This window comes from Saccostrea cucullata, unplaced genomic scaffold, assembly GCF_032062105.1.
Source record: "Saccostrea cucullata isolate Sc308-1 unplaced genomic scaffold, CSIRO_AGI_Scuc_v1 ctg1590, whole genome shotgun sequence".
NCBI classification, from domain to species: Eukaryota; Metazoa; Mollusca; class Bivalvia; order Ostreida; family Ostreidae; genus Saccostrea; species Saccostrea cuccullata.
In genome coordinates, this window is record NW_026922860.1 from 75,954 (window position 1) to 210,052 (window position 134,099).

The 134,099-nt window shown below is 32.3% G+C and overlaps 1 long non-coding RNA gene across 1 annotated transcript; it reads right to left on the bottom strand.

Moving 5' to 3' along the window:
* Nucleotides 1-67,019: 67,019 nt before the first annotated feature.
* LOC134262604 (uncharacterized) lies at nt 67,020-119,147 on the bottom strand. Its single transcript, XR_009991039.1, has 3 exons — nt 119,088-119,147; nt 67,507-67,578; nt 67,020-67,304 (listed from the first exon to the last, which is right to left on the bottom strand). It is a non-coding gene; the product is annotated as an uncharacterized LOC134262604 (long non-coding RNA).
* Between the last annotated feature and the right edge of the window lie 14,952 nt (nt 119,148-134,099).

Consider the following 134,099-nt stretch of genomic DNA (forward strand, 5'->3'; position numbering starts at 1 on the left):
GGAGATTAAAAGGAAATATCGGGAATATTGTGTTTAATTCATATGGAGTTCAATTAATTAAACAGCTATGCTAATTTATTTTCATCGATTATATTCTCTTAAGAAGACAGTCAGCTATATTACGTATCCCGGTCGGCCTATCGTCCGTCATTCTTGACCAAAAAATGCAACAGTACAACAATAAGCTGGGTATTTCAAAACATACGATTTGTACAAATTGAAAGTTTGCATTTTGACAAACCTGTAAAGTGTTGCTAGAATCCCGAGTTAAGCATGGTTGTACGAAAAATCTCGATTCATATCTATAAAATTCAAAACAAAGGGTAAGGTTTCGTGCAAATGTGTGGAATAAATATTTTACGGACAAGTTAGTGGGATTCTAGCAGCACTTTTTAGACAAAATAGATGTTTTTCAGCTATATTACATACTCAAAGAAATTATCAAACTCCGGGGTATTGTTGTTCTGAAAGCCTTTTTTTAAGGAAAATTTTGCTATTAATAGAAGTCACGTGATGCCGTGGCGGCGATGCACGTCTTTGCGTTAGACACGCTTTTATCTGTATGCAATAGTAAATAACTGTTTACATTTATCAGTGGTTTTGGTAATTTATTAAACTAAATTTTCTTCAAAAAGTCTAAATTTCCCGAGAAATTACTTATATGCTTCCTTAACATACCCGCGTACACATGTATATTACGCGACTTGTACACGCCATGTATATTTTAAACAATAATCGATAAGTAAATCGGAATATTCATTGCAGAATTTAGAGCAAAATTAAGAAATAAATATACATGTCAGGCATGTAGTATCAGGGGGAGGGGGTGACCCCTTCTTTTCAGAGATTAATCTTTAGTTACCCCCCCCCCCCCACCCCCTTTCTTACGCCTTTAGGCTGGTACGATATGAATAAACACACAATGAAATTGTTTTATTTTTCAAATTAAAATGAGTAATAGTTTGATGCCCACTCCTACATAATCGATTATTTTCACGTTTGGAAGAGTTTACTCTTTATTTTGCTTAAATTTATTAAACTTCTGTTCAGGTTTATTGTTGATTTTTTCTTAGCTGCCCCTTTACAAAGGAAAGGAAGTGTATTTCTGTGTGTATTTGCCGTAATTTATTATTCGATCGCTTGTACTTTTTAAATTGTCATATGGAAAAAAATTAGTATAGTGGTTAATATATTTGATAGATGCAGATTAAAAATTTTAAAAAAGTGATTAGGGGATTTTCAGACCAAAAACACCTCAAGAACAAAAAGAAGACCACTCACCCATGCCAAATTAAGAAGAATACGAATAGTGCATAATAAAATTCAAGCTTATTGAACATTATACTAACCCCTACTACATTGTTAATTATTTCTTATCTCACGATAACGCTCACTTTGTCTTCCTTTATAAAGTACCTAATTTAAATGTCTCAGCCCATGTGTATATAATAAAGAAACCGTACTCTGTCCGAAAGAAAATGTTCCGGAATTTGTATGTGCGGTAGGTGTTGAAAATTGTCTTTTATTTATTTCTTGATACTCAAAGTCATAAATAATGATTGTACAAAATTTTAATCAGAAATACTACATGTATGTTATACACCATGAAAATAAAAATTATCCCATATCCTTAGGTGTATTCTGTAAAATAAGGGTGAAAAAAGGGACCAAGCTATTATACTTAAGTGGAAAACTCCTTTACAAACATACAGTATGATTGAAATTGTCAAATTATTTTTTTTTTAAATATTAATGTCACAAGAAAAAAAAATTATGTAGGATTTTTTTTTTGCAGCAAAAATATTTTGCAAGCTTTATTTCATAATTTTAAGGTCAACAATGTAATTGATTTACAAATGAAAATCAATTACTTTGTTTTCCTATATCGTAGGAAAACGTACACAGGTAAAGCATTCAGGTTACATCCTGTGTATATAGAAAGGTATACACTAGGCAGCGTCGTTTCAGCGGAGCTTCTTAACGGCTTTGATTAAGCTCCACCCGACACTAACCTTACTTACGGAAAACCGTCCGGTTTGAAATCGCAGCCTTAAGATTGATTTGCTAAACCGGTGTTATAATTTTAGAAATTTGAAATGCACATGTAGAAGCCTAAGAGGTAGTCCAAGGTTTTAGAGACGGACTTGGCTCGGGGAAGGTTTGCATATAAGCAGTTGGCGTTTAAAAAAGAAACGTAACATTGCATTATGCTTTTGCATTACTAAATAATTCCATACATAAATGGATAAATAAAGATCCTTGAATTTGTTTTCAATCAGAGTTTATTCTTGAGTATTAAGTAAACTGAGGTAATTTAATAAATTTTAAAGCATAATAAAAAGAAGGCAGCGTTTTGCAAAATTGCATATGCTTAAATGAACTCAATTATTGCTTAAGAAGTTAGATTGCTTATGTCTGAGAAAAGGTAATAAAAACACCTTTGTAAAATTTACGCATCACAATAAGGTAATTACTACGTGCAGAAAGAAACATTTTTTTTTTTAATTTTGACTCATTTTTTTTGTTTTGCTTAATCCCAAGTAGATCTCTAACTGTATTAAAAATTAAAGGACAAGATAGGGTAAGAGCAGTATTTATCCCCCAAGTTTGGCTGTCTTTTAGAATGATCCAACAGTTTATCCATAAAAACCTGTTGTCACCCCTGCCACAAAATAAGTATTGGTTTTAAGATTTAGAATACACAGGGGCCAAAGTGAGGTCAGGAAATAGGTCAATTTCCGTCATTTTTCATTTTCATGCAAATTTTTATCAATTTTACAGCACATTTTTTTCGGAAAACATAGAGCACACGCCTATCTACCAAACTGATATATTTTATACACTAATATCAGATGCAGTTTATGTGGAAAAATCGAGATAGGCAAGCTTGTGCTCTATGTTTTCCGAAGAGAAATGTATCCCAAATATGATGAAATTCCACCAGAATTGAGGAATTTCTAGAAAATGCCCTATTTCCGCGACCTCTAGTGGCTCCCATGTAAGCTTTGAATTAAAATAAGTGCTTGAATTAAAGTGAGGGTCATTTTAACTTCTGAAATACAAACTATCACAATTATACAATTGTTCAACCATTGTTCTGATTTTAATATCAAATAAGGGGCAAGATTCAGCTATTACCCTAACTTGTCCTTTGTTTAACAACATTTTATATAATAAATCTATTAAGAGCATTTAACACTGAAAAAGGTACAAGTATCATATGCTTTAAATCTAATTTGTTGTAAAAGAATTTGGATAAATGATAATACCCTTGCATGCACCTTCGTTCTTTCATGGTGTGGCGTCCCGAAATTTTTATAGTTATAAACCTTTGGGAGAAGCATTATTGTTTACAATAGTTGTCTCACTTTATTACTTAAATCTCTATAAATGTACTTACGTAATTGATATTTGATAAGAAAACATAAGATAAAGTTAAAGAGAAAAAAACATAACTAACAATACAATAATTGTGAGAAGTAGGAATCAAGGCAGAAAGAAATATTCCGGAAGATAAAGGTCAGGGGAAGAGAGGGGTGAAGGTTGTGTCTTGTTCGCTTTCTAGATGACGTAATTAACCTGCTTTAAAATGGCTTCTCATCTTCTGCTATATAAAATAAAACTGTTATGTAAAATTCAGCGCACAAGTATTGGTTATTTTTTTTTCCCATAGAAACGCGATTACAATTTAGGATGTTTCCCTTTCATGACTGACTGACATTTTGAATTAAGTCAAAGATTGCTTAGATCTGGAGGCCAGATCAGGGAAATTGAATTATGAATATTTATTTGATTAGAAATCAATCAGAAAACATTTATGTCTATTTTGTGAAAAAAATCTACTCTAAATCCTTGCGTCGGATGCAAACATTAATTTTAAAAAATGGGAATAGTAGAAATACTCAAATCAATAGTACTCCAAGTGGATCTTAGGACCTATGCACATCAATTTAACACAAATATAAGTAGGTTATGTGTTGAAATTATGCATCTTCAATAAATTATTGATTATAATGGAGAAAGAAAAAAAACTCGCCGGTTACATATTGATAAATCCGTTTCTGTGGGACACTTCTAATTACCTGGATCTGATATGATTCTGAGCAACCGAAAGCGTTCGTACTCTGTCAATTTCTTTAGTAGTAATGAGACGACATGCTAGAGGGACTAACATTTTCAACTTTTTATATTCTGTATTACAGTGGATAAGCTATATACTATTTGCAAGCATGCAATATCCACACACTGTACATTCTTGGACTCAATCTTACATTCCTAATTCTTGTCAATTTCTGTTGAGCACCCCCTCTCCTCCGCTTTGGGATGTTAATGCTGCTTCAGACCCTTTTCTTGAGTCAAAAAAGCATCCATATTATCTTTGCCTAATTATGCCACTGGAAAAAACACCTTAAGCCATCCTGTTAAATCATTTTTTTTTACACTTCATACTAGTAAATGAACTTATAAAGATTTAGATTTTCAGCTACTCAAGTTCAACTTGTTCCCACCTGCAAATACTCGAAAGCTGTGTTTTTCATTAATTCTATATGTTCCTGAAATTAAATAGGATATTCCTTAGAAGTGCTTTGGAATCTTGCTTTTAAAAATACCCTGTTTTAAATGGGCAAGCAAATTTGAACAGAATAATTAGATTAGCAAAATTTGACAATCATGTACAGAATGCAGATTTTTAAAATGAAGTCCATATAATAATGTGCAAAATGCAGATTTTTAAAATTAGGTCCATCGTAAGCCCCTTACCGTAATAGACAATAAATCTACATGTATTTTCATATCGTGGCATTAGCAGGGACATGCAGTATATGTATTTTATCATTTTTTAAAATCCTTTAAAGTTTTAATTGATATTTTCTTATATTTACATTTCCAATAAATTTCCTCTATGATTCTTTGCAAAATAAAATGCAGTATATTTTGTCATGAACTATATTAGGTATGTATCATGAATTAGCATGAATATCTCCATTGTTACTTCATAATACCGCTCTTGACGTCAAAACGTCAAAAAATATCGTGCACACTGTGTTGTTTTAAAAATGACATTTGAATGGCATAAATTTATGGCAAGTCATCAAAGAAAAAAATGTAAATATAAGAAATGAATTTAATTTTTTGAAGATTCTTGAGGTATATGAACTACAACGCTTCACGCAGGCATATTTATCATGAAGCGCTGACGCACTTCATGAAATATGCCAGTGAAACGTTGAATTTTGACTTGGGTTGAAAATTGACCCAGGGGTCATTTTTCAACGTTGAATAGTGAGACCAAAGGTGTTGAAATTGGACGGTCCGTTGAAAACTGAGCCGGGTCGTGGAATTTTGATCATGAAACCGGTTCAAAATTCAACAGCATAAAAAAACATATTTATGACATATTCATGGTTTTCACAACTGTGATTTAATTCATAGGCATCGGGAACGGGGGAGGGGGGGGGGCTAGGGTTGAAAACCTCTTTTTTGCAAAGATAGACACAATATAGGCATTGAACAATGTAAAATTGGCTTAGTTTCCCCCCTGCTTTCAACAGGCACGTCACTGTGTAGTCAAATAAGAAGAGTAAGTGGTAGTGTTAAAAAAAGAAATTGGATCCTACCCTCACCCCCCACCCCCACCCAACCCCTCAACCCCCAGTAGGATTTTCTGGTTTGGGCTACTAGTTTGGACAATGGACTTTTTTTCTTATTCTTGTCAATTTTTTTATATTTGAATTTTTCTTTCTTTTTCAATTAGCCCCTCCCACGCACTTTGAATTTGCTTCCGACACCAGTGTTATTAATGCACACTTAATTCTGTATTTCAGTTATATTTTTAGAATGAGATATTTTTAAAAAAAATATCTTAGATTTCAAAGTTACATGTAGCTTAATATCGCAATATTTCGTGTAATATTCATTTAAAAAAAAAAGTAAATTTATATATGGAAATCCTGAATATTAGTAAACATAGTTACACAACATACAATTAAGTTCATATATTTGTTTATTTATAATTTGATGCTGACAACACTATATTTATTTTAATTTTAAAATTCCTAATATTAGTACATGTATTTGGAAAATGGTGAGAGTTTAACGCACGATGCATGTACGTTTTAATACTCATTTATTTATGCACAACGTAAATAACCTATAATGCCCAACTTGAAAAACGAACTTTTTCAAAATAAAAGGTTTAGTTATCTTTTTCGCATAGTTTTTCAAACAGTTTAAAAAAGAACCTCACAACTAATACATATTTATTTTGTTTAGTATAGGATGTAAAAGGGGGGTAATCTCCCCTTTTGGAGATTATTTGAAGAATGTATTTTTTTTTATTTGTGACTGGGCTGTTTTCTTCATTTTTGTAGTTTTTAATCAATAAATGTTTGCCTTAGATATACAACCCTTACTTTCAGCATTATTGAATATTGTAATGAAGTAGCCAAAATATAACATTGACCCCTACCCCGCACCCCAACCACCAACCCTGGATCGGGGAAACACCAGATTGTTTAATTAGAGAATTTGAGAAACATGGTTTGGTTTTTCAACATTAGTTAGTTTCCCTTTCCATTTTTTGTTTGCTTGTTTGTTTATTGCGTTTTATTTATTTTTTTGTTCATGTTTTTGTCACAATATTTTCAGAGGGTTTTGACACCATACCTCCGCCTCCGAGAAAAACTTTAAGATCCTCTCTCTCTCTCTCTCTCTCTCTCTCTCTCTCTCTCTGTTTCTTTGAAGAGGAATTTGCTTTTAGTTGTTTAGATCAAAAGAATTTGCAGGGACGGCGTTTTTTCAATTGTCGATATCAAAGATGGTGGGAAGTGCAGCTTCTAGTCCATACCAGACTCTAACTTTGTTCTCATTCTCAAGGTCATGATCCAAAAACGATCGATTTTTAAGCCGAGGCAGGCTACTGACAGATAAGGAGCTATAGCTACGAACCATCAATATCTGCCTTTAATTTTAGACAAAATTTAAGTTTGAAATCACAAAGCCTATCATATGTTATTTTGTATAGCACAATGTCATGGTGCGCTAAATATAATTTTTTGGCACACAGGCCACCGTTTTTAATTAGCACGTGCGCAGGAACAAACATACCTATGAAGTTAAAAACTGCTTAAAAACTCCGATTATATGGCAGTTATTTCGAAATTTGAATGTGGCCACACTCAAGTACCTTTTCCAAACTTTGCATGCATAGAAATATTACATATATGCACCTTTATTTAAAATATTTAAGAGGTATTCGCGTGTGGCCAATATAAATTTTACATTTTATGAATGTTGAGCTTTCAGAAATTGAAGCAAGATCCTCCATTTTAATCGTAATTATAAGTTCATCATATGCGTATATACCCTAAATTAGTTATTAGTATATCAGATTTATTCTTGATTATTATATAATCCTCAATTTGTCAATAATTTTGTGATGGAATATCTTAAATTGCCATTTGATATGTGTTCTTTCATATATTTTTTTTTCATGCTTGCGTACATGATACAATGATGACTTCTTAATTTGACCGTGAGGTCTACAGCATCTGAGCAAAAATAATTTGAAGAAGTTTGTCAAAAATATTTTATAATTAGAAAGAAGTGTTGCGAATTGATTTGTGTCGAGTTTCCAATTTGTTGCCAGCACTAGATATTGAACGTAATACCTTGTAATATTTCAAATCTTTTATTAACATATAACATGCTTAATCCGAAGTTGATATCTGAAATACATGCATCTCTAGTTGTATTCTAGGATACATAACAAATATCTAGTTTGGTTTGTTTACACACTGATATTTTAATTGAAGAAATATATGGCATTTATGAATATAATGTATTCAAGATTGTGTTCTTAATATAGAATGCAACTCAGGATTTTTATTGCTAGGGTTCGAACCCAGTGGATACCACATTATTTTTTTTTAATTAAAGGAATAAATTTTAATAAAAAAAATTCCTCACAACATTTTGTTTATCATGATTTCATAAAAACAAGGATAAGAACTTTACTCTAAAAACTAAATTCACAATTTGCATATGATTTTTATATATCTGAAGCTAGTGGGCTTTCTGCACGCTAAGTTCACCAATCTCCTTTACAAGATGAACTTACCTATTTGACGATGTCCTTTATGAAGTGTAAGAACCATTTCATGAATACTAAAAGTATTATACAATTTTGAGAAGGGCTTATTCATAGAGTCAGTTTTTAAGTAAAGCTTGTCCAGAAGGGGATTGGGAGGACATAATTTAAAAAAATACCACGCAGAATTTTTTTCCCGAACGAAGAAAAAGAAAAATCTATTGATAATCTAACAACTCTAAAACTGAATAACTCTGATGATCTAATCGCACACGTATATACATTATAGAAGAAATACGTCTCGTTTCTACTATAGAAACTGGTCGACTGTGTCCGAAATTCTGCAACATCTTAATGCATTTTCAGAGAAATACCGCGGTTATCCGAATAAAATAAAAACAAGGTGTCAGACTCACGATTTGCACACATTTAAAGAATAAAAAATTAAATGGAGTCTGAACCTTAGTTCACTTTTAGCACAGGAGTCTGAAGATTTTTTTGATTTTTTTGTTTTTGTTATTTTTTTTTTTATTTTCATTTCTTTTTTTTACGATAAAATCTTCAGACTCCTGTGGAATGAGAAAGCCGGTAGGCAACCAATTACTACTTAAAGCTAAAAAAAACAAACAAACAAACAAAAAAAACGGAAAAAAATTTTCCTACACTTAACTAAAAAAAAACAGGATGGCAAGGTGTTTTGGGGGGACCCACCTAAACAGATAGATCTGGCCTTGGTCAGATAAATCTCGAAACTAATTCAGTATCCGGAGTGTTTGTGCTATTTATTCAAGTTAAGAAATCCAATCTGCTTGACGACTACGGGCTGTTCATGGTCCTTAACAGCTCATCCTGGACTCCATGCCACTAAACCGGAAGTGAACTCCAAAGTGAATATAAGACGTAATTGAAGAAATGAAACAATAAACTGCATGTACAATTTTATGTTACCATAGGTGATCAATAAAAATATATTTTTTCAAACAAAATAATGCCTTATAAGGTCGCTAAGTCTAACTGTTTGACTTGGCTTTTCAGTGATTTAAATTTGGCGCCTTGTAAAAACTAAATTATCTGTTCCTGGTACATATCGTCATACAAGTAAGAAAAAGATTTTATAACTTTTTAAAAGTTCTCTTAAATATATTTAAAATAATTAAATCAAATTACATTGAACAATTATTTATTTTATTTCATTTGAACAAGTTTTTAACAGACGTCAAATGATTGTCGGAAATCAACGGGTGATCTCGTCTTTACTTATCACCCGTGGGCAAACTCGTCGTATGTAATTAAATATGCATGGGTCATTTGATTGGCCGCATTACAGAGTCGCGATGCGTAACAACGAATCACAGTTCACGTTACGTATGCAAGTTCGGCATTGACAAAAACATGAAAAAATCATTCCATAGTTAACACAGCTGATAAATCCACTCACCGGTGCATTTTGCAGTTAGAAATTAAGAGGTACTCCTTCATAATATCTGATGGATATTGATGTCAGTGACTCGTGCGAATGATTTCATTGTTTTAAATCAAACTTCGCACGTTTTAACGAGCGTCAAAGCATTTACCATAAATAGCAAAGTAATAAACGTATTTTTCAAATATTGAAGAATTCCAACTTTCTGATTGGTTGACTAAAAACAACAAATTATAATATTTAACCGCGATATCTCGGCGAGTTTACCCACGGGTGATAAGTAAAGACGAGATCACCCGTGGGTTTCCAACGATGACGTCAAATATACACTGAAATATTCTTCCGTTTTAGTGGCATGGAGTCCAAGATGAGCTATCAAAGTAGAAAAAGGGCTAGGAACGGCCCGTAGTCGTCAAGCAGATTGTGTTTTTTAACTTGATAAATAACAATAACGCTCCGGATAGTGAATTAATCGCGATATATTTTTGGCCAAGTCCAGATGTATTTGTTTAGATGGGTCCCCCCAAAACACGTTGTCATCCTGGTGTTGTTTTAGTTAAGGATAGGGATTTTTTTTCCGGATTTTTTTTTTGGACGATAAAATCTTCAGACTCCTGTCCTCATTCACATTACAGGAGTCTGAAGTTTTTATCGTCAAAAAAAAAAAATTCTGGAAATTTTTTTCCTACCCTTATGTAAAAAAAAACATTTAACGAATAGATCTGGGCTTGGCAAGAAAATTTTTGCGACTAATTCAGTATCCAGAGTTTTGTGTTATTTATTCAAGGTAAAAAATCTAATCTGTTTGACGACTACGGGCTGTTCCTAGCCCTTTTTCCACTTTGACAGCTCGTCATGGACTCCATGCCACTAAACCGGAAGAGAATCTCGCAGTGTATATTTGATGTCTATTAACACTTGTTCAAATGAAATAAAGTAAATGACTGCTCAATGTAATTTGATTCAGTTATTTTAAATATATTAAATAGAACTTTAAAAAGTTATTTATTATTTTTCTTACTTCTATGACGATATTTACCAGGGACAGATAATTTAGTTTTTACAAGGCGCCAAATTTAAATCACTGAAAAGCCAAGTCGACAAAGAGCCATACAGTTAGACTTAGCGACCTGATGAGGCATTATTTTGTTTGAAAAAATATATTTTTTTATTGATCACCGATGGTAACATACTATTGTAAATGAAGTTTTACATGCGATTTTTTTTAATTACGTCATATATATTTACTTCGGAGTTACTTCTGGTTTAGTGGCATGGAGTCCAGGATGAACTGTCAAAGTGGAAAAAAGGCCATGAACAGTCCGTAGTCGTCAAGCAGATTGGATTTCTTAAGTTGAATAAATAGCACAAACACTCCGGATACTGAATTAGTTGCAAGATTTTTCTGACCAAGCCCAGATCTATTTGTTTAGGTACCCTAACAAAAAAATACTATAGTTAACTATAGTTAACAATAGTTAACTATAGTTAACTATAGTTTACTATAGTTAACTATAGTAAATCAAAGTGTCAAAGTTTTCATCAAAGTTTTTCAAAGTGTCAATTTTTTCGCCAAAGTTTTTCAAAGTGTCAAAGTTTTCGCCAAATTTTTTCAAAGTGTCAAAGTTTTCGCCAAAGTTTTTCAAAGCGTCAAAGTTTTCGCCAAAGTTTTTCAAAGTGTCAAAGTTTTTGCCAAAGTTTTTCAAAGTGTCAAAGTTTTCGTCAAAGTTTTTCAAAGTGTCAAAGTTTTCAAAGTGTCAAAGATTTCGCCAATCTTTTTCAAAGTGTCAAAGTTTTCGTCAAAGTTTTTCAAAGTGTCAAAGTTTTCGCCAAATTTTTTCAAAGTGTCAAAGTTTTCGCCAAATTTTTTCAAAGTGTCAAAGTTTTCGCCAAAGTTTTTCAAAGTGTCAAAGTTTTCGCCAAATTTTTTTCAAAGTGTCAAAGTTTTCGCCAAAGTTTTTCAAAGTGTCAAAGTTTTCGTCAAAGTTTTTCAAAGTGTCAAAGTTATCACTATAGTAACTATAGTAAACTATAAACTATAGTTAACTATAGTATTTTTTTGTTAGGGTGGGTCCCCCAAAAACTTGTTCCCATCCTGGTGTTTTATTTAGTTAAGTGTAGGAAACATTTTGCTCACAGTACCTCTAGTTTTATATATACACATGAGTGAAGTAATGGAGACAAGCAACAATACTTTGCTAATTAAAAACTAGATTTTTTGAACAATAAACACATAGGCAAAGTTTTTTTTTCAAATGCAGTACGTAGGCTATACAGTATAAAATGTTTAAAGATTTTAAAAAAGGATTAAAACGCATGTCTTACGTCAACCCCCTCCCCCCCCCCCGACAAAATAGAAGAGATAGCGATATCTATAGAACATGAGAATTAAAAATAGATTTACACTGTATAACTTTACTAAAAGGAAAATATACATACCTGAAAGGAAAAAGAATCCAAATACGTGTACGATATACCTGGCAACATAACTGGAAAAACTCGAATTTAGGGTTACAATATATATATACTTATCATTGAAATCAAATTCATGTTACTTACACCCCCCCCCCTTCTCTTTAAAACTTCACGAATTCTGCACATATATTTCATTGTCAAAATGCAAGAATAAAGCGGGGTTAGTCACATACACAAATACATACTTACTCACTTTATAATTCTATTTCTTTATAATAGGCCAGATTACTGCGCCGGGCTTCACTTTATATTTTATCCAGTCATAAAATTTGAAAACTTTTCAGAATTCATTATATAAAATATAAAATATTAATTATGTCATATAATGCAGTGACATATTTCTAAATTAGAGTATTAAATACTTTTAAAGCATGTACAGAAAATGAACCATTGTGTAACACTCGGGTATTAAAAGCGGTAAGCAGTCACTGTAGAATGTTCTATTGCAAAGGACTTTTTACGATGTTATGACGTTACGTTACAAATAATGATGTTACATGTACTGGTGTAATTTTCATACAAAATACTTTCAAATCTCTTCCTTAAAAAAGTATAGATATCTAAAAAAAGGAAATCAGTCATGAAAAGCTACAAATCTACACTATCTTGATTGAAACTCTCATTAATTTTTTTAAGTTAATGCGCATTTCGATGGTTCTTGGCTTTAGCTCTTTGTTACAGGGATTTCACCAACCTTGTTTAAAGTCAGAATTACTTTCATGTTATAGTCGCTATATTGATCTTTTCACAAACATAACCTAACATTGGATTCATTTTGAGGGATGTGTTTCATTCTAATTTTTAGGCTTTAAATTTTTTTAATTTTTGTACTGAATTTGACTAGATGGGATGTTCTGCCCACCTGATTACTATAATGTTATATACGGCTCACTTTCTAGACACCAGGTTTCCAGGATTTTTGTTTTATGCCATCTTCATGGTTTTTGTACATGTAGTTATTTATGGATGTGGATTTTAGAAAATATTGTCAAAAATAAAGTTCTCATGCTTGAAGATAACTGAAATCGTTTATCAAAATGTACATATATACATGGGATGATAAATTTATTTCTATTATTCTTGAAAAGGGGGAAAAATTGAAACCGACATATTAATATAGAGATACTGATAAATCCCATAAAACAATTTCCCAGTTAAAAAAAAATGTTCAAAGTCTAAGGTGGGGTTAATATTCAACAGGGTATATTTTCAACTCGTTGAAGTCATCGAGGATAAGAACAAAAATATCAAGCTGTTGAAAAAATGACCCCGGGTTTGAATTCAACGACTTTTGGTCTCAATTTTCAACGTTGAAAAAACACCCCTGGTTCAATATTCAACGTTGAAAAATGACCCCTGGAGTCACTTTTCAACTGGGGTCAATATTCAACGTTACACCGGCGTGAAGCGTCGTAGTTCATAACTTCAAAAATTAAATTCATTTCTTAAATATTTACATTTGCTGTGTTTTTCTACAAAGCCAACTGTGAAATTGATTGGAAATCCATTTTCCTGTATACTCACGCGTAGAAATATACACGGAGAAACGTGCGTTAATCTCATAATGAGGTTGCAGCGACAATCGTAAAAATTCAAATATATAGGGCAACGAGAAATTCAAATATTAGGTATAATCTATTTTCTTCCAAACATGTAAAACGTAAATACACGTATAAGGAATGTTTTTTTTAAGTTTAGTGTGAATTATTAGTGTGTGAATCACACAGACTTGCACGTAAGCATATTTTTCATGAAGCGCTAGGGCGCTTCATGAAAAATATGCTTACGTGACAAGTCTCTGTGATTCACACACCAATAACTCACACAAAACTTAAAAACCTACATTAAATACATATTGCAAGCATTTTTGTTTAAATTCAATATAAATCAATTTCAATTTCAGTTTCTTTTTCTTTGGGGGTGGGGGGGGGAGGGTGGAAGGGTGGTTATATTCATGGGTGGAATATCAAATAGAAACTACGTACAAGTATCAAGCTAAGAAGTTATCACACAAACGTTATTTATGTTTTCATTGAGGGAACCCAAGCATAAAGTACATCGTTAACTTACTAGGATGTTTTACATAGTTTACACAGTTTAATACATATCGACAAAATTAAGGAGGGGGTTGGATTGGAACGGTCCCTCAAGCCTCCCCTTCCGGTTTCTACGGGTATAAAAAGGTGAATTCTATATGCACATTTACATGGGAAATTTACCTAATAAACTGAATGTTCCGAAAATAAAAATTCACTGGCGTTAAGAATTTAAGGTATTAGGTTTCATGCACAAACCAATAGAAGAGTTAGATTATGTAAATGTTATAAATGATTACATTATTACATTACGTATCCTCCTTTTTACCAGTAAACTGTTTGTAACAACCGTGTGTGTGTGGTTTGCTAGCCCCTTCCCCCGCTTTTGGGATAAATCTGCTTTTGCTATAATACTTTTTGTTTCCCCTGCAGAAGAGCGGCACTTTACCCTGGGGATCACTTTACCCAGCATCTGTCTGTCTAGTTGTTCCTCCGTCTGTCACCCCTCATATCTCAAGAACTGTAGGAGGTATGGATTTGACATTTTGCACATACATAGCTTTCTTAAACTTGACATTTGATTTACTTTTTAAAATGGCTAGCAGTACCGATATACAACTTATTTTTTATTATATTTACTCTGAAGTTGACATCAAGAAGATGCTTGAGTTTCTGATTGACAATATCTATGTGGTTTTTGGAGACCAGGTACAATGTAATCCAACAATCTATTGAAATTCCCATTGGTAAAATTGCGCTCCGTTATTAGCAGACTTATTTTTATATTCATGTGAAACAGAACTTATGCAAAATCCTATGCGTGAAAAGAAGAAAACACTTTAACTCGACTTCAGATATATCGATGATATACTTGGATATTTTACTTGAAAAAGACACTAATGGGAATCTAACAACCAAGCTATATGATAAACGTGATGTCCTTTACGTTTCTATCATTTCTATCTCAATTTCCCTTACTTATGCAGCAATATACCTACATCACCTGCAAACGGAGTGTATATATCTCAGTTGATTCGAAGCAAGTTGATGAAACAAGAATTTTAACAGTCTCGTTAAAAGTCATCATTTCGATCTATGATCGATACAATGACCTTGTCAGCAAATATAATTTATAACTGAGTCAAATGCTGACTGACGTTTTCCATATCAATTGTTAGTTCGTTATTTATACACTGAATTGACGACGGATTTTTTTTCCGTTATTCCCTGATCATGCACATGGCGGTTGTGACCGGTCGGCAGGGGATGCTCATTCCTCCATGGCACCTGATACACCCTCTGATGTATTGGGGGTCCGTGTTTGCTCTGCTTTTATTTTGTATTGTTTTATGGACTTTGAGATTGAATACTGTTCGTTATCTCCATATCTTTCTTGCACATGTATTTAACATATGTACTGTTTGTCGAAAAACACCGCGTTACACCTGACCACTAGACCCAGATATTCGACCTACTTTGCGAAATATATTGCAGAAGATTGAATTTAATTTATCCCTTTTGAATTTAGAGAGACGGTGATTTGATAATGAGCTTTTATTCATTTTTATGAGTTCATGACAATATAAATTTTGACACTGTATGAAATACAGTTGCCACAAAAGCTGAAAATCAAGTTATATGAAAATACATCGGTATTCCAAAATGAAAGAGGTAGACTAACAATTGTGGCTAAGACAGACTAAAGTCTCTTTTTAAGGATTCTTATAATAACGTATAGGGGTTAGGGATTTGTATTTCTGATTGTCAAATGTATTTTACGCTACTAGCAATTAAATACCTGATCACTCTTAGATTTAGTTACATTTTAATGAAGCTGAAAACAGGCAATACATGCGTTCCTTTGAACACTCTAGCTTTAAAATTACTTGTTACATACATGTATTGCATTTTCTTTATCTTCTGCACTTGAAATCGTAAAAAGAATTGTAATCTTGAATTCTTATCTCAGCAACAACTACTAGAATGTAAATAATGTAGAGGTTTCTTTTCTCTCTTTATTTTTTTATTATTTAAGAAAAGTAATGGTAGTAAGAGTTACCTTAGTACCTTTTGTATCCCAGATAGTATTGTTTGTAAGCTTATAGAAAGTTACGTGCATTTATTTTGTCTAAAAATCTATTTTTCTAAGCGAAGATTGTGACTTATTTGCATAGCATTTCCTAGGCAAAATATGCAAGAATAGTGTTGAATTTATACTGCTCATTCTATCCTCCAAGTGAGATTTGAAGTAATTTTTAATAGCGTAAAAACTTTAGAAAAAATTGTTTTGTGAATTGTTAAAAACGTTCATATTTTTCTTACTCTTTTACATTATGACTTTTTCCCAAAAAAAAAAAACAAAAAAAAAAACAAAAAAAAAAAAAACGCAGATTTAATGACTGTGACCTTATACTAGCAAAGGAGCTGACGACATTAAAAAAGAATTGAAACGACTCTGTGTTCGTTATTTAGTAATTTGTAATTCTAATCATTATAGATCTAATAAAAAATTATCTTTAGGAAGTTGCTTATCATTAAAAGAATATGTAATGCATTCTGATACTTGTAAGCAAAATAAAAAAACCGACTGTACAAATAAAACACTGTTCTGACAGTAAGAGGGTTAAATTGGTTACCTTCTTTTAATAGTAAATGAATAATCACACTCAACAAAGGATATGCGTTGCTGTTAATGGCCTGTAAAAAACATTATGTTTTAAAATAAAACGCAGTTTTCATTGTTAAAAAAAAATCCTCAATCTGCCTCTCACAGCAGAAGAAATACGTCATTTTTACCAAAACGACGTCATGATTGACAAGTTTATCGAGATCAGTGATTTGTTTTTAACCAATTGTATGAGATTTAACTAGCAATGTTTTTCTAAATGCATTGATAAGTTTTGTTGTTGTTTATTATGCTAATACAGTTTAAAGTTGCAAATTATTTCATTTTCATGTATTATGAGGAATGCATATATGTTATAAATTAATGTGACATCACAGTAAGCTTTTCCATTATATATAAGGCCATGTCACCTTATTTCAGTCTTAACAATGCTTCGTACCATGCATTTCATGAAGAATTACATTGTACCCTAAAGATATGTTGCATATTTATGCCCGTTTCCGAGCAGCAAATGAATAATCAACAATTTTACTTCATTGGAGAGATATGATTCTACGTTTCTATAGTTGAAATTTATAGTTTATTTTCACTTATTAAAAAGCAATTTTTCCGTTTTTTTCGCAGATGAAACGAATAAGTGTTTCTTTTCAAGGTTGAGAGTGAAACTAGAAACTATTCATTATTACTTATAAGCTAGTCGTGTTACATGTCAAAGGATTTTGTAAAGTTCGTAAACAAATGCTATAATTTTTGTACAGGGACTGCACTGTCAAAGGTGTACAATAATATTTAAACAAAACCCATGACTTTATAAAAATCAATAATATACGCACTATTTTCGGAACTTTGAATGTTTACATACTGCACGTACATGTACAAGCCGCACGACCCAGTCTTGTGTAAATATAATTTAATAATAACCTCATGAGTTTGAATTTTGAATAATAAATGTATGTTCATCGACACAGACCACATTTTTTTTATTCCACGCTGCCAAATGTTTGCAATGATAGTTATATTGAAAATAACTGATATAACTTAAAAAATTGAAATGAATACACGATAATTAGCGAACCTCAGCTAAATACACATTTTGTCAACACAACCTATGCAAGCAAATACTGATGTGCAATATTTATAACATCGTCATGAAAAGGGACCTATTTTTATATTCATATGAAGCAGAATTTGTGCCAAAATCTTATGCGTGAAAAGAAAAATAAAAAACACTGGCTGTGGGATTCAACTCGACATTTGGATTTTGCTATCTTTAAGATGATTGAAGATATATATACTTTATATTTTATTGTTGTTGAGGTGAAATTTTACCCGTTGAGTCTTGCTATTGGTTTTTGTGAATATGTTTTGTCAATATTTCCTCCAAATATTTTCAGATCAGTTTGATTTTGACGCTATATCGTCTATATACTAGAAACATGCTGAATTTTTAATATCTTTCAGATAAATATCTTATAAAACTCTGTCTTATTTTTTGGATTTTGTCAATACCTGAGGGCAAAATGCTTAAAACTAAAAAAACAATATTATTCTATTTTGATTTTGGAATGCGTTGATGGTTTTATAGTTGAAAAAATGACCTTTTAAGCAAATAAAATCTATCATTAAGTTAAATGCTGACTGACTTTTCGTACTAGCTGTGAGACCATTATTTGAACACCGAATAGAAAAAAGATTTCTCCGTAATTTTTTTGATTAGGACAAGAAGCACAAGTAGGGTGTCACCGGTCGGCAGGGGATGCTTTCTCCATCAGGCTTCTGATCTCACCACTGATATGTTGCAGGTCTGTAGTTGCTCTGTTCCTATTTTGTAATGTTTAATGGACTTTTGAGCTGGAAAGCTGTTCTTTATCTCTACACATTTCATTAAAATCAGACCGTTAAATGTGTTGAAATAGATCATAAGATCTACATGTATCTTGTACCCGATTAGCCACAAAAGACATCATAGAGAAAATAATATGTCCTCCTAAAATTAATATTAAATTATTCAGTAGAAGAAAAAAAAACATGTTTGAAAAACTGAAAGAAAGTTAAAGCAAAGACGGAGTCTAACATGCTTGGAATGAGGTTGTCAATCAGCTTATAATTAAATTAAAGTGCTGAAAGTACTCGGGAGAGCTAAGTTAATTGCAGTCTAAAATTAGTCTGAATTATTTTGAGTTTAATTTGCCCATTTTGTTTCATTTTAAGTTATATAGTGCGACTGAGTTAGGGTGAGCACAGTTGTTTGATACATAATCGAACACGCACTATGTGAGTCATGGAAATTTCTGTTGGGATATGAAATTCAACATTGTTTTATGCCTTTTTTTATTTATGTTACACATTTACATTTTCTTGTTCTGTCAAAAGACCAATCAATTTCACGTACATGAAAATGAAAGAAAATATTTCTCTGATTCCGAATACAAAATTAAAAATATTTACAAATTAAATTTCAGATATATCGGCAAAACAGCAATGTATTTCTTTAACCTGATGAAAGAATAAAAACATGTAAAAACTTTTCATCAATGAAATGAGCACCCGTAAAGTTATTGTCCCTTTGTCAGGGATGAGTGGTAAAAACACTTTTATAGTATAAAGATAACACTTTGTCTTCTTTGCTTGAAGATAAAACTTCAGCTGCTATCTTTTAATTTCTGATTTTTATACGTATGATTTATAATGTGTTTGGAAACAAAATATTTCTTTGTTTGTTTTCTGTTGATCTCAAAATTCATGTACTGATTTGTAAAAAAAATTCTTTTTATACTTTTCTTATTTAATTAAATGTATGTCACTAACCCCCAAAAGTATATTTAAAATTTTGTTCAAATACTTTAAAATGCTTCAATATTTTACGGATGTTTGAATTTTCTATTTTTTACGTGTCCTATTTGACATAATTTATTTTATCAAATACAATCTGCAATTTGAATATTTTACACATGTTTATAGCAGGAAAAAATATTTGCAGTACCTTTGTGTTAGTTGAAAAGGAACAGTCATTACTGATAATAATTGCTCGTAATTATTTTGCTATTTCCATGATAAATTACTCATAAAATTGCAATATATTAGTCCCACTGATCGCAAGTATAAATAAATCTTATTGAATAATTACAAACTATTTTATTCTGATTTTATGTAAGTACTTAAAAGTTGCTTAGCTGTCAAATCGGCAACACGTGCACATCTTTACATAAACCTTTTCTACCTAGTGTCTAAATACAAGTATTACACTATTTGCTTACGCAGTTTAAGGATTTCGAAATTTATGAGAAGGATATGTAGATAACGAACATGATTCCATGTAAAAGTTCATAAATCAATACAAAAAAGAAGCAGATGAAACGCTGATCTCCGAAACATCAGAGATGGCAGCAGGTGCCGTACAGGAGTCAGCATTCCCTGCTGACCAACCACATCGGCTAATATTCTTGTTTTATCAACTTGCTTGTCAATAATTTATTTCGATTTAGAAATTGTTAATGCTTAGAGAATGCTCTTGCGAATCGAGATATATACACACCGTAACCAGGTGATGAAGGTATGTTGCTGCATAAGTAAGGAAAGTTGACGACATGAAGTTTAAGTTATCATCTTTATCATATAGCTTGATTGTTAGATTACCATTAACGTCTTTTTCAAGTAAAATATCCAAATATGAAACAGATGTGTCAGACTCTGTTGTATCTTTTATCTCATGTTCACCAGGATATAACGTATCGACGTAGGAATGGAAATTACCACTGTTAATTATATCGGATCAATATCATGGAATAAATATTTTTTTTCTTTTATACAATTTTACATTGTGTGATTTCTAATTATTTCTGTAAACACAAATTAATGTGTAACTTATTTTGGCATTATAATTCTATCTGAATGTAAAACAAGAAGCCCATGGGCCTCATCGCTCACCTGAGAAGCTTTGACCTTTCTGTTCTTTACCAGATTTCCCCCTTGTTATACATAATGCATCCCCACCTTTCCCCACTGATCATAATTTAGACATTTTGAAATCTACACTACCCCATGATCCTTCCATGGGCACATATGTTTCAGCTTTTTTGGCCCAGTGGTTCCTGAGAAGAAGATTTTCAAAGATTTTTCCTATATATTTCTATGAAAAACTTTGATACCCCATTGTGGCCCCGTCCTTCCCCCGGGGTCATGATTCCTACAATTTAGAATTTACACGACCCCAGAATGCTTCCACATAAGCTTCACTTTTTCTGGCCCAGTGGTTCTTGAGAAGAAGACTTTCAAAGATTTTTCCTATATATTTCTATATAAAACTTTGATTCCCCATTGTGGCCCCGCACTTCCCCCGAGGGTCATTATTTGAACAATTTAGAATCTACATTATACCAGGATGCTTCCAAATAAGTTTCAGCTCTACTGGCCCAGTGGTTCTTGAGAAGAAGATTTTCAAAGATTTTTCCTACATATTTCTATATAAAACTTTGATACCCCATTGTGGCCCCGCCCTTCCCCCGTGGGTCATGATTCCAACCATTTAGAATTTACATTAACCGAGAATGCTTCTACATAAGCTTCTTTTTTTCTGGTCCAGTGGTTCTTGAGAAGAAGATTTTCAAAGATTTTTCCTATATATTTCTATATAAAACTTTGATTCCCCATTGTGGCCCCGCCCTTCCCTCGGGGGTCATGATTTGAACAATGTAGAATCTACATTATACTAGGATGCTTCCACATAAGTTTCAGCTTTACTGGCCCAGTGGTTTTTGAGAAGAGGATTTTCAAAGATTTTTCCTATATATTTCTATATAAAACTTTGATTCCCCATTGTGGCTCCGCCCTACCCCCGGGGGTCATGATTTGAATAATTTAGAATCTACACTACTCCAGGATGCTTCCACATAGGTTTCAGCTTATCTGGCCCAGTGGTTCTTGAGAAGAAGATTTTCAAAGAATTCTCCAATATATTTCTATATAAAACTTTGATACCCCATTGTGGCCCCGCCCTTCCCCCGGGGGTCATTATTTGAACAATGTAGAATCTACATTACACTAGAATGCTTCCACATAAGTTTCAGCTTTACTGGCCCAGTGGTTTTTGAGAAGAGGATTTTCAAAGATTTTTCCTATATATTTCTATATAAAACTTTGATTCCCCTTTGTGGCCCCGCCCTTCCCCCGGGGGTCATGATTTGGACAATTTAGAATCTACACTACACCAGGATGCTTCCACATAAGTTTCAGCTTATCTGGCCCAGTGGTTCTTGAGAAGAAGATTTTCAAAGATTTTTTTCTTGTTTTTCTATATAAAAATTTGATTCCACATTGTGGCCCCGCCCTTCCCCCGGGGGTCATGATTTGAACAATTTAAAATCTACATTATACCAGAATGCTTCCACATAAGTTTCAGCTTTTCTGGTCCAGTGGTTCTTGAGAAGAAGATTTTCAAAGATATTTCCTATATATTTCTATATAAAACTTTCATACCCCATTGTGGCCTCGCCCTTCCCCCGGGGGTCATGATTTGAACAATTTAGTATCTACACTACCCCAGGATGCTTTCACATAAGTTTCAGCTCTACTGGCCCAGTGGTTCTTGAGAAGAAGATTTTTTAATGACCCAACCCTATTTTTCTCTTTTCTTGATTATCTCCTCTTGCGAGGGGATATGTCCCTTTATTTTAACAATTTAAATTTCCCTTTACCCAAGGATGCTTTGTATCAAATTTGGTCAAAATTGGCCCCGTGGTTCTTGAGAAGAATTCGAAAATGTGAAAAGTTTACAGACGGACAGACAGACGGACGGACGGACGGACGACGGACAAAATGTGATCAGAAAAGCTTACTTGAGCCTTCGGCTCTGGTGAGCTAATAAAAGCCGCGTTGATCTCGCTCTACTGACAGAGATGACGTCATAGACTAGTTAACCATGTAGGTTTTGAGACTTCAGACACAGTCCAAGCTATATTTGCAACTTGTAAATACGAGGGGTGATCAAAAAGTTCGCGAACTAATAGAATTACTTCCATAACAGGAATAATACTTGGTTTCAGTGTTGATTATATTTTAAATTCATCCTCTCCGATTTTAATGCAAATCTGTATCCTTTCCAAAAATAAGCATGGTGACCCTCAAAACCCAGATCTTCTGTCTCGGGAGAGACGTTTATTCAAGGTGGAAAGAGAATGGGTGCTTTCTTCTTATCATATTTAATATGTTTTAAATCTAAAGTAAACGATATCTAAGGTATTTAATAACTATATTATTTTTAAAATATTCAACTATTTTTAAAATTGTAAATTGGACGTCATTGATAGCAAATTGCTTTATTAAAAACACACCTCCTTTTAAACTTGCTTTCACTGGGCAAAATAACAAGTATCATTTTAACCATCTGCTTTCCTTCACTAAAACGACCGATCCAATCATTGATTGAATTTATAGGAAGTCATTTGTCTTAATAAACTGTGTACAAATTTTTATACGCTACTTTTAAGGGATTTTTAAGATAAACAGTCGTTTTTTAAACGAGTACGACTGCGACAGCCTTTTTTCGTCACAAATGACCTACATAGTGACGTCATTTTCACATTGTGACGTCACTTACAAGGAGCAAAACTTTATTGAGCATATGCTATTTATAGAACTTGTGTATGGCTATGTGTGTACCAAGTTGTTTTCTAATCTGAATTGTGGTTTTGTAGATATAGAGATCTACATATAGTTCGCGAACCTTTTTATCACCCCTCGTATGAAAATGAAAACTAAATAAGTGTGATCTGACTAAAATTGATTTATATTTCTGAATGCATTACTGAATATTTCAAAGTCATATTCAATTGATAACAAATACGTCTCGTTGCCGTCAGGGATTTTATGAATAAACGTACTACAGTCACAGGCACAACCCCTAGATAATAGGGCTGTTATTCTTCAAAATAATACTCACTTCAATATTCGATTCACTACCTCGATTTTTCAATTCAATACATTTTTTTATAACCATGTTAGATTACCTCTTGAAATGACCGGCGTTGTCCTCATTTTGACAGAAAGAAAATTGAAAAAAGAGAAAGTTTTAGAACAGGCTACTTCTGCTAGAATTGACAAAGACAATATGCTATCTAAATCGACAGAAGCACAAGAACAGTTTTCTTTTTATATTGCCACCTTTTGTATAGTCTTTTGGAATCTGAATAATACATGTTTTCTTTAACCTAATGATATGTATCTTTTTTTATATATCCTATCGACAAAATTGAATTGTGACACAAGTATTGCAAGATGTGTCGACCGTGGAGAGGATGTATCGTTTCAGCCCTAATCTATAATCTCAAAAGTTAAACGATATCTGCAAAATTACAAATTATGATATTTTATGCACGTGTAGCTATTGTCCCTATTATTTTGAAAAGTGCTGGGAGCAAGCTATGTGCTGCTGTTGTATTTTTTTTTTCGTAAATTTACATGAATTCAATGTGTATAGTGTAAATCCACGAAGTTTATCAACAGACTAGTAAATTTTATATAATCCCTGGACATGGGGAAGTTGCTCAAAGCAGTTTCCGGGTTAAGCAATTTATCTGAAAAAAAAATAGTCAATTTCATAGTGAAAAATTATCCGTTTATCGTTGAACTTAAGGATTTAAATATCCGTACATATTTTGTCTAATTTTAACCCTGTCACGTAACAAACAGCTGATGTACCTGAAGTCGCTTTGGCCGAACTAGGTTGAGACCGAATACATACATGCATACATATGCATTAGTATATCGATATTATATTGATTTTCGCGGTATATATTTTAAAGCATAATTCCTATTGGCGACCTTAACGTAGCTGCGTAACATTTAGTAGGGCGCTATTCCTGTACATTGCTAAGAACGTTTAATTAAGGTATTTGCATTTTGCACACTGCACACGATTTTTAAGCACAATATTCTGAGAAATTATATGTCATATTTGAGTGGATTCATTGAAAATATAGTCACCACGTGTCCCATAAGTAGATACAGCCGTTTCTTGCGAATTATAAACATAATATTTTTACCAAAACACAACACATTAGACAGTATATAAATGCATTCAAGTCTATTACTTATTGATACAAAGGTGAGAAATTCAACATGCCAGTCTGTTACTTATTGATACTAAGGTGAGAAATTCGACATGCCAGTCTGTTACTTATTGATACTATGGTGAAAATTCAACATTATTAATAGCTCTATGCATGGTGCAAGGGATATAGTAGGAAGTTTTAGTGTTAGTTACATTGTCTATAAGGGTATAGAAGAGGAAATAATTAGTTAATATGGATATACGTTATGTATAGATAACATTCATATGTAAGTACATGTACACTGTAAATCAATTTTATGCGATTTTTTCTACTAAATATCACCATTCCAGTTCAAGTTTTAAAGGTTTTAAACATGCATTTATTTAATCAATACATTAAAGATACTAGATACAAGATACACGTCATTCTTAAAAGCTCCAATACATTTTCTATCAATAAATGTGTCCTCATTTTTTTTCTATCAACCCTCATTATAGATCTCAAATCACTTATTCTAACAGAGAAAGTAATTTACAACATTAGTTTTGCTTAAATGCTCTTTCAATTTACATTTCCTTTACCAAGATAGAGTTCTAATTTTAGTATTTTACTTAAGAAAGATTTGTTAATTTCTTTGTACATCTAATTAACCTGATCAATTTCTGGTTACCCTTTTCAGTGTGTCTTAAAAGTTTTAAATGCTTAAAAACAATAATTATCCCTGTCAAAAATATGTATAGATTACAGGTAACAGGATACACAGAGGTCGGTCTTAATTTGGTCATAGGTCGAGATCCTTAATGATATTTAAATGTACATCTATTATAACACTTTGCTTATATAAGATGTAATATAGGGAAGCTTGTGCAATAGGTTTTTTAGAAGAAATTATTTTATTTGGGGTGGGGGGGGGTCATCAAAATCGAACACTTTTGTCAATTGATTTGAAATCCACGTATGCTCCCGTGAAGGTTTTGTTACAAAACGAAAGCTGGTTATAAATCAAACACCAGTTAAATATATTTACAGTACTTTGGAGTCGTGGCAATCGAGTCGCGCAATGACTAGACTGTCAGGCCTCTATGTATAATAAATTCCTTACAAACGAAAGAAAGCGTCTGTAAATGACTTGTGTCATGATCATTTGCATAGTCACTTCCTAGACATCAAACTGCACGCTACATTACGTCACAGTGTGTTTGTGTGAGGGAGGGGTTTCAGAAAGTAGGAAGATGTTTGCATGTTTCCGATGTTAAGATAAGTGTGTAAAATTGTACAGAAATTTAAGAAAAAATTTCAAAAAACTAATAATTCTTTGGAAAGGAATTGTCCCGGTAAATTGGAAGTTATTACTGTTACTACGGATATGGAAATCCGAATGTACCGTAGCCACAGGTGTCAAAATTAAGTTATAATACTTGGGATTCAGCCAAAGGTTTTCTATCTGATGTAAAATATGGCCAACACCAAAAGAAAAAGTACTACAACATGACACAAGGTTGAACTTCTGCATTGGAAACGTACAGAATTGAAATACATATCATTTCTTTTTTTTTCAAAGAGGGTATCATTCGGTTTTTACAATACATTGTATTGAAGAACAGTTAAGTCACATCCCAAAAGTGAGTTCAAGTGATTATCAAAAGACAAAATTAATGCTCATATCAGAGGATTTGGTTTCTAAGATCAACAATAGTAAAAGTCGTTTGCATTTAAAGATTTGCTGGAATTGGATTTTATAATTGATCGGAAGAAAAAAACACATGTTTTAAGATTTGCTTGAATTGGATTGATGTAACATAGACCATTCTAATTTTAGGCGTCAATTGACAATTGTACATGAAACCTAAATAAAATGAAAAACAAACACGAATTTTTACTTTTTAAAGAATTTCCAATTCATGTCTTGTCTAATCGTATTTGCCTATTTAAAAGTATTTAAAACAAGAACATCAGTTAAGATTGAAAGTTTAAACATGTTCCTTTGGTGGCAGGGGAGAGTTTCATACTAAGATCTTTAAAACAAACTGAAATATACCTTTGGATGTGCAAAAAATGGGTGTTACTAGTAGTACCAAAAATAAAAGACATGGTCATTTGAAGAGGAAATTCATTATCAAGAAATGGCATTGGACCGTGAAACAAAAGTATTTATCAAGAAAAAAGTAGAATGAGCTCACAAATCTTCCTTGTGTTTGTTTAACAGTGGAAATTCATCTTGAAAGCAGATTGACTTAGAAGAAAATGAGAATCTCAGAGGAATAACATAAAAGGAAAAATTAAAATAAACATAACACAATAGCATTAAATTTAAAGAAATTTGTAAAACAATGAAAATTATAACCCGTTTTGTACCCTTTCCTGAAGATTGGCACAAAAAGTTGTAGGCAAATGGCCTGATTATTTTTTTTTTATTTTATATAAGGACAATGAACAAATATTTCACGCAAGATCTGTAGAATATTACAAATCGCTAAAGAATGAATAATAATTTATTAATTTTCCAATTGCAGCATGCATACAAAAAATAATATTTCTAACACTTTTTTCAAACAATGCACAAAAACATGTTAAAGCTAGTTCTGATATACTATTGTATAAGATTTTAAAGTATTAATTCATTCATGCAATACGTCAACATACATTTGTAAATGTTTTAATTTTTTTATTCATTATTTTCCCCGAATCGCCTTAATTAGCATGGATAAATATGGAAGGTTGTTACAACCATGGTATTAAATTCATTTTATAAGTAGTTGTGTTCTGTTTTAAAATTCATATTATTTTATTAGTTAAAAGAATAAGCACATTTGGAATATATATCGCTTAGAAAAGAGTTGAGTTGTTCAAAAAATTAATTTACGGAACCCTTTTCATAGACTACCTACTTCAGTAAAAAATTTCTTTAACATCAAATGCTTAACAATTTTACTTTCTAAACTATTTATATATATAAACAATCTTCATTAGTGCTAAAGTTCACTCCGTTATTCCGTATACTTCTCGAGATATTCTGAAACCAATTCAAAAATTGTCCTTAATGTTTTTACTCCATCCAATTGCAAAGGCCTGAGGTATAGATTAATTTTATCTTTTATACTTCACGCGTTCGATAGCAATTGTACATGTTTTACAGCATTAAAAGTCGAGTTATCAAGTTGTTAATTCTGAACATTATACGTATGTGCAGAAAAATAGTTTTATTGAGTTATCTATTTATCTTTTTACTGTTATTTATATCTAAGCAATTGATATTAGAATAGAAAATACTAGTTCAATGTTAGGAAAAGATCGAGGTCATAAAAAAAACGTTCAACTTGCGTTCATCGGTCGTTCACCGTTCACTTTGCACGCTTTGAGCTCCGTTTGCATTCTGCGTTTGCTCAATCACCGTTCATTCTGCGCTCGTTAACCGTTCGAACAGCGTTTGTTCACCATTCGTTTAGCGTTCATACATCGTTCACTAACCGTTCCTCCGCCGCTTGTTCAGCGCTTGTTCAGCGCTCGTTCACCCTTCGCACAGCGTTCGTACAGTGTTCGTTCACCCTTCAGGAGGAAAGTAAAACGTTTCAGGGACCGTATGTTCAAAATTTGTATATTTCATGAATCAGTATGAAATACACCTTTGTCATACAAACAAATTTTAACAATGAAATAGCAGAATTTAGGTAGGATCGCAGCACTTTTTAGAAAATATAATGCGTGTTGAAAATATTTATAAACTAAACTTGGAAATTTAACTTGGTTATGCTCTTGCACTATTGATATTTATATGTACGATCAATACTGCATGTAAATCAAGATTACGTGATGCCACATCAGGTGACTAGTCTAGATGTAAGATATAATCGTTCTCGATATGTAGTTATAATTCATAATTATAATTATCTGATATAAATTATGTACAAAAGTAATCGCTATCCCGATTATGAATATATTTTTGAATACAAAATTAAGGCGATATTTCCACTGCGCATCTTAACTGTACTGCGTTGTTTAATGGACTTTGATATTGAATACTATTCATTATCTCCATATTTTCCTTATATGAATGAAGGATATGGAGATAGCGAAAGCATATATATTCCAAGCTAAAAATGTTTAAATAAAACACTTTTTTTCAGCCCTATAAGTTTACACTAGTTTCAAAAGTACGTGTACTAAATCCAAGCATTACCTTCAGAAAAAAAACAACTTGAGCAGTAATGTTGGGAAAATACTTTTATCTTTGTTTGAGTTTGAATATGTTAATGACAGACTTACTACAACACTTCACCAGTCATTCCTCAAATATAAAAAGCCCCCATTGTACCTGATTTTCTTTTTAGGTCTGAAGAAACATTAAGTAAGAAGTATTTTTTTCACCCTTGGGATTAAACATTCAAGGTACTTCATAATGCTTTCTATAGAGTAACATTACCAACTCATTATCTACTGGTTTTCTTTGTGATCAGAACATGTGTCCACATGCAGAAACAAAATATATTGTCCTTTACTCAATCCACTGAATTTCCACAACCTTTCTTTTTAAATGTTGTAAGCAAATTCCTTAAAACATTAAATTTGTGAATTTGCTAATAAATAAAAATTTTCTTTTAATCTGACACATGAACAAATTGATCGAAAACTTCCAGTGTCTGTAAATTTGGCAACCCATTAAAGTCATTGTCTGTAATGATGGTTATCTGGTTGCTTTGAAGTTGTCTGAAATGATATTTGTTCATTAATTCATTAAAATGTCTATTCTACAAATATAAGTTTCTTTACATCTAACTGAGTTTATCGACATTGTTAAAATTGAAATCTTTGCATAATACAATTACATAAATTATCATTGAATCATACTTCAGTAATACCGAACTTATTTCGTCGAATGAAACTTACAGGTGCGACTTAATGGATTGTTAGGAGAGTTAATTCAACATTCAGCTATGGGATGGACAACACAAAGAAAGGGTTTACGTCACAATCATGTTTATAGAGGGTAGAAACATTCATCAATGTACAATATACGTAATTCGATTGCAAGTTCAGCCCACAAACTATTAGATAACCAATTCTATTATCTATATGATATCATGCAACTTTTTGACTTCTCGATTGGATTCTTCTTAGAAAATGCAAGACTTCTTAATAAAAAGTTAATAAACAATTATTTGCTTCTCGTTATTCTTATCAAATGAGGAACTGTTGTAAAATTTTTAAATTTAACACCATCATGTGGCCTCCATGCAAGGTTTTAAACTTATAAATGATAGTTTTAAAAGAAGCATTATAAATATTCTTGGTTCCAAATTATCACCAATGTCTCTACTATTGAAATAAAAGAATGTGGTTCAAATTCGAAATTTACATACCTGGTCTCATTTTGCAGTTAGATCATGTCATAGTATTGTATTTTATTGATAATTAGATTCTAGGTGTTCATGCCAAAGTTGTAATTAAATTGTATTATTACTATATAAATGTAATGCATGCTTTTGTATTTGTATTTTGTATTGTATTCTGATTGGCGAGCATAACCAATCAAATACAAGTTTTGCAGGTATGTGAGAGCCATGTGCGAGTGTTTAATTTTGTACAGGCAAATTTGTGTTTAACTTGACAATACGTATGACTGAATATACGTATGGCAATACATATGAGTGACCAATCAGGGACCAATAAATTGCACTATACTAATTTTTATGCATGATTTTAATTACCCTTTCACCATATAAAGTAAGAATTCCTCATCACAAGATTTTCTTCCTTTATGGAATCAGATTCATTTTAATACTTTACTTCAGATCGATTCAATCGATATTTGTTATTTTAATTGACAACTTTAATACCAAATGCATGGTCAGATGTACATGTATATTGATCTTGTATTTCATTTATTTGCTAGAAATATGTAATAACGATCTTCTGTCAGCTGTATCAATATCTTACCTACCATTATTTTTTTTGTTTATGTTTTATGTCTTTATGTTTTGTGGTTGTTTATGTCTGTCGTTTTATTTAATATAGTTAGCCTGTTTTCTTGGTTTTTTTTTTTGCATTTTCCATAACAAATACAATATATAAGATAAAAACGAACCAGATTTGTTTTTTTTTTTTTTGCAACAAATAAGACCATTACTTCATATCAGGGGACTTCTTTTTTTTCTTTCCTGACACTTACTATAGAAATAGGTAATATTTTGCGGTTGCGTTACAGAGTCAGGAAATTGCTTAGAAAGAATTATATAATTCATTTGAGAATACTCCTTATGTTTTATATTTTTTTTTGGTACAAGGAAAATATTAAGTTGAACTTGAATATCATTGCTTGTTTAATTCATTAGAAGTACGAGATCCATCAGGGTTATAAATATATTTTTATGTGTTAAAATGCAATAAGCACATTTAAAATGAATTAAATTAAGAAGATTATGATATATTAAAGATGTCTGAACACCAAAGAAATGTAATTTACTTTTGAAATTATATAATACGAGGGGTGATCAACAAGTTCGCAAACTATCTCTGTATCTACAAGACCACAATTCAGATTAGAATGAAATTCGGTACACACATAGCAATACAAAAGGTCTGTAAAGAGCATATGCTGAATAAAGTTTCTCTCCTTGTTTGTGATGTCACAATGTGAAAATGACGTCACTATTTTGGTCACTTGTGACGAAAAATGGTTGTCTCAGTCGAACTCGTTCAACAAACGACTGTACAATTTATTTTAATATCTTAGAAATCCCTCTACAGTATCATATAATGATTTGTTCACAATTTATTGAGATAAATGAGTTCCTATCAATTCAATTAATGATTGGATTAATCGCTTTAGTAAAGGAATGCTGATGGTTAAAAATGATACTTGTCATTTTGCCCACTGAAAGCAAGTTTGAAAAGATGTATATGTATTTCTAATTAAGCAATTTGCTATCAAAGACCCCCAATAAGCACTTTGAAAAATAGTTGAATATTTGATATAAGTATTAAATACCTAAGATATCGTTTACTTTAGATTATAAACAGATTAAATATGATAAAAAGGATGCATCCTTTCTCTATCCACCTTGAATAATGGTCTCTACTGAGACAGAAGATTTATGTTTTAATGGTCGCTATGCTTTTTTTTTGGAGAGGATGTTATTATCCACCCATTCTGTTGCCGAGATATGACCATTTCTGACAAATTTACTGTTCTTGTCATAAAAAAGAACTCACAAGGAAATAAATATAAAACTCAGAAAATTCTTTTAACTTTTGTGACAGAGGGGGTCACGAGACCGCCAATATCACGTGATTTGCGCATGCGCAGAACGGTATTTGATGTGCATTAATATCGGGGTGGATTGATTTAAAATATAATAAACATTAAAACCAAATATTTTTTTCTTGTATGGAAGTTATTCAATTAGTTTGCAAACTTTTTGATCACCCCTTGTATGTATAAGGTCACGTAATCAAACTTTTAAATTTACAAGTATACATCACTATAAGTTAAAGCTGTCAATTTCAAAAAGAATTAACAGTATTTTTGTTTCATGGTGTGATTAACATATTAGCTTGCGATATTGAAGGCATTTATGCATAAAGTTTTTACGCATCACACCGAAACATCACACCGATTTTGAATCAATGTTACCCCATATAAATCATTATTCAAAGTAAAATGCATGTATAGAAATTTTCTCGGTACACCGAACTTTTCAATGAAAACACCCAATTTATGTTTTAGTACTGAATAAATTTTGTTTTAACTTTAACATGTTCAACATTTTAAACATGTTTGATCATGTGCTCGACAGTGTTGACCCTACAACACCTGGCCTCTGCACTTCCCCGTGTCTGATTTGCAAGTAAATGTTAATTAAGCTTTGTCGAAGGAAACATTTTATAAATACTTACAAAATGGATGCAAATATGCAAGATATCAGTTTCATTACGCTCGTTTCAGATTGAAAATGGAGCAGATATTACAAGTAGCACGGATGTTGTCTACCCATGATGCTCAGCCAGATTCATGGTATACGGGGCCAACTTAGAGTCGTTGCCAATCCTCCAACAAATATATTTTCTCCTGGTAATAGTTATATGATATAACACCAACGGTTAGTCCAACATTGGCCCGATTATACATAACCAACTATCAGTATTCTGTGTACCACTGTTAGCCTAATAATAACCCAACAGCGATAATACAACCATAATGTAAGATGGGGCCAACGATGTTCTGCTATTTGGGTTATAGAGCCTCGGCTCTAGAATTGTGTTATCATTGAAAGTCAAACACAACATTATATAGAAGCCATTTAACTGATGTTAATAAATTGCTTAAAATTTGCAACAAGTACTAGGAACTCTTAACACTATTTTACAATTCTTAGTTGTTTTTTTTTTTTTTTGTAATTCAATTATTTTTTCAAAACATTTGGCTAATACGCAAGGCAAATTAACTTTCAAAACTTTTACGTCTAGTTTAACAGTATCGACCAGAATTTCGTATTCTCTATACATGTAGAACATGTGTTTTTGTTTTACCATATGTACGGCCATACCATTTGTGTAAAGAATAAAAACGAATTCTTAAAGTGTGTGCATGTATCCTTGTGTAATTATAACGAATATTGATTCAGTTGGGAAGTTGATCGCGAAAATACCGTGAAGTTTTGGTGCTTTGCGTAAACTCTGCAACAAAGTAAAATTTTAAGTGATAGATAACCCTGTATTGTCGATCAGAAACTCAAGATAGATATGGAGATAACGAACAGTATTCAATATCAAAGCCCATAAAACAATACAAAAAAGGAGCAGAGCAAGCACGGACCTCCGAAACATTAGAGGTGGGATCAGGTGCCATGGAGGAGCAACTTTTTCATGTCAACTTCAGAGTACTTGTGTGTGTGCAATCAGAATGTGTTTAAAAAAATATAATGCAAATGACCAATGACGAGGTAATTAAATTTACAAGTTTATATTTTTATTGAAAACGCAGCTGTCAATGATATCCTAAGAAAGCATGGACTTTAATTCATCGTGGGGAATGGTCTTGTAAAAAGTTGAAAAGACATGTTTTTAAGCTGAATATTTTGGCAAAATCTTGTTATTTCAAATTGTACAAAAGTTCTTTGGAATTTTTGAGAATCACAAATATACTGTTGCTCTCAATACTCTCAATATCTTGGTGAGTAATAATGAAATTTATGCTTAGGTCACATTTTAGCTGATGGTCGGGCGACTGAATTTTTTGGTCTTGTTGCCGACATGAGTATTGAGCCTCACGGAGCAGTCACATTAATTCACAGAAACACCGATAACTCAGATGAATAACACAAAAATATTTTTTTTTTTTAGAAATGGGCAATATTTTTATAGATTTCATACTCATATAAGTGACGTGAGTAATGTTTGCCAGGCAAAGTGGCAGAATTTTGTAAAACTGCAACGCAATGTTGAAAATGTGTGCTTTTTTCATAGAATAGCACAGAAGAAAAAAAAAAGAAAAATGGTGCACATCTAAGTAGCAAGGAATACTCAAGGTTTCTTTCATCTTACAGATTAAATATTTATGTAATTTTCTTTCAAAAAATGTATATTAATCCATTCATCAAAATTTTGCTTGTGTTATGCATCCTTAAAAGGTTAAATATTCACAAATCGGCCAACCGTCGCCCAATCTTCGAGCTACAGTTTGATTTAAACCCTCGGCCGAAATTTTGGACATCCTTATTGTCAAACGACGTACGACCAACTTAGTAAACTGACAGCCGATGGTTTGAAGGTGATCGAAGGTTGGTCGATGGGTAACATCAATTGTGGAAATCGGCCACTGATGCCGAAAAAATTATAACTTCGACCGATGAACACAAAAAAGAAGTCAAAGTCGGGCAAGACAATGGCCGATGAATTGCTTTCTGTCACCCAATAAATCCCATTTTTGCTTCAAAACATTTCACCCTTGATCGTTTTGTAAATGCTACCGGGGTTTTACTGGAACCCACAATGTATCTTTTTGTAAGGATTGTTTTATTTATTTTCTTTGGGGGGAGTGAGATTTACACCGTAAAATTTTGCTATCAACAAGATGGCTGTTTGTTTTTGAACTATTGTGCACCAATTGTATCACTGTTATTTTTTTTTAGAGGAAATTTACTCTTTAAACTTTTGCTTTCTTAAAATGGTGCCAGTCATAAATACTGTACTAAGCGTATTTTTGGGGAGAAATTAACTCCGTTAAGTCCATCTATCACCAAGATATTTGCTTTACCTTTCAATTACTGTATATGAACTTGATGAATGTCATTTTTGAGAGGAAAATCACTCTGTAGGTTCTTAAGATGTTGCGAGTTATTAATATTGTACCAAAGATTTTTTTTTGAAGTGGGGAGGGGGGTTATCTAATAAAATCTTACTGTTATTAATGTGGTTGTTTCAGATTTGAATTACTGTGTATAAACTGAATCAATGTGATTTCTACGAGTAAATTTACCCTGTGTATTTTTTTCTATCTTTAAAATGTTTCAAGACATAACTACTTTATTACCTATCTTTAAGGGGAAATTACCCCATAAAGTCTTGCTATCGTTATATGCATATATGTATTGTCAATTTCCTCTCTTAAAGTTTTCAAATCAGTTTGGTTTTGACGCTATGTCGCCTATGTACTAGAAACATGATGAATTTGTTTAATCTTTTTAATGAAAGGATACGGAAATATCGAACAGTATTCAATATCAAAGTCCATAAAATAATACAGAATTGGAGCAGAGCAAACTCGGACCTCCGTAACATCCATAACATCAGAGGTGTGATCGGCTGCCATGGATAATTCAGCATTTCCTGCTGACCAGAAATAACATAAAGTATAGTCAATAACATAAAATTCTGTCTTTTGTTGGAATTTGTCAATACCTGAGGACAAAATGCTTAAAACAGAACAACAATCTGTTTTGTTTTTAGAATGCGTTGTTGGTTTTATGGTTGAAAAAATGAACGTTTCAGCAAATAAAATCTATTATTTAGTCAAATGCTGACTTACAGTGAAACCATAATTAAAACACATTGCATAGAAGATGGAATTTTTCGTAATTTCATGATTAATAAGTGGAGCATAAGGCGGGTTTAAGTGTGTTGGGGTTGCCATTCCCTACATGGTTTCTGATCTCACCACTGATATTTTGGAGGTCTGTAATTGCTCTGCTCCTATTTTGTAATGTTAAATGGACCCTTGGGCTCGAATACTGTTCGTTATTTCTGAACATTTCAATAAATCTGACAGCTTAACTGTGTAGACATTCATAATAAGATCTAAGTAACATCCGGTTATTTACCAAAGAAATTTTAGAAAAAAATAACGTGTCTTCCTTAAGTTAAAATTAAATTATGCAATAGAATAAAAAACATGTAACTTTTGTAGAACTGAAAGAAAGTTAAAGCAATGATGGAGCTTAAAAAGTTAGGAATGAGGTTGTCACGCTAACTTAATTAAATAAAAATACCAAAATTACTTGGAAGCTCTAAGTATATTGCAATTTGAAATTCATCAGAATTATTTTGAATTTAAATTGCCCATTTTGTTGGAAGTTGAGTAATAAATTAACAATGCCAATGAGTAAGGGCATAGTTGTTTTATACATAATCGAGCATGCATAGATTATGTGAGTAATTAAAATTTCTTTTGGGATATGAAATTCAACATTGCCTTATTCCTTTTTTAAAAATTATTTTAAGTATTTTACATTTTCTTCTTTTGTCAAAAGATCACCACCAATTTCACACATATGAAATTGCAAGAAAATATTTCTCTGATTCCGAATACAAATTTAACAATATATACATATCAAACGAAAGATATTTAGTCTTAACGTCAATATATTTCTCAAACCTAATAAAACAATTAAAAAACATTTAAATTTTTTTTCTACGTTGTCTTGCAAAAGTCTACAAGAGGTAGCTTTGTGTATCAATCACAATTTATTGGAAGGAGATGGTCGACGATTTTCACGACCAAATTTAGACTATAAATGTAGCTAGCCATTCTGTGATGGAAATTATATATTTTAAAATAATTTTGAATACTCAAAAATGTCGCTGGAATTCATTTCATTGTTGTGCAACACGGATATAAAATATGTTCTGATGATAATTTTAATAATGAATTCATTTTGTTTACAAGTGCTTCAAATTGAAGAGTGGCTGTTCCTGACTGTGTTTTAAAGGTACCTGGACATAAATTTGAAGTTAATATTGTCTGTAAAATATCACAAATAATATATTTTAATAGCATTTCAGAAAAAAATTAATGAAAATTCCTTTTTTCGTAAAAAGTTAAAAAAAACTTTAATTTTTTTTGGCGGGTTTGTTTCACAAATCCTTGCACTTTCACAAATTTTAACCTTATTCTTAATTCTTAGGAAAAGGGGGAATCTTGATGTGTATTATTAAAAAAATAAAACTTATATCCAGAAAAATACTTTTATTCAGAGTAGAAATGTTAAAAATCAAAACTCCTTCACAAATATCGTCATTCCGTTGTGTAGTTTTTGCAAATCGATCACACTCGTGTTATGTACACAGTTTTTGTAAACAGGGCAAGAGCTCTGTTATTGTTTGGTGTTTACGATTCACAGGGTGTGTTCAATCGCCGAAATCTGTTCACCACAACTGCACGGACTGACAATATATTGTGCGTTTGTTTTGCTTTCGAACAAGTCTACTCTGGTTTTTCTGGATTCTAGTATTAATATTTTTCATTATTACACAACAAGAATGCCCCTTTTTGGAAGGATTAAGAATAAAGTTAAAATTTGTGAAAGAGCAAGGATGTGTCAATCAAATCCGCCAAAAATTTAAAGTTTTAATAACTTTTAAATGAAAAAAGATTTTAATTAATTTTTGTGTGAAATGCTATTAAAATATATAAGCCGTAATATTATAGAGAAAATTTGAACTTCAAAACTGTGTCCAAGTACCTTTAATTTTAGAAACTGAATTCGGAAAATAAAGCTATTTGATTCTTGCAACGAAACTTTTTTTTATCTATAAAGTTATCAATAAAACATCTCAAAATATCGAATATAAGTATAATTATTTTAATACATGTATCTCTTTTGCAATATTCACAAGCGATTTATAATTGTTAGATTTTAGAAAGGATTTTACAAGAAATCAATTATGGAGTGTGTAAAGGTCGGTTTTCACTATGCATTGTGACACATGCATCATGGATGCAAGCAAATAAATTCCCTGTGTAAAAAAAAATACCCCTTCTGTGAGCTTTAATAGGTGTTGCATCTTGAAATATCGAATAGATTGTTCTCTAATTCGTGTATCAAGATGCATGGAACTGACAAATGAAAGAAAGGTCAAATTTGAGATTGAGTCATAACTCTTACTTTTAAGCATATGGTTAAAAAATTGCTTTCAAAGACACACACAAAAAATACTGATAGAAAGTACAATTAGAAAAAAAAAAAACCTAATTAGATAATTATTATATAGAAGTGGTTTTTTTTTAAAGAATATATATAAATTATATCTTCCAAGATTAATCACTTACTGGAAGTTAGGAAAGATTTGTTCAACTAAAATCAATCTAGAAAGGACTAGAAAATAAACATTTTAAGAAACTTAAATTTACAACTTTTTTTCTAGCCATTAAATCCACCAATTCTTTGATGAAAATTGTAAAGCAATGAAATTTGTCACCCTCTTTGTACCCTTTTCTCAAGAATCAGCACAAAAAGTTGTAGGCAAATGGCCTTATTATTTTGTTTTTTTTTTCATTTTAAATAAGGACAATGTACAAATACATCAAGCAAGATCTGTAAAAGATGACAAACCATTGATGGATGAATAATAATCCAAGTATATTGATTTTTCAATCACAACATACATACAAAAAATATTATTTGTAACACGTATTTCTAAATAATGCATGAAAACATGTTAGAACTAGTTTTGATATATTATTGATTTAAAATTTATATTTAAAAAAAGAGTGTATTCATGCAATACCTCAACAGACCTTTGTAAATGTTCTAATTTTTTAATTCATTAATTTACACCGAATCGCCTTAGCACGGAAATAAATTGAAGGTTGTTACAATGCGTAGTAATAAATTCGTTTTATTAGTAGTAACGTTCTCTTCAAAAATTCATATTTTATAAGTTAAAAGAATAAACAAATTTATTCTACGTGTGGACCACAGGCCTGTAGGTCGCTTAGAAATAAATGAATTGTTAAAAAAGTAAGGGAAAGGAACTCTTTCCATAGAGTACTGCTTTCGTCAATAGAATTCTTTAAAACCAAATGCTTAACAATTTTTTTTCTTTCTATTTAAAACTATTCATATATAAAAACAATCTTTATTGCTACCAAATTTCATGCCGTAATTCCGTATACTTCTTGAGATATTCTAAAACCAATTACAAAATTAACCTTAATTTTATTTACTCAATCCATTTGCAAAGGCCTGATGTGTAGAATAATTTTATCCTTTATACTTCACGAGTTCGATAGCAATTGCTTATGTTTTACAGCATTAAAAGTTGAGTTATCAAAATGTTGATTTTAAATATCATACGTAAGTGCAGAAAAATTGTTTTATTTAGTTATCTTTTTATCTTTTTATTGTTATTTATATCTTAGCACTTGACATTGGAATACAATAGAGTAGTTTCAATGTAAGGAAAAGATCGGAGGCATTCCGAAAAAAAAGTTCATCGTGCGTTCACCGTTCACTTTGCGCACGCGTTTGCGCTCCGTTTGCGCTCTGCATTTGCTCACCGTTCAAACATCGTTTATCAAGTTGCGTTCAGCATTCACACGTCGTTCAATCACCATTCACTCTGCGTTTCTTCACCTTTCGAACAGCGTTCGTTCACCATTCAGGTAGGAAAGTAGAACATTTCAGTGACCGTATGTACAAAATTTGTACACTTCATAGATTAGTATGAAATTCACCTTGTGTATAAAAATCTGAGATTGTGCTTGTTATCGAAGGAACAATTAAAATGATCATATGGTTATGCCCTCAAACGTGAGGAAATGTTGAAAAATGTTATATTTCACCATCTTGTGGCCCCAATGTATGCTTTTAAAGAAAAAAAAATGCTGGTTATAAAACAAGTAACATTAATGTTCTTCATTGGTAACTAGCAACTGTGAAATGTTTTTATATTTTTGATATTAGAACAGGGGAAAGGGGTCAAAACCTAACCCTAACCTTGTCTTTCAGAACCATTGTCATATCTTACAATAGAATTTGGTTGGTTATTGGATGATCGATGTTCATGTCACAAATATAATAAGACTGTATCATTATCATGTATGTGCGAGTTTTTTTTTTATTTTTGTTCTGTGCAGGTGGATTTCTATTTCTACATTTTCAATAACATGTAAATGACTGATCAGTGACCAATCATGGACCGATGAATTTAACTCTACCTGTACTAAATTTTATGCAAGTTTTTTTATTACTCGTCCACTACATCAGGTAAGAAACCCTCCAAATTCCCTATACTAAGCTTTTTTTTTTTTTGCCTTTACAGTAACAAATTCATTCTAATATTCGACATTTGATTAAATCCATGGGTTTTTTTCATTTACAACATTAATACTTAAGACAAGTTGTACATTGATCTTGTCTTTGTAACTAATTATATCTGGTAACGATCTTCTGGCAGCCTTATTGATATTTTTTATTTATATGTTATCTTTCCTTTTCGTTAAAGTTGAATGTCTTTATATTTCGTGTTTTTCTATGTCTGCTCGTCTGTATGAGTGTTATGAGCGTGATCTTCGAGTTTCTTTTTCTTCTTTGACAAATACAACATGTAAAAGGAGAACGAACCAGAATTTATAACATTAATATCAGAGGATTTTATTTTTTATTTTTTTTAGACCAACTAAAGGACAGGTTTAACGATTGCGTCGCATGCTCAGAATATTTCTTGAGTTAACATTTATAAATCATTTGAAAATAAACCCTATGATCTATAGATTATTCTGTACAAAGAAAATTACGTTGAATAAACATAATAATATGAACTGATGCATCTGAGTCGGTTTTAACTTTGGGTCCAGAACAACTAACTATTTGCTTTGTCCTTCTAATCTCAGTACAGATCGGACACAACCTAGTATTAGAGCGAACCCCAAGGGCTAACTTTTGTTTCTGTGTCCGCTTGGGCGCGTTCAGTGTTCGTTGTTCTTCGATCGTTGTCCACTCTAAGCTAGCTAGAGCGACCAGGCGATCACTGTCACACAAGCATGCAGAGAACCCTGCTTCATTTTGCCCCGTGTTTGTCCCGTCCTTTAGCTGAATTTACTCATTGCTGTAAAGTGTCGATTGGAAGCACAAAATAAATTCTGCAAGCGACTATAGGAGAACTTTTATTAAAAGATCAGAGTATCAAACTATATTCTTTTACGCATTATAATCAGTAAGCAAGAATAGTTTCTGGATGAATGCAATTTTTGTTTGTTTATAAGTTTGTTTTCATAGATATTTTGATAAATGCGTAAACAATGTTAGCTAGAAAAAATAGTGATATAAAGGAAAATAAACATTTCCTATAGAAGTTGATATCATTTCTTAAACAAAGACAATGGAAATATTTCTTATGGGACACTGTGATGCACTGTATATTCACCGTGTTACACGGTGCACGGAGACCCTGGCTTCAAAGAGACTGACAAGGTTCCAGGTCTACGCATCAGTCCGTGTTCTTCGGGGAAAACTCATGACCTGTACCGTAGCTAAAGAAGTTTATATATTATGAAATCCGATATAATGTAAAGAAAAAAAGTACAACAGATGTTACTTTTTCTTTTTGTTTAATTTTCTTTCTTTTTCTTTTCTTCATCCACTACTCAGTTAAAATAATTCTCAACCCGACTGTCCAGAATGTGACTTCTGAAATCTTGAATTTTTTTCCTTTTGTTTAATCTCGACGCAAAATGTAACAACGCAAAACGTAAAAGTCCAAAAACAGTGATATTATATTTTGCGTTATAACATTTGCTTCGAGTAAAAACAAAATGCTAAAACGAAAAATGAAATATTTCTTAAAATATGTTGTGACATATTGTGGTATACATTATGCGTTGATCTCAACTTTTTTATATCAAGAAAAATGCAATAATCCCGGGGTTTTTTTTACATGTGGCGTTGATACATGTATCACATTGGCCATGAAACAAAGCTTTGATTGGAATGTTGTTATCTTGTTGTAATATGGGGATTTCTAAATGTTTTTAAAAATAAATTCATACAAATTCAAATTATACAAACAGTCAATTTATTCCCATCGAACTGAGTTTCCGGATTTTATATACATTAGACTCTTGAAAGGAGATTATTGGCATATAATCATATGATTGAACAATAATATAAAATCATTGAATATATTTCTTCGAAATGTATTTCCAGGACATTGAAAACATAAAATTTTGTTCAAAATACTTTCGTTGAATTGTTTGTGTAGTATTAGAGCTAATATTGTAAAAGATAAGTATTATAAGATATGTGACAAAGGAAATTCAAAATATTGATAATATAGTATAAAGATTACAATCCATCAAACAGGGGTTAGGATCATGCTTAGAGGATATTCGATGTCCCGGGTATAAAAGGTATAAAAGTTACACTTACACCATAGTACAATCCGTTGATCTTTGAACCCAACACTGCACGACCCCCCAATCAACGTATTCCTACATTAATATTATTGTATAGGCTTAGCCACCGTCTTTCCATTCTTCGAGTTTTTAAATTATCTACTTTAAAGTTTAAAATTTAATTACTACCTTAGAGTTCCTTGTCATCATCGGGAATTGACGGGAAAATCTATGAGCAATTCAGTTTGTGAATAATTGCCTACCAATTATAAATTATGAAGCATGAAAAAAGTCAGTCAGCATTTGACGTAATGAAAATTTATTTTTGTTGAAAAGGTAATTGTATGGATTATACGTCTTACAAAAATATGATTTGAAACGAAAATGCTTGTTTCGTCACTTGTTTATCTCATCAACTGAGAGATATAAACTAATAATTTAATTTTGTTTGTATTCTTGCCTCTCATTGGTTGATTTCCAAAAAGGAATGCAAACTATTTTTCATATGGTTTGGTATGGAGACACACCCCCCTTGATGACCAGCTTAATCATCTTATCCATGCAATCCCCTCGGAATCAGAGGAAAAATCTCGATTTAATAAATGTACCTCTTAATCCAAAAAGTTACTCGTTCTATATCATGAAAACAAACATCATAGTTGCTAGATCTATGTAACAGTTATTACTTCCCTTCGCTTCAAATCACTCCCGTTACTATAGTTTTATTATTGCGCGGCAATATGCAATACTTCTCAATAAAGAAGTATTTATTTTTATCCTTATTAAAAAATAGGTAATGATTCTATGTGGTTTTATAAACAATGTCACAGGAAGGTCACTTTCATGAAATAAAAAAAAAAACATTGAGCAAGTATTTTAATTGCAGAAAAAAAATCCATTGCAAAATGCCATCATAATTGAAGAAATTTTATAAAATATCTAACTGTGTTACCCTTTGAAAATTGTTTGTTGTTTACATAAACTATGTAAAAAGAAGATAGTGCGTTGAATAAAGGTAGAAATATCTCTCGATGTACGTTAGTCGGTTTTAATTTTAGTCGTCAACTCATGAGCAATTTGATAAGCACTTCTTATCACATAAATGACCAAATTCAACATAATCTTTTGCCCGTTTTGACTAGACTGAATCGGTCCTAAAAAGTGCATTACGTATCAACAAAATGGAAATATCTGTAAACACATTATTCGTATAAAATGGGTATGAATTTAAGTGATGTCATATACAAAGTCAGAGAAATTTTGATGAAAAGTTGAAATTGATCAAAATACGAATTTCCATCAATTCTGTTCACTTTTTACTCAGTTGTACTCGGTGGACCATTAAACAAAATGTATTAATAATAAAAAAAAACTAGAATGAGTTCACAAATCCTTCTTTTGCTTGTTTATATTTTTCAGTTGCAGAGGAAATTCATCTTGAAAGCTGTTGGGCTTAGAAGAAGATGAGATGATTCCTTATCAGACCACTAAACTGTGTTGACATTGATCATAAGATTCACATGTAACTAGTTCCCGATAAGCCACAAAAGACATCTTAGAGAAAATAATATGTCCTCCTAAAGTTAATATTAAATTATTCAGTAGAAGAAAATCAAACATGTAAAGTTTGAAAAATGAAAAAAAGTTAAAGCAAAGACGGAGTCTTATATGATTTGAATGAGATTGTCAAGTCAACTTATGATTAAATAAAAGTACTGAAAGTACTGGGAAGAGCTAAGTAAATTGCCGTTTAAAATTCATCTTAATTATTTTGAATTTAATTTTCCCATTTTGTTTCATTTTTAATTATATATTGAAAGTGTGACTGAGTTGGGGCGAGCACAGTTTTTGATACATAATAAACATCGGTTGCTATCCCTTTATCTCTGATTTTCATTGTAGATGTATAATTGATAATGTATTTGCGACTAAAATTTGTTTTTTCTGTTGATCCCACAATTTCATGTACATGTAACGGTTTATAAAAAATACTTTTAGTTTGGCTTATATTTTTCCTTTTTTAAACTAAAAAAAAATGTCATTAACCCCTTAAATATAAATTTATAGTTTCGTTAAAGTACTTTAAAATGGTTCAATATTTTATTTTAAGTATGTTTGAATCTTTCGTTCTTTAAATAATTCTTTACTTGTGCCTTTCTGACAGAATTTTTTTTTATCAAATATAACTTGCAACATGATATTTTTAAAAATGTTTAGAGCTGGAAAAAATATCTCTAGCGCTTTTGTGTTAATGAAATGAAACATTAATTACTTGAAATAATAGCTTGTAAATCTTCTGATATTTGATTGATAAATATTCCATAGCGAGTTTAAAAAAATCTTCATGAAGGTGTACAAATTGTTTTATTCTGTTTGATGTAGTCCTCATTCAGTTGCTTATTCGTCAAATCAGCAACACGTGCACATCTTAACATAAACTATTTCTCTCTAGTTTCTAAATACAAGTATTACTTTGTCTGCTTATCATTTAGTCGGGGCTATTCATGTCTATCGCTAGGAAGGATTAACTAAGGTTTCTTGTTTTTGCATTTTTTGCCATATCTTGCGTTGAAATGTTTGATGTAAAAGTCTTAAGATAAAAATATATCATACTTAACATATAGCCGGCTGTATTCCTGTTTATTGTTAAGAATGTTTCATTATTTGGGTATTTTTCACCATATCCTGCGCACTGCACACGATTTTAAAGCACACTATTCTGAAACATTAAAATCCTATTTGAGTAGATTTCTTGGAAATACAGCCACGTGCCTTTTAAGTATGTACAGCCGCAAAATGCTTTTATTGCGAATTATATGTATATTATTTTTACCCATATTACAAGTATAGAGTACAATACATGTATAAACAGTATATGAATGCATTCTCGAGTCTGTTTCTAATTGATACTAAGGTGAAAAAAAATCAATATCATTGAAAGTTCTCTGCATGGTGCAGGGGGTATAATAGGAAGACTTGCTTTTAGTTACATTCCCTGAAGTAAGGATCTATAAGAAGAAAAAATATTTAATATGGATATAATAAGATGTATAGAACGTTCATATGTAAGTACAGGTACATTCTAAATACTTTCAAAAATTCCATGTGAGTTTTAAAAATATGCACTTATTCATGGAATACATTACATGTACATTACATTATAATAAACCGTTTTTTATTAAGAATTCGAGTCATAAATGCAGCAGTGGTTAGCTACATGGTATGCAATTCATGAGTGCCGATGAAATTTTAAATGACCTGTAATGTATTGAGATAAGCATGGCAAGAACGGTCCTTATCTACTACATGTAACAGTGGACTTTCGTACAATTTTAATGCATATCTTTACCTTACTAATTGCAGACTACTAAGTATTACACTAAAGTAGCAGAAATAGCGCTTACAAAGCATTATTCTTTGTCTCCTATGACCGCACGGTTAAAAATTAATGTGCATTTTCAAAATACTAGTCACTGGTCCTGCTTTTACACATACTTATAAATGAATGAAAAAGTCAAAACATGTAATCTGGATACATACTGAATCATAATCCTCTACAGTTTAATTCATTACATTTTTTACAAGTAAAATGGAATAGCTGTCTACGTCCTTTTGAACGAAAGATACAAATGTTCAAATGTACGTCATTCTTCAAATATTCAATAGATTATCCATCAATCAATGTGTCCACATTTTTTTTTCTAACAACCCTCGATATCAATCTCAAATGACTTATTTTAACACAGAAAGTGATTTCTGACATTAGTTTAACTTAAATGATCTTTCAATTCTCATATCATTACCAAAATGAAAATCTTATTTAATCCTTTTTCGTAAGAAAGCTTTTTAGTGTCTTTGTACATCGAATTAACTGATCAATGTCTGTTCCCCTGTTTGAGTGTCTCTTAAACGTTGTAAATGCTTAAAAATGGTCATTATCCCTTTTATAACATGTGTAATATAACATACATAGATGCAGGTCACAATTGGTCAAATTTCCTCAATGACATTCAAAATTCCTGCATTGATGAAGTACGCTTTGCTTATATAAACAGTAATATAGGCAAGCTTGTGCTTTAGGCTTTAAGAAGAAATATTTTTTTTCTTTTTGACACAATTTCATCAGAATCGCAGACTTTTGGTCAAATGATTTGCCATCAACTTGTGCGCCCGTGTATACTTTGAAACAAACTGATAAATGATTATCAATGACATGGAGGGTGATCGATGGTTGGTCGATGGGTAACATCAATTGAAGAAATCGGCCACTGATGCAGAAAAAATTATAACTTCGACCGATGGACACAAAAAAGAGGTCAAAGTTGGGCAAGAATATGGCCGATGAATTGCTGTCTGTCACCCAGAGAATCCAATTTTTGCTTCAAAAACATTTCACCGTTGATCCTTTTTGGAAATGTTACCGGGGGTTTACTGGAACCCGCAATGTTTCTTTTTTGTAAGGATTGTTTTATTTATTTTCTTGGGGGTTGGGGGATTGGTTGGTTGAGATTTACACCGTAAAATTTTGCTATTAACAAGATGTTTGTTTGTCTTTAAACTACTGTGTACCAATTGTATCACTGTAATTTTTTAGAGGAAATTTTCTCTTTAGACTTGCTTTCTTAAAATGGCGCCAGCCATAAATACTGTATTAACCCCCTTCCTCGCAGTCACGCATTTTAACGCATATACCATTTCCTATTTCTAATGCAAAATCACGCATATACCATTTCCCCGCAATCACGCATTTTTACGCACTTTAAAAAGTTCATTTAATCCTTAATTTAATGCCAATTACCTTTAATTTATCCTTGCAAAAATCTCATAACATAAGAAAAGTTATTTTTGTATTAAAATATATCGTCAGAATATTATATACGCTAGACTTTAGAGAAACGTGTACCACGCTAAAAGGTGCTTGCGGGGAAATGGTAAATTTCTATTTCTATGACGTGGACGTTAAGTGTATGTTGCATATCAGTTCAGTAAGTTGTAAGGAATTAAGTGAATTTCTTGGGGAGAAAAAAACTCCGTTAAGTCCATCTATCACCAAGATATTTGCTTTACCTTTCAATTACCGAATATGAACTGGATGAATGTCATTATTGAGAGGAAATTCACTCTGTAGGTTCTTAAGATGTTGCTAGTTATTAATATTGTACCAAAGATTTTTTTTTTTGGAGTAGGGGGGTATCTTGTAAAATCTAACTATTATCAATGTGGTTGTTTCAGCTTTGAATTACTGTGTATAAACTGAATCAATGTGATTTCTACGAGTAAATTTACCCTGTGTATTTTTTCTATCTTTAAAATGTTTCAAGACATAAAAACTTCATTACTAACTGTCTTTAAGGGGAAATTTACCCCATTAAGTCTTGCCATCGTTTTATACATATATGTATTGTCAATTTCCTCTCTTAAAGTTTTCAAATCAGTTTGGTTTTGACGCTATATCGTCTATGTACTAGAAACATTATGAATTTTTAAAATCCTTCTAATGGGAGGATACGGAAATATCGAACAGTATTCAATATCAAAGTCCATAAAACAATACAAAATTAGAGCAGAGCTCGAAGACTGTTCGTTATTTCTGAACATTTCAATAAATATCTGACAGCTTAACTGTGTAGACATTCATAATAAAATCTAACTAACACCCGATTATTTACCAAAGAAATTTTAGAAAAAAATAACGTGTCTTCCATAAGTTAAAATGAAATTATACAGTAAAATAAAAAGCATGTAACTTTTGTAGAATTGAAAGAAAGTTAAAGCAATGATGGAGCTTAAAAGGTTTGGAATGAGGTTGTCACGTTATCTTAATTAAATAAAAATACCAAAATTACTTGGAAGCTCTAAGTATATTGCAATTTGAAATTCATCAGAATTATTTTGAATTTAAATTGCCCATTTTGTTGGAAGTTGAGTGATAAATTAGCAATGCCAATGAGTAAGGGCAAGCATAGTTGTTTTATACATAATCGAACATGCATAGATTATGTGAGTAATGAAAATTTCTTTTGGGATATGAAATTCAACATTGTCTTATGCCTTTTATAAAAATTATTTTAAATATTTTACATTTTCTTCTTTTGTCAAAAGATCACCACCAATTTCAAACATATGAAATTGCAAAAAAAAATATTTCTCTGATTCCGAATACAAATTTAACAATATATACATATCAAACGAAAGATATCTAGTCTTAACGTCAATATATTTCTCAAACCTAATAAAACAATTAAAAACATGTAAAAATATTTTTTTCTCCGTCGTCTTGCAGAAGTCTACAAGAGGTAGCTTTGCGTATCAATCGCAATTTATTGGAGGGAGATGGTCGACGAGTTTTACGACCAAATTTAGACTATAAATGTAGGTAACCATTCTGTGCTGAAAATTATATTTTTTAAAAATAATTTTGAATAAATAAAAATGTCGCTGGATTTCATTTCATTGTTGTGCAACACGGACATAAAATATGTTCTGATGATAATTTTTAATAATGAATTCATTTTGTTTACAAGTGCTTCAAATTGAAGATTGGCTGTTCCTGACTGTGTTTTAAAGGTACTAGGACACAGATTTGAAGTTAATATTTTCTGTTTAATATCACAAATTATATATTTGAATAGCATTTAACACAAAAATTAATAAAAAATCTTATTTCATTAAAAAGTTTAAAAAACTTTTAAAAAAAATATGAAAACTTATATCCAGAAATTTTTTTTATTCAGAATAGAAATGTTAGAAAGCAAAACTCCTTCACAAATATCGTCATTCCGTTGTGTAGAGTTTTTGCAAATCGATCACACTCGTGTTATGTACACAGATTTTGTAAACAGGGCAAGAACTCTGTTATTGTTTGGACTGTTTACGATTCACAGGGTGTTTTCAATCGCCAAAGTCTGTTCATCACAACTGCACGGACTGACAATATATTGTGTGTTTGTTTTGCTTTCGAACATGTCTACTCTGGTTTGTCTGGATTCTAGTATTAATATTTTTCATCATATACAACAAGATTGCCCCTTTATGTAAGGATTAAGAATAAAGTTAAAATTTGTGAAAGTACAAGGATGTGTCAATCAAACCCGCCAAAAATTTAAAGTTTTAATAACTTTTAAATCAAAAAAGATTTTTAATTAATGTTTTGTGTGAAATGCTATTAAAATATATAAGCCTTAATATTATAGAGAAAACATGAACTTCAAATCTGTGTCCAAGTACCTTTAATTTTAGAAACTGAATTCGGAAAATAAAGCTATTTGATTCTTGCAACGATAAATATTTCTTTATCTATAAAGTTATCAATAAAACATCTCAAAATATCGAATATTAGTATTATTCTTTTAATATATGTATCTCTTTTTTAATATTCACAAGCGATTTATAATTGTAAGATTTTTTAGAAAGGATTTTACAACAAACCAATTTAAGATAAGACGCCGAAGAGATAAGACGTGTTTTTTAGTGCTCTTATCTTTAGTCAGGTGAATAGTTAAAATGATAAAGAAATGATGGATCTCAGTGAAAATTCAAATCTTTTTACATCAATTTTGAACTCATTTAATGGACTGTCACAATCATTTATTGGTACAAATAAGGAAAAGGATTTTGCACCTTCAGTGAGTATTCCAGACTTTCTACATGTTAAACTAAATGCAGAGAGTGTAACCATAAATTATGATGGCCAGCAGCACGAGTTTGTATTATCTGTGCTTCAGAAGATGCTTCTTTTCCATGGAAATAATGAGAAAAATGGTTGCATCTATAAATCAATGTGCGACTCAGTAACAGTAACTATTTACAGAAGCACAAATACGGTTCTCGTTCAAGGGACTGGTGCATTTGAATGGTACCAAAATGACTTTCTAGAAGAAGTTAAAAGTCAAATTGACATCAGCCAAAATGACTCTCTGACAGACTGCAAGATTATTGTCAATCAACCAAGCTGCACATCAACTCCAAGACCTTCAAAACAAAATGAATCAAGTGTGGAGATAGATTGCCACCAGTGTAGCAGCTCAGAAAATGTACAACTTCTTTCTGAAACTGTTAAATTGCTGACACAGGAAGTAAATCTTCTAAAGAAACAGCTTTTGGATGCACGACAAACAAAAGCCTGTGCCAACGCCTTCACACAGACTCCGAGAACACAGAAGAAACAGAAGGCAACATCGACGAAGGAATATCTGTTAAAACTGGTATATCGCGACACAGCCAATGCTCATTTAGTGTTGACAAAAAAACTACCAGTACATCAACAGATACCATGGATTCCAGTTCTGTATGGAAAAACACGCAACCCACACAGAAAAACAAAATGATGGCGACAAAGGACAGTCCTAATTTACATCCCTCCAGAGAGAGCCAGCCTTCATCGACTCCTAAAGAACGAGGAAACTTCCCAAGGATTTCGAATTCTCCATTTATTTCTACAAGAGAACGAACCCAAAAAACTACCCTGGTCATCGGAAGTTCAATTCTTCAACGAATCAAAACCCGAGGCTTAGATTCGAGTGTGAATGTTAGTACTAATCGTGGTGCTAGCATATCACACATCCGTACAAAACTTCAAAGATATGATATATCTGCCATCGAAAATGTCATCATCCAGGCCGGCGGTAATGATGTAGCTAACCTGCGCAACATCGATGCGATTCAGAATGATTTCATTGAAATCATCGCAGATCTAAAGAGGAGAAATCATACCATTTCCGTGTTCATATCAGAAGTGATGCCAAGGTGTGATGCGGATGTTACTGATATTAATGAGTGCATAAAGTATATCTGTGAGGAGTATGGTGCTACGTTTATCGAGACCAGCGGATCATTCAAGCACTGGAATTCCCCTTCCTTTTGGAGAGATGGCATTCATTTGTCTGATCGCGGTACTTCCTTGCTTCTCAAGCTGTACAATACCCATGTGAAAATCCTTAAGCAACAAAGGCCCTCATCTGTGCAAACATGCTTTTATTGCGGAGAGCAAGGACATTCCTCGCGAAACTGCCGACATGGAAACAAAGTTGTATGTTGGTATTGTGGTGAGCATAGTCACAAACAAAAGTTTTGTACCAGATAGGGTCACGGCAATGAAAGCTGTGCCGGTGATACGAATAACTGTACCACTATCAATGTCAAAAATTATTTTGATCCTTTGAATAATCTCTGTTTTGACTGTAACGAATTAATTTGCACCTGTTCTTTAATTAATAATTGCTCAAATGTTTAAATCTTAAATCAGAACTGATAGATTCTTGTTTTAATAAGGAAAACACTTTTTCGAATCTTAAACAAACAAATCCTAAAAATTCTTCTCCAAAACCAGATACCTCAAATGAAATAAAACAAAACATATGTAAATCAAATCTTGGTTTAATGAAAAAGGGCCTACATTTTATTAATTTGAATGTGTGTCACATTATGCCAAAATTAGATGAATTGGTTTTGTATTTACAAGAACAGCTTTAAACTGATATATTTTCCTTATGTGAAACATTTCTTGATGAAAATATTAGTGATTGTAGTATAAATATAAAAGGATATTGTTTGGAAAGAAAAGACAGAGTAGGAAAGGTTGGTGGTGGACTAGTTACTTATATTTCAAATGATTTGAAATATAAACGCCGTAAGGATTTAGAAATTAGCAATATTGAGACAATGTGGCTTGAAATTAATCTTAAAAATTCTAAACCTATACTTTATTGTTCAGTTTACCGTCCACCATCTGCCCCCTCCTGCTGGGTAGATGACTTTGTCCAAGAGTTACAGTGCGCTACCTGCTGTGACGACCAGGAAGTGATTATTGCGGGTGATCTCAATATTGATATGCTTAAACAACCCCCGCGGAGTTGGTCATCTGCAATTGTAGACTTTGGATTAACACAATTAATTAACACCCCAACAAGAATTACTAATAGCTCTAAAACTCTTATTGACCATTTCTACACTACGCACCCTGCTAACATATGTGAAATAGCAGTACCCCCTGTAGTGATGTCTGATCATTATCCTATATGTGCCACACGAAGATCTAACAGCATGCAACGAAAAGGCAAACATATTGAAATACAATACCGTGACTTCAAAAATTTTAATGAAACAAACTTTTTGCATGATTTAAACAATGCAAATTTTGATGAATTAATTCTACTACATGATCCCAATGACATTTTAAACGGTTTTTATGATATTTTCAATGCTATAATCAATAAGCATGCAAAAGTAAAAACAAAGCGTGTGAAATCAGAATTCCGCACTAAATGGTTAACTCCAGAAATAAATAATGCTAGGAATTTCGAGATCAATTTCATAAACAGGGAGACATGGATAATTTTAGACTTTGGAGGAACAAAGTCACATCTTTAATAAATAATGCAAAATCTACATATTATAAGGAAGTAATTGAAAATAGTTCTACTTTAAAGGAAATGTGGGGCCACTTAAATCAGTTAGCCTCAAAATCAGACAAAAACTCGTCTCCTCCCAATATAACATATAACGGTTTAGATCTTGATAATCTACAAGATATTGCAAATGCATTTAATGAGCATTTTGCCCAAATTCCAAAAAAATTAATAGATAATCTTTCGTTTACTGCTTTTAAATCAGAAAAATTGAAAAGATAAACGGAGACAAAACTTGGAGATCAAGACTTTTTTGAAATCCCTTTGATTAATGAAGAAAAGGTATTCGAAATGTTTAAAAGACTTGATGTAAACAAATCTGCTGGTATAGACTTTCTTGGACCTAGATTGCTTAAACTGTCAGATAGTATAATATCCAAACCTCTAACACACTTAATAAATTCTAGCATAATCAATGGATCTTTTCCTTCACAGTTAAAGGTCGCAAAAGTAACCCCCTTGTTTAAAAAGGGCGATAAATCAGACCCAGGAAACTATCGTCCAATCTCGATTTTACCAACGATATCGAAAGTTTTAGAGAAGCATGTAGCAGAAAATATACGCATCTTTACTTCTCACTTTGACTTGCTAATGAAAGCACAATCTGGATTTCGAGAACTTCACTCATGCCAGACAGCTCTCACAAAACTAATTGATGATTGGTTGCATGCAATAGATAAAGGAAATTTTGTAAGTATTACATATCTGGATTTTAGCAAAGCATTTGATCTTGTTAAGCATGATATACTAATTAAAAAACTTGAATGCTATCACTTTGATCCAATATCAATTAAATGGTTTAAATCATACTTATATAATCGAACTCAAAGTGTTAAAATTGGTGCGTACACATCTGAATCACTGCCAGTCACAGCAGGTGTGCCTCAGGGCTCTATTTTAGGTCCTTTGTTGTTTCTATTGTATATTAATGATTTACCATTGTCTGTTGAACATTGTAATATTGATATGTTTGCTGATGACACTACAATGTATCTTCATGATAATAGTATTTCGCGTATTGAAACCACTCTTAATCATGAACTCTGTCAAATACAAAAATGATGTCAACAAAATCAGATGGTTATAAATACTGATAAAACAAAGTGTATGTTAATGGGAACACACCAAAAGAAATCTAAATTAGAAAACGTTAATTTTCATTTACAACTTTCCGATCATCCCCTTGAAAATGTAGAAATGCAAAAATTATTAGGTGTTCACATTGATCATAATCTTCAATATACTTGTCATGTAGATGCAGTTTGCAAAACTCTTACATATAAATTATTTACTTTACGAAAAATCAAAAAGTTTCTTCCAATGCGTACTAGAAAACTATTTTATAATGCTTTTATCCTGCCATCGATTTTATATTGTCTATCCATTTGGGGCAATTGTCTACAAACACACATGGACAGAATCTACAGATTACAAAAAAAGCAGATAGGATTATTTTAAATGAAAAATATGATACACCTTCAATGCCTTTATTTAACACTTTAGGTTGGCTAACAGTTTATGAACTTTTATATACAGAAAAGCATTTTAATGTACAAAATATTTCATGGACTGTCTCCTGATTATATGCATAATCTTTTTGAATTTCAAAGTTCTGGATCATACACTTTACGCTCAGAAACAAATTCCGAACTTCGACTACCAAAATATAAAACAAACTTATTTAAAAATTCTTTACAATATTCAGGGGTTATTATCTGGAATGAGTTACCAATTAATATCAGAAATTCTCAATCCCCTGCAATATTTAAAAGAAGTGTTGAAAATGTTCTACTTATAAAACGCAATGATTCTGTGTGATTTTTTTTTCTTTCTCTCTATACTGAAATGCTGATGTTTTTATTTGTTTGTAACATACTGATTGATTTTTTATTGTCTCATAATTGTAATTTTATTTATTGTATATATGCATTGTATATGTGTTTTTAAAGAAGGCCCCGAGGAAGACTAGTGCTCGCACTAATCGGGTTACCTTCTCTAAATAAAGTATTATTATTATTATTATTATTATTATTATTATTATTATTATTATTATTATTATTATTATGGAGTGTGTAAAGGTCGGTTTACATTATGCATTGTGAAACATGCATCATGTATGCAAGCAAATAAATTCCCTGTGTAAAAAAATACCCCTTCTGTGAGCTTTGATAGGTGTTGCATCTTAAAATATATAATAGATTGTCCTCTAATTCGTGTATCGATCAAGATGCATGGAACTGACCAATGAAAGAAAGGTCAAATATGAGATTGAGTCATAAGCCTTATTTTTCAGCATATGGTTATAAAATTGCTTTCAAAGACACACACAAAAAATACTTATAGAAAGTACAATTAGAAAAAAAAACTAATTAGATAATTATTATATAGAGGTGTTTTTTTTTTAAAGAAAAATATAAATTATATCTTCCAAGATTTATCACTAACTGGAAGTTAGGAAAGATTTGTTCAAGTAAAATTAATCTAGAAAGGACTTGAAAATAAACATTTTCAGAATCTTAAATTGACGACATTTTTTCTGACCAGTTAAGTCTATCTATTCTTTGATGAAAATTGTAAAGCAATGAAATTTGTCACCCTCTTTGTACCCTTTTCTCAAGAATCAGCACAAAAAAGTTGTAGGCAAATGGCCTTATTTTTTTTTCATTTTAAATAAGGACAATGTACAAAGACATCAAGCAAGATCTGTAAATGATGACAAACCGTTAATGAATGAATAATAATCCTAGTATATTGATTACAGCATACGTACAAAAAATATTATTTGTAACACGTATTTTTAAATAATGCACGAAAACATGTTAGAACTAATTCTGATATAGTATTGATTTAAAATTTATAATTTATATTCAAAAAATAAGAGTGTATACCTCAACAGACCTTTGTAATTGTTCTAATTTTTATGCGCCCGAATTTTTTCGGGGCGCATATTGTTTTTGTCCTGTCTGTTTGTCTGTTTGTCTGTTTGTCTGTTTATCTGTTTGTCTGTTTGTCTGTTTGTCTGTTTGTCTGTCTGTTGTCAACTTTAACCTTCGCCAAAACTTTTGAACCGTAAGAGATAGAGACTTCATATTTAGTATGCATACTCCTCTAATAAAGTTCTTTCAAATGACATAAAGGTCAATGACCTTGTGACCTTGACTGTGACTTATATGCTAAAAATAGAGGTTTCATTGCAAACTTTAACCTTTGCAATAACGTTTGAACCATAAAAGATAGAGACTTAATATTTGGCATGCATCCTCCACTAATGAAGCCCTTTCAAATGACATCAAGGTCAATGACCTTGTGACCTTGACTGTGACATATATGCTAAAAATAGGTTTTTCAACTGTTTGTCATAACTTTTGAACAATAAGAGATAGAGACTTCATATTTGGTATGCATACTCCACTAATAAAGTTCCTTCAAATGACATCAAGGTCAAAATTTATACACTTCATAGATCAGTATGAAATTCACCTTGTGTATATAGAATCTGAGATTTACAGGTTAGAAACCCTCCAAATTCCCTATCCTCAGCTTTTTTTTTACCTTTACGGTAACAAATTCATTCTAATATTCGACATGAGATTCAATCCATGTTTTTTTTTTATTTACAACATTAATACGTAAGACAAGTTGTACATTGATCTTGTCTTCGTAACTAAGTATATTTAATAATATTTATATGTTATCTTTCCTTTTCGTTAAAGTTGAATGTCTTTATATTTCGTGTTTTTCTATGTCTGCTCGTCTGTATGAGTGTTATGAGCGTGATCTTCGAGTTTATTTTTCTTCTTTGACAAATACAACATGTAAAAGGAGAGCGAACCAGAATTCTGACCTTTGTAACATTAATATCAGTGAATTTTCTTTTTTTTTCTTTAGACCAAATAAAGAAAAAGGACACGTTTAACTATTGCGTCGCATGCTCAGAATATTGCTTGAGTTAACATTTATAAATCATTTCAGAATAAACCCTATGATCTCTAATTTATTCTGTACAAAGAAAATTACGTTGAATAAACATATATAATAATATGAACTGATGCATATGAGTCGGTTTTAACTTTGGGCCCAGAACAACTAACTATTTGCTTTGTCCTTCTAATCTCAGTACAGATCGGACACAACCCAGTACTAGAGCGAACCCCAAAGGCGAACTTTTGTTTCTGTGTCCGCTTGGGCGCGCTCAGTGTTCGTTGTTCTTCGCTCGTTGTGCACTCTAAGCTAGCTAGAGCGACCGGGCGATCACTGTTACTCAAGCGTGCAGAGAACCCTGCTTCATTTTGCCGCGTGTTTGTCCCGTCCCATAGCTTAAATTATTCATTGCTAAGTGTCGATCGGAAGCACAAAATAGATTCTGCAAGCGACTATAGGAGAACTTTTATTAAAAGATCAGAGTATCAAACTATATTCTTTTACGCATTATAATCAGAAAGCAAGAATAGTTTCTGGATGAATGCAATTTTCGTTTGTTTTCATAAATATTTTGATAAATGCGTAAACAGTGTAAGCTAAAAAAAATAATGATATACAGGAAAATAAACATTTCCTATGGAAGTTGATATCATTTCTTAAACAAAGACTATGGAAATATTTCTTATTAATTTCGTGTGACCTTTCGTAATGGGACACTGTGATGCATCGTATATACACCATGTTACACGATGCACCGAAACCCTGGCTTCAAAGAGACTGACAAGGTTCCAGGTCTACGTATAAACTGAACTTTCAGTCCACGGGACCCCGTGTTCTTCGGGGATGACGCATGGCATGTACTATAGCTGAAGAAGTCAATATATTATGAAATCCAATATAATGTAAAAAAAAAAAAAGCACAGCAGATGTTAATTTTTCTTTTAGTTTAATTTTCTTTCTTTTTCTTTTCTTCATCCGTTACTCAGTTTAAATAATTCTCAACCTGACTGCCCAGAATGTGACTTCTGAAATCTTGAATTTTTTACCCTTTGTTTAATCTCGACGCAAAATGTAACAATGCAAAACTTAAAAATCCAAGAACAGTGTTATTATATTTTGCGTTATAACATTTTGCTTCGAGTAAAAACAAAATGCTAAAACGAAAATTGAAATATTTCTTAAAATATGTTGTGACATATTGCGGTATACATTCTGCGTTGATCTCAACTTAAAATTTTATCAAGCAAAATGCAATAATCCCGTTTTTTGTTCTTTTTACATGTGGCGTTGATATATGTATCACATTGGCCATGAAACAAAGCTTTGATTGGAATGTTGTTATCTTGTTGTAATATGGGATTTCTAATCTTTTTTTTTTAAATTAATTCATTCAAATTCAAATTATACAAACAGTCAATTTATTCCCATCGAACTGAGTTTCCGGATTTTATATAGATAAGACTCTTGAAAGGAGAATATTAGCATATAATCATATGATTGAACCATAATATAAAATCATTGAATATATATCTTCGAAATGTATTTCCAGGACATTGAAAACCTAAAAATTTTGTTCAAAAAAATTTCGTTAAATTGTCTGTGTAGTTTTAGAGCTAATATTGTAAAAGATAAGTATTATTAGATAAGTGACAAAGGAAATTCAAAATATTGAAAATATAGTCTAAAGATTACAATCCATCGAACAGGGGTTAGGGTTATGCTTAGAGGATATTCGATGTCCCGGGTATAAAAGTTCCTTTTTTATCATACTAGCTATTGTCTTGCCACTTACACAAATACGTAGTACTGTCCGTTGATCTTTGAACCCAACATTGCACGACCCTCCAATCAACGTATTCCTACATTAATATTATTATATAGGCTCAGCCACCGTCTTTGCATTATTCGAGTTTTTAAATGATCTACTTTAAAGTTTCAAATTTAATTACTACTATAGAGTTCCTTGTCATCATCGGGAAATGACGGGAAGATCTATGAACAATTCAGTTTGTGAATAATGGCCTAACAATTATGAATTATGAAGCATGAAAAAAGTCAGTCAGCATTTGACGTAATGAAAATTTATTTTTGTTGAAAAGGTCATTGTATGGATTATAGGACTTACAAAATTATGATTTGAAACGAGACTGCTTGTTTCATCACTTGTTTATCTCGTCATCTCGTCATAGAAATTGTTCATACGTAGAGCATTCTTTGGAGTTTTGAATCAACTGAGAGAAATAAATTAATGATTTAATTTTGTTTGTATTCTTGCCTCTCATTGGTTGATTTCCAAAAAGGAATGCAAACTATTCTTCATATGGTTTGGTATGGAGACACACCCGCTTAATGACCAGCTTAATCATCTTATGCATGCAATCCCCTCGGAATACAAGGAAAATTCTCGATTTAATAAATGTACCTCTTAATCCAAAGAGTTACTCGTTCTAATATCATGTAAACAAACATCATAGCTGCTAGATCTATGTATCAGTTATTATTTCCCTTCGCTTCAAATCACTCCCGTTACTAGAGTTTTATTATTGCGCGGTAAATTTGAACTCATAAAAAGCTTCATAATTTTACATCCAAAGTTGTTTGATTATTTTAAAATTAAATAATAAGGAATGACTCTAATTCTTGGACATATTATTGAGTATAATCAGGTTTGGGTCAGTTTACGCTTTTTTATAATCCGATTCGCGGATTATAATTGGTAAACTGACCCAAACCAGAAACAGATTATAAAAAGCGTAAACTGACCCAAATCAGATTATACACGATAAAATGGCCAAGAATTGAAGTAATTCCTGAATGATTGCAGGTGATGAGGTATAATCCTGCATAAGTAAGAAAATTTGACGATTGAAAAGCTAAAGTGTCAACAAGCTTATAATAATGCTTTGTTGGTAGATATTAATATATTCCAAGCTTAAAATGTTCAAATAAACATTTGTTCTAAACCCTATAGGTTAACACTTGTTTCATCAGTACGTGCACTAAATCCAAGAATTAAATTCAGGAAAACAAGTTGAGCAGTAAGGTAAGGAAAAGACTTTTATGTTTGAGTTTGAACATGTTACTGAAAAAATAATTACAGCACTTCACCTGTCACTCCTCAAATATTTAAAGACCCAAAAAGCATTGTGCCTGATGTTTTATTAAAGTCTGAAGTAACATTAAATAGGAAGTAATTTTTTCACCCCTGGCAGTAAACATTCAGGGCACTTCATCATTCATTCTAAAGAGTCAAATAACCAACTCATTATTTACTGGTTTTGTTTATGTTCAGTACATGCGTCGACATGCAGGGAAACATCTAGCTGGAATAGGCACTAAATCGCAATATATCTTATCTAAGTTGAAACTATTCATTATTTGCCCTTAGCCCAGCTCATCTATAATTCACATGATTGTGTGTAATTGTATATTTATGTGCTTTTGTTCACTTTCGTCATTTATCTGGTCAATAAATGACATGTTCACTCTATTTAAGTTCTCATGTCTTCTCTAGTGGTTCAAACAACATTAAAAATAAAAGCTACGGAAAGACTTTTTTCATTTTATAAGATTTATTATTATTAGTGGAAAAGTTGTGGATATAAAAGATTACCTCATATGTATTGATGATACAGCCCGTTTGATAAATATATGCTTTATCTACAGGTAGATGGCTAGATGCTTTATCAATAGCATTTCCGGTTTTGACACGATCCCTCGCTTCGAGATTTTATTATATTGAAACTTTTTTTTAATGACCTGACCTTTCAATATGAATGATAAAAAGTCATATTGCCGTTAAATTCAAGAGAAAGTCTCGTATATTTAAAAGAAGTATCTTCTTTTATCAAAGTACCTTTACTTGCTACTTCAAGACGGATGTTATCCCCATCCTTCCTTTAAACCGTTTTTGGAGAAAGTAAAGCATATAAGTTATGTTGTTGCTATAAGACTCCTTTAACATCTCCAACAATGCTTTCTTACATTAAACTACGTATGCCAGCCAAGTAATGTAGGTATAACTTACCATGGTTCAACAATGAATCTACAAGTTGCCTTGCCTAGCACGTTTTGTACTGGCACCGTACAATGAACTTATTTTCACGATCCCATGGTCCTTAAAACTTTCAGTCAGAACTGTATTTGATAAAAGCTCCAGTAATTGTCAAATACTGTTTTCATATTGTTTTGAAAGACGCAAATAGCAAACTTTGTAATTTTTTAACACGATCTACTTTTTTTCGAGGCAAGTCAACATCAACAATGCTACGTCATCACGTAATACGTAATTAATTCGAATAAGAAATCCTTCATGTAGTTTCACAGGGGAAGTAACAAAGTTTTGTAAAAACGAAAGTCGTATGAGATAAACAGAACATCTATTATTGTGTGATTTGATATTGGCTTTATCCAACGTGTTGAAATGGTATATATTCGCTCGGCAAGCTCCGCAAATATATTCACCATTTCAACTCGTTGGATAAAGATAATATCAAATCACACAATATACTAGCTATCCTCTTTATATCTTTTTTATCCTTACTATAAAATGAATGATTCTAAAAGATGATTATAATGAATAAAGGTAGATACATTCAACACTGTATGTTACATGTAGTATGTTGTAATTTTTGGCGTCAGCATAAGAATTATTCGATAATCATTTCCTATTACATCAAAGAACAAAATCCATATGATTTCTGGAACCTGTTTGACTTCTTCATAGGATATTTCTTACAAAGTGCTATCCCTCTCACAAAAATCACGGACAAAAAATCATTTTTATTCCATCATTCACATAAAATAGGATTTGACTTTATGTAATGTCTTATACGATGTCCGAAAAAACTGAAATTGATGAAAATACGAATATCCTAATTTTTGTTATTTATTCCTCAGTTGTAAAGCACTTTTTCATTCCAAAAATAATAGAAAAAAAGCATTCATAGCTATAAAACATCTCCGCCTAGCTATATTTACAAAATTTACAGATTTCCTGGATCAGTATGAAGTATTCCTTGTGTATAAACAATCTTAGATAGGCCATCTTGTGCATTTTGTTTTGAAAAGAAAAAAAAATAAAATAAACAAAATGTTATCTCATTAAAACTAAGTAAATGCTGTAGAATATCTAACTTTAACACCATTTTGTTGCCCCTATGAATGCTTACAAACAAACATAATGCTGGTTAAACATAAGCAATAATTTTCTTGGATACAAACTGTTACCAGTGAAATGAGTTTATATTTTCAATATCATAAAAGGGAAGGGATCAAATCCAGCATTAAAATACCTTGTTGCAGTAAAATTATATCTTTCAGTTGAATTTAATTGATAATGGTATGATAGGTGTTCTGTTCTAATTAAATTGTATTATTATTATTAAATAAATGCTTTGCACAATATGAAGTATCGTATTCCGATTACTGCGCATTTCACGTCGATGTTAGTGAGCCATGTTCGGGTGTTATGTTTTTACAGGTGAATTTCTAGTTTTAACTTTACAATACCTATGTCTGACAAGTGAACATTGATTGAATAATGGTTTTCACTTTACTTTTTTGCATGTTTTTAATTACTCTTGCAATTTGTGATTTTAAGAAACTTGCCAAAACATTTTCATTGTGTATATATTATGTACACGTTATTCTTGTTTCTGTTCGTAACATGGTGTCAACGTTTCTTTCGTGACTCTTTAAAGGGGGCGGAAGTGAAATTTGAAGAATTATGACAGTAATTTTTTTTTTGAAAAAAAAGAAGTATGACAACAATTTAATATTGCTTAAGTGTTTTTTTATGTATAGGGCTATAAGGTTAGGTGTCGTTTTTCTTCGCTAATCATATAATATTTGTAATTATGAGTCTGGAAGGAAAAATAGTACGAAGCACGAGATTTAGTTCCGGTTTCACCAGGAATAGCAGACTGTCGGAAAACCACCCCGGCCCAAAGCCCTGGTCGTTGTTAAAGATCTTGTGGTTTGGAAAAAAATACGTAGGAAATGCCTTCAAAAATATTTTTTTAATTTGTAATATTTCTACAAAATCGATCTTCCAAACAATAGCGACTTTAAGTTTTATTTTTCATGAGAAACTTATTTATGACCTACTTTCTGCTTTCGTTTTGCAAAAAGCGACGTGTAATTTCAATTGCTTTCCTTTATGTAGCCAGTTCACAACAACAGGTTTTTGTCCTATATTGGTTTTAACATTTGATATTAATTAACAAACACATAATATAGTTGAAATTGTCAAATTATTATTTTTAGATATTTATGCTCTAAGAAAGAAATTATGTAGGATTCTGTTCGCAGAAAAAAATATATTTTTCAGAATTTTACGGTGAAGATTGTAATTTACCTACACAAAGAAAAAAAAATTGTTTTACTTTGTCGTAGAAAAAAACATACACAAGTAATACATTCAGGTTACATCCAGTGTATATACAATCCTTGAAAGGTTCATTATAATATAATGATAAAATATCAACATATGATGACAAAGTATCAGTATATAATTTCAAAATATCAACATATAAGGATTTTCTCCACATAAGGCAGTCGTGCCGTCCAACGTACTCCACAACAAAAGCTGGCATACTAATGACGCTCCACAAAGAGCAATTTATTGAATCATTAAAGCCAATACAGTTTTCCTCTACCAAATCATTACCACTCTTGACCTCGACCTCAGTAACATCAAAAGCAAAATCAACGTACGCAGCAGCAACGCTACAACCAGAGCCCGCCCCAGATAGCATGACTACGTTGGGCCAACGTTAGTTTTTGGTTGTATGGTTGGTAGAGTGTTGTCGTGGGGGGACAAATGTAGGCCAAACGTTGGTCCAACGTTCATCTACGTTGTCATGAAAGCGAAACCAATGATGTTGGGCATGTGATGTTGGCCCATTGTAGTAACATGTTGACAAGAAACATAGTGACTTTGTGTTGGACATTAACATGTTGGCCAAACATAGGTCCAACCGAGTAAATGTTGGCATGGATCAAGACAATTTTGTGTTAGTTGTGAAATGTTGGCCCCACGTAGGTCTAACTGAGTACATGTTGACACGAAACATGGCCACTTATTGTTGAATATTCAATGTTTGCCCAACGCTGGTCCAGCTTTATAAATGTTGACAATATAATGAGGCATCGCTCTCTGTTGGGCGTGTAAGACTGGACTGGAGTTGGTCCAATAGTAGGAATATTGGGATTACATCTACAGGTACCCTGTAGTGTTTGAAATGAAATGCTGGTCAAACGTTGGCATTAATATTGCGAAAACCATTCATTAGTTTAGGTTTATTAATTGTAAATTGTTGGTAATGTAAAAAGTAGCTCATCATTAACATTGATCTATTATATTGTATTGAAATTATGAGACAATCCTTATAAGTCTATGAATTACATATAGTTATTTTGTTACTTGGTACATTCTATATTTAGCATAATTGAATCAAATTTAAAGTGCTGTGTTTTGGACTCCAAAATAAAAAAAAATAGGTCACTGCTGAACTTCACTGTGACTCATAAGTTTAAAAAAAGAAACCGGCATCTTAATAAGTTTTTTTAACCGCGCAGTTGAACAATTTAAAGCGTATGTGTGTTTAAGTATATACAAGAATTTTAACGCTTGAAATGTAAGAATAATTTTTGTTTTTGTTTTTGAAATAAATGCAAACTAAATATTGCTTTAAAAATATATGTGTGCCATGTGTAGCGACATTTTTATGACCTGGCTGTAAGCTTTTAAACTATCAGTTACGGGGTGCTGATTAAACTATAGTTCTTGATGACGATCTTAAGGTTTATAGGAAGTGGCGGGATGGATAAACCCTCTTCACTCTGAGACTATTGATGTGGCATTTTCTTCATATGAAGGGATTGATTAATATGTGTATGAGACATGGATTTTAAGAAGAGATAAACAGCAGAAAAAATAATAAATCAAAATGATTCAAATATGACCTTCCGAAACTCTACTTTTAGAACTTGAAAACTTATTTTGTAGTGAACATATTGATATGGAATGTACATGGTTTAAAACATTGAACGATCAACCTCTACTTTATTTACATTCCGTGGAATACCTTAATGAAAGTGAAAGTGACAAAGATTATAGTGTTTTACATTTTAAGAAAGGAAAAAAATGACCAAACTTGGTGACAGTAACTGTGTCTTATAATCTAGGAAATAAAAATTACAGATTTTTTTTTAATTCTGTAAGACATTTGTATTCAGAAATAATTGTGCCAACATTGATATTTCAACAAACAGCTTTGCATCAACTTTGAAACAACGTGATAGCTATATTTTGAACAGAGGTCCAGTGTAGGGCCTACGTTACAAAAAAATGGGTATCATTGGTATGTTAGAATAGCGTTGTACCAACGATGACATTTCAACAAAAGCATTGTACCAACGTTGGACCAACGTAATGATTATATTTTGAACTGAGGTCCAACTTTGGGCCAACGTTACAAAATACTGTGTTGGCATTGGTATGTTGGAATAACGTTGTACCAACTTTGACAAATAAACAAACAGTGTTGTACCAACATAAGCCCAACATGTTTGGCCGACGGTGCGCCAATGAGCAATAAGACATTGGGCCAACGTAAATTGCCAACATTGGCCCAATATTACAATCATTGTTGGGCCAACGTTTGGCCAATGCCCTTTTGCTATCTGGGGAGACAACAATATTATCTGAAACCACGAGACATTTTTTCCTCACTTCAACCAGTCCAAACCCAGGTCCAAATCATTGATGTGCAATACGTCCTGTTTTTTCTTAACTACATTGTCCAGCCAGATTTCCTTACTGTTTTCAATAAGGCAGATACAATCATGTTGAGAACCCTCATTCTAGATTTAGGATCTGCGAAGTTTGCGTGAAAATTATCTTTTATGACAGATATTTTTCTTCTTTATTGCAGTAATGATCAACAACTAATCTACAACTTTACTTAATTACAATAGATGAATATATGTATCTATGATGTACAAATCTGTTTTTTTAGGGGAGTGTCATCACAAGTTTACCAATCTCCGTACGATAATGAGGACGCCCCACCTCTAAACTGACTTTATACAAGGTCAGCGCATGTTTGACTATCGTTGTCCTTTGAACAGTAGTTGTACATTTGCATTAGTAATGTTTTGTTAAAAGGGAATTGATAGACAAACATTCGCTCATTATAAAAGAAAAACGTCTGTTTTTCTTTCTTAAACTCACTGATTGTTGTAACCAAGGTCTGTTACACGTTTAATATTATACTTGACAACGTGATATCTTTCCTCACGTAATTTTGTGAAAACAATTTTAGTCACGTGATTTAAAAGGAGCATGTTTTAGTAAAGTAGGTCACTATGCTCGAACACGTTAGATAGTCATCCATCAATTTTTAAAATATATTTTTATTACACAGATGATCTCATACATTTTAAACTCTTTAAAATAATGTACTTGTGTCATACAGAATAAACGGAAAGATCGAAAATATAGATCTCGTCTTTTAATAGATGTAATTGTTATTCACATCGTCTAATTTTAGATTCTTTCTTATGATGTTAGCTCCGCCTCTCATACATACATATTGTTCAATTAACGGCAGATAATTGTAAATTCTCTGTTTTAGAAAAAGTGCACAGTCATCCTTTCTATGTTTTAGAATTTAGACCTAAGGGCAGATCACTCTAACTGCAGAAAAATACCTTAGAAACAGAACTCTTTAGTATGGGGCTTGTGAAAATGGTTCTTAACTCAGAAATTAATTCCTTATATTACAGTGTAGTTTAACTTAAATGCTCATTTAATTTACATGTCTATTACCAAGAGTTCTAATATGATTATTTTTCGTAAGAATGCTTTTTAAGAAGCTTTTGTACATAGAATTAAATGGATTAATTTCTTATCCTCTGTTTGAGTGTCTCTTTAAAGGTTTAAATAATGCAGTTAAACTATTCCTGTTATAGGCTTTTGATAATTCATGTAATTGGTTGGAAGAAAATAGGTATATTTTTTAGTAAATTCTGTGGATAGAAAATATAACTTTAAATTAAGTTGGAACAATAAGTGATGTAACATAGACGATTTTAATTTCAGGCCTCAGATAACAAACTAGTTAAAAGCCCCTCTAAATACAGGAAACCTAAATAAAAGGGAAAAGAATATACATTTGTTTCCCCGGAATGTTGACATTTTAAAGAAAATGTCAGTGGGATTTCCATTTCAGGTTTTGTTTCATAACTATTTGTCTATTTAAAAGTAATTAAAACAAAAATATCTGTCACCATTGATTAAACATGTTCTTTGGGTGAGAGCCTTATACTAAGCTAGGATAAAGTCATATTTTGGATTAAATATGCCTAGGTATATGTTTGCAGTGTATCAGGGTACTACATGTAGCTGAAAAATATGATGTGCAAGAAATAGGTGACACTAGGATGTTTTGCAAACACACAGTTGTAAATACAAAAGTAAAACACGTGGTCAGTTGCAGAGGATATCATTATCAAGAATTGGTATTGGACTATGAAACAAATAGTATTCATCAAGAAAGATAACAAGAATAAGTTCACAAATCTTTCTTTTGTTTGTTTATATTGGTCAGTTGCAGAGGAAATTTGTCTTGAAAGCAGATTGGCTGAGAAGAAAAAAATGAGAATCCTAGATAAAAAAAAAAATTAAAATAAACATGACGCAGTAGCTTTAAATTTGAAAAATTAACGGTTACCCTCTTTGTACCCTTTTCTCAAGAATCAGCACAAAAATTGTAGGTAAATGCCTGATTCATTACATTTGGAATTTGCTAACAAGTGACACTTTTAAAAAAAAATGACAGATGAAAAAGAAATGTTCAAAAACTCACAGTTCTTTTAAATTTGGCATCCCATTAAAGGCGTTGTCTGGAATGGTGGTTATCTTGTTGGTGTGTAGCCATCTGAAATAATATTTTGTCATAAATTCATTAAGGTATCAATTTTACAAACAATCAGATAATTTCCATTTAAGGGGGATGTACGGCCATATTTAGTGCAGTGAGAACAAAATGTAAACATTTCTTCAAATGGCTAAAATACATTATATTTTGATCAAATTCTAAACCCTTATGATAAAGATACAATAAATATGCATAACTGAATGCATGTTGTGCATATATAATCTATACTTTTGCAGAAAAATGCTTTTGATATGCATCTTAGAACTGCGCAGCTACAGAATTCAGCAGAGCCTTAAAAAATCCAAAAAAATACGCAAAGTGTGCATTAATGTTCTCTCTACAACCATTTGTTGAGAAAATGTCTAAATTTTGCACTTTTAAATGATAATTTTAAGTTCAAAACAAGGTATCGTTGTCTTCAAAAAGAGTGTAAAGAACCCTGAAAGTAGTTCATTGATAGCAGCACGTGGTCTATTTTTAGCACAGAATTTTGTTTCCCAGACCTCTTCTTAATATGGAGGGACATAACAATCTTTAAATGTAGAAGAGAATTACAGTTGCAAAATATTTCAAATAATATGAACACTTTTCAAAGAGGAATTGTGTTAAAGTGTGGCTTGAAGTAATTTATGTAGTATTATTATCAAACAGTTGTTAAATAGTGTACGTATTGAAATAAACTTTTTGATTCCAGGTAAGGAAAAATGAGCACCATCAAAGTTTAAAATTAAGAGTTTGTAAGTTTGCCACAGATAACTTATAATATCTATCAAAAGTTTAATTATCACCAATGAAACACAAAGAAATTAAACACATAAAATCGATATGAAGAACCTTGTGTTAGTATCTGCTAGTACGAGGGGTGATCGAACTATCTCTATATCTACAAAACCACAATTTAGATTAGAAGCAAATTTGGTGCACACTCAAGTTCTATAAATAGCATATGCCGAATAAAGTTTTGCTCACAATGTGAAAATAAAGTCATTATGCAGGTACTTGTGACAAAAAATGGTTGTCTCAGTGGAACTCATTCAACAAACGACTAAAATAATTATGATATATCTTAAAACTGCATTTGAAGTAACGTATAAGAATTTGTTCAAAGTTTATTAAGACAAATGACTTCCTAATAATTCAATCAATGATTGGATAGACCGTTTTAGTGAAGGAAGGCAGATGGTTAAATATGATACTTGTTATGTTGCACGGTGTAAGCAAGTTTGAATAGGGGTTAGTTTTTTAATTAAGCAATATGCTATCAAAGGTCTCCAATTTACACTTTGAAAAATACTTGAATATTTCAACAATAATATAACTATCAAATACCTAAGATATCGTTTAATTTGATCACCCCCCCTCCTATATACTCTGTCAAATAAACATTTACAATTTTCATTACAGCGGAGCAACATTTGAAAAGGAATAAAATCATTCAGAGTGGGTTAGGAGATTTAATGAATAACTTTTTTTTATTTGCCCATTTTGTCAAAATTACAATTTTACAGAGTAAAGAAAAAAATAAACACAATTAAATATTTTATAACATCTTTAAAATGACGTTTGGTGGACCTCCCAACTCAGGGAAAATTATTGGGTCCGTATTTATGGTGAGAAAAAAAATTCCTTAAAATTCAAACATATCTGTTCACAGAAGAAAAAAAAAATCCTGTAATTGGATGTAAAATAAAATTGAGTCGGGCCATTTTTAGGCAGTAGATCGGGAGAGAGGGCAACAAAATATATTTACAACAAATGGTCCTATAAGGCTAGTACATGTTCCATCACATACGTAGTAATGCAAAATTTTTTTTTAATCTTTGGTACTATTTTGAAAAAAGAACATATGATTTTCGGAAGGGGGGGGGGGGTAGTCTCTCATTTTTTGCGATGATAGATAGACATTGCATTTGCAATGGACCTTTGTTTGCAAACATTGTGATTGCTTCTAAATTAAGAAAAAAAACTATATATATTTTATCAAGCTTCGTATGTTCAATGATCGAGAGCTTACAACGTAGTCAACATAATGAGACATGATGCGTTTTTATGTCCAAACATTACTCCATACGATGTGTTGGTCATTGCAAACAATCAAGCTATTTATGTGAGGTGCCTGAAGGAAATCCTTTAACTGCCTATTTTTTCTATCTAACTGCTAAACAAAATAGACATATGTACCAACTTTTCGAATGTAAGACATGTAATTGCAATTTGTTTTTCATGCACCACATATTGTTTAACATTTTCAAATTAAATGCTAAGCATCCTCCTTGCAGTGCCCCATTTCAAAATAACTTCTATTGCCACAGAAAAAAAGACCCGACGTAAACACATATGTTTAGGGCATTTTTAGCTTTTTCTTGAGTTTTAAAGAAACCAACAAATTATCAAGACTTGTTCCACGAAAAATTAAATATAATCATGGTTATAAACGCATCTACCCACAGCAGATATATGCACATGTCAAGCACGTGCTCAGTGTATTAATATTTTCTAGGAAACTCGAGCTGTGAACAGAACAGTTTTTCCCGATTTGCTGGAGTGGGGTTAAAATCGCGTTTTTTCATTAATCAGACGAAGCGATGCAACAAATAAAAGTAGTAAGTAATATTACCTAATGATTATTACTAAGTAATTTCTTGTCTTGATGTTTTTATGGTCGCATTTATTCTAAAATCAATGTTATTCGAACTCTGTGCGACAGAGGAATGGCGGACGAAATAAACACATGGTCTCAGGAAGACACACATATGAAAAATCAAATTTTCAAGAATTCTAGATAATGACAAGAAAAAAGCGAAACAAATGGTTGTAGCCATATTATCAATGAATCAAACTAACACCATTTTCAATGCATTTTTCATCTCGTGAATGCTGTAGCTGCGCAGTTCTACAATGATTAATTTCCTCCTAATTAAAACAAAATAAACTTAATTATTTACTAATTTTGGTCTCTAACAGTAGGTAACTAGTGCATTAACACTTAGAGTTACTTTGGGCTAGTTTAGACGAGTATTAAGCGCATTCTTGGCATTTCTTATTTCACACCAGACTAGATCCAATTGGCTTGTACATCCCCCTTAACTGAGTTTAGCGAGTTCATGAAAAATGAGCTCTTAGAGGTAAGTTACATGTAAGTAAAATCAGTATTGCCTCATATACTTAAAAAATATTTAGCGTGTTTCTTCAAAATATATTTTCATAATATTGAAAATGTCAACAATTGACTATGAATCATAAAACAAAAAGTATAAATCAAGAAAAGAAATCTTGACTGTGTTCAAAGAAATCTTGACTGTGTTCAAAGAAATCTTGACTGTGTTCAAAGAATATTTTTCTTTGTTTATGCAATGTAACATGTACAGCTTCATTCAATGTCTTTGAAGATAGACTAAAGTCCTTTTCTTGTTTTGATGGATCTTATAAATGGAAATACAATACTTCTCAATAGAAATATTAATTATCATTCTTCTTATACAATGGATAATGATTCTAAGTAATTTTATAAACAATGTCACAGAAAGGTTGCTTTCATCAAAAGATGGTTATTCTCAATTGGTTCAATTTTTCATCAGCATTTATTTTATTCAACATGTACTCTGTGAAAAGAAAATAGTGCGTTGAATAAAAGAAGAAATAGGCATCGATGTACGTTCGTCGGTTATTATTTTACTCGTCAGCGCGCGAGGTATTTGATAAGCACTTCTAATAATATTAATGACCACAGTCCATATGCCTTCAGGCCCCTTATGACTTTTTGATTGAATTTTTCTTAAAGATGTTAATACGTATCAATAAAAAGGAAAGATCTGTTAACTCATTATTCTTATCAAATGGGTTTTGATTCTAAGTGATGGCATACCAGAGAATGAAAAGTCGAAAATGATGAAATTTCGAAATTACTTTTTGTTCAATTTTTACTAAGCTGTAAAGCACATTTTTATTCCAAAAAATAAACACACACACACACACACACACGTACAGAAAAAAGACCTGCATACAGTCTATAAAATCTTCTACCTTTCAGTTTTCCGTTCGCTCACCGTGCGTTCTGCGTGTGTTCACCGTTCGTTCACCGTCCGTTCTCTATTTGCTCTCCCTTCACTGTTTTCCGTCAGAGTTCATTCTTCGTTCCGTTTACTTTATGTTCAACTTACGTTCTTTACAGTCATCGTCATTTGGTACTCCGAGCTGAAAGACTCTTTTTAACAGTAAGGATTTACATCTTTGTCTAATAACTATGATACAGTCCCTGAAACGTTCTACTTTCCAACCTGAACGGTGAACCAACGCTGAACAAACGCTGAGCGGCGAACGCAGAGCGAACAGTGAGTGAACGATCTGTGAACACAACTTGGTGAACGGTGTGTGAACGGAGAACGGTGAGTGAACGCAGAACGCGAACGGGGCCCAAACGCAAGTGCGAAGCAAACAGTGAACACTAGATGAACGATTTATTCGGAATGCCTCTGACCTTTTCCTTGCATTGAAACTATTTTGTTGCATTCTGTCGTTTGTTAGGTGCTTAAATATAAATAAACATAAAATAGATTAATGAATAAATGATCAAAACAACTTTTCTGCACAAACGTATAACGTTTGAGATAAATATTTTTATAGCACGATTTTCTTTGCCGTAAAACATGATTGTGTAATTTCTTCTGAACACTTGTACACTGTAGCATACAAGATATATTCATTTTACTAATAAAACAAATATGCTTATTCTTTTAACTAATAAAATTATGTAGGTTTCAGAAGAGAAAACTACTACTAATAGAATGAATTAATTACATTGTGCAACAGTTTTAAGAAACATATATTATACATTTTCGTGCCATGCCTATTCCGTGTAAATAACGATTTTTATTATTTAGAAAGGTCTGTAAACGTATTGTATTTATACACTTGTATTTCAAAATTTTAATGCAAAAATATTATATTTTATGTGTTATTTTTTATTATGATTTATTTGAGCAAAATTCTACATGTACAAATATATCTTTAGACATTTCCCGACCGTGATTATACTCGGACAAGATACTGGAAAGAGGCATTCAAATTATTTGTAATAGATTAGATATTCAGAACTAAATAAGTAAAATCCTGTCATAGTTTTTATTTAATAAGTCAAATATCAAAGAGAGAGAGAGAGAGAGAGAGAGAGAGAGAGAGAGAGAGAGAGAGAGAGAGAGAGAGAGAGATTTAAGCCCCCTCCATTCTCGGATATCTGTATCGAATAAAATTTCATATTTTTTTCTAAATATTTCCGACAGTGAAAGTAATCACTTTTTTAAAGACAGTTATCATCGGCTTTTATTTTCCTTTATCAAATTCACACGGTTCACTCGACGTCCACATGCTTGCCTTGTCAATCAAAATCTTTCAAAGCAGGGGAGGCATGGAAATCTCGTTTCACCGAACATGCCAAACTCAAAGAGTCACTTAGTATTTCCAAGTAGTTTTAAAATTTTTCCCTATAATTTCTACATCTGGTATTCACATTTCTGCAGAAAAGATAAATAAATAACTAGTGCTAATTGTAACGGGAACCGTTACAGATGTTCCCCAAACGATCTCCAACTCCCTTTTGGTGCCATATTCCCTGTAAGCCTTATTAAATAAGACATATGTGCATTTTTGACTTTAACAACGTTTTCCAAAAAGGATACCAATTATATTAAAATTTTAACATTGCACGCGTGCCCATGTGATTGCACGTGCATAATGATCATATAATCTTGTCTACACTTTCTATATATTTATATATACTTTATATTAAAGCATTTAGTCCAAAAGTATTAAAAATCACCCATTCAAGTGTATTTTGAATTTCACTCGTTCCAAATGCACGCACGTGCGTGCACGTGCATGATGACCATACTTTCTTGTAGGAGGCCCTCATATCTATCTATGTTCTAAATCCCAACCTGTTTGGTTGAAAACCAAGGGAATTATAGCCATTTCAAGTTTTAGCCAATCAGATTGCAGCACATGTGCATCCACGTGATTTCAAGAATTTTTCTCTAAATCATATTGTAGAATATCCTAATGCATGACTATGTTTTAAATTTCAAAGCATTCCGTCAAAAATCAAAGGAGATATAGCCATTTCAAGTTTCAGCCAATCAGATTGCAGCGCACGTGCATGCGCGTGAGTTCTTGAAATTTTTTGTATATCATATTGCAGGATATCGTAATGCATGACTATGTTTTAAATTTCAAAGCATTTCGTCAAAAACCAAAGGAGATATAGCCATTTAAAGTTTCAGCCAATCAGATTGCAGCACACGTGCATGCGCGTGAGTTCTTGAAATTTTTTGTATATCATATTGCAGGATATCATAATGCATGACTATATTCTAAATTTCAAAGCATTTCGTTAAAAACCAAAGGAGATATAGCTATTTAAAGTTTCAGCCAATCAGATTGCAGCGCACGTGCATGCGCGTGATTTCATGAAATTTTTTCCATATTATATTGTAGGATATCCTAATTCATGACAATGTTAAAAATTTCAAAGTATTTCGTCGGAAAACAAAAGAGATATTGAGATTTTTGTTTCAGCCAATCAGAGCAAAGCGCACGTGCATGCGCGTGAGTTCGTGCTAATTTGACAGTGCAATACTATTAACACTATTAATATAGCCTTATGTTATGAGTTTCAAAGCATTTCATCAAAAAATGTAAAAGTTATAGCTATATTAAGTATATCAGTCAATTCACTCATTTCACGCGCACGCACGTGCAGGCGTATGCGCGCAAAATGACCTTCGTTCCGCACACCTACACTACACACCTATTAACCCTAAAAAGGTTTTAGCTCAGTTGGGTGAACAGTTTCTGAGAACACTTGCGGACAAAAAAAGTACCGGAGAACAAATAAGAAAAAAAATAATAACTAGTGCTAATTGTAACGGGAACCGTTACAGATGTTCCCCAAACGCTCCCCAACTCCCTTCTCGTGCCATATTCCCTGTAAGTTTCATCAAAGAAGGCAAAATCTGTGCATTTAAGACGTAATTAAAGTTTTCCCAAAAGTATACCAAGTATTTCAAATTTAAGCAATGGAGGCGTGCGCATGTAATTGCATGAGCGTAATGACGATATCATCTTGTCTACACTTTTTACTCATTGCATGTGCACGCACGTGCATGATGACCATACCTTTTTGTAGGTGTCCATTATGTCTGTCTATGTTCTTAATCCCATCCTGTTTGGTTGAAAAACAAGGGAGTTATAGCCATTTAAAGTTTAAGCCAATCAGATTGCAGCGCACGTGCGTGCGCGAGTTTTCATGACAATTATTATATATCATTTTAGTAGGACATCTTAAAGTATGCATATGTTTTAAATTTCAAAGCATTTTGTAAAAAACAGAAAAGATATTGAGATTTTTGTTTCAGCCAATCAGAGCAAAGCGCACGTGCACGCACGTGCATGCATGTGAATGGTGACCATACCATCTTGTAGGAGTCCTTTATGTCTATCTATGTTCTAAATCTCATGCTGTTTGGTTGAAAACCAAGGGAGTTATCGTCATTTAAAGTTTCAACCAATTAGATTGCAGCGCACGTGCATGCGCGTGATTTCATGAAAAATTTTATATATCATATTGTAGTACATCCTAATGCATGTCTATGTTAAAAATTTCAAAGCATTTCATCATAAAACAAAAAAGATATTAAGATTTCTGTTTCAGCCAATCAGAGCAAAGCGCACGTGCATGCGCGTGAGTTCATGCAAATTTGACCATGTCATCTTATGTACACAACTTATATATCTTTATATAATGAGTTTCAAAACATTTTATCAAAAAATATAAAAGTTACAACCATATTAAATATATCAGTCAGTTTACTCATTGCACGCGCCCGCACGTGCATGCGAATGCGCGCAAAATGACCTTCGTTCGGCACATCTACACAACATGCCTACTAACCCTAAAAAGGTTTTAACTTAGTTTGGTGAACAGTTTCTGAGAACACTTCCGGACAAAAAAGTACCGGAGAAGAAATAAGAAGAAAAAAGAATGATAATAATAATAATAACTAGATGCGTTCTTGTTGCTGGTGCAACAAGCAGGTCTTCCGACCGACTTCTCTTTTGCAATCTAGTCTGCATCATCCTATGAAATAGTTTCCATGATGTATTTTTTTGTTTACGTTAATTTACAGTAGTTTCTCAACACAGATCGTGATTGTTCCAGGTATTTCACAAAATATCTCCAAATATAGCTTTTAAAAATCGGCAAAATTTTCCACACTTGTTATAAAAGTTTGAAAAGTAATTTGCAACTGAAAAAAGACAAAAACAAAGAAAAAATTTGGGGAACGCCCCGAGCGGGATTCGAACCCGCGACAGTAAGACGAATTTTGGTTCTGTCATATCTTTGCAATAAACGCACGCATGAAAAAAATGAAAACATATATAGATATCGTTGAAGACGCTCTATAAACCCTGTAAATCTGAAAGAAAAATATTAAAAAACAAAAAAGTTGAAAAATTAGACTTTTTGAATTCACTTCCGTTTGCGACCGGAGGTAGGAACGAAAAAAAATGAAGGACGTTCGGCACATCTACATGTGATGCTCTTTTATGTCCATGAGTTTCAATGTCATATCTTTAGCCGTTTTCGAGAAAACTGGGGTACAAAAATCCATTTAAAAAATACAAATTTCCCCAAAAATCGCGAATGGAAGCAAATTTTGAAAAAATGAAAAACACTTCTGGAGATATTAATGTGATGCATCTTTCCTGTAAAAATCTTTGAAATCCGTACAGTCACAGCTGAGATATCGCCATAACTATGAAAAAAGAATAATAATAATAATAATAATAATAGGAAACCGACGGAAAACAATAAGGTCTTCCGAAGGAAGTCGGAAGACCTTAATTACAAATTGTCGCCTAGGTTCAGGTCAAAATATGGCGGACGCAAAATAATTCCTGAATTTTCCTCTTTAACTCCAGCATTCCTTCATTGGACAGGTCTGATGTTTGATATGAGATTATAAACCCTGTGTAAACTTTCTTAGTTTAGCGGAATCATGGACATTTTCGGCGTGATGAATGAATTGTTTACAGTAGCGATGAGGCCACCGCGCAGCTGCGAGCGGATCCAAGGTTTTATGAATGAATTAAAAAAGATGGAAATAGAGTTTGATTTCTTTTATTTTATTTAATGACATTATTCATATGCAAGTAAAAGATATACAAGAAAATGCGAGATGCTAATAAATGCAGCTGACAATCTTTATTTTCTCAAGATAATTTTTTTTCAATGAAATAATTATAAATTCTGCAGACAAAACATAGGAAGAATGAATGATTGCAAATTATCAGATGACATAAGGGGAACTAAATTTATTTATGAATGAAACTTTTAAAACGTTACTTGTAAGTTGTATATGTTATATCTGCGAATTCTACCCCTGGCTGCGCGCTTCCCAAGGGGGGGGGGGGGGGGCTGTCTTGAATATAGACTTGTAAATTACCATTATTTTGTAGATAGAATTAAGCCTTATCATTTTCTTAACTTTAAGAAGAGTGCCTTGTTATATAAATGTCATGGTCATTTTATGTAGAATGTAAAACATTAAAGCGGAATGAGCATCCATTTCAATAAATGAGAAAGGTGGGGGCTAGGTTTCTTACAGTTTTCAAAAAAAAAAAAAATGGGGGGTGGGTATAAGATGCACACACACATGACATATGTTTCATACATTTTATTTGCTAAAAACTCGACGCTGCGGAACCAGAGAAGGTTTTCTACAGGTCCATTCCCCATCACGGGGAAGACCTTACCTGCACAATGGCACCATGTGTATTACCTGTGCAGCCTATCTATGAGAAAATGAAATGAATATTTTTTAGTGTTTAAGAAAACGTTGAACCTACGCTTGCGAAAGTTCTAAGACATTCAAAGATATTTAATTTCTTCTTTATCAAATCAAGAAACTGGTTATACGTTAAATCAGCAAATAGGGGCCTTTACTTATGCCATGAATATCACAGAAAAAGATAGAAAGAAAGACAAAGAAATTTAAAAAATCGACTTTTAATCCCCTTTTTCGCGACGACCGGAAGAATTGACGACGGACAAAATGTTGTTCGACACATCTTCAAGTCATGATCTCTGATATCCGACACAGTAAGCTTTCATATCTTAAGCTGTTTGGTAGAAATGGACCGGACAAAGGTCATTTCCAGAAGTTGGTCAATACGAAAATAGTAAGAATACTAGAAACGATCTCGTTGCGAGCAACGAGAGGTCTTCCGTCCGATTCTGAAATAAAATACGAAAAATCTAGCAGAAAAAATGATAAAAAAAATTTGGACATTCGGGGGAGCGAACCCGGGTCGCCCGCGTGACAATCCAACGCGCTAACCATTCGGCCATTGAAAACACCGCTTCAAATTTTTAAATGCGAATATCTCGAGATTGCCTTTTTCAATTCTAAAACAAATTACATATTATGCATTTGCAAATGAGTCTCTATTTGAATTAATAACATCAAAGAAAAATATTGAAAAACAAAAAAGTTTTAAAATTGCATAATTTGAATACGCTTCCGGTAGAAACCGGAAGTACCGACGACGCACGAAAAGGCGATTCTGCAAACCACAAAGTCATGATCTATCATCTTCAATAAGTCTCCAGTTCATATCCTCAGCCATTTTCGATAAAAGTGCGCGACAAAATCGCATTTTAAAATCAGGAAATCGTCCATAACTTGGAACCGAAAGTGAATTTACCAAAAAAAATTACAGACTGCACAACTTCATATAATGACGCATATTTTGTGAAAGTTTCGCTGAAATCCGCTGAATAGTTTTCGAGAAATCGCGTGCACAAAATTTTGTCAAAAAAAGAATAATAATAATAATAATAATAAGAAACAATACAATCACTATAAGGTCTTCCGTGAAGACGGAAGACCTTAATAAGAAACAGAGTAAAAACAATATGTTCCCAAACTTCGTTTGGGGAACATAATAAGAAGAAACCGAGTAAAACAATATGTTCCCAAACTCTGTTTGGGGAACATAATTAACGGGAATATATACTTGTAAGGTTAAAGGAGTATGCCAGTTAAGTATAGTAGCGTGGTCCCTTTTTACACCCTTGGTTTACTGGATAGATAGTCGCGATGGGTATTTTTTTGATTTCATTTTGTATAACAAAGTATTTTTAATAAAATCATCGTGCATTCATAATGAATTATTTAACATATAAAAAAATACAAGCCAATTATTAACACCCATCGCGCTAAAAATGCCTGAACTTTTCCCCTCCATCAGAATACGGTTTTCTGTTACATGTAAATGGGAGGAGGCATTTAGATTTGTAACACAATGAGCGTATAAATTATAAGTTTAATTGATATATTAATTTGTACAGTACATTTATCTATGTTTTAATATTGTGTTATGAATTATAATTGATACTATCAGTGTGTAGAGCAACGGACAATAATATCTTAAATACGAACTTGTTTACAAACTCTGGGAGATAGAATACAATAACAGCGTCTTCATTTGACGGACAATTAGTTTTTACGATGTGTTGTTCTCGAGCATTGACACTTCCAATCAGACTTTGTGAGAGCTGCAGCCATTTAATTAACTGAAGAATGTGCAAGATGCACAATGTTAATGTTAACAGAGGACATTGCCGTATCTTATAAGGAGATGGGAGACAGAGTTTCAGTGGGGGGCGGACAATATTAATATTAATGAAGTGACACTATAATTAACTAATTGATGTTACCAAATATGTGATCCCTATGATGCAGCTTCTTGTAAAAAAAGACGTGTGCACTGAGTATCAATGGCTTTTTAACATCTTAGCTCCGAGACGGACCATGAGAGCTTTTACTATCCTAGCTCCGAGACGAACTATGAGAGCTTCTAAGAGACATTTCCAGATTTCACGGACTCGAGATCGTACTCGCACACTGACTCGGACAGTTGTTACAAAATATTTAGGGACCGTATCGAAATTTGATATATTTAAAAACATACAAAAACAGTTTCCTAGATTCCTTGAAGATCTGTAAATCAGCAGCGACAATGCAGAACATTAAACAGAAAAATAAATATACACAGAATAAATGTACAACATGTAATTCGAGAAATAAAATTGTTCCGTGCCATAGGCACACTGTAGAGGAATCCAAGTTACAAAATAAGACAAACAGTCAATATTTGCCCTGCTTTGTCGTGCAAAAGTAAACAAATGATAAATATATACTAGTATTAAATCTGTCTTTGCTTTTTCTTTAATTTGTCGCGGAAAATGGCATAAAATCTGTCTACCTTAAAACCCCTTTTGTAAATTTTTGATACAGCCCCTTATATATTGAAGTACAGAGTACGAGTCCGAGCTCGTGGCGCTCGTAACTGGAAATGTCTAAGAACTTAGCTCTGAGACCTATGTGATCCAATGACTATGTGAGCTTTCACCATTTTGGCAAGATCTTTGTAATTGAACTTTTTCATGTACCATTGTTTGTTTAACCTTTGCTGTGACTTTATAATAAAACTATGAACTTGCAAAAGTCTTCTTAATCCAAACACATTGGCTAATTGTGTAATAGATTAGTTACTACAAAAAGAATATCCGTGACATATATATTATTATAACAGTAACTTGATCCGAAGGGTCTTTTTGACAGGCGCAGACCATCAGATCTAACGAGACGCGAAGCGTCGAGTTTGATCTGATTATCCGCGCCTGTCAACGAGACGTGATACGGCTCTTCGGATCAAGTTACTGTTATAATGATAAATTTATTATATACCCCCTTATAACTGGCTAAATGTATTAAAATAAACCTTTATAGATAAATTTGATAATATTAACCCATTAAACAAAGCATAATAAAAAGGGACTTTTTAACGCGCAAGAAAAATAAGGTCATATTTCTGCGTACTACGTCATCAGTTTCAGAGAGTGGTGACATGGATTCAGAAAACAACATGTTGGTGATCCGGCAAATCGGATCACGACGTCACGTGATAGCGTCAATTCAACAGTAAAATTGGGTGATACACATTATGTATATAATAAAATATTTTTCCTTTCAAAGAAGAATTATATGTTCAAGATTCACAATCAACAACAAATACAATTTTCTATCCGCAAAACTCTAGCAATGTAAATGAACCACTATAACAAAATTAATCAAACAAGTGCTGACCGATACATGATCGACTGAGTACATTTCACTTGAGTGCTTGCTAGCACGTTTACTGTGGGTATTTACCTGTAACGACACAAATCCATGTGGCTTGATGTGATTCAAAAAAGGTCATGAAGAGCTTAATCGCAAGTTAATGAAGACAACGACGAGGTTCAAAATCGTAATAATTTTAATTAAAAAACATATCACAAGGTTGTTCAACAAAGATATTTTTACTCAATCGTTACACATATAATATAGACATTATATATCAAACTCGACTCTGAACAAAGCTGTGCTCGATGTTTACGAACGCATGGAAGTGTGTACCTGTCAGAGATTTCTTTTTCATATTCATGAAAATCAAAGGACCCAAACTTCAAAGCGCAGCTTCGTATGCTGTGTATATCTATTATTTAACATTTTTAGATGAAGATTCAAATTGTAAAATCATTAGTTATTAATAACATTAAATTTTGAAAGCCTTGATAAATGTTCCAAATTTGACGAGTAACCAGCTGAGACAACAGATAATCCTTAAATAAGACTTGTCCTCTAAAATTAAATTTGAAACATATTCCCTGCCAATTTAAAATACTACTGTCGGCACTCTTATTTTTTGAAGTACAGTTGCTTAATGACTGCTTTGATGTCCGTTTTAAGACATATTATCTTGTGTTAAATTACACGTTCAATATTGATCAAAATATACTGAAAGTATTCACTATGAATTTGATTTCGGGAGAAAAGGCGCCGGCGGGGGGAGGGAAGGGGAGGGGGGGCTTTTTATAAGCCTGAATGGCAGACACATAGAAGGAAGGAAGGAATTTTCCGTCTCTAATTATAGACTTCATATACATAAAGTAGAAAAAAAAGATTCTAATGTATTACATTTTAAACAGTTTGTCTTTTCTAAAATTTAAAATCACACTCAATTCAATTCGCTCTAAAGATATTTAATTTACTGAATATTTTGGTGCATTTTTTTTTAAATACGTGTTAGAAATATTTTTTGTGTGTATTCTTGTCTTGTAAAAGACTTTGATTATTATCCTTCCATTAAAACATTCGTCTTTTACATTACAACAAAATGTTGCCGTGCTTGAAGTATTTGTACATGCCCTTATTTATAAATTTGATGTTTTTGCATCGTTCTACTTACAAGTAGATCTGTACTTTATGTATTATTTTCCAGGGAAATTTTACGGATAAAGTTAGAGCTAAGTTAAAATAATAATAGAAACGAAACATCGTAGATACTTTTTGCAATGTATTATTTTCCAGGGAATTTTTGTTATTTAATTAAAAAAATAAATTCAAAAAGAGTCCTTTCAAGTTAAAATAATAATACGGTGAAAACGTTTTTTGAACGGAAGCGCATCGTACGGTGAATGAGCGCTGAAGGACGTTACTTTTTGAAATGAACTCTATCTTGTTTGAATAATTATCCTTCAAACACGATAATTTAGTTATGAGAACATAATATGCGAAAAATAAATTGACTATTGGCCAGATGTGTAAAAAACGCTAGCCAAAACTACTCAACTATGAAATGTATTCATGAGTGATCAAAAACACATGCATGTTGATGATGAAAATTTTGTGATCAATTTTGTTGTGCAATCCTTAAACATCGTTTTTGCATATTTGCAGTCAGTTAAAATTTCTTGCAATCATGGTATATCTGATGACATTGGGTTTAGTAATTGAATTCAATGTTGTTTAAGTGAATGAACAAATGTTGCTGTGCAATTGATGATTTAAACTTTTCAACGCAAAGGAGACGGTGAAGGGTGAAGGTGACGTTTTGTGAACGGTCACATCAAGATAGGGCTTTTCAATGCCAGCTCGGTTATTGCCAAGGCAAGCGACAATCATACTAATTTTTTTCACGGTGAACGGTGAACGGTGAACGCGAAAATATAGCTAGTGTTTGTCAAGACTATTTTTACAAACATTCACGTGTACAAAACCAGCTGGATTCTGTACATTTTATCCTAAATCGAAAATTGGCGAAGGATATTTCCTGTTATGTCCTGATCATGACAAGGAGCACACGGCGGGTGTGACCGGCCGGCAGGGGAATGCTCACTCCTCCATGGCACCTGATTCCACCTCTAATGTTTCGGGGTCCGTGTTTGCTCTGCTCTTATTTTGTATTGTGTTATGGACTTGAAATTGAATACTGTTCGTTATCTCCATATCCATCATCAGTCAAATTCACACAAGATTTTGGTACCTTGTTGATTAAAGATGAATTAAAATGTATGATAAAAAACAGAAAAAAAACATATTCGAAATAATTGTTTAATTTAAATCAATAGTTGAATATGCATTTATTTTCCTTTCAGTATATTATAATTTCGCTGTTACGTTATTCATTAAATATTCCTGGAAAAATAATGTTGTTATAAGCACATTAACATGAAAAAGGATGCTAAGATTTAAAACTGAAAAGGGGACAATTTAAAAATAAATCAAGTAAGATTTGTTAAAAATGACAAATCGCTCATGGATGGATAATAGTATAAATCTATCAATTTGCCCATTGCAGCATATATGCAAAAAATGTTATTTCTAAAACGTATTTTGAAATGATGCACGAAACAATTTAGATCTAGTTCTGATATATTATTGTTTTAAAATTTTAAAATACGGGTTATTCATGCAATACGTCATCAAGCCTTTGTAAATGTTTTTTTTTATCATTTTACACAGAATCGCCTTAACACGGAAATAGATTTAAGGTTCTCACAACCGTGGTAATAATTCATTCTATTAGTAGTAGTTTTCTCTTTTAAAATCCACATGATTTTATTCGTTAAAAGAATATGCACATTTATTCTCTGTGAAGACCAAAGTTTTTGGATCACTTAGAAAAAAAGTGTTAAAAGAAATAAAGGTACGGAACTCTTTTCATGGGGTACCTACTTTCATCAATAAAATTCTTTAAAATGAAATTCTTTACAATTTTACTTTCTATTTAAATATATTCATTTATAAACAATTTTCATCCTAGCAAAGTTCATTACGTAATTCTGTATACTTTTCGAGGCATTCCGAAAAAAAATTCATCCTGCCTTCACCGTTCGTTCACCTGTAACTTTGTGCTGCCTTCGCATTTTACGTTTGCTCACCGTTCAAACATTGTTCATCAGGTTGCGTTAAGAGTCCACACATCGTTTAATCACCGTTCGCTTTGCGTTTGTTCACCGTTCGAACAACGTTCGTTCACCATTCGGATGGGAAAGTAGAACGTTTCAGGAAATGCATGTACACAATTTATACATTTCATAGATCAGTATGAAAAAAAAACCTTGTGTATATAAAATCTGATATTGACCAGCTTGTGCTTGTTATCAAAGGAATAATTAAATGAATATATGGTTATTTCCTAAATCTTATGGAAATGTGATAAAATGTTTAAATTTGTCACCCTCTTGTAGCCCCAATGTATGCATTTAAACAAAAAAAATTGCTGGTTATAAAACAAGTTACATTAATGTTCTTCATTGGTAACTAGCAACTGTGAAATGTTTTTATAATTTTGATATCAGAACAGGAGAAAGGGGTCAAAACCTAACCCTAACCTTGTCTTTCAGAACCATTGTCATATCTTACAATAGAATTTGGTTGGTTATTGGATGATAGATGTTCATGTCACAAATATAATAAAACTGTATCATTATTAAATATGTACGAGTTTTCTTATTTTGGTTCTGTACAGGTGCATTTCTATTTCTACATTTACAATTATATGACTGACCAGTGACCAATAATGAACCGATGAATTTAACTCTACCTGTACTAATTTTTATGAATGTTTCTTTTTTAATTATCCATGCACTTCATAAGGTAAGACCCCCTCCAAATTCCCCACCCCAAGCTTTTTTGCCTCTACAGTAACAAATTCATTCTAATCTTCGACATTAGATTCAATCCATGTTTTTTTTTATTTACAACATTAATACGTAAGACAAGTTGTACATTGATCTTGTCTTTGTAACTAATTATATTTAGTAACGATCTTCTGGCAGCCATATTGATATTCTATATTTATATGTTATCTTTCCTTTTCGTTAAAGTTGAATGTCTTTATATTTCGTGTTTGTCTATGTCTGCTCGTCTTTATGAGTGTTATGGGCGTGATCTTTGAGTTTCTTTTTCTTCTTTGACAAATACAACATGTAAAAGAAAAACGATCCAGAATTCTGACATTTGTAACATTAATATCAGGGGAGTTTCTTTTTTTATTTTCTTTAGACCAACCAAAGAAAATGGACAGGTTTAACGATTGTGTCGCATGCTCAGAATATTGCTTGAGTTAACATTTATAAATCATTTGAGAATAAACACTATGATCTATAGATTATTCTGTACAAAGACAATTACGTTGAATGAACATAATAATATGAACTGATGCATCTGAGTCGGTTTTAACTTTGGGCTCAGAACAACTAACTATTTGCTTTGTCCCTCTAATCTCAGTAGAGATCGGACACAACCTAGTACTAGAGCGAATCCCAAAGGTGAACTTTTGTTTCTGTGTCCGCTTGGGCGCGCTCAGTGTTCGTTGTTCTTCGCTCGTTGTCCACTCTAAGCTAGCTAGAGCGACCAGGCGATCACTGTCACTCCAAGCATGCAGAGAATCCTGCTTCAGAAGAGATCAGAAGCACAAAATAGATTCTACAAGCGACTATAGGAGAACTTTTATAAAAAGATCAGAGTATCAAGCTATATTCTTTAAGCATTATAGTCAGAAAGCAAGAATAGTTTCTGGATGAATGCAATTTTTGTTTGTTTATAAGTTTGTTTTCATAAATATTTTGATAACTGTGTAAACAATGTTAGCCAGAAATTAAAGTGATATATAGGAAAATATACATTTCCTATGGAAGTCGATATCATTTCTCAAACAAAGACTATGAAAATATTTCTTATTAATTTCGTGTGACCTTTCGTAATGGGACACAGTGATGCATCGTATATACACCGTGTTACACGGTACACGGAAACCCTGGCTTCAAAGAGACTGACAAGGTTCCAGCTCTTCGCATAAGCGTAATTCTTTTCAAAATGAACGAAATAAAAAGCATACATTTTATGTTCTGGGAGCGAAACATCGTGGGGCGAACCATCTCAGCGCGAAACAGAATTGACGCGAAACATCGCGGTGTGAACCATGCATAGGCGCGAAACATCCCGTTACCTACTGGTGAGGCCACGCCACTGCTGATATTGAGATCGGTGATGAAGGGGTAAGTAGTTAGGCTTGCACATAAAAAATCAGTTAAACAATATAATAAAAGTATGATATTGTGAGTATGACTAATTACTACAAAATTCGATTGCCCATTTTGGTTTTATGGGCATACACATGCTACGAAGTTTTTCAATCCGAATTTCCTCTAAATTTACGGAAGTCGGAAATAAAAGTCGCGGTGCCTTTGACGAGATTATCTGCAAGCAATTAATCATAGACTGAGGTGTAATGAACAAAACGTAATAATTAATCCAATGCAATAGTTGATTTTATGTTAATGAATCTGGTGCTAATATGTTTTTAATGCGAAAATTCTTAAACTTTACAAAAACTTTTGCAGAAAAATGAATTTGTGTATGTACAAAAAATCATTTTGAAATAGCTAAAATAATTATGATATATAGGAGAGAGGATCTGTGCTTGAAAATATGCATACATTTATTTTAAACTTTTTCACTACATATTCTTTTCCTTGTTTGATGAATAGCATCTTCATAGTGAAAAATTGTGTATACAAAGTAGTTTGTATGTCCTTAGCTGTAGATCTGTAGCTCTCCGAAAAAAATATATTGATAGACTGGAGAGCTACAGTGGCACCCATTGAAAAAAACTGTATATTTATTGCGCACAAAAAGTGTGCTCGGTTCTTAATTAATTCTTCCAAATTCTTACCTCAATTGCAAAAAAGAAAAGATTTTAAAAAAATCCTTTATCCTCAATCAAGTACTCTCGTAGTTGACATCTGAACGAAGCGTATTTGACCGAATTATCTTTGAAACCAAAATGGCAGTAAAAATAAGCGAAATGATCGATGTCTACAATATCAGGGTCAGGAGGACTATTAACAACAATTATGAGGAATGTTTGGTTGTGGAAACAGCGAAAGAATATGTTAGGAACACATGGCTAGTAATATGTTGAGATTACAGTTTTAAAAACATGGAGAAATAAATTGAGAACCAAGCGCACTTTTTTGTGCGCAATAAATATAAAGTTTTTTCAATGGGTGGCACTGTATCTCTCTGGTCTATCAATATATTTTTTTTTTCGGAGAGCTACAGATCTGCAGCTAGTATGTCCTGTATGTAGAAATTATTTTTTAAATGTACTTGAATCCATTTATACCCTTGCAAATAAGATCTCAATTCAATTAAATACACAAACTTTAATCAATAGGAAGTGTATATAATTATATTTATGTGCTATAAATAATTATTTGTGTTTTTCCCAAATTACAATTGTGTGAGATTAAAAAAATAATAATAATAATATTATGGTGATCAATCATCAATAAATAAATCTTGTCTTCTTTGTACTTTTATAGAAATGGAGTGCTGTGAACAGTCCACAGTTTTGTTGCTTCATCACTGCACATAAGAATCTAGATCTAATTCATTCATATGAAAACGCCAACAAGTTCCAGTGAAGGGCTGCATATTTTAACCTGTACTCAGCACTAAAGCCTTTGAAAAGTGAGAGATCTTTTTCGTACCAACACCTACATGAACTGCGACACTGGAACTCGGTTTATATGGTTTCATTCAAAGGACCGGGCAATCTACATGCAGTGATGTCGGAGACTGATGATTCAAACAAAATTCTGCTTTTTAAAAAAGACAAGTATTCTCCATTCCTAAAAGTAGAGGGCAGGGACAGTAGAGGACATGAACAGTATGATGTAATGATGGATTTATAACTTACAATAAAAAAAATTCTAGAAAGTGAATTTGTTGAAAGAAACTACTGGTGATAAAGAAAAAAAACTTCATTTGTTCAAGCGAACACCATGATTCTATTTATTTATTTGACTTTATTGACATAATACAATACAAGTGAAAAAGTGTGAATATGGGACATGAATTGTAAAACTATTAATCTAACAATTCCATGTTTACACTATTTCATAAAATTCTAAAAGATGTTATGGGATACTTTGTAATTCCATTTATATTATAATTTGATTAACTTGGCATTGACTATAAATAAATTGTAATTTTTAGACACTTGAAATTTTGTTTTTATAATTAGTTTCCATAAAATTAAAATTTTACATGTGTACTTTGTTGTTCTACAACAAACATAAAATAATCTTTATCACAGCACATAAGAATCTAGATCTAATTCATTCATATGAAAACGCCAGCAAGTTCCAGTGAAGGGCTGCATATTTTAACCTGTATTCAGCACTAAAGCCTTTGAAAAGTGAGAGATCTTTTTCGTACCAACACCTACATGAACTGCGACACTGGAACTCGGTTTATATGGTTTCATTCAAAGGACCGGGCAATCTACATGCAGTGATGTCGGAGACTGATGATTCAAACAAAATTCTGCTTTTTAAAAAAGACAAGTATTCTTCATTCCTAAAAGTAGAGGGCAGGGACAGTAGAGGACATGAACAGTATGATTTAATGATGGATTTATAACTTACAATAAAAAAATTCTAGAAAGTGAATTTGTTGAAAGAAACTACTGGTGATAAAGAAAAAAAAACTTCATTTGTTCATGCGAACACAATGATTCTATTTATATATTTGACTTTATTGACATAATACAATACAAGTGAAAAAGTGTGAATATGGGACATGAATTGTAAAACTATTAATCTAATAATTCCATGATTACACTATTTCATAAAATTCTAAAAGATGTTATGGGATACTAGCTTTGTAATTTCATTTATATTATAATTTGATTAACTTGGCATTGACTATAAATAAATTGTAATTTTTAGACACTGGAAATTTTGTTTTTATAATTAGTTTCCATAAAATTAAAACTTTACATGTGTACTTTGTTGTTCTACAACAAACATAAAATAATCTTTATTTTGTCTCCTACTTCAAATATACTGTGCCCTAATACAGCACTATTAGCTTCTAAGGAGTGGTAGAAGAAAAATTTGGTAAAGATGATATAAGATTTTGCTAAATTTTCAGAAAATGAACATTTTACCAAGGCTGTTAATTAAGACAGAACAGAAAAACGGATAGAAAATGTTACTGTAAATTTCATGTTAAGCATGTTAAGCATGTTAAGTTTTCATTTTTAAATTTGCGAAATTTGTTTTGTACGGTACTTAATTAACAGTTTTAATTTCACATGTATATCATCAAGATGAAAAGAATTATCTGACTAGCAGCAAACTCTTAATGTATGGTACACTAGTGCATATATAAGTATTAGATTTTTTAAACTACTGGCTTAAACGATTAGGAAATGTATTTATTACACTGTCTAGTATCATGATATAAGGGAAGAAATATCTACACAGTAAAACATGGTTATAACGAACATGCTATAAGGCCAAAAGAAAATATACTCTTGTTTCCTGTCCCCTGACCTAAAAAAATTAGGGTAGGTAGATAGGGAAAAAATTTTATTTGGGGAAAAAAAATTATTTTCAAAACTCAATGAATGCAGAACTGCCAGAACATACAGTATGTAATAACAAGAAAGTTTGTTAATAAAGATTTATAAAGTAAAGGTATCCTGTACACTTATGATGTATTAGTTCTGTAAATATTGTTGGTCAACTTTATTAAAATAGTAACCCAAAAAATGAAAATGTAATAAAAACTTTTAGGGTCGGAGGGTAAAATGTAGGGTAGGACGGGTGACAGGAAACGAGTATTTTTTATTTCGGCCTAATGAATTCATGCTGATGGTGGAGTCATTTTCATTCCCTGTACTGGTTTTAAAATCCTGTGGATCACGTGGATAGTGAACATAATTTTAAAATGTCAAAAAGTGTGTTTCCCAGGCATTCAAAATACTACAAGCTTATTTTTCTGTGTATTTAATTGATTTATTCAGTCTAAGATACCCTACATAACAATGTGTTACCCCCACATTCAGTCTCTTATTGCAGATTCATAAATATGGAATTTTCCAATTAAAGTTTTAAATGAATTAAATTCAAATAAAGAATTTTTTTTTTTAAATTCAAAATATTAAGAATTAAATGAATCAGGACACACCGGTATTACTATTTTTGTCATTACAATTCATTAATCTTGGCACATCAGTGAAAATTTTACCAGTCATCAATAAGTGTTTGATATTCTTTTTCAAGTGATCTAAAAAATCTACTTTTAGAGTATTCATGAAAATGCAATTAAGAATTATATATGCTTCATTCAGCTTCAATAAGAACACTACATGTAACAGAAACATTCAATATTTCTGTTACATGTAGTGTTCTTATTGCCTATTTACATGGAATGTTGGTGTCCTCAAAAATAAAATATCAGGGGCAGTATTTTTTTAAAAATGTATATACTAAAAATACAACTTGGACAGAATATCATATAATCATGTATCTCTCAATTAGTACATTATACTTAAAACAAACATCACACTATTGTAAATATATATGTTTTCATTTATTCTATAAAATCAATTTATATATAGACAATTATCATGAACAGTTGTAAGATTGTACAAAAGAGCAGCCCTGAGATGCATTTCTATTTACATACATCTCATATCTAATTATGTACAATACACAAATCGCTTGAAAGCCACTTTAAACTTTAAATTCTGTCAATTTCATTTTAGATCTAAGTGGAAGATAACTTTAAAATGTATATATGTATGTCATCAATGGATTTGGCGCACATCATCACAACGGTTTTAATGCCACTGTCTGATTAACAGAAGTTCCTGGCTTGAATTTTCACTATTTTAACAGATAGAATTTCATCAGCTGGATTTAGGTCCAAAGAGAAGACCAGCATACTTTAAAGACCCAATTTTTTACCGTACGGTTACCTGAGGAGGGGGAGTGGTCGAAGTAACAGTGGTGTTATTTACCTGGAGACCCCCAATACCCAAGATGTCAAAAAATCTGTGTATACGTAGTATTCTACACAGGAAGTCTGTGTTTGGTAATCGCGCGGGGTCATCAGTACGTGTTTTGTCTCTGGTTTTGAATGAAACTACGTAAAATAATTATTTTAATATGAAATTTATTTGTAAACTTAACGCATTCATCGTAATCATGGTAATGTTTTGAAGGGAAAAAAAATAATAAGATATACATGTTTATCGTTTTAGAAAATGTTTTCCTTACATAAAAGAAAAAGTAAAAACTACAAATCAATAATATTTATCTTTATTAATCTTCAATAAAAGAAATCACTCAAGGTTAAAAAGGTCTGAATATTGAAATAAAAAAATTATTAATCCACCTATCCGTCGTGCATTTGAACATGCATTTACCGCGATTGGAATTTTTTTTCCCTGGCCAACAATGTTGTCCAAAATATTCCATATTTTTTATTCTTCGTGTGTTAACAAATTTTATTGTTAAAAAGATTTCTTCTCAGAATCGATCACTATTATCTTCACATTTTTATCAATTTCTGTACAACATCGTGCGGATTGTAGCCTGTAACACAATGAGTGTATAAATTATAAGTTTAATTGATATATTAATTTGTACAGTACATTTATCTATGTTTTAATGTTGTGTTATGAATTATAATTGATACTATCAGTGTGTAGTGCGACGGACAATAATATCTTAATTACGAACTTGTTTACAAACTCTGGGAGATAGAATACAATAACAGAGCGTCTTCATTTGACGGACAATTAGTTTTTACGATGTGTTGTTCTCGAGCATTGACACTTCCAATCACACTTTGTGCAGAGCTGCAGCCATCTAATTAACTGAAGAATGCGCAAGATGCATAATGTTAATGTAAACAGAGGACATTGCCGTATCTTATAAGGAGATGGGAGACAGAGCTTCAGTGAGGGGCGGACAATATTGATATTAATGAAGTGACACTCTAACTAACTAATTGCTATTACCAAATATGCGAACCCTATGATGCAGCTTCTTGTACAAAAGATCCGCGCACTGAGTATCAATAGCTTTTACGATCCTAGCTCCGAGATGAACTATGAGAGCTTTTACCATCCTAGCTCCGAGACGGACCATGAGAGCCTGTACGAACTTGGCTATGAGATCTTTGTGACACAATGACTATGTGAGCTTTCACCATCTTGGCTCAGAGATCTTTATGATTGAACTTTTTGATGTACCATTGTTTGTTTAACCTTTGCTGTGACTTTATAATAAAACTATGAACTTACAAAAGTCTTCTTAATCCAAACACATTGGCTAATTGTGTTATATAACGGATTAATTGGTGCCGTGACCAGGATAAGGACGGGAAGTCTCACAACGCTGAAAAGTGAAAAGAAACCCAAGACTACTGTAAGTAACTGTTTTATTATACCTTGATTTTACGGTATGGACAACCAAGACATGGGGAACGGTTTCGACTTAGGGGGTGCCTTTGTGACCATGTCGACTGTAATAGAAACTAAATTTGATGGTCTTGATTCAACAGTTAAAGGTTTATCAAATGCAATTGGTACAAATGGGATTTCAAATATAATAACACCGTATGAGGGGGATCCTAGCAAATTTAAAGATTGGGTAAAATCAATTGAAAAGTACTCTTTCATGAACAATCTATCAGATGAAAAAGTCAAAATTGTGGCTTATGGTTCTAGCCGTGGGGCGGTTTCAGACTTTATTCAACGAATTCTCACGAATAACCCAGGGGGGACCTGGAATGCTTTGAAAAATGAATTATCCACAAGATTTGCTGAAGTAACTGATTCTCAACATGCGTTCATGTTATTACGAAAAGTTCACCAAAAACCCGAAGAAAACGTTCAGATTTTCGCTGAAAGATTATTGTCATTGGCCGAAGAAGCATATAAAGGTCTCGAAGGAGGACCTTCAGTTGAACGTCAATTGATCGGAATATTTGTTGATGGTTTATTACAAGACAAATTGAAATTCAAGGTCATGCGTGAAAACCCTGCAACTTTGCAAGCAGCTATAAACTGTGCTATGGCTGAACAAAACCTGTATAAGCGATTCGAACTCAGGTCGGGTACTAAGGAAACCCATATACCCATGGAAGTCGACCATTATAGATCTAAAACAATACCAAAGAGAAAGAGTATTTACTATGTGAATCGAGCAACAAAAAGTCAGAGTGTTGAATGTTGGAATTGTGGAAAGAAAGGACACATTAAACGAAATTGTAAACACCAAACTATAGATCAGTTTAACGAGTAAACTCCTTTCAAAATAGGACCGTTGTAATGAGTAAACATTTGCATGGATCAAAGTATAAAAAAAAAAAAAAAAAAAAAAAAAAAACATTCAAAGTATTTAGTCCAGTCTCGAAAAAAAAAATAGAATTAAACGGTCTAAACTGACAGATCATAAGAAAAAAAAGTGAAACCATTAAAAGGTGCTCTTAAATCATTACTCTTGCTCTTTTAACATTTTCATTTCATGATTTAAAAGAGTGTATATTCAGATCAATATTGATTGAATAATACTAGTGCTACAGAAAGTAGCGTGTCTGGGTATGACATATCGGAATAAGTTTTCTGAACTAGTATTGTAACAAACCCTTTAAATAGGTTTGATGCTAGAAAGCATGGATGTAGTTAAATATGAAGAAAGGTCTAGGATTACGCTAAGTAATGTGTCTGAGTATGACATTTTAGATGAGGAAATCTAACCTAGAACCTAAAATTGAGACTTAATAAAATGATTACATGGTTTTCTTTCTATGAACCTCTCTGTGACTAATCTAATCATTTCTGATACAAAAGCGTAATACATTTTTAGATGACCTTTCCGATTCCACATTTCCAAGATTTTGAGAATAAAGTATTCCCGTAACTAAAAAATATGGTTGACTGACAAGGGTATATACTTTCCCTTGGGCATAATAAGTTCTACCATATTGAGGGCAGTAATTGTGTTGTATATTAAAGGTCAAGGTCAAAAGTGTATTGGTTGTCCAGAAATAAATGATCTAGGTATAATATCTCAGCCAATTATTCAGAGTCGAGGGTGACCAAGTATCTGGAAGGCAGAGAGACGGACCAAAACAAAGCTCCAACTGCACCAGTAATGAGCATGGATAATACTGAAAATAACCAGAAAACAGTTTTGCAGACTACAAGATCACTATACCAACATTGGTTCTTAGAAAGCAGAGACAAAATAATCTGATGCTGACGATGAACAGCAATGAGGATCAACACCATGTATCCGAGTCTCGGACTGAATAAAAGCAGAAAACTTTAATTAACTTTGTTGCAGATTACAACTTTGAGTGTTAACGTTTGCTGTGATGCATGAACTTTTATTACCACTATACGATCACAAATATTATGACTATGTGTCATGTCTGGGATGTCACCGAGTTAAAGGGACATTCATCGTTATCCAGTGGATGTCACCGAGTTTAAGGGGCATTCATCATATCCAGAAGATGTCATCTACTCAAGAGATATCACCGAATTGGAGAGATATTCAACCCATTCTACGAGATGTTGCCGTAATGAAGAAATGATGGTCAAGTGGATGTCGCCGTTTTTCAAGGGACATTCGTTATAATTCGATCAACAATTCGGGACATTCTGATTGGACATCTGTGTGTTGTGTGTTATGGACATTTTAAAGTGAATAATTCATAGACATTTTAACTCATTGTGTTAGTGCGTTTTATTTAATGAAACATTGGACAATGTTTCCTCCGGTTTGGGGAGGAATGTAACACAATGAGTGTATAAATTATAAGTTTAATTGATATATTAATTTGTACAGTACATTTATCTATGTTTTAATGTTGTGTTATGAATTATAATTGATACTATCAGTGTGTAGTGCGACGGACAATAATATCTTAATTACGAACTTGTTTACAAACTCTGGGAGATAGAATACAATAACAGAGCGTCTTCATTTGACGGACAATTAGTTTTTACGATGTGTTGTTCTCGAGCATTGACACTTCCAATCACACTTTGTGCAGAGCTGCAGCCATCTAATTAACTGAAGAATGCGCAAGATGCATAATGTTAATGTAAACAGAGGACATTGCCGTATCTTATAAGGAGATGGGAGACAGAGCTTCAGTGAGGGGCGGACAATATTGATATTAATGAAGTGACACTCTAACTAACTAATTGCTATTACCAAATATGTGAACCCTATGATGCAGCTTCTTGTACAAAAGATCCGCGCACTGAGTATCAATAGCTTTTACCATCCTAGCTCCGAGATGAACTACGGAGAGCTTTTACCATCCTAGCTCCGAGACGGACCATGAGAGCCTGTACGAACTTGGCTATGAGATCTTTGTGACACAATGACTATGTGAGCTTTCACCATCTTGGCTCAGAGATCTTTATGATTGAACTTTTTGATGTACCATTGTTTGTTTAACCTTTGCTGTGACTTTATAATAAAACTATGAACTTACAAAAGTCTTCTTAATCCAAACACATTGGCTAATTGTGTTATAAGCCATAGTACAAAATAAAACATCTGTTTAAAACTATGCTATGCCGTTCATTAGTGCTGAATATTTTTCTTAATTATACCCATTTCTTAAAAAAATATTTTAAATCGTCGGACTTCCAATTACGGCAAACATGGCAAATAGAGCCGGTTTCTGTGCACGCGGTCTTTTTTCCTACAGATAATGTAGACGATATAACACTTACAAGTAACAAACAGCAGTGAAGATAGAAAAGAAAGGTTTTATAATGTCAATGTTTTAATAATCTACTTTCAATTATTTTTTTAAATAAAATTCAAACATATTGGAGTTTTCTAACCCGCGTGTATACTATGCGGGTACATGAAAGAGTTTGACGCGTGACCAGGTAATTGTTTTCAAAACATGGCAAACTCAGATCATCAGGAAGCACAGGTAGCTGATCTGTCAATCAAATCAGAAGCTGTTGTTTTTTTTATGATTGACAGGCGGTAAATTATTGATCTTGAATCAGGTAGATTTGGGGGCGTTAACATAAAATTGGGTGTTTAATCCTGGAGGAATTTCTGCTTTGTTTACTCTGTCATGGGCCTGAAAAATATGAAATATTAATTAGGTTAATTTCAAAAAATGCCAAATATTAAAAAAACAATGCTATAAATACAGTTTTAACTACAGTTGTTAACTTTATACAGTGAGTAATGTGTACATCACACAAATATACAAAATACAAACTTGAGGAGGAAATTATTTAATTTTACACATTTAGAGCAATTATTTTTTTTTTTACAGGTAAAATAAAATAAATTGCCACTGACTACTAAAACTTATGCTATGAAATAGGGGCACAATGACAATAAGTAACTTTACAAATTGAACATAATTTGGCTATTTAATATCAAAGTAATGATCACAGTTTCAAACACTGATCTTTTCTCTTTTAACTCCAGTAAAATTTAAAGGAGCCATTGAGGCTGATATGATTAATCGATAATCATTTGAGGATTAAGTACACGTATATCAATATGTATGTAAAAATATTTAAATATCGCAAAAAGAATAAGGCTTTTTTTGCTTATAGTTATATTTTGTGTTAATTATATACGATAAACATATTTTAAAATCAAAATTTTTATATAAGAATACATACCAGTAATAATTCTCACTACTTATATAAAATAATTTTGTTTTACAGCGGATATACCAATTATATGTAGCTTATTCCTTTAAATCAAATGAAAATTATTCATAAATAATTGTGAAGAAATTGTTTGTTCTTAAAATTTTTATGCCCCCGGATCGATAGATCTGAGGCGTATATTGTTTATGTCCTGTCTGTTTATCTGTTCAGCTGTTTGTCTGTCTGTCTATTGTCAATTTGAACATTCGCCATAACTTTTTAACTCTGAGAGGTAGAGACTTGATATTTGGCATGCGTACTCAACTTAAAAAGTTCTTCCAAAAGACACCAATTTCAATGACCTTGTGACCTTGACTGTGACCTACATGCTTAAAATAGTTCTTTTGAACTTTTACCATAACTTTTGAATCATAGGAGATTGAGACTTCATACTCGGTATGCATATTCCACTAATAAAGTTCTTTTAAATGACATTGAGATCAATGACCTTATGACCTAGACTTTGACCTATATGCTAATAAAAACAGTTTTTTTTAAACTTTGTTACCGCCGGCCGCACAGTGTTTCACAAACACATCTTGTTCAATATGTTCAATACAAAAAAAGACTTCCTGATCAACATGACCAATTCAAATATTTCGTACATATTGACATTGTATTGTAGCTCAAATATCAGGATAGATACATATCTGCCTTCTGAAAAAAATATATATCTTTTTAAAGCCTTAAGTACAATCTAGATTCTACTCGTAAACTAGACACAGGACAGTACCTGATAGGGAACAGCCTAACTTTGACTGCAAAGATAAAATCCATAACCATGCATACTATTGTTTAAGTGTTGACTTCTAGATTCGTTCAAAAGTTGAAATACATGTACTATGTTTGAGTGAAGTACATTTGAGTGAACTTGGTTATCAGTTGGTCAGGTTATATATTACCACATTGTTGTAAGCGTGAAGCTCTCCTCCTCGTGGCTGCTTGATCAAAAAATTTCCTAATCTTTATCTTGATGCCTCAATCTTTATTGTGACGTCATATGACATTGTGAGTGAACATGGGTTTCTTTCCATCCCAATTGAAATGAACAATTTACATTCATTTAACAGTGTTTCTTACACTGCGACTGGGTATCATGATCAAAGTAAAATATCTTACTTTGCTTTATTTGCAAATGGTCAATATTTTAATGAGCTACAAAATATTAATGATCGAGCCACAAAATATTCTTTCTCATTTGACCACGGTCAGAATGGGAGATGGTTTACATTTTGGCAGTGGTTGCAACAATGGGTTATGTATAATTTGACTTGATACTTTGTGGATTAACTACAGAATACTGCATCTACAGATTCTAAATTAAAAAAAAAATCATTTATTTTTTATTCAATTGTAAAAATTGACCTTTAAAATCACATGGGTTTAACATGTTGAAATGCCTTAATCGCTCAGAATTTTGAGTTTTTAACTTTATGTAACACTAAATCTGTTTCACATCATCTTTACCATTTTTATATAATCTTATTAAAAAAGAATTGTTTACATACCCTCTGAGTGGTTGTAGTGACTGTACTGATGATCTAGTGGTTCCTTGGATTAAGACTTTTCCATTTAGGCTAAAGCATAATATTTTCGCTAAAATATTCACAGTACACGCAATAAATTTTCATCTGGATTTGACATAAACTTCATCATGTTCATTGTCCATCACGTTTCCATGCTTACACGTTGCACACACTAGGGCTATTCCACCTACTGAAATCGCATCACAAAAAGGATAAGTCATCGCATTTTAGCTGCAATCAATATCAAATAACTATGTTACGATAACTTCGCAAGATGAAGATTTACTTCCAATTACTTCCACTATGTCGCCATTTTGTTTCTTTACGATTGGAATACGACAAAACGAAATTCGTTAAAAATCGCTAATTTTTTCGGTAAAAAGTGAAAACAGATAAAGGAAAGTCATTTAATACAAATTACAAATAAAAATTACTCCAAAAATTATTTTTAATGACTTAAAATAGCGATGCTGTTTTTGAATTATCCACTTCCGGCAGGATAATCCTACTTCTGGTAGCATTACTAGCATTGACCTAGTTTCAAACCAGCATCAGGATAAGGATCAAACCAGGATCAGGATAAGGATAACTAGCATCAAAATCAGCAAGCAAAGGAAGCATCAAAATCAGCAAGCATAGGAAGCAACAAAATCAGCATTGATGCTGTAACAAAATTATTTCCCTGCTCTGTATGTGCTTTTGTTAACTTTTGTCATTTATCTGGTCAATAAATGACATTTTCACTCAACTCAAGTTCTCATGTCTTCTCTAGTGGTTCAAGCAACAAGAAAATAAAAGCTACGGAAAGGCTTTTTCATTTTATATCATTTATTATTATTAGTGGAAAGGTTTTGGATATAAAAAAAAAACCTCGTACGTATTGATAATACAGCCCGTTTGATAAACCTATGCTTTATTTACTGGTAGATGGCTAGATACTTTATCAATAGTATTTCCGGTTTTGACACGATCCCTCGCTTCGGAATTTTATTATATTGAAACTTTCGTTTTTTTTAAATAACTTGACCTGACAATATGAATGATAAAAAGTAATATTGTCGTTAAATGAAAGAGAAAGATTCATATATTTAAAAGAAGTGTCTTCTTTTGTCAAGGTACCTTCACTGGCTACTTCAAGATAGATTTTATCCCCCACTTTTTCTTTGAACCATTTTTTAAGCCTAGCAGTTAAGTTGTTTTTATAAGACTCCTTTAATTTAACATCTCCAACAATGCTTTCTTACATTATACTACGTATGCTTTCCTAGTAATGTAGGTATAACTTACTATGGTTCAACAATGAATCTACAAGTAGCCTTGTCTAGCACGTTTTGTACTGCCCCGTACAGTGAGTTTATTTTTACGATCCCATGGTCCTTAAAACTTTCAGTCAGAAGTGCATTTGATAAAAAGCTCCAGTAATTGTCAAATAATGCTTTCATATTGTTTTCAAAGACACAGATAGCAAACTTTCTTTATTTTTAACACAATCTACTTTCAACATCAACAGTGCTACGTCATCAGGTTATACGTCATCAATTCGAATTAGAAATCATTCATGTAGTTTCACAGGGGAAGTATCAAAGTTTTGTAAAAACGAAAATCGTATGAGATTAACAGAACATCTATAATTGTGTGAATTGATACTGGCTTTATCCAATGAGTTGAAATGGTGTATATTCGCTCGTCAAGCTTCGCAAATATCGCCATTTCAAATAATTGGATAAATATAATAGATATCCTCAATGTATCTTTTTTATCCTTCCTATAAAATGAATGATTCTAAAAGATAATTATAATGAATAAAGTTAAAAAAACATTCATCACTGTACGTTACATGTAGTATTTTGTAATTTTTGGCCTCAGCATATGAAATATTCAATAAACATTTCTAATTACATAAAAAACAAAATCCATATGATTTCTGAACCTGTTTGACTTTTAAATTGGATTTATCTTCTTAAAAAGTGCAATCCCTCTCACAAAAATCAGAAAAAAAGAATAATCTTTTATCCCATCATTCGCATCAATTAGGATTTGATTCTATGTGATGTAATTTACGATGTCCGAGGAAGCTGAAATTGATGAAAATTCACATATCCTAAGTTCTGTTATATTATCCCTCAATTGTAAAACACTTTTTTTATTCCAAAAATAATAGAAAAAAACATTCATAGCCACAAAACGCCTGCCTACACAAAATTTACAATTTCATGTATCAGTATGTAGTACACCTTGTGCATATAAAATATTAGATTGGTCATCTTGTGCTTCATGTTTTCAAAAGAAAAAAAGATTAAAATAAACAAAATTTTATCCCATTAAAAAGGAGTAAATGCTGTAGAATATCAAACTTTAACACCATTTTGTTGCCCCTATGAATGCTTACAAACAAACATAATGCTGGTTAAAATTAAATTTAATTTTCTTGAATGCAAACTATTACCAATGAAATGAGTTTATATTTTCAATATCATAAAAGAAAAGGGGTCTAATTCGGCATAAAAACACTTTTTCTTTAGTTGTAGTAAAATCATATCGCACTTATCTATTGAATTTAATTGATAATTGTATTATAGGTGTTCTGTTGTAATAAAATTGTATCATTATAATTATACAATTATATATATGTTTTGCACAATATTAAGTATCGGATAACGATTTCCGGTCTATGTTTGAGAGCCATGTCCGGGTGTATGTTTTGTACAAGGGAATTTGTAGTTTTAACTTTACCATACGTACATGTATGACTGAAGAGTGAATAAACATTGACCAATGAATTTCACTTAACTAAGTTTATGCATGTTTTTTAATTACTCGTGCAATATATGAAATAAGAAACCTGTCAAAGAAGGATATGGAAAACAATTATATTGTGTATATTACACATTACTTAGTACACGTTATTCTTGTTCTGTTCGTGACATGATGGTGTCAACGTTCCTTTCGTGACTGTTTAAAGGAGGTGGAAGTATCATGGAAGTAAATGTATTTTTTTTTTCAAATAAGACAAAATTGAAATATTTGTCAAGTGTTTTTATAAGACATCTGTGTTACGTGTCACTTTTCCTCGAGACAAGGTGACAAAGTTACGGTATATTAATCAGTGACAAGATGACAAAGTTACAGTATATTAACCAGTGACAAGGTGACAAAGTTACGGTATATTAACCAGTGACAAGGTGATAAATTTAAAGTATATAAACTAGTGACAATGTGACAAACTTACGGTATTTTAACAAGTTACAAAGTGACAAAGTTATAGTATATTAATCAGTGAAAATGTGACAAAGTTTCAGTGCATTAATACGATTTAAAAGAGAAAATTTTCGGATTAGCTTAGCATATAATATTTTGATATTTTGAATCTCGAATCTGGAAAGGAAACAAATATAGTACGACGCATGCGATTCAAAGCCCTTTTACCGGGTAATAGTTAGCTGTCGAGAAACCAACCTCGGTTCAAAGCCCTGGCCATTTTTACAGATCTTGCGTCTAGAAAAAAAAGCAGGAAATACCTTCTAAAATATTTATTTAGTTTATAATATTTCTATTAAATGAAACGTCCAAGCAGCGTGTCTAAGTTTTATTTTTACTTAGAGACTTTTATATGACCCACTTTCTGCTGTTTTTGCAAACATGACGTGCAATTTTAATTAATTCCCCTTTTGTCGCCAGCTTACATCGTTTTAACATTTGATATTAATTAGCAAACACATAGTATGATTGAAATTGTCAAATAATTTTAAGAAATATATTAATGTTACAAGAAAAAAAAATTATGTAGGATTCTGTTCGCAGCAAAAATATTTTGCAAGCTTTTTTTTTTTTTTTAATGATTTTACATTTACATTGAAATTGATTTACACACAAAAAACAAAGACTTTGTTTTACTATATCGTAGGAAAACGTACATAGGTAGTTCATTCAGGTTACATCCTATGTATTAAGAAATGTATACACTAAGCAGCGTCGTTCCAGCGGAGCTTCTCATCCGCTTTGATTCAGCTCCACCCGACACTAACCTTACTTACGAAAAACCTACCGGTTTGAAACCGCAGCCTTTAAGACTGTTATGCAAAACCGGCGTTATAATATAAGATATTTAAAATGTACATGTAAGAGCCTAAGAAGTAATTCAAGGTCTTAGAGAAGGGCCGGGCTCGGGGAAGGTTTGCATATAAGCAGTTGGCATTTAAAAAATAATCGTAACCTCGAATTATGCCTATATATTGCTAAATAATTCCTCAACGCGTTTAGTATATAAATACGTTATGATCCTTGAATTTTATTTTTCAATCAATCAGATTTAATCATTAAGTATTAAATAAACTGAGGTAATTTAAAAAAAAATTCATAGAATAATAAAAAGAAGGCAGCGTTTTGCAAAATTACATATGTACTACTTCTATTACATATAATGAATTTGTTTTAATATACGGCGGAAATGTGTGAAGTGCTAATTAATCAATAGGCCAACAACTTAATACTCGTGACCAGTGTTTGCAAACAATTTTGAATACGCTAATTTATGTACAGGTACCTTGCCTCATTCCTTTATAATTAGACTGATTAAATACTAGAATTTCTGTCTACAGAAAAAGAAGAGGCAATGGGATTTAATTAGTCACCTAATAAATATACAACAATATAAAAGATCCAAAGATATAAAACAAAATAAACTGATAGATGAAGCAATGTCGCCCAAAAGCAGAGCAAATATAATAATCAGAGTTCTACAAAATATTTAATTTTGGCACCTGATCCCACCTCTGAGGTTTCGGTGGTCCGTGTTTGCTCTGCTCTTATTTTGTATTGTTTAATGGACACTGAAACTAAATACTGCTCGTTATCTTTATATCCTTCTTTTGCAGTTAGTAGCATTTAATGGAGTAGATCTACCTTCCCCTCAGTTCTCACTATCGCCGTGCAAAGTAACAAAGCAATAGTGACTCGGCAAAATACAGAGTATCGTTGTACTAAAGGCGGGTTTGACAAAGAATGTTTTCTCCTTCGCAATTCGTCCCATCTCTTGTAGGTCCTTGTTTCATGCCCTGTCACACTGTTGACTAAGTCGATGAAAACAGAAATAAATCAATTGTACTCCAGTCGGTACACGGGCTACCTGGTACTTCGTATCTTTTGAAAACTATATCTATTGTAGAATTTGTTGTTCATGGCGGATGGAGGCACTCTTTTAACCCCTTAAATGTATTCATTTATTGCTTAAGAAGTTATATTGCTTATGTCTGAAAAAAGGTAATACAAAACCTTTGTTAAATTTACGCATTACAATAAGGTAATTATTACGTGCAGTAAGAAACATTTTTTTTTTTTCATTTTTATTATTTTGGCTCACTTTTTTTGCTTAATCCCAAATAGATATAGAGCTCTTACTGTATTAAAAATTAAATTTTGCTTTACAACATTTTATATATTGAATCTATTAAGAGCATTTAACATTGAAAAAAAAATACTAGTATCATATGCTTCAAATCTAATTTGTTGTATAAGAATTTGGATAAATGCTAATACCCTTGCATGCACCTTCGTTCTTTCATGGTGCAGCGCCCCGAAATTTTCATTGTAATTAACTTTGGGAAAAGCATTAATGTATACCATAATTGTCTCACTTTGCCATTTAAATCTCTATCAATGTACTTACGTAATTGATAATTGATAAGAAAACATAAGATAAAGGGAAAGAGAAAAAAACATAACTAACAATACAATATTTATGAGAAGTAGTAATCAAGGCAGAAAAAAATATTCCGGAAGAGAAAGGTGAGTGGAAGATATGAAGGTTGTGTCTTGTTCGCTTCCTAGATGAAGTAGTTAACATGCTTTAAAATGGCTTCACGTATTGTGCTATATAAAAAAAACCGTAATGTACAGGATATTCATAAAATTCAGCGCTTGTGCAAAAATCGGATTATCCTGTACATAAACCAATTAAAGTGTAACATGAAAATAAATGTAATACAATAAAAGATGTATCTACAAATTCAATGGGTAGCATCTACATGTATCATGTGTTTTATAGCAAAATTTTAATTGTTAATTTTATGCACATGTTTTTTCATGATTTTATATAATTACTTATTTGATACGAAAAGGATAGTTGTCCATTTATTTTATTTTCCTTTTTTTAAATAAAAAAAGGGAAAATTTAAGTCTCTGTGTTTAGATAATTTATATTTCTATTTCATTTTCTCTCTTCGAAAATTTATTCAAAGCAAAAAAAAAAATAAAAAAAATAATAATAAAATGAGAAGATAATCAAGTAAATATTCCAAGGGTTACAGTATACACTTATCCAATGGTTGTGAGTGGGATAGCTCTTTTATCAAACCCGCGACAGGGAACTATTCCCCGAGGGCTTGCCCGAGGGGAATAGTTCCTGTCAAGGGTTTGATAAAAGAGCTATCTCACTCACAGCCAGTGGATAAGTGTTTTATTATACTGATGTATATTATAATTTCTTATTATACTGATGTATATTATAATTTCTTAGGTTTGAATTTACTTTGGTGTTAGATAATACTGCGAGAATGAGCTGAAATCCTGATGACGTCACAATGCTACATAATTCATTATGATATCATCAGGCTATGGATTTAACGCTGGAAATTAAAATTGGCGTCAAAAATTGCATGAAAATTTTCCGAGGTGTGGGTAGCAAAAACTATACCCCGGGGGTATAGCTTTCTATGGGGGGAAATTTTCAGACTATGAGGAATAGTTATTTTACCCTCTGAACTTTATATAGGAAACATTTTAACAGAAGTATAATAAACTGGATTATGATTTATTCTTAAATATAAAATGACATTTATCTACCCTTACCATACGGTAACTTCTTAAGTAACAATAATGATCATAAATTTAAACAAAGAAGATATGTTTTGCAAAGTCCTCATCGCTCTGTGTTTCCTCAAAAAATAAAAGTCAATAGATCTATAACATGTAGGTTTCAGGTGGTTTGAGGAATCGACAAGGGATGCTTACTTCTACTTGTCACATGATCCCACAATTACAAAGAACCATGTTTTATGCTCAGTATGATCAAAGATTTCTATTGTTTGTGGGAATTTTTCATCCAACCATACCAAGTTCTGAATATGTATGGGGAAATAGACATGTTTACAAAAGTAATGGTAATACACATGTCTATATGCACAGCTTACTACCTAGTACGTAATTCTTTCTATTGTTTGTGGGATTTATTTCTCATCCAGCAATAACAGTTTCTGAATATGTATGTGAATAAGGGCATATTTACAAACGGAATGGTAATACACATACAGAATGTCAAACTGAGTAAAAATAAGATATACTTATAGATATGAAAGGTTTTGTAAACCATTAAAGGCATTGTCCGCTATAACGGTAATTTTGTTATAGGTAAGAGGCCTACATAATGTAGATGTAAACTGAGGTCCCGTGTCGCAGAAGGTGCTGCCAGGAAAAAGACCTCTCCCTGCTCAATGGCCGCAAGTGCCGAGTATTGGTAAGAATTTATAGCAGTACGAGGGTCATTCGAAAAGTTCGTAGACTTTTGTCCTAACTTTTTCTTTATTTAACGTTACATTATATCCAAATTTGGTACACATATTTTAACAAAGAATTCGAATAATTTGAGTTAAAAAATTAAAATATATCTCCATATTTGTACAAATTATCAAGGATTTAGAACAGTAAAAATGGGGTCACAGAGCAACGTCAACATTTACTAATTTATTTATTTTTACTTTTTTAGTTTTTTTATAGCCCGCCTTCGGCAAAGAATTAAAATATGAGCACAGCCCACAATCCAAAAAATAAAACATGTTTTTTTGATCAACAGAAACAAAGCTTTCACATTTTGTATTTTTTTTTTCATATTTTGGGTCAGAGGTTGTGCTCTATATGAAATATTGGAAAAAAAATGCTTCAAATTTAGGTCATTTAAAAAAGTATTTATATGATATGAGAAAAATTGCGCATTTGATGACGTTATAATGTATTGACTAGATGGGAAATTACTTTACAAGTAACAGATATTACGTAGTCACCAACACTCCATGTGATATAGTGTATTTCAAAACCTATCTTGTCCTTTTTATATTCTAGCTCATATATTAAGACGAATCAAATTTTTATTTTTGTGCTAAAAATAGGAATGGAAATTACTTAAAAAAATATTAATTTTAGTCATTCCTGTCTAATGCTTGACAGTCATGTTATGTTTCTATTAAACAGAATTCAAATTTTCTCTCCGTGTCTAAAACAGTGCAAACATCTATATTTTCTGAATACATGAACCCCAATGAATCTTTTTTTAAGCAACTGTTGCTATAAAAATAAAAGATATTCTTAAACTAGAGGTACTGTGAGCAATGAGCTCACTAAATGATACCCCCTGCCTCCCATATGAATAAAATGGCAGTGTCCATGTTTTGCTCTGGAAAATCCAAAATATATGTCAGATCAAAAAGTAAAATAAGAGGTGCACAATGGCAATATGTTCTAAAGATTCTGTGACAGTTTCATTAAATTTCCTTCAGTGGTATGAGAGGAGTTGCGGATAAGAGATGGGTACCCCAAAGCGTAACAGACGGACGGACAGACGGACGTACAGACGGACGGACGGAAATACCGATTACTATATACCCTCCCGCTTTTCAAGCGGGGGGTATAATAATATGTCAAATATCAATTGCTCAGATATTCTTGTTCATGACGTATTATAAAACAGCTGTACAGTAGTATATTTCGTAAATACGTTTATCAATAAAGCGTCTTTAATGAAAAAATGTCATTATACCCCCCGCTTTTAAAAGCGGGAGGGTATATAGTAATCGTTAATTCCGTCCGTCCGTCCGTCTGCTACGCTTTGGGGTACCCATCTTTTATCCGCAACTCCTCTTTTACCACTGAATGAAATTTAATGAAACTTTCACAGAATCTTTATTACGTATCGCCATTGTGCACCTTCTATTTAACTTTTTGATCCGACACATATTTTGGGTTTCCCGGCCACAGGAAAACATGGACTTTTTCACCAGTCATAACCATATGGGAGGCGGGGGTATCGTTTAGTGAGCTCATCGCTCACAGTACCTCTAGTTTTTCTACATTTGCTGAGAAGTTTCTACATATGGATGGATGTGCCGTAAATAGTAAAGGGAACCTCGTTCGTATAACGTGCATTTCACTAAATAGTTTGGAAGTATTTGTCAGTCACACAACGTTTATAACTATCTACATTTTTCTTTCCAACATTGCCTGAAAAGGTGAAATAACCTACATTTTCTCGATTATTCGGGGAATTTTTTTTAGACCATTCTTGCTATTAAAAGAAACAAAAACTAGATGCTGTCATGAGACAATAATATCCGCATTAAGGTATTTGCTTCTAAATACACACTCCTTCATATTGGGCTTCGTATAGGGCTTTCCATTGAAAAACTCAAAATAATTCTATAATTATCACTGTAAATGTATTCGTCAAATTGGCCATAAAATTTTCAGTTGACCATATGATCTATGAGCCTCATATATGTATTTTGTATACTTAATTCATTACCATTCTGGAATAAAAGAATTTAATTAATGAAGTACAGTGGAGCCTCATTTATCCGGACGCTTTGGTTCCTAGTCAATTTGTCCGGATATGTGAAGCGTCTGGATATCTGAATTACCAGTTAAACAAGACAAAATAAAGTTAAAAAATTCCGTTCCGATGAAAAATCGTCCGGATACTGAAGCATCCGGATATCTGGCATCCGGATATCTGAAGGTCCACTGTAAATTACTTAATTACCGGGTAGATGCTGATAAATATTATCCCATAATTGGATCTTTTAAAATTCACTTTCTCAACAACATAAAATATTATTTTAGTACAGTGTTTTTGATGAATTAATCAAAGTGTGCAAACTGCTTTTTAGTATTTGGTCAAGAAAAAAAAAAATTGAAAAAAAACAAACAACCCAATTAATTTGTCAATGCCCCCCAACCCAACAAACACGGACTTCTTTCTTTTTTTAAATAGGCCTAGATGGCAAAGTTATGCTAAAACATCGTTTATTATGATAGTTTAAAAATTGTACTTGTACAAGTAACACCTTATTGAAAATTTCTACATTCAAATTGGGTTTGCGTCACCCATTATCATATTTTTTTTAGATATCACCACTCGGCACACCTCGGCCGATTCGGACTCCATCTAATGAAGGGAACGGATTCAGCAAAGGTTTGCCGAATGAGATTAGCATATGTATGTTGACGGTGTAAAATCATTTGTGTTTTAACAGGATTACATGAATATTTCATGAAGTTGACAGGACCTATGATAGTTGGTAAGTACAAGATTGAGTATAGATGGCGTAAAAATAAATCGAAATGCAAATGGTTAGGTTGAAGTTCAAAAAGGTTCAAAGATCTTTGCATGCCACAGTAGACGAATTTCACATTGTCAAGTTATATCCCGTTGTGGACGTGACATTCAGTAAACAGGCGCAGATCAAGATTTTTTTTTCGGAAAGGAGGGGGGGGGTTCAAACCGAAGTAAAAAAAAATCCAGTCCAAGATTTCCTGAGAAGCAAATAAAAACAAATAAATAAAAACAATGATGATGGGTTCCATGTTTTTTAGGGGGGGGGGGGGGTCCAAAGTCATTCTTTTTTATCTTCAGTAAATAGTCTTTTTTGAATATCTGCATATTCCGGAGGGGGGGGGGGGGGGTCTGATCTCCCTAGCCACTCCCTGTAACTGAAATGACAATTGATCTTGTGACTCCAAAATAGTAGAAAATTTTTCCATTATTTGCTTCTTTAGTCTAACATAGTAAATATATATTTTAAATAAGATTTGAATGTTTTCCTTATTTTACAAGTTATTTTAGGCACGTAGCAAGAAGACCCCCCCCCCCCTTGATTCCCCTAACATTACTTTTACTATTAGAAATGTTCATTGAAAGGCTGGTTGGCCCCTCATTTTATACTACACGAAATAGGATTTTCGAGTTTGAGTATTTTTTTTGCTTGTCAACTTTTTCAGGTAGGTCAAATATTTTTTTATATGCCCCCCCCCCTTTCAAAATCGATGAGCACTGCGTGGCTGTATTTCAGTCTTTGATTTCAGGTAACTAATTATCGTTTGATTCTAATCCTAATTTACTTAATTTAACTTGAAATGATTCACTGTTAATGTCAAAAATATTGACGTAATGCAATTAATTTAATTTTTGATGAATAAAATTTAGTTGAAATTAGTAAGTCTGAAACAAAACAGTAATCGATATTGGGGTGTTAATAATCTTTAATGCATTGAATCATGAATGTTGTTTTCTTGTCAAAATATCGCTAAAAACAAACATTTGAGGCAAATATTGCAATATTATTATATGACAATCTTTAACCACCTTTATATACATAAAAAACAATCTAATTGCATTAAATAAATTACTTAATTTCTTTAATAAGGATTAAGAAGTCTATCGGTATGGAGGTAAAGAAAGTCAATTTGCCCCTCGATACAGTGCCCACTTTTCATTTCTCTGGAACACTGAATCCTTTATGAAAGTAGAGATCTTCCTAGTATTCCTAGTATTAGTCATTCATGTTATCAGCTATTTAAGTTTTTATACATGTACCAGCATATGTAAAAGTTTTAGGGTGGAGGATATGAGGTATAATTTGTCAAATTATGTTTTATTTAATATATTTTTTTTAAATAATGATTTAAAATGTTTCTTGTGAATATTTTCTATCGTTTAACTCACATACCAATCAATAGTATGCAAATGATTTGCTTCCTCGGGTTCCGCATCGTTTGTAGTCGATTCGTCTTTGTTTGAGGTTTCACTAGCATATAGGGCTCAAAACGAAAGGGTTCTACTCTCACATTTTCTGTATTCATGGTATTATTTCATAACAATGAATCCTCATCAAAACTTGACGGTCCACAAGAAAGTTCAAACAATTTTTCCTCTAATGGACTATCCGAAAACGCTTATTGTCATTATTCACCTATCACTTGCGGGAAGCGAGACACATTTGTGACGTCATTTAACTTGATTGCATTTATACCGGAAGTGACATTGTCAAGGATTATCGATCGTTTTAACAGGTGCAAATGCAGACTTTCAACAATGATTATCTTTGAAACGGCGGTACCTATTTTAGTAAGATTTTCGCCAAAACGTTTTATAAAGCAGGTTTAGTGAATTATTTTGGTTAGTAAAAATACAGTGGCCTATCTTTAACCTTGGCAATTACTTTTGAACAGGTGAAGGAGTACTAGAGATTTCTTTCTATTTCACATGTGTATACTTTCCCTTTGATACAAACAATTTTTACCCTTTGAGTTTGACTTACATTTGAGAAACTTCAACCTTTGCTAAAAGCTGCCATACTAGTTGCTGACACAACAAACAAACAAAAGACTTAAGAAAATACAGCATACATCATGTACATGTACATATTTCATATTCAACAGATCTACTTCTGGTCATTACTCTAGTTCTACCTTGAATCAGACATGGCGATAAAACTATTTTAAAAAAATATTTTAAGAGTTGAAAAAGTTTTGCATAGAAAAATTGACTAAGATCTGTAGATGAATTAGATATACCAGTTTACCTTTAATTTCCTACCCAAAGCAACTTGATTAAAAATCTTTAATCATACTGCTTTCTGAAATGTGCAGTTTTTTTTTTCAACATGGGTACATTCCATACATTTTTTAGACTTTAGAAAATATGCATGATAAAAAGCTTTTCAGTAATTGTTACCCTTTTTAAATACTTGTGAATCATTTATTTTTAGCTCACTTGGGCTTTAATTTTTTTCTCCTGGTTTCCTGATCACATTTTGTTATTTTGTCTGTCGTCCATTTGTTTGTTTGTAAACTTTTCACAATCTGAACTTCTTTAGAACCACTGGGCCAATTTCAACCAATTTACATGTAAATATGCAGGGAACTTTTTCCATCAAAAATCTTCTTCTCAAGAACAGCAAGGACATTAATTGTCAATCATTTTTGCATAAGGTAGGCGACATTAAATCTCATTTGTTTGTCAGTCTGCCTGTCTGTCACAATATATTTAACTTTGGTCGTCATGGTCAAATATTTTGATTGAGAAGAGACAGGACTTTCATATTAGACATGTGTTTTAGTATTTACCTGGGCCAATACTATTCTAAATACACTTTGATTTTTATTACCCATGACCTTCACCTTGAAATTTGACCTACTGTCAAAAACATTGTTTTAGATTGATCATTGTGATAAGATCTTTTCAAATGTATCATGACTTTTGACTCTGTTACCTTGACCTAGAAGTTTAACTTACTTTAAAAAAATGTATTTCCTTTTGATTGAGAAGAGATATGCCTTTCACTTTGACATGTACATTACCCATAACAAGATGCTTTCAAACATGCTATGACTTTTTACCCCTTGACCTTGATGTTTTACCAAAATTTCAAAAGAGTGAACTCTCCCAAAAGAGGATTATGCCACTGTGTAAAATATAGAAGTTCAGAGAAGACAGGGCTTTTTGCACAAAAAAACGTCAATTTTTGACACCAATTTGACCCCCCGGGGCAGAATCAAAAATCCTTAACCTTTATGCAAATCTATATGACACCCCAACCATCTCCCAAAAGATTATTAAGCTACTGAGTAAAATATAGGAGGAGTTCAAGGAATACGGGGCTTTTGCATAAACAACGTCATTTTTCGACCCCCATTTGACCCCCCGGGGCATATGCAAAATTCCAAAATCTTACTGCTTATCTACATGAGATCCCCAACCATCTCCCATGAGATTATTAGGCTACTGAGTACAATGTAGGAGGAGTTCAGGGAAGAAAAGTGTGACAAACGGACGGAGGGACGGACAGACAAGAGTAACAACAATATACCCGAACCTTCTTTAGATTGATTGATTGTATGTTGTTTAACGTGAGAATAAAGTATATCTATTTAAAGATACAGGTTTCTGAAAAAAAGATCAATATCCACTGATATTTTATTCATACAATAACACTTCTTTCCCCAAGCATAATACAATACGGTGAATTTGGAAATTCTCCGCGGACAATTTTTCTTTTTAAGCCTTGAAAATATGAAAAAATGCTTATTTTCCCATTTTTTCAAATTTTTAGAAACCATATCAGATTGCATGACTTTTTTCTTACAGGGGAACTATTTCTAGAATAAAGGATAATATGCCCTGTGTACCTTAAAAGTTCATGTTATCATATGATCCAGTGATCTTAATTAGAGTGCATTAGATACTGATAAATATTCATTGACATTTCCTCAATTTTCATGTTCTCAAAAAGGGCCAAAAATGGCCGAATTCAATAGATCCGTCTCCAAGGCAACCAAGTGCACTTATGGTACTTCCGACACCATATTAATTAGTCTTTTACCAAGACACACCTATGGTGAAAATTTCATCAAAATCCGAGGCATTTCGATTTCGAGATTTTTTGGTGCTTACAGGGAATGCATATTAAGAGCTAATATTTACATTCCAATAATTTTTCCCTATGGTTCTTTACAAAATAAAATGCAGTTCATTTTCTCATGAATTACAAAATATCTGTACCAAGAATAAGCATGAATATCTCAATTGTTACGTCATGATACCGCACTTGATGTCAAAAAATATAGTGCACACAGTTTTGCTTTAGATACGACAGTTGATTGGCCTAAATTAATGGCAAGACATCAGAAAAATAATGTAAATATAAGAAATGAATTAAATTGTTGAACGCAAAACGGAAAAATCCAAAAAAAAATTGCTATAATATTTTGCGTTATTACCGGCCGCCAGGAGGCGGTCGGTTAGTTGATATGAAAGTTTTAAGTCGCCCTGCGTTTCTGCGGAGTTAGAACAATTTGAATAAAAATATTTTATAACATTCATATTATAGAATATTGAACAAAGATATTCTAAATGTTTAACAAAAAGCACAATTATCATAAAATAAAATTTTTATAAATAATTGGGTAAATATTTCATCCAATCCTGATTGACAAACTCTGACAATACTGAAGTGCGGAGAAAATTAGCACGAAGCGTCTTATGTAGGCATAGTCTAAAACAAAGACCACATTGTATATCAACAATTTTACTTTCTCTTTTTAAACAGCCTAGAGAGGATTTGTTGTACTTATTTTAAAATGCCTTGTAAATTTATACCTTTCCTATGGAAATTTTTCAAAAATTTGATGAAATATTGATTTCTTAAAAGCACAGAATCGTACGAAAGTTTTGTCCATGAGACAAGGCTATAGCGCGTTTTTACAATGTGCCAAGCATTTTCCCGCCACATCTCAACACCAAAACAAAGACACTGAAAGAAGAAATGTATTGGTGGATCTAGATGGATTTGGTTGGTTGTTAACATCCTCTAAGAGAGTCCCACATATTTCATATTTGTTCCGTTTAAATGTTAAAAGTAAAACTATAGCTAAGTTTAAACTTTAGTTTTGTTATGTAATAATTACTTAAACATCAAACTTCCACCAGAGTTCGTTTGTACAAACGCAGGGGTCTATGGGCAGTTTGCTCACACATATATATATAATATTGTACATGTATTATGCATGAAGAAAATCGGCAATGTCGCATGCAAGTTTTTCATGTTACGAGGATATTTTAACAGATAAATATAAGAAATTTTAAAAACAGATCACGCAAATTTCAGTTTCGAATTACTTTATCAAAGAAGAATGAATTTGTTTGCGGCCGATTTTTGACGCTTGCGTCAATATTTTTTTGTTACTTTTTGCTTTCAGTACAAACAAAATGTTAAAACGCAAAATAAAATATTTCTTAAACTATGTTTTATCATATTACGGTATTACATTCTGCGTTGATCATGACAACGAGTACACGGCGGGTGTGACCGGTCGGCAGGGGATGCTCACTTCTCCATGGCACCTGATCCCACCTCATATGTTTCGGAGGTTCGTGTTTCCTCTTACCTGTTTTGTATATTGTTTAATGGACTTTGAGATAGAAAAAGTTCTTTTATGGCTGTCTTACTAGTTATTGTCTTGCCACCTACACCTAAACCTAGTACTCTCCAACATTACACGACCCTCCAATCAACGTATTCTTACATTAATATTATTTATAGGTTCAGTCAACCTCTTTGTACAATTCGAATTTTTAACTTATCTACTTTAAAGTGTCCAGTTTTATTGCTAATATAGTGCCCCATGTCATCATCGGAAAATGACAGAAAAATATATGAACAATTCAATGTGTGAAAAACGGCTTAACAAAAGTCAACCAGCATTTGACTTAATGATAATTTGTATTTGTTGACAAGGTCATTGTATTGACCATAGGACTTAAAAATTAAGACCAGAAAAGAGACTCTTGATATTTTTGTTTCATCAACTTGTTTGTCAATAACCTCATTACCTCTCGTCATAGAAATTGTTCATACGTAGAGCATGCTCTGGGGGTATTGAATCAAACGAGATATATAAACCATGACTGCAGGTGATGAAGGTATCTTCCTGCATAAGTTAGGAAAGTTGACGATTGAAAAGTTAAAGTGTCTTTACGTTTTTCATAATGTTTACTTGTTAGATATAAATGAGTTGCGTCAAGCGAAAAGGGACCTTCGTGACAAAATTTTCGAAAATCGTTTTTTCACCGAATCTGAAAGAGCTAGTTTTTCTGAATATTTTGATACCAAATTTTTTATTGAATACCTTCTAAATTCTAATTAAAACTCAAACTGAAAGCAATGCAATTTTAAAAAGATAACGCTATTAAACGTTGAATAACGTCGCATAACGTTATTGATATTTGGAACGTTATTGTTACTAAATAACCCTTTTGTATTCGTTAGAAATATTTTTTTTTACATGTATTTAAGGTTTTTAGTGCCCCCTCCCCCCATTTTAGCATCTATATAATCGTATACATTGTAAAATAGCAATAAGTCTGTTGGGGACCGGAAAAAACGACATTTTTTTTCTATATATATATGTAGACCAATATTGAAATGATAGAGTAAGTTGTACATTTTCAAAGAATATATTCAACGACATCATTTAATCTTTCTACAACATGAATATAAGCATGATTTAATCTCTGAAAAATTGGTATTTGAAAATATCCTTCACAGGAGGATAGACCGCTGACCATGTGTACAAATCCAAACAAGTTCCTACTTTGAAGTTATCTCGCAAGGCATTCGTAACAACTCGGAAATTTTCCAGGGAAGAAATAACTTATGTTCGTGAACAGAAATGACCGAGTATTTACGATTGCTTGCAAGGGACTGATGTTCATGTAGTAAGGTCGTATGGATAAACCCCGGTCAAAGTACTGTTTTTTTCCCTTTCGCCATATCAGCAAACTTACCTCCACAAAACAAACGCTTAACCAGTACCTACATTTATATGTATTTTTTATAGTTTTGGAAATGACATAGTTATACTTCCCTGAACAATTGTATTTTAGGGGGGGGGGGTAGCTTTCAGGCATTGATATAATTTTTTTCTACTTATCAATTATAACACACTTCTTTCAAAGTCGATGTCCTTTTATTTTATTTCAATTGATAATTATATTGAAATGTGGAAAATTACACAATTCAAATAAGATTAAACGTGTTTGCCCCACCCCCACCTTTCTAACGATGTTACTTGCCTATATGTCGGTGATTTAAGATGCTAAAATCAAATAAAATATACCGGTACACATTATATCAATTATTATGACTTAACTATACATCAGTGTAAGAAATAATTTTTTTGTACACTGGGGAAACGGGGGGGGGGGGGGTAGGCCTCTCTTAAAACACGAGCTCGGCACGTTGTGCTTCCCATGGAACAAAGACACGTTACATGGCTTGCAATTGTTTAAATTTTGTGTAAGATAAATATCGTATGTTGTACAATTTTGTACAGAGAAAATCTTGTATTTTATTCTCATCGTAAAAATATATTATGGAATTGAATTTGATCAGCACTAAAATATACCGATAAATATATTTAAGTTATGTAGATATCTAGGCTTGATGCAAAACAATTAGTCGGACAACAATAAAAGTTGGACGTTAAATTCACACTTTCAGAATATACTAAAATCTTTAAAATATAATTAACACATGTATAAGCTTTTCTTCTGTGCCACCCATTCAGTTAGTACGTTGATTCATGCAATATTTTATTGACCAAGTCAATGGTATCGGATGACATTCTAGCTGTACAATCTAAACATTTGATACACAGTTATACATACTATACATGTAAATAATCAGTTTGATTCATATTCAGCTGTAACAAAGAGAACAAGAAAATATATGTTTTAATGGTGTGGGATGCATGGGTTTCATCCCCTGAAAATCCTCATACATGTAATAATATAATCTACGTATACACGCTGCCATCGGAAGAAATTTCTAAAGATTTATTCTCAGCATTATTTTGTAATAGATAGGTCATTATGCATTTAATTGTACAATCGGCAATCCTCGGTTGACTCCGCTTCACTCCATTCAAACAGTTACGATACATCCGAGGAGCTCCGAGTGATATCACCCCCCCCCCCCACAAAAAAAGAAAGATAACAAGGAAGGAAAAGAAAAAAAATCACGAATTAATGATGATTATTGGATATTATTTACAAAACGCAGTATTTCTTTTTTCAAATCCAACATCTCATTCATACTCAGCTACTTGTAACAGGATAAAACTTTCTCTCACACATAATTGAAATATACCTATATAGAATGTATGTATTACACATAGAAAGAATTCTTTCTTCATTTTTTGGAAAGGGCTTTATAAAAAGACGTTTTTTTTCAGTCTGAGATTAAAAAAGGAGTCATCAGACAATATTATTAAGAGGTCGCAGTGTAAATTGAGATATAGGTCTATGGCAACATCAACAAAGGGGTCTTCTGCAAATACATTTACAGTGTGTGAAAAAGAAAACGGAACTATTGAGATATTGCTTGAATACCAGAATAATTAACCACCTCTTGACTGACCATGTGAATTACAAGATAACTAATGATCTGGCACTTTATTAAATGATCAAATATAGGAGCGATCTTTTTTAGAGAATGGGGTGCATGTGCCATTGAATTTTCAAGGTGTTTATGGTCAAAATAAAAAAAAATTCATAGTAAATTAAAACGTAACAACGAAAACGAACAAGCAAAATCGAAACAAAAAAAATTAATTAATTAAAAAGAATTTAAAAAATTAAGGAAATCAAGATCAAGAGAATAACAAAACAAATATCAGAATTAATTCTTGAAAGCTTTAATTCTTGAAAGCTTTCCTTTCCATAGTAACATAAAATGTTTTAAAAAAAGTGCGCGCACGAGGATGTTAGGGTGTGGGGTGTGGGGTAATCTTACCATTTAATTATACGATATTATGCAAGATTAAAAGCTCAACTCAAAATGTTTGGAACTACTGTATTTGCCTTAAATAAAGTTAGTAAACCCCAAACCAGAAAATAAAACTAATGTACATTAGTCTGATTTTAAATCATCGCTTTTATTTTCGACTTCGATGTTAACAATTTACATCAGTTTAAACCAAAGTTAACGTGTTAACGTGTTTAGTTCTAATTTATTTCAGTAAATTTAGACAATGAATATTATAAGAAATCCAGTTAGTTTTGAAAATGACCACTGTTGATTATTTTCACATTTTATTACGTCAGTTTTTCAAACCTGAGAGTTTTGCGCCAAGGTGATGGTGTTGATGAGGAGATACAGAAGTCCATACCGCTTTCACCGCTTCATCCTTAATGAGATTGCTACAGACAGTTTCCCGGCAGCTGCATTCATGTTTTTGCTACTATATGTATTGACAAAACGCTATTGCAACTATGCTAGTATCAGTTAAATTGATTCGATTGCTTAATCTCTGATAACAAACTTTGGGCATTGAGTCGCTAATTCTCGGACCTTTCTGACTAACGGAGAAACAACCTGGAATGTGTATATAATATGTAACCCCCATCCCCACACCAAATTAAAAAAAAACATTGAAATAAATGCAGGAGACAACTTAACTGTAGTGTCTGGAGCTCAGCCGGAAAGGCCAAAGACGCGTTTGTCTTCACAGATTACTGAGGTAAACACATTCACCGTACATGAATTTGTTCATTGACATTTTTCACTTCTCTTGAATAAGGCCATTCATGAACTATCAAAAATTAAATTAGATAATAAACTATTTTGGAAATATTACCAGTAAATCTATAAATTTACGACATTAATTAATTTTTTTTTCGGAAAGTTATAGGCGTGTCTTTTTTTTAAACATTAGTATTACGCAAACAAAGTTTTGTTTTGCTTTATCGTATGATTTTTTTATTGACGAAACGCACCGGCGCGACGTCACATCTTTGAAGCGCTATTGTGACGTAATTACGTTTATGTCACGAAGGTCCCTTTTCGCTTGACGCAACTCAAATATATTCCAAGTTTAAAATGTTCAAATACAACATGTTCTAAACCCTATAGGTTTACACTTGTTTCATAAAAACAAAAACTAAATCCAAGCATTAAGTTAAAAGAAACAAGTTTAGCAGATAAGGAAAAGACTATTATCTTTGTTTGAGTTTGAACATATTATCGAAATACTTATTACAGCACTTTACCTGTCACTCCTCAAATGTTAAAATACCCAAAAACCATTTTGCCTGATGTTTTGTTTAAGTCTGAAGAAAGATTTTGTGGGAAATATAATTTTTTCATCTTGGCAGTAAACATTCAGGGCACTTCAATATTCATTCTAGAGAGTCAAATAACGAACTCAATACCTACTGGTTTTGTTTATGTTCAGAACATGCATCAACATGCAGAGACAACATGTATTGTCCTTTACTCAATCCACTGAATTTTTTCACTCTTTTTTTTTATTAAATTTTAGCAAATTGTCTGTCTGATTAAATTTACAAATTTGCTTACACATAACATTTTCTTTTAATCTGTCACATAAAAAAATTGATCAAAAACTTACAGTGTCTGTAAATTTGGCAATCCATTAAAGGCATTGTCTGCAATGGTGGTTATCTTGTTTTGACGAAGATCTCTGAAATGATATTTACCAACTCTGTAAAATTTACACTCTTTGTATTTGATTACACATTTATAAAATTATTATTGAATCGCACTAAAGGTATTCAATGTATAATGAAGGAATTTTATAGATTTTAATTATTTTAAACAAGATAAATCTGCATTGCTAGATAACAATAAAAGTGAAATAAAGCAAATTCAGAAGACTGATAACATGTAAGGAGACAATCATTTTGCATGTTTTGAAAGTTAAAGAGTTATCTGCCCTTCATATAAAGAAGAACAATTTTGATTTCTCAAAATTTCTGCGATAAATAATTTTTTTTTTTCATATTTTAATAAAGAGGTAGTTTTTGCATATTTTAACCAAGAGATATGTTTTAAATTCAAAAAACTTTTCGTTATACGAATGGCATTTCAAAAGTCCTGAGAACTGTTTGATAAAAAATTAACCGTTTTACGGAAATTATTGAGTTTGATATAATTGGAAAGATCAGAAAAATATACACATATTGTGACGTCACATTGCAATTTTTAGGACTTAATAACTTAGAAAATGACGTCAGAATATAGAATTTTAGCATACTGAAAAGCCGCGTTTTTATCCACATGAGAAGATTTCAAAAGTTCTGCCAAAGGCTTATTTAAAAAAATATTTCAAAGAAAATTTTTGCTATCAAAGAAGAAGATTAGGACTATGGTACTGTTTATCAACAATTTCATTGTATTATTTGTTTTCTAGCACGGTTTATGTGCGGTTATGCTTTCATGGACATTCATTTAAGATGTTAAGTTACATGATACGACTGGACTTTCGGTCCTTTAATTAGCTCTCCATTGTATGAAATAAGAAATTTTATGTATAAAATTGAAGGATATTAATGCAGTTTTCAACAAATTTATTTTGAGTAGCAGTACTCTTACCGTTTACAAATAAAATGTACAAAAGCCTTGCCCCTGACTTGTTTCTGTTCGTATTTTTTTTTAATAATTCAACTTCGGCGCCCCAAAACTCACTACTGCTTTTGACTTTTGAATCCAAAAAAGGTTTATAAGTTAGACAGACATGTAAAATCTGATTTAATTTCCATAAATTAAAATTTGCGAATATTTGGAGGTATGGTGGGGTTACAACTGCGCCCGCGCCATTTTGGATTTTACGAGAAAATATGAGGCACACTAAACTTAACTTCTCTTGAGCCTTCATCGATAACACAAATCTGGTTAAAACACCTGACAAATTGATGCCATCAAATTTGTAACAAGATCGTCTATTTATCTTTGATTATCAACTTTGCCTTTATCTTACAGGTAGGTCTGTTTTACGCAATATTTTGAGCCAGACTCTATAAAAACATGCTGTGTTTGATAATCGTTTAAAGCATTTCAGAATAAGAAGATTTCCGAAATAGAACACCATATGATAGATTGACGTCTATATAAACATTCCACCAACTGACATTTGCGTCAGATAGCTTGCGCCCGAGTAATGAGCAAAAGTTGTTTTTAAAATTTTAATTTGATCAAATTGCGTCTTTTGTTACGTCATTTTTATGGCCAGTATCGTAAGCATGCGGAAGTCTGACGTTATTTTCTGAGTTATTACGTCATACAAATTATAAAGTGACATCACAATATGTGTATATTTTTCTGATCTTTCCAATGATATCAAACTCAATAATTTCCGTGAAACGGTTAATTTTTTATCAAACAGTTCTCAGGACTTTTGAAATGCCCCTCGTATCTGATAAAACAAAGGCTGCCCATAGACTTCAGTGTTAAATTCAAGGTGCAATCAATTTGACAATAATCGAAATTTTGTAAATCCCTTTGGTGGAGCTTTTTTATTTACTAACATTTTTAAAATACTAACTTGATTAAACATATTGGATCATTCATTTAATAGGTGCAAAATATGGTCGTTATACATTGAAAACCTTAAAAAAATGTTGATATATAAAATACATGGTTACTGTCTTGAAATATAAGCGATATTTGGGCGAGGGTAAGAAAACGTGATAGAGGGCGAGGCTTGCCGAGCCCTCTTACGTTTTCGACCCGAGCCCAAATATCGCTTATATTTCTAGACAGTTATCATGTATTTTGTTTATCCTGCAACATATTTCTTACATTTGAACGTCCAAAACAAGCTTTTTCCGACATATTTAGGCACTTCTCTGCAGTTGAAACTATGACGCCATGGCGTAAACATTGCAATATACGTGACGTCACAATGCTTTTAGAATGTCGGAATACATGCACGAGGCTTTATTAGGGCAGTGACCGGATAAAGCTTTGGTTTATTAGGTTACCTTTATTAGGTCAATGCAAGGGGTAGTTGCAGGATAAAAAAAAATACTCGGTAATCTTTATATAAAAATAGCTGTGATCAGCACTAAATCCTAATATATCATAACTAAGTTGGAACTATTTATTAGCTGCCCTTATCCCAGCTAAAATTAACATGACTGAATGTTATTGGATATTTATGCGTTTTTGTTCACTTTCACCATTTATGTGGTCAATCAATGACATATGTTCACTCAACTCAAGTTCCCATGTCTTCTCTAGTGGTTCAAACAATAAAAACGTACAAAAACGTAAAAGCTACTTTTTATTTTATCAGATTTTTTATTATTAGTGGAAAAGTTGTGGAGAACTCATACGAAAGACTCGTATATTTAAAAGAAGTGTTTTCGTTTATCAAGGTACCTGTATTGGCTACTTCAAGACGGATGAAAGTAAAGCCTAGCAGTTAAGTTGTTGTCATGAGATTCCTGTAACATCTCCAACAATGCTTTCTTACATGAGACTACGTATGCCTACCTAGTAATGCAGATGTAACTTACCATGGTTCAACAATGAATTTACAAGTAGCCGTGCCTAGCACGTTTTGTATTGCCACCATACAAAGAGTTAATTTTCACGATCCCATGATCCTTTAAACTTTCAGTCAGAAGTTTGTTTGATATAAAGCTCCAGCAGTTGTCACATAATGTTTTCAATAACGCAGATAGCAAAATTTCTAAATTTTTTACTGGATCTACTTTCGTTCGAGGCATGACAACATCAACAGTGATGCGTCATAAATTCGTATTAGAAATCATTCATGTAGTTTCACAGGGGAAGTCTAAAAAGTCTTGCTAAAACGAAAGTCGTATGAGATAAACAGAACATCTATAATTTTGTGATTTAATATTGGCTTTATCCAACGAGTTGAAATGGTGAATATTCCCTCGGCAATATAAACTATTGCCATTTCAAGTCGTCGGCTAAATCAAATAACACAATATAGATATCCTTTATATATCTTGTTTATTCTTCTTATAAAATAAATAATGATTCTAAATGATAATTATAATGAATAAAGGTAGAATCATTCATCGGTGTACATTACATGTAGTCAGTTGGGATTGTTGGCGTCAGCACACGAATTATTAGAGAAGCACTTCTAATTACGTACATGTAAAAGAACAATATCCATGATTTCAGGAACCTGTTTGACTTCTTGATAGGATTTTTCTTAAAAAGTGCAATCCCTCTCAATAAGATCAGAAAATAACAATCCTCGGTTATCCAATTATTCTCATAAAATAGGATTTGATTCTATGTGATGTCATATACGATTTCAGAGAAAGTGAAATTGATAAAAATACGAATATCCTTTTTCCCCTTCAGTTGTAAAACACTTTCCATTGACAAATGAAATTCTTTCAGGATTAATTATTTTGAACATAATCTGAGGGTTACATTCTGGTGATTTAAAGATGTACATTCTAAAATTTAAAAATAAAACAATTAAAACTGAGATTAAAACAACAATTATTACTGAGAAATTACTGAGAAATTAACAATAATTAAATTGACATGTCAGTAAAAATAATTATGACTGAAAAACATGCAAACAAGTTTTATTTTTACTAAGAGACTTTTATATGACCCACTTTCTGCTTTTTTGTGCAATTTTAATTACTTCCTTTTGTATTGTCATCTTACATCGACAGTTTTTGGTCATATATTCGTTAAATCATTATCAACGCAGCACTGTTAAGGCCTACTATTAGAAATCAACGGAAAATAGACGTGAAAAGGGGGACCTTTTTAAAACTGAATTTATTTTAATTAAGCTGTTTTATTATCACAGAACACAAATATTTGTAGAAATAGTATAGTATAATCCACTCTGTACTGTATGAAGTTTGGTCCCATAGATGGTCAGTCACGTGATGAATGCATAATTCGTGTACTGAATGTAGGTCATAAACAAATTTCAATATCGCAAGGGCATACTGTTGTTGAAATTAAAAATTCAATCTATTATTTGTTTCTGCATATTTTGTAGTTTCTGAAAAGTTCTGCTCTTTGAATTGAATTTGCGTTTTAATAGTTAAAATGTTAGGTAAATAGGCCAATGTCGAAATATGTTTGACTTCTACCAAATATTTTGTGTACTTATAAAATCACGCCCTCGATTTAAAGAAAGCAGCACCACTTTTCAAATTAAGAAAAATATCCTTTATTCATAATAAAAAAAAATGGTTAAGATCTATTAAGTGTATGCCCTTGCGAAAGTGCGATTTTATGTGGCATCTCGATGTAAAATGTATGTAACCTGTACATAAATACACGGCATAATGAATGAAATACATTCTCTTGATAGTTAATTAATAATCGCACTAAACAAAAGATATTCATTCATTTGGTATTAATCGACTATTTAAAACCTGTAATTAATATTCCGTTTGATAGTAAAACGCATCTTTCATTGTTAAAAAATAGCTCAATCTGCCTCTCACAGCACATAAAATACGTCATTTTTACCAAAGTGACGTCATGTTTACAAGTTCATCGTGATCAGTGCTTTGTCCATAACCAGCAACATGGGATTTAACTAGCAAGTTTTTTAAATGCATTGATAAGTTTTAATGTTGTTTAATATGCTATTACAGCTAAAAGTTGCGAACTATTTCATTTTCAGGTATGATAAAAAATACATAAAAAGTCATATTTTTGTGTGACGTCACAGTAAACTTTTCCCGTATAAATTAGACCCCGCCCCTTTATTAAACCTTAACATCGCTGCGAAACACACAGTATGAATGAAATTGTCAAATTATTTAAAAAAATATATATTAATGTTACCAGAAAATTTATGTAGGATTCTGTTTGCAGCAAAATATTTTGTAAGCTTTATTTCATAATTTTACTTTGAACATTGTCATTGATTTACAATGAAAAGCAATTACTTTGTTTAACTATATCATAAAACAACGTACACAGGTAATACATTCAGGTTACATCCTGTGTATATAGATAGGTTTACATTAGGCAGCGTCGTTCCAGCGGAGCTTCTCATCCACTTTGATTAAGCTCCACCCGACACTAACCTTACGTACGGAATACTGAATGGTTTGAAACCGCAGCCTTTATGATTGATCTGCTAAACCGGCGTTAAAATTCAAGATATTTAAAAAGTTTATGTAAGAGCCTAAGAAGTAATCCAAGGTGTTAGAGACGGGCTGGGCTCGGGGTAGGTTTGCAAAGGAAGAAGATATGGAGATAACGAACAGCATTCAATCTCAAAGTCCATTAAACAATATACAAAATCAGAGCAGAGCAAACACATACTTCCGAAACATCAGAGGTGGGATCAGGTGCCATGGAAGAGTGAGCATCCCCTGCCGACCAGTAACACCTGCCGTGTGTTCGTTGTCATGATCAGGAAAAAACGGAAAAATGATTCAATTCGTTGTCAATTCAGTGTATAAATAATGGACTAACAATTGGTATGAAAAACGTCAGTCAGCATTTGACTCAATGATAAATTGTATTTGCTGACAAGGTAAGATTAAGAAATTTCTCCCTCTTCATACCAGGAAACTATATTAATGTGCTTATATTTATCATCTATTAACTATTGTTTGACGCAAGTCCTGATTCTTCTTCTAAACCACTATTTGAGAAACTTGGATGGTTAACTATTTATGAACTAGTTGATCTGTACAACTACATAATATTGTACAAAATTTTCAACGCAATGACTCCCGAATATCGTCATAATTTATTTGAATTTCATTCTTCAACTTCCTATACCCTGCGATCTGAAACTAATTATCATCTTTAATTACCGAAATTTCGTACAAACTTATTCAAGACCTCTTTACAGTACTCAGGTGTACATTTAAGGAATAAACTTCCGCAACACATTAGACTTTCTCAATTTCTAAGAGCATTTAAGCGTTATGTAGAAAATTACATCATCAGCTGTCGCACAATTATTTGAACATAATGTTTTTTTTTTTTTTTTTGGATATGGTATCTACAATGTTTGTGATTGTCATATATCTGTCCATGGACACTTTATTCATAATTTTGTGATTGTAATTCCTTAATCCAATCACTGTTACATGTATATATGATAAATTGTATCTTGTAAATTCTTTTAATTGATGTATATAGAAGGCCCTGGGGAAGAATAGTGAAGCACTAACCAGGTTACCTTCTTCAAATAAAGTTTTATTATTATATTTTTATTATTGAATATTTCCTCAACGCGGTAAGTATATAAATACATTATGATCCTTGAATGTTTTTCAATCAAACGGAGTTTATCTTTAAGTATTAAATAAACTGTGGTAATTTAAAAAAAAAATCAAAGCATAATAAAGAGAAGGCAGCGTTTTGCAAAATTACATATGCACTACCTATAATACTTATCATGGATTTGTTTTAATATACGGTGGGAATGTGTGTAGCGCTAATTAATTAATAGGCCAACAACTAAATACCCATGACCAGTGTTTGTACAAATTTTTATTAACGCCAATTTACGTACGTACCGAGCCTCATTCTTTTATAATAAGACTGATTAAATACTAGAATTTCTCTTCATAAAAACAAGAGGCAAAGAGGTTTAATTGATCACCTGATAATTATACAACAAAGTAAAACGTCCATAGATATAAAAGAAAATAAAATGATAGATGAAGCAATGTCGCCCAAAAGCAAGGCAAATATAATAATCAGAGTTTTACGAAAATTTAAGATTTAATTTTGCAGTTACTAGCATTTCATGGAGTAGATCTACTTTCCCCTCAGTTGTCACTATCGCCGTGCAAAGTTACAAAACAATATAGTGAATCGGCAAAATTCTGATTATCGTAGTACCAAATCCATTCTTAAAGCTAAAAGAGAGTTAGATAGGTTTGCTAAAAATGCTTCTTTCTTTTATGCAATTTGTCCAATCTTTGAAATTTCCGTGGTCCATGTTTAAAACCCTGTCCCACAGTTGACTAAGTCGATGTATCATATGCTTTAAATCTAGTTTGTTGTATAAGAATTCGGATAAATGCTAATACCCTTGCATGCACCTTCTTTCTTTCATGATGCAGCGTCTAGAAATTTTTACTTTGGGAGAAGCATTAATGTATACCATAATTGACTCACTTTGTCATTTAAATCTCTATCAATGTACTTAAGTAATTGATGATTGATGAGAAAACATGAGATAAAGTGAAGGAGAAAAAACATAACTAACAATACAATATTTGTGAGAAGATGAATCAAGGCAGAATAATAATATTCCGAAAGAGAAAGGTCAGGGGAAGATAGGGGTGTGGTTGTTTTTTGTTTGCTTTCTAGATGACCTATTTAACATGTTTTAAAATGGCTTCTCGTCTTCTGCGATATTAAATAAAACTGTAATGTAAAATTCAGCGCTTGTGCAAAAATCGGATTATTCTGTACATAAACCAATTAATCTGTATATAAATGTAATACAATAAAAGATTTATCTACAAGTTCAATGGGAAGCACCTACATGTATCGTGTTTCATAGGAAAATTTTAATTGTTAATTTATGCACATGTTTTTTCATAATTTTATATTATTACTTATTTGATACCAAAAGGATAGTTGTCCATTTATTTTGTTTTCCTTTTTTAAATAAAAAAAAAGAATACTTGAGTCTCTGTATTTAGGTTAATTTATATTTCTATTTCATTTTTTCTATTCGAAAATTTATTCAAACTAAAAAAAAAAAAGAATATAAGAAGATAATCAAGTAAATATTTTAAGGGTTACAAACTGGATTATGATTTATTCTTAAATATAAAATGACATTAATTTACCCTTACCATACGGTAACTTCTTAAGTAAAAATAGTGATCATAATTTCAAATAAAGTAGATATGTCGTACAAAATCCTCTACGTGTCTGTGTTTCCTCAGAAATATGTCAATAGATCAACCGAGTTTCAGATGGGATTGAGGAATTGACAAAGAATGCTTACTTTTCCTTGTCACATGATCCAACAAATACAAACTTTGGGGGAGCTGAGTTTTATGTCCTGTATGCTCAAAGATTTTTATTGTTTGTGGGAATTTTTCATCCATCCATACCAAGTTCTGAATATGTATGGAAAAAGGACATTTTTACAAAAGTAATGGTAATACACATCTCCATATGCACATCTTACTACCTAGTACGTACACATACAGAATGTCAGACTGAGTAAAACTACGATTTACAGATAAGAAAGGTTTTGTAAACGATAAAAGGCATTGTCTGGTATAACGGTAATTTCGTTATCGGAAAGACTCCTACAAAAAAAAAAAGAAAAAAAAAATGAAATCCATTGTCTTCAGTTGTTTTCCCAGCATTTATAATTCCAAAAAAGAGAATGAATGAAACCTTCATAAATGCAGTAGGGGTCAGACTTTTCTTATAGATAAATTTTGAATGCAATCAATCGTAGGCGGTTGTAATCATGTTATAAATGATGATATGGATTACAAACGTAAGTAATTTAATTCAGGACTTCAATAGGAAAATATTATCAACATAACATTAATTATCGCAATTAATAATTTTTCATAGATTTCTTCTGTGCACAAACTGAGAGATGTCATAGCCATTAATATAGTACTATATAAATGATAAAATATTTTGCTTACCAACGTGAAAATGTAAAACATTTTTTACAAATTCATTTTCAATAAATAGAGCAGGATTATAAATGAAATACAATACTTACAATTACCTGTTTTAGAAATCTTCCATTTTCTATTTTTTTTTATTTCCAAAAAAAAATAATAATAATAATTATGACTTTAAATATTATCAAAAAAAACTGTTTTTGCGTATAGGATGGAGCAATGGAGCAATGATTATGTTTTAGTTATACCGTATTACTTGACTTGACGTATTACTTGACTTGCTAGCACAGTGCACGATATACAATTTAATACCTTAAATCATTTCAATCAAACTATTTACACCAATTCTCCGATTCTCTTTGATATTAAAAGAGAAAAAAATACATCAATGTGCATGGATGAACGGGGTTTTCCATGGATCGTTTTACGTTGCGGTCCCGTTACACTTAAATCATTATATTAGAGAAACACCGACATCTTACCAACGAACGTAACCAAAAACGGGGATCAGTCGTTGTAGTGTATTGTTTTCACGGTTGGATTATTTATTTCTTCAATTTTATTGGGATTCCGATAGAAAAAATCCCCACAAGATATCTCAAATCCACGTCTTGTCGTTATCAATACCGTGAGGCTACAATACATTTCAATGGACATTTAAACGAGCAAAGGGGTTCGAGAAGGGAAATAAAAGGATTTTAAAAATGCCATTTTATGGCATGAAATAAAAATTCAAAAATTAATAGTATGTGCGGATCTTGTAGGGGTCGGGGGGGGGGGGGGGGGGTTACTTTACGAAGGGCGGTCGGGACAATAGGGATTTATTGTCTAAAATTTAATTGCAAAAACCCAAAAACTTTAAAGAATTTCTTGTTCAAAATACTATATCCTGCGAAAAATAAAATTAATATGGCTTTGATACACAGGTATTATAGCCATATCATAAATCCTTGGAGCTGCCCGTTCGTAATTTGTCGGTTGATAAAGCTTCTTCTTACAAACATGTATTATAAAAATCTTCATATACTTCTCACGGGTGCTAGTGGACTGCATCTCCCCCCCCCCCTCCCCCTTTTAACATTCCAGACCCATAGCTATTTTTAAAAGTTCAAAAACTTCTCAAGATACTGCTTGAAACAAAAGTGTAACAGACGGACAGAATTATAAGACGAACGGGCAGACCGAAATTAATATCTCTAACTTTCGGGGGGGGGGGGGGGGGGGTCTGCGCAAAAATGGAAGTTTAGTGAATTGTGTTTTTGACATAATTTAAGATATCATTATGAGAGCAAGTTCCTTATTAGCATGCCATCATAGGACCTATCCCCCCTCTGACTGGAATATATATAAATCCGGGTCTAAAGATATTTTTTGGCTTTCTTTCATTTATAACATTTACAATTCACAACATACAAAATTGATACCTGCAGTTAAAAAGTAAGAGGTGGTTTAAGTTACTACAGGTATGATTTTTTTTTTAAATAAAAAGTGAATTTTATGTACTTTTTGGATTTTTCACATGAAATACATTGTAAATATGTACTAGACGGTTAATTTATGAAAGAAGCCAAATATGAATATCTTGGGACCCGGTATGTATATTCGGGGTGGGGTGGGGAAGTTGTTTGGACTACAAGCACTTGTGATAAGCATATGTATGCACATACTTTTGAAGGATGCCATCACAACTAAGTGACAACTACGTTTTCATCTTATTCACACTTTTAAAAGTCCGTATATATATATACACGCGTGAGTATACACGTAACATAAAAAAATGACATGAGCAATTTTTAAATACAAAGTGGTTAAAACACTATCCGTTCTATTTTACACATATACTTATTTTTTCCGATTTTAAACCTTATATGGGTACAATCACTGGTCCCGAGAAAACTATCGCGATACGGGAAGTTAGGGAGCGTAACGTTCGTTCGTAAGATGTCGTTGTTTCTCTAATTAGCGCCACAGTTACAAAATCAGCGACATACTTCCGCCCCAGTTAAAATATTAACCCCACAGTAAAAGTTTTATTGTCAGTAAGTTAATTAAACAAATGAATGTCAAAATTATGTACTGTTGTTCAGTTTCTGATGGTAAACCATTAATTTACTTCAATCATGCTAATGAGGACCCAATTAAGTCTCGACTCGCAAGCGTAGCGCATTAGTTTTTAAGAGCGGTTGCTCTAGAGTCGCGGATTAAATAGTTTATCCTTACGTAGTGGGTTCGAATTCCACTGCGGGGCATGGAGACCGGTCCTTTGAATGAGGCCATATAAACTGAGGTCCCGTGTCGCAGTAGGTGCTGTCACGAAAAAGATCCCTCCCAGCTCAATGATCGCAAGTGCCGATTATAGGTAAGAATTTGTAGCCCTCCACTGGCAAGTGGTGGCCTCTCCATGTTAATGAAATATCTAAATGAAATTTCTCATATTTACTGAATGCTGTCATGTGACAGCAATACCCGAGCTAAGGTGTTTGCCTCTAAACACAAATTCATTCAAATTGGATTTTCCGAGGGAAAAGTCAAAATAATTCAATCTGTATTTTAAACAGTACATATGTTCGTTCAAAATGAGAATAAGATTATCAGCTGACCATGTGACCTATGCTTCTCTTAAATGTATTTTCATATACTTAATTTATTACCGGTTTGAAATAACTGATTTTAAATGATGATGTAAATTAGATGTTGATAATCTTTTTAATTGCCCATATTAATCACATAAATCTTTTTAAATTTTCTTTCTCAACAACAAATTATATTATTCTACTAATTTCTCATATAATGTGCAATTTTTTTTTTAGTATTTTGTCAGACAATAAAAAGCTTGAAAATCCAACACAATCAATTCGTCAAAGCCCTTCCCCTTCATATTTTTAAATAGGCCTAAATGGCAAAGTTATGTTAAAACATTGTTTGTTATGATAATCTAAAAATTGTTCTTTTACTATGCATGTTTACAAATTAACACCTTTTTGAAAATTCCTTCATCACATCGGCTTGCGTTATCCATTATCATATTTTTAGATAGTACCACTCGGCACACTTCGGCCGATTCATTCTGCATCTGATGAAGGCGACGGGGTCAGACAAGAATTGTCGAATGAAATAGCACATGCTGATGGCGCAGTGTGTTTATAGAATTCGGGAAAATTCATTTTGTGTTTTAATTGGATTATATTTCATGAAGTTGACAGGACCTATGACAAGTTAGTTTGAAGTTCAAAAAGGTCAAATATCATTGCATGCGACAATTGACGAATTTCACATTGTGAAGGTATCTCCCGTTGTCAACGTGACATTCAGGCGCAGATTCAGATTTTTTTCCGGGGGGAGGGGGATCAAACCTCAGTCAAAAATATTCCAGCCGAGAATTTCCTGAGAAGCAAAGAAAAAAAAACAAATAAACAAAATTAAAACAATGATTATTATCTCCCTGTTTTCTAAGGGGGAAGATACCCAAAGTCATATTTTATTTTCTTCAGTGCTTATTCCTCCCTAAATAATCGTGCAAATTCGAAGTAGGGATGTCTGATCTCCCTAGTCACTCCCTGGTCTTAGTGACTCAATTTTTTCCATTTGACAACATATTTTGTTCCATGTGTTTATATTATGTCTGTCTGTCTGTCTGTTAATTTGTTTGTTCATAGAAACTTTAACCTTGCCTAAAAGTTTTAACTTGGTTAGGCTAAACACATGCCTGGCTTAAACATTTTATAGGTATTTTTATATTTCTGACAAGGCCTTTAATTTTGGTACCACCAGGTTGGACCTATTGAACTCTTGACCTTTACCTTGATGTTTGACCCACTTTTACCAGAAAAAATTCCAAACTTTAAACCTGGCCTAAGTTTTGAACAGTTCTTTCTGGTGCTTTTATGCAACATGTGTAATCATAGTGAACTTTCAACAGGTAATATTTTTGTGGCGGTCAGCCAGATTCGATTGCCGGTGGCCAGATGGCTCATTCGGTAGAGCACATTACCGGATTTTCAGGGGGCCAAATCCCGGTCTGGTCCGCTGCATTTCCTCCTCTCCCGTTACATTTTTCACTTGACATTAGAGTTTGCTCCACTTTATAAAAATAATCATGACTATAACTTTTGAACAGGAAGCTTTAGGGATTTTTTTTTTATTTCCTATGGGTATTTCTTGTAACAAGACTTAATTTCCTTTTGATACCAACAATTTTAACCCTTTGACCTAGACCTTTGAGTTTGACTTACAATTGAGAAAATTCAACTTCATTATAAGCTGACACAAGGGAATTCCACAAATGCATCATGTCCTCATTATTTTTAAGTGGTGGTGTTTTTATGTGAGTATGCAATTCCCGAGAGTGATGTTTTAACAACAAACAGACAAATTGCTAAAAACAGAAAACACATGTTTTTTATTCAACAGATATACTTCCAGTCATATCTGCTTCTCCTTTAAAATTATAGTTTATGCCTATAGTTATTATACGCCGTGCAAGTTCTAATAAGGATATGGAGATAACGAACAGTATTCAATCTCAAAGTCCAAAAACAGTACAAAATAAGAGCAGAGCAAACACGGACCCCCGAAACAACAGAGGTGGGATCAGGTGCCATGGAGGAGTGAGCATCCCCTGCCGACCGGTCACACCCGCCGTGTGCTCCTTTGTCATGATCAGGAAATAACGGAAAAAATCCGTCGTCAATTCAGTGTATAAATAATGGACTAACAAATTGGTATGAAAAACGTCAGTCAGCATTTGACTCATTGATAAATTGTATTTGCTGACAAGGTCATTGTATCGACCATAGAACTTACGAAATGATGACTTTAAACGAGACTGCTGATATTCTTGTTTCATCAACTTGCTTGTCAATATTTTACCTCGTTTAAGAAATTGTTCATACGTAGAGCATGCTCTTGCGTATTGAATCAACTGAGATATATATACTCCGTGTGTAGGTGATGAAGGTATATTGCAGCATAAGTAAGGGAAGTTGACGATAGAAAAGTTTAATTCATCACGTTTATCATATAGTTTGGTTGTTAGATTACCATTAGCGTCTTTTTCGAATCAGGAATAATAATATAAATATTTTGAAAATAATCATTATAAGAGCTGAAAAGGTTGTGCATCTTAATATTGACTAAATTCTGTGTTACAATTAGCTAAACCAATTTAGTTTTATTTTGCAACTCAAAGCACCTTGATTAACTTTCTTCAATCATACTGTTTTGTGAAATGTGCATTTTTTACGATGGGTATATGTCATACATTTTCAGCTTCACATAAATAAAATGTGAAAACAAACAGCTTTTCAAACAGTAAAATAATGTGTCTGTAACCCTTTCCAAATACTTGTGAATCATACATTTTTTAGCTCATTTCAGCTCTTCTGGTTTCCTGATCACATTTTGTCTGTCGACCATCTGTTTGTCTGCAAACTTTTCACATTTTTTTCCTGCTTATCAATTTAAATCAATTTACATAAAAATATTTAGGGGACCTTTTCCATCATAAATTTACTTCTTAAGAACAGTAAAGACATTTATTGTCTCCTTTCTTGCGAGAGGTAGGGTACACTTGATATCAATTGTATGTCAGTCTGTCCGTCTGTCACAATAAAAAATCTGGGGGATTAGGCGAGTCATATGCCCACGCAAGGGCAGGTAATATTTCAATGAAAAAAATCTTCCTAATTCCACTTTTTAAATTTGGGAGTTATTCATAACCATATGCGTACAGTACAGATCAAATCTTTATCAAATGAGTTAGAAATTAATTGTTATTATCCCACCAAAATGATATTACGCTTTAGTAACCATAAAAATGATGGAAATTGAATGTTAAAACTGTGTTTTTGTATAGAGTGTATCTTCGTACAATTTTTTTGTAAACAAATAATGAAGAGTATGTGAAAATATATTTCTCACCAGTTTAAAAAAAATGGCACGAAGACAAACTCAATATGAAGTAATTTTACTTACTTAAATTTCGGAACATTTTCTCAAGAACTCCAAGTCAATTGCGT